Source organism: Brienomyrus brachyistius, chromosome 1 (genome assembly GCF_023856365.1).
Source record: "Brienomyrus brachyistius isolate T26 chromosome 1, BBRACH_0.4, whole genome shotgun sequence".
In the NCBI taxonomy this organism is placed as follows: Eukaryota; Metazoa; Chordata; class Actinopteri; order Osteoglossiformes; family Mormyridae; genus Brienomyrus; species Brienomyrus brachyistius.
In genome coordinates this window covers 53,023,358-53,134,723 of record NC_064533.1, presented here as the reverse complement: position 1 = coordinate 53,134,723, position 111,366 = coordinate 53,023,358, and the positions used below count along the sequence as shown (strand labels likewise).

Below are 111,366 nucleotides of genomic sequence, written 5' to 3'. Positions count from 1 at the left end.
GGCCGTCCAGTGGGGGTCTGGCCATGCGTGTGCCTCCGGAAAAAGACATTAAGCGTGGAAGGTCACACCTGCACCGGATCAGCATGGATGAGAGCACTGCGTCAGTGAACGGCATTAAGCATAGGACACGTACGTCATGCATGCCACTAAATGCAGGGGTTGCTGGGAGATAGGGATGTCGAGGGGATCGGCATGGATTTATTTATAAAATACCTTTTGATTTTTTTTTTATGCCCCCCCCGACAGGACAATGCGAAGGGTTGGGGGCCCTTTTTGTATCTTCACTCGTCACCAGCAGAGACCCTGAGACAGCGCCTGTGCAGGCTGGGTTTGATGAGAATCCATGAAGTATATCTGAGCCCCTCACCATCCCTTAAACATTCAAACTGATGCGAGTTCATCCTGTGGCCAAGCAGGGGAAAGGAGGAGAGAAGCCAGCCTGTTCTGGACCGTATGTCAAATGGAAGATATTGTTTTCGACCCAAAAGAACAGGCTGATGGAATGGGCTCTGGCTGCTGATGGTGAGTGGGGTTTAAATGATTCTGGGGGTGGGGGGAGCTGATCAACAGCGGGGGAAGCTGTCACGCGTCGTATACCACGCTTCTCATGGAAATCAGAAGCAATGGGGTGTGGGGGTTTGGGGGGCTGTATTGGCCCCCTGGAGAGGCTACCCCATCAGGGTGAATGCTGCTTGTTATTGCTGATGGTGTGGCGATGGGGGGGATCCCATCTCTCTCACAGTTTAGGGTTAATGACTGACAGGGTAGCCACCAGGCCCTCTCCTGCCCCCCAACTGGAAAGACAGAAGCTGTATGGGGAAGTAGCTGAATATTACATAATTATGGTCAGACAGTTCAGGCTTGTTCACACTCATTTGGGCCACATAAATTACACTAACAAAGAGGAATGGGAGCTCGTTATGATGGCTGTTGCCAAGCAGATCCCGCAGCCGGGCCACCACTCTCCCGAGCCTCGGGGCTCTGTGACATCTTCATCCCGCTCATCAGCAGGTCTAGCGACAGAGAGATGGAGCAGATTTTGGAAAATAAAACCAGTACGCTGAAGCCAAGAAAAGCCAGAAACAGTCAGGTGCAGAAACAATAAGAAAAACAGTTAAGCCTGGTAACGACACACACCGGCAAGGTCAGTCTGGGCACAGGCATCCAAACAACTCAGCAAAAACAGCCTTCAGAAGTAACATTCTGCTGGATGTTTTAGTTAGCCTGGCACTTGGGGAATCCTTCACTAGTAGTGCGAGGATGTGGCCAAGAATTTCTTTCATATGAAACCTTCATATGATGATTCCATTGAGTCCTAGAAATCCCAGTGAAGTATGGATCAGGAGACTCAAGCCAAACATTTCCGGTTCCAGATTTTACCAAAACCCAGCACAGAGACTCACAACCCATGCTCAACCAGTTTCTAGCAATTATCATTTTGCAATAATGCCTTCAGAAGAATAAGGCACAGCGGCACAATGCATAACAGAGGAGCTCTGCCAAAGAAACCAGGCACATCTCTGTGACGTGGAAAAAAAAGGAATTCCTTCGGCGATAGCTCATCACACTGCCCTGTCAGCATCTTCCAAATCAGCAAGAAAAATGGCTTTGCCGCCATAAAGGCTTTTGTACATCAATGTGATGTTTCAGATGTCAGAGAAGTTAAGCAAGATGAATGTGAATTAATTAGCAGCTGCGACGCAATGGAAACCAGGACACATGGAACAGTGCCGAGAAGAGGCTGGGAGATATCAGCATGATCTCAAATTAATAAATCTCAGCTTTACTGTGATGTCCCATGACCGCTGTCTTCCGCTGTCCCACCCTCTGACATCATGGAGATCCTCAGTCAGACCATCTTAAGTCACTGGTTCCCTTCAATCGGGCAGCGTTTGGTGCATTTCTGCAGGAACTAGGGTGGGGGCTGCAAATACAGAGGTGGGAGGCTACAGAAAATTCCAGGATTGGCAGAGTGATTTCACCGTTGGGCCCCAGAGCAAAGCCATTACGCCTGATTGCTCCAGGGACCGTCTGACTCCATTTCTGAAAAATGTATATAAATAAAATTTAAGTGTACCAAAATATACGAGTTTGCTATTTAAGTTTGAGCGCAATATTGCAAGGTTGGGGGATGTTTCCATATATAACAGATCACGATGCACATATTGCGCGTACATAAAGAAAATCACCCTTTTCCGTGTGGACACTCAAACCTGTGTGAAAAGAAACAGGGCGTGGTTTCCTGCTGAACATGGGCACAAGGACGGCAGCTGCAGCTGAAGGAAATGATGTAATCAGCCAATTAAGCGTCAGGCCACATCCCAGGCTGAGATATAGGTCATTATTTCCCCCGGAAGCATTACTGGAGAGGTTAAGTCTGAAGCTCAATGACAAGTGTGGAAAGCAGGCTAAAATTCCAGGGGCGGGGCAACAGGGGCACTGGTCTCTGCTGAATTTTGATTGGCCCCCGCAGTGTCCACTACCCTGTCACATAATGAAGTTGGCCCCTCTGCATGAATTATTGTCCCTCTTATGCCCCCCACCTTAATAAAGTCCTTGAACGCCCCTATAAAAGTCAGGCCCGTCTCCCTAGCTCAGTCTTGATACGCACGGCCGTAGTGAAACAGATCATCCGAGAGACGTCTTACTTACCGGGAAAACCCCGACAGCCTAATTATTTTTCCTTAATAAAGTTCCACCCTTTGATGGTGTAAGATTTCCGTCAGAGCTTTTCTCCCCCGAGGTACGCAATGCCGATCCATCTGCACCCCACCCCCCCCACCAGGGTAATCACGTAAACGGTACAGCCATTCAGTATGTGCAGAGTAACCATTTGTGACATTAATTGCAAGATCGTTGTCTGTATTACTGCGCTATTTACTACCACCAGTCATCATTATGGAAACACACGGGTGGACGGCCCCCATCGTTCAGGCTCACGGTCCAAAGAGGCCCCCACTGTGCCCCCTGTGGCAGAGACTGGCGAATGCAGTATCAGTTTTTTTGCGGGGTTCTCCCAAGAACCCCTTGTCTGAAGCATCTGTGGGTTAAGGTGTCTGCAGCCTACTATCACTCATGATGACATGCACTGCCACCTTCATGAAGCTGTTACCCATGATGCTCCACTGTGCAGGACAAATTACCTCCCGCTCTTGCCAGATTTGTGAGGGCAGGAGACTTACATCAGGGAACCATGCACAGAGAAAGGGAGACAAGGCATGTCAGCTTTGGATGCCAGACTGCAGCATCTAACCTTGGTTTCTAGGCTGAACACGGGCAGATGGATTCTGTTTACAAGCATTTTAAAGCATTTGCTTTAGTGGTTAAAGTACCTCTGGCTTCCCGCAGGGACATTTCTGCAGCACGCCTAAGAAATCGCTTCATTAGAGTCTTACTACAAAAAAATGAAACCACAAGCTGCCTCTGAAAATCACACTGCTAAGCAAACAAATGATAAAATAATTGCTGTGAGACACCTTCATGACAGTAGATAGCACAGCGATTAAAGATACCAACTTGCAACCTGAAGGTAGCTAGGTTTAATCCCATGGAGGACTCATGTGCTGGACCCTTGAAACAGCCAGAACTATGCTGGAAGTTTTTGTAAGATGCTTTGCATGAAAGCATCATCAATTCATCTGTAATGTAAATGAAAATTATAGCTGATCCCCTCTTGGGAAAGCGGCTGAGGCCACCAGCATTAGCCTGGCTGTTGGATTATAGGGTAGAAAATGCTCTCCATTGTGCTGCAGTACATCCCACGGCATAATGGCATGTTTGCCTTCCTTTTTGCTTAATTGTCGCCCTCTCATGTTTGCCTGGTCTGCCCTGTCTCTGCCCATAAACCTCAAATCGCATTAACACAGTCGAAGTCCAGCTTGCAGCCCGCTGGTCCGCTCGCAGATGTGCTGTGATCATTTCTCGGTTTATCGTGCTCCTCTGCATGCGCTCCCCAGAGATATGCCTGAGCAAGAACGCGATGCATTTATTGCAACATCATTTCCACTCAACAGAGTGATCAAATTATAGCTTGGAAAACTCTGAAAACAACAAAAGTACTCTCCTCTGAATTATATTTGAAACTAATTAGATTTAATCCTGCTCAGACGACCTGAAAACGGATGTTTGCCTAGTTTGTGATATCAGATGCGCTTTTGGGAATATGTCAACGCAGGTTATTTCTGAGGAAAGAACTCATTGTTTGGTAAATACAAATAAAAGTTAAAAAAGGATACCTCAGCTGTTTAAACGGCACTGTTTCCCATCTGGCCTATCTTTATTGTGTGAGCCAAGACCCCCACTGAAAATTATGAGTTTTGTGGTGGATGAAACAGGAAATGGGAGGTGGTTTGGGTCAAGCAAAGTCCAAGAATCGGCAACTGCGACATTGCTGGATTCTCAAAAGGCCAGCGGGTCATTTTCCAGGAAGATTCTACATTGTGATAGAACCAAACCACAGACACATTTGATGCTTTTCCACTGGTGTACAGGAACCAACCCATACCTGAGCCTTACCGCAAAGAGGGACTAGTTACAGCATGGTTCCAGCTTGCTTCGGTTTTACACTGCATAAGGGTCGGCTCAGAAAAAGCCGTTGCTGGGTTTGGAAAGCGACACTGATGTAAAAAAAAACAGAGGAGAGACTTATTCACTGTTTGCACAGTGTGCATCATGGATGTTTCTCAATAAGCATATCGTCACCGTAGTTTGGTTTTCGTGTATCGGATTCATATCATCTTCCATTACTGAAGACTAGTTCCTATACTCAATAACAGAAGTACAGAGGACGGTAAAAATCTCCAGATGTCATTCTTGCTCCACTCCAAAGATCAAGGATATTTCTATCTGTTGCATCCTCACCAAACGAGACCAAATGCATTATTCATTGCGCCTCAAGTTTGAGAAACACCCCAGGATTTACCAAATGCAATTATAATTTTTTTTACTGTGTTCTATTTTCCACTATTATGTCTGTAAGAATCACTGTTTTATACGCGAAGAATATCTCCATGCATTTCGACCAATCAGGTTGTGTGTTAGTAAGCAGGGCAATGCCTGTGTGGAGGCAGTTTGGGTTTGTCTTGGGTACAGCTTGTATACTTTGCGATGGCATACCACCAGTATGGGTCTGGTACGATTCGGTTCTTGGTGGGAGTGGAAAATCATCAATAATTAAAAACATTTTAGGTTTAGTTCTATGGCACTGACAATGGAAGTCAGTTAAAAGTAAGGTAGACAATAAATTGATTTGTCAGATGCTTTTGGAAAGCGGGGTCAAACAGTCTTTGGAACAATTGTGATGAAGGACCTCGCTCAAGGGCGCAACGATAAAATCAAACCATCAGGCAGGGGATTTGAACCAAGAACCTTTAGAGTGCTAACCCACTGAGCCACACACAACCCCTGACCAATATGTGCACCTGGGGAAGTCTCCAAGAAGGAACTCAGGTGAAGTACTTTGCTGATGTACACAAAAGCAGCCGCTGAATCAGCAGCCTTCGCTACGTAACTGCATTTGTAAACTAGGGTGGCCCTATGTTCCATTTATAAACCATCAAGGTTTTAGCCAGTACCATCAGCAGTGAAACACACATGTATAACTCCTGTATATTATGTATGCACTGTCTTTACATTCGGCTGCTTAACTATTAAAAACAGAACATTTCTGGCATCATTTTCTCTTTGAAATATTAGCAGGTTTTTGGGTTAACTCTAGCAGAAATGCTCAGGATGCATATGAACACTGAATCTAGGAAACACTGCTGATCTGCTTAGGGCATTTCACTGGAGGAGAGGCTTGTATTATCAGCAATGGATTGCACATGGATATGAGATGATTGTAGCTCAGGGCCAACCAAAGCTTTTCACTGAGTTTTTGTCTTAATTCCAGAACATTTGGGATATAATCATTTAATGAGGGCGTCTTCATGGACTGAATGAAAGGACTGGGAACATTACCAACATCGCTGAGTCAGACTCTCAATACCAAATCGTTCCAGTCGCACAACAGGAATTATACTCTCATGACATGAATTTCAATAACCTTTTAAATGCATACCTGATCCACTTAGGCTGATTATTGATGTCTGATGAGAAAATAACTTGGAAGGACACGGTGCTGTACACATCCTGACAGTTACACCACATCTGAGGTACTCTAAAGCATCAACAGAAACCCCCAAAGCCACCCCCACCCCCGCTTCCTCCCCAAGTCTTTACTGAATTTGCCTTCTGGGACAAATTGTACCTAAATGTTTGCATATGACACACCTTATCCTTTGTTCGTGTTCCCTGTTTTCCATCTCTTCACAGCTGTGGCTGAGCTTCAAAATAACATGTTTATTTAACAGCTTGTAGTACCTGCCACACAATACTGGACCCAAACCATTAAGCTATACAAGTCTCCAAAAACCTTCAAAATTAGGTCAAAGGAAAGTGTTCATTAATGTTAGCATATGGCCAGAATACGTCCACTGCCACTTTAAATGAATTTCAGCTATTTCCATTTACATTTTTCTCCTATAGTTTTGACTACGGGAGACCATATGTATAAACAATTCTCACTAGTACATGGTGCATTTAATTCAACATCATTGCATTGCAGTCTCATAGCCCTGCATTTATTAAAACCCATAAGAGGTTAATTCTGGAGAAAAAAAAACACATATACTATACCACAAACATTTTTTTCTGGATTTATTTCAAAGGGGAAAAATAGATACTTCAATAAATACTGCTAAAACATCAATGGAACAGACATACAAACAGACATTCAGAAAAGGATGAGGCTCTACAGTTTTAACACACTTCCATAACTTAAAATTTCGTTCATTCATTTGTTTTTTTTTTTTTTGTTTGTTTTTAACATTGAAATTGAAAGCATAGCCAGCTAGCTGATAATACTGCCCCCTTCGGATAATCGGGGCATCACGGTGAAAGCAGTCCAGGAACAGGCCCATTCAGCAGAAAGGCAGCTCACCGCATCAGGTGAAGCCTCATTCTGACGACCGCCGGCTCGTAACACAGACAAAAGCACATCCAAATCCTCACCCGGCAGCAAAGCCTCTTCAACGGAGTAAAAAAAAAAAACTCAGTCTCTGTTTTCTCGATCCCTCACAAAAGCCTGTAAAAACCTGCACAGGAGTGTGTTTCAGCAGTAAGTGGTGTGTTTCTGATGACCCAACGTGGATCTGGAGAAAACTATATGCATTGCATAGTCAAAGACCCCCCCGTAAAGGGAAAAACAAGGGGACAGCGGGACAGGAATTTGTCTGAGGTTGTCTCGTGGATGATGAGGAGGTGGCGAGGAGGGAGGATGAGAGAGGGCGCCCTCTGATTGGCTGATGCATGTTTCCACACGCACACATCACACTCAGGCACTAGCATCGAGGCCGACCGCAGGCTAGGGCGAGCCCACGAAACACACCGGCGTATCCCACAATACCCTGTTGCCATGGTGACACGTCAAGGCTTGGCTGAACGCTGGTCAAGAGCGTAATTAAATTAAGGAGCATGCGGAAGCTTCCGGGGGAATTCGACACAGATCTTTGGTTGGAAAACAAAACAAAAATGGTCTTGAGTGGAATGTTCTCTGAGTTGTGAATGCGAGCGGCACAGGTTTACATCTGGAGTGATGTCGCGGTGGTACAATGCCGCATGCAGAGAGAGGTTCCTCATTCCACTCGACGGACTGGGGATGGCATTGAGGAAGAACTAAAATCCTGAAGAGCCGATTCTAAACCACAGTGATTCACGTAGTCCTTCATTGTCCACCTCTGTCATAAGTGCAAGGAAGGCGCTTGCCTCTCCTTCGTGAGAGCGAGGGGGGTCTTCCGCCCCTGAGGATCATGAGCCTCCAAAGGAATCCCAGTTTTCACATCTTTCATCATAGGAAGGGATCTGACAACTCCCATTTACCTCCTGCAGAGGTCAGAAGAGGGTTTGACCCCCCCCCAGCCCGAGAGGTCACAGAAGGTTTCCAGCAGGGTCTGGGAAGGGGGTAGAGAAGTGGGTATGTTCAAAAACTGGGGGGCAGACATGGGCGGGGCATCTCGGAATGCACCAATCAGCTTTCGGAGAAATCTCTCCTGTGGGCATCCACTCAGGGTCGTTCATTTGGCACCTTATGCTCCAGCTTACATCAGACCAACAACCGAGGGGGTGGGATGGGGGGTGGACTGTGGATGCTTTAAAGTGCAGAAACAGCCAACAGCCAACTGCTGTCTCCCAAGTTTGCTTGATGGTCAGTTGGATTGAGGTGGTCCCAGTTGGGGGGGGGGGGGGGGGGGGGGGGGCGGATTGGCATCCTAGCACCCTGCTCTGCCTTCGCCACAGTAACCCAGTTGCTCCCAATGCATCACATGACCACGCAGCTCTTGGCTTTGTCCTTGCGGAGGTCTGTGGGTACAGTACCGAGTTCCGCCCGCCCAGGCATATGCGAGATGCGCTTGGTGCTGCGAGTCGTCTTGCTGCGTTTCACATGCTTGTTGTTCTTGTTGACGCTCGCCAGCGTGGCCATGTGGAAGATGTCCCGCACACTGTTCTCCGACTGCAGTGCCGAGCACTCGATGTAGGGGGCGCCCATCTGCTTGGCCATGTTGGAGCCCTGGAGGACAGCCGTAGAGTCAGTCCACAGACAAGCAGCCAAAGTGTTCAGGCTCACATCCCAGCATCATATCTGCGCCCAGCTAATTAACCCCTGGCCCTACCACAGCTACTTTGCATGTAATCATCTACTAAGCAGCCAGCAATATCACCACACGAAATTTACATCACATCGTCTCTATGGGGGTCTCTCATCGAATTTATGACCTAAAAACTTGCACTCAGCAAAATGAGAGACTACTCTTCAGCCACTGTAATGGGCAGCTCTGGTCCTAGCTGAAATTTGGAATCACCTATAGATGAGGAACATGCAGAAACCAGCCTACACACGATTTAGGCACATCATTTAAAACAGCCTAAGGCAGTGCGAGAAGGGCAGCTGCTGATAATTTATGCAAAGAAGGTTAAGCCAAAAATGTCATCAATCAAAGGGCCGAAGGAAGGACTATCTGGTCAGAATTCATTAGTATTCAACGACTCAGAAGTTTTAGGGTATTAAAAATGGGAAAGGGGGAACGGAGCTGCTTTTACATTTAGACATGTCTCTGTGTCAGCAGCTGTGTTCAGCCCTTAAAAGAAGCAGACTCATCTAGTGAGGAATGACGCTCACCTGATCATATGACACGGGGGTCTGCCTGTGATTGGACAGTTCCACCAGCGTGGTCAGATCTGTGCGCAAGTCGGATTTGCAGCCCACCAGCAGAATCTTGGTGTTGGGACAGAACTCCTGGATCTCACCCTTCCACTGCAGGAGTCAGGTAGATGAACGTTAGAAGAGGCAGCTTGGCGGAAAGTCCACACTAGGAGTATCCCTAGGGGCTTTCCCGCATTTCAAACGCAAAAGGCCAGGCTATGATCTAACCGCTGGCGGAGGAAGACTGAATGATGATAAGGTTAAAGGTCAAAGGTTGTCTGAGACAGCAGCGCTTGCTGGCAAAGCTGTGACCATTACGACCTTTTCAATTACCTCACTTACTGGTTGAACTGTTTTGTCATGGTTGAAAAGGAACCCAAAGCCCCCCCCCACACCCACCCCTTCCTGCTTCATATAACTCCCCCCTTGAGTTGTCCAAAGTCACTTGACCTGCTGCAGGTCAAGTGACTTCTTAAAATATACATGAAACAGAACCATTCACTTCCTCCACCCTAAAGCCCCTAACCACCTGTCATTCTTCCCGCTCACCTTCTTCTGCACGCTGTCAAGCGTCTCCGGCCGGCTGATGTCGAAGCAGATGAGGACGGCGTCTGAGTCGGGGTATGAAAGCGGCCGCACGTTGTCATAGTATGGAGACCCTGCAAGACATTAAGCCGGGGTGGGGGGCGGATCAGCAAGGGGTATGTAAGGGACAGACAGACAGTGACCAGTCCTGCCACACTCACTGCACCTAGTTGGCACTTTTATACTCGATTACTAATCATGATTACTAATCATTTAACCCATTTGTACAGCTGGATTCCCATTAAGCAGTTAGCGAGCCTGAATCTGTGGCCTTAACCGCTGCTGGAGCAGGACTCATAGCATCAGACATTAATTAGCCACTTCCGCATCAGTGCAAGTCATGTCAGCCGTCTGACCCCCCCAGCTTGTCCCCTGAGGAAGATTTGAGCCTCATTTGCATCCAGAAAAGCAGAGGAATGGATCCTACTCCCCCCCCCCCCCCAAAATAAAGTTGGGCCAGAAAGCCCCCAGCAATTACTCAAGCCGTTCAGAGACCTCTTCATCTCCCAGAAAACATACGATCGGTCGCGGCGTCAGCAGCTCCGCCAAAAAGAGGTCGATTAATTTATCTCAGCCATGGAAAGAGCTGTTTCCTTTATAAGAAAGTAATTTATAAGCATTTACTTTTTGAGTTGCGATGAAAGACGGAGTGCAAAGATCAGTCCCGTGACAGTGGCAGCAGACTGGCCCGTTAAGCACAAACTAAAACGACCAAAATGGTGGTGGGGGGACTTCAGAGAGACCACAGAGCTGATTTGGCAAAAAAGCAAACCCCCCGCAGTAGGAAAAGAATCTGAAAAATCTATGTTTTATCTGCCTTCCAACGATGGGGGGAAAACAGTGAGGGTGCCTAAAGCAACAGAGCATGGCGGGGGTGCCACATCGAGTTAAGGTGACCCCCCCCCCAGCCAGTGTCGCTGGGGAACTTGAACTACCCACAAATAAAGCAACGCAGCCTTCAGGAATCCGTGGAATTCTGTTTGTTCAAGTATAAAAGTTCTCTGGGAAGGGACTCCTGCAAGCCCAGATTTACACCATGTGCACGAGCAGTCGCTAATCCCCCCCCTTCATCCTCCACCCCCTCCCGTGCCCTGTCTGCGAACAGTTAATCTAAACGGTCTGGAGGGGAGGTTTGCTGTAAGTTGTATATATATTGTGGTGGTCTGAGTTTCATCAAACGGCTCCCTCCGTGCCACACAGAGAGCTGGGTGACCACAGAGCAGAAACCACCGCCAGTATCTCTCTCCACAGACTCGAAGGCAGCTTCCAGTGCTATGAGAAAACAGGATGAGAAATATGTATGTGGGGGTGAATGATTTCCCATAAGAGGCTGCTGACATCATCATTTTGCGATGATCTCATGTGACAAATTCCCCAGAGAGAGTGAGAGTGGAGCAGTCCCAACCCCTTCCACCAGTACAGGTCCACAGAAACCAGTAAAGACCACTTCATCTTTTGCAGAAAAATCCAGAGAAATGACAATTTTCATGTCTGAGTAGTGTTTTGCTTGTTAAATACATACTAGAAATACTAAACAAATCATCCGTGTCGTGTTTGTATTCCACTTTAAGAGTGTTATCTCTGTGCCAGTCCAATGCCTGGTGGAGTTCTCACCATGGAACATGCCGCTGTTTAGCTTAACTTTAGGGAAGTGTGTGTTTACGTTTATATTACATTGTGGAGGCCAAATGTCCACCAGAATGTATTAAAAACCTGTTTTGTGAAGTTGTGGGCATCATTTTTCAGGTCCCCACAAAGATCTGTGAATGCAATAAAAAAAAGTAAAAATGCCATAATTCTTATTATTTTGATTGGTTACTTATGGTTATGGTTAGGGCAGGGTAGGGGTTAAGGTTGTCATAGTTAGCGTTAGCATTTTTCCCATAGAAGTGAATGAGCGGGCCCCATAAGGATAGGTATACCCTACATGTGCGTGTGTGTGTGTGTTTTGCACCATGGGTTTCATGCTTCTATGTGACATTTTAACCTCAGCCTCTAAAGAGGGGGGCCGTCTGCCGTCTGCACCCGTGATTAAAAAAGTTTGTTCTGATGATGCAAAGAACCAGAAAGATACACAGACTGTTGCAGACATACAAAGACAAACAGCTGATTCTCCATCCACTGTTAGCTAAGCATGCTGCCTGTCAAACCAGCAAAGGTCTTTTACTCCTTTATTCCTGACACATGATCTCCTCATCACTCCCCCCCCATCTCAGGGCAAGACAAGTGCGTCTATAAACTATCAAGCTCTCTCTTAAACAAGGGGAGCAGAGGACAACAGGGCCTGGAACCAACAGCTTACCGGCTAAGATCCAGTCATTCATCAGTCACTATCAGTACACTGTGGTCCATAACCAGTACAAGCAGAACTAAACCATCTAGGGGCTGGAAACACCAGCTCCCAGAGCAGAGGTCAGACAGCTTCCATCCAAGATTGATGGATGGATTGATGGATCATTTATTTCTGCACTGTAATAACAGCCCTCCAATAAATCATAACTGACTGAGTTGGCCAGGAAATCCCGCTCCCCTTCTCAAACGTGTCTGCAGCTGAAACAGGGCCCCAGCTAAATGCATTACAGCTCCGGGTGCTTTAAAGAGCCTCTCCGCAAATGCTTAAACCTGCGGGGGGTTCGCCGCCTGCAAAACGCTGACAGTCCCCACATTCCACAGGCAGCCCGGCCCTCCCTTCCTCTCGCTTCCACACCTGAGAATATTTTCGCCCCATTATCTGCATTAATGGCACGGCGACGGCTGATTGCTTAGGAATCAGCCAGTTTCAGGCAGGCAGGCCCTTCTCTGTCAGAGCCCACATCCGCTCCTTTGTGCTGCGACGACCCAGCCCTCCGCCTGAGGAATGCGCAGCACGCTGATTCCATTTTCCCAGCGCAGACGGGCGAACCCCACGCTCTCTACACTCCAGGATTAACCGAGACCACCCCCCTACGACTGTCAGTCTGAGCGAAGAGCGTGAGGCACGCCGTTTGAACAGATAAATTCAATTCCATTTTTTTTTTATATAGTGCCTTTCACAACACAGCTGCTCCAAGGCACTTGATGAGAGTGTGTGACAGTACAATACTGCAAAACGTATACAAGATGGTTCATGAAACAAGAAAGAAAGAAAGAAAGAAAGAAAGAAAGAAAGAAAGAAAGAAAGAAAGAAAGAAAGAAAGAAAGAAAGAAAGAAAGAAAACAACGGAGGAGAGGAACCAAAAACTCCCGACTAAGGAGAAAAAAAGCTCTGGGTGTCCAAGGTCGACTGGCTACCCAACCCCCCTCCCAGGCATGGTAACATCACAGAATAAAAACAGGGTGCAAACTGCGGTCATGGTTAAAGTTTATCAGCCAGCCGGTTCTACAAACTTAAATTCGGTTAATCTAGATAGCGATGAGAAATGGGAGTTTCGACAGGTTATGATGGGTTGGGACTGCTGTGCCCAGTTAAAAGTTTAAGCTCTCCCATTAGAACACCAGACTGGAGAGACTGGAAAGAAGACCCTCCTCTCACCGAAGACCAGAAAACAACAAGGCTACATAAAAGCCCAGTGACCGTAGGGGCAGCCTCCGCGTGCCCCCTCCTCTACCAGGGAGCCTCTGGAGGGATCGGCCCGGGTGCCAATACCTTTCCAGCTGTTTCCAAATCAGTATTTTGATTACGGCCTGACTGACAGCCGGGCCTCATTAACTGCTGCACAGTTAAATGGAAGAAGAGTGGGTGGCCTAGCACTTAAAGTGTGGGGGGAGACACCCTGGGCAGGGGGGAGCATATATATCGATGGGGACTGTGTGTTTGATAAAGGGATTTCAAAGGGGGTGCTGGTCCGACAGCTCCTACCTTCCAGGCATTGCTCTGGTAATTATAATTTTAAGTGTTGGGGCAGGCAGACAGAAAGAAGATGGTTCAGTTCTGGGTCGGTCAGGTTATCTGAGGAGGCAGGACACCTGAATGCCCCCTCCCCCCCGGGCCATTGTTTACAGATGTAGGGCAATGGGCTTTCAGGAGACGCACTCCTCACAAATACTTTGCTGAGGAATATTGCAGAATATCCAGAGACAAGGCAACTGTGGCAGGATTTTGAGCAGTGTGTGATGTACTCGCTACGGGCGTGACATCCCAGACCAGAGGCTGCCCCCACCACCACGTCCTGCTCCAGTGAAGCCGGCGGGTCACGCGTAGAGTCGCCAGGGTAACCTTACTCATGCTCTTCAATACAAGCGGTGCTGGGGGAAACGCACCCCCACCCCCCCAAACCTGAGAGGAGGGGGGGGGGGGGGGGGGTGAGGGTCCTCTAAGCTCAGGGTTTTTTCTCTAGCCATTGTATTCCACACAAGCATAAGCTTTTCAAAAAAATGCAGGGACCCTCCCCCCGTAAACCCAGGCCCATGAATTTCCCAAGCATGAAAGTCTTCTGGCAAAGCGAAACTCCTCGTCAGAGGAATTCCTGGGTCAGGGGGGTCACCATCCACCTCTAGCCCCAAGCTGCTGCTTGATCTGCTGCTGCAGCCCCCCCACCCAAGCCTCCCAGAAAGCTGCCCAGCCTATCCTCCTGCCAAGGGACAATGATGGATTGGTCTAGCAGGGTGCTGCTTGGTCCACAAAAGCCCACCTTACATGACAGTGGGGCTCCGCCACAGCTGGAAATCACGGGGGAAACCTGTTAACATCACGCAATTGCTTGGTCCTACATAATGGCACAGTGCACCAACAGGTAAGTCTGTGTGAGACATGCATTTACCACAAATGTGTGTGTTTACTCAGAATGTAAGTGCGGTCCCACTCAAGCCTCAGTAAAACTCTCATCACCCTCAGTCAGAAATCACTTGCAAAGTTACAAAAGTGAAGGATTCTGTGTGTGTGTGTGATATATATATATATATATATATATATATATATATATATATATATATATATATATATATATATATATATGACCTTGTACTTCATACCAAGGCTTTTACTATTTATTTGTCCACGACCTATGAATGGCCCGGAGCACACATTCCAAATGTATGAAAACATTGCAACGCCACCAGAAATCGTTACTGGTATACTGGAAAGTCACATTACGGATTTGGGACGGGAAATAATTTGGCGTCAGTTCCCAGCATCGCCTCGAATAGGGGCTATGTGTTTAAAGTCGTCCCGCTGTTCGTCTTCAAGCGCAATATCCCCCGTCCGACTTGGATCACCCCATTCCACGCATACCGAGGCGCGTCACTCGTCCCAAGAGACGCGCAGGAGCTTCGGACAAGCCCGGGCAGGTCTGACACACGCTGACTCCCGACCGAGAACAGGGTTTAACCGGCGTTTAGCGACACATGATATATCCACCCTGCCCTAACATAAGGAACAAGCACCACGTAGCGTGGTAGGAAATAACCACCCTATTCCGACCTAAGGGATATCCCGACGTATGGAAGGTCCACCCTGTCCCGGTAAAAAGCCGGGAGTTGGGGGGGGGGGTGCTTCCGGACGGCAAATACTGCATCATGCTGTATTTACAAAGGATGACCGAAGCCAGGCATGGGAAGACCCACACACTATAGGCTACATCATAGTCACAGGAAGCGATCCACTGCCGGCTCTCATCACCATAAAAAGCGATACAGTCGCCGCAAGTACGCTTCAGATTCCAAACATTTCCTATAAATGCAAATACTCTATGAACGAAAAATATGACACCTGAGCCCCTACAAACATACAAATTCTCACCCAGTTATCCGCGTTGTATATTTATATACCATGGAAACACATCAAACCCAAAACCATTTATTCTTTTACCCCACACCGCCCCCACCAAAAAAAGTTGACTTACCTGAGGTGTCCCACAAACTGAGCTCAATCCTTTTCTTGTCGATTTCAAAACTCGCAGTATAATTTTCAAATACTGTCTGCACGTAGTTCTAGAAAACAGAAGCAGGTAAAGCAACCAGTTACACACAGCCATGACCAAGTTAAATCAGACTCGAAATAAAATAGCCAATACTTTCAGATCTTTTAGACAATACAATCCAAAGACACAAATCTGTCCCATTATCAGATAGCAGTGAGAATGTCACAACTTTGTCCTTCTGACATTATTCCCAAAATAGCAACACGGTTTTAAATAATCTTCCGACAATGTCAATCCCGATCTCCGCACAGTAGTTTCATATAGTTTTATTTCCATATGTTTAGAGAGGGAAAATCCTTGACCGTACCTCTGGGAAGCAGTCCTTCGCAAATACGTGAAGTAATGCCGTTTTCCCACACTGACTGTCTCCCACCACCACTATTTTGCATTTGGCACTCTGATTGGGATCCATCCTGGATTTCAGTGATTTCTGACTGGATCTTCTCTCCTTCATTGATTTTTTTTGCTATGGTATAGTCCTTGAAAGCACCGAGCTCAGTGACAACACACGCATACAGGCAACGCGGAACCAAATTCCAGGGAAGCAAGAAGCCGAGGTATCCTCTCTCGCGAAGCCCTTCTCCTCACCGTCCCAGTACTGCGCTACCCCGGCGAAGTGCTCGCAGGTTTTTATACGAGCCTGGAAACCAATCGCCTTCCCTCACATGGGAGGAAGCGGCGCGGTACTCCCCTTTCTACGGAAACAAAAGACAGCGAGCGCTTCGTCTGCAAGCACAGAGCCCTCTGTCGGCTCTTTATTATAGGCTCACAGTTGTTTCGTTCCGCAATTGTCCAGCCTTGATAAATAATACATTTTTAACAGCGACCTTGCGACATCAAATGTCGTATGTGGAATACGTATCAAGTTTCCAAACAGATTACAACCTTAATCGCGGCACAGTACGCGGGATCCGCACATTAAATTAGGTTTTATTACCCGAATGCGATCTATGAACAAACACAGTACCCACATTTGTGACACCTGCTTGAATCGGGCCGGCACAAGCAGCTCCGGCCTGATTTAAGGTGACACCCGCTGAAACATGCGGGGGTTACGGGTGTCACGGTCTGTCATAAAGGCTGTCTACGCTTTGTCGCTCTGCATCTGCCTTTGAACCGACGGCCCAAACCTCGCTTTTGTGTTCAGACCAAAACTCCCCAATGGATGAAGGACAATGGGATGAATTCAATTAAATTCTGAATTATGAGCTAAGAGACTGTTTTTTTTACGGGAGGGTTATATTAGGACTTTGGATACAGAAATAATACGGACGAATTGCCTGGCTAAAATTAAACAGTTATGGTTGATAGGAAGCGGATGGTGGAAGTTGGAGCTTGCGGAGTAAACCTGTCTGACCTAAAATAAGTTATATATATTTATTCGGCAGCCATCTGACTGTTGCATGGTTGTCATACGATATGTTCATGCACAATACAGACTAAATGTTTAGGTCAACTTGTATTTACCCAACTAGCATATATTGTTACATAGTTGGATTTATATTTATGTAGTTAAATAGATAAGTGATATGTAACATCGGTTAATGTATGGCTGCGGCTTTAACATTAACACCGACATACTGCAGTGTTCTGGCCAAGGCCTAGGCCATGGAATCAACATTGGGGGGGGGGGGGGGGGGATCAAGGTCGTCATTATAATAGGCCTATGTATTCCAGCTGAATACTGGGTGGACGTGTCCCCCCAGTATATAATTACGGGGTTTGTTTCTTGGGTTTTACCCAAATTTAACCACCCACGCCCAAAATAGAATAACGGCGTTCCCTTTTAAATATATCCAAAGGTAGAAATCTCGCCATAACAAACAACACTGTTAGCTGATTCTCGCGCAGCGTGACTCACTGCACATCCATGTGCTTGCGTGTATAACGTCTAACCATCTCAGCTATGCTGGTGTGCATTCCCCAGAAGCTAGGTGCGTGTTTCCCCGTAAAGTTTATCTCCCTTAACCGATATTTTAGCGCATTACGTAACACCGATAATGTAGGACTTAATATGTCATGTAACACGAATAATATAATCATAACACAATACATGTAATATAAAATTTGAATGAACTGAGTCAATTTTAAAGGGCTTAAGAACTAGCGAGGATAGAGAAGCGCGTTTGTTGCTCAATACAGGCAGACTGGCAGAGAACAAGACGAGAAAAATTGTTAGCAAACCGAAGTGTATTGTTCATGATTAATTCTTCGGCTGATTCACACTCGCTGTTTTATTTATAGTTCCCCATCAGATCGCTCCTCCGTGATGCTTTTAATTCAAATCAATAAAAAAATAAATAAAGCGCCTTCATCGCAGTGACGCAGACACGCAGGCGCGGCTCAATCATCTGGAAGCAACATGTGACAGACTCCCTCAAACGCAGCTCAAGCCAAATAAACCGGCGCCAATGGTATGCGGGACGCAAGCTGCCTGGCATTTACAAACACACTAAACCAAGCCCGGCAGAGCCGATTTAATACTATGATACTGCGTGGGTAGAACTCTTAAGAGCCAGAGATAGTCAACATTATGCTGTAGGTGGAGGGTAATGGGTATGCGATCACACAGGGCACGAGGACATGCATTCTAACAGCTAGATAATCTCTGAGACACCCCTCCACGACTAGAGGACATTTTAGAATATAATATCAAACTACACTTGATAAACATTTATAAAATGATTATGAATAGTCAGTCTGATTATTTATTAGTACTTAGACTTTCAAGTGATACCGTTTCAGTTGTTTTAACTGAGATTCTAAAAGCATACTCATAAATATAGCTCTTAACACGCTGTTTACAAACAAAAATGCCACAGCAGAGATATATTTGTGACTAATATTGAAGGAGGCAAGAAGAATGCACTACAGTGCCAGCACTCTAAACGACAGTAAACAACTGAGGTCAGAAGTATTTTGCCCAAGATATTCATATCCTGAATCATGTTCTGCTCCACCAAAACCTAAAATGGGGCGATGTGACCATACTGGTTCCATCTGGTTCATGCCCCTCACTTCCTGTGATGGAAATGACATAAACATGCACAGATCCCATCATCACCTATATAAAATGAGATGGAACTGCCTCTCTACCTGAAGGGGGGGGGGGGTAATTTTCACTCATTATAATCAAGCAGGAGGGGACATCCCACTACGCTCACGCCCTATCATGCCTGCTTAGCACCACCCTGACAGCTGCGCTCGCCGAAAACTGGCTCACCTCCACCACCCTTTATTTCCACACCTTTGCCTTGCACCGTGGGGGGGGGGCTTAAAGTGTAACAGCAGCTTAATTGCCCCATCTCAGGGCGGTCTGTCCTGTCTGCTCCATGGGGAAACTCAGGATTCCTGATGGGGTTGTCATAGCGATTAAAGGCAGATTGGTGATTCAACGCACCAGCGAGCGTCCAGCCTGGGGACTCCATTCGAGTGCCGTCATGGGCGAGCGAGAGCGAGAGGGAGGCTGGAGCAGAACAGTAAGGCGGAACTTAAATATGAAGTCCTGCCACCCCCTGTGATGGACGGGGTGGGGGGGCTGTTAGGCAGACTGTATGTGGCTAATTGAGCCAAATAAGCCAGCCTCATAGGGGTTTTGCCTTAAAACATTTTATTTATTTAGTTGGGGTTAAGGGCCTTGCTCAGGTGCCCAGTAGTGAAATCACTCCACCCAGCCTGGGATTTGAACTAGCGACCTTTTGATCCCAGGCACAGCATTCTGATCAACTGAGCTGCACATCACCCCCAAGGAAAAGCTGAACTGCTGAAGGAGGAGATGTAGATGGAGACTGAAACTCAGTCATCACAGTCCGAGCAGCCTGACTCCATTCCCTAAGCAGGCATGAGGAGCGCATGCAGAGCCAAGGGCTTCGCCTCAGTTTCAGGCTCTCCACCAAGCCTGGGTGGGACGTCAGCACGAGGAATGAGGAATGCCGCAGACATTAATCACGCGCTCGCCTAACGGCCGGTCGGGAAATCCGGCAACCTGTCACGCAGCCCCTCCGATGCATTTGGCACCGTACGGCTGAATGACGTGGACCTGGATAGCCAGGAATTTCCTGATGTCCTTCGGTGTCTTATGTAATTCCGGAAAAAAAAACAGAACATTCGGGAAATGTTTCCTGGATTGACAGCTAATTTTGGTCTATCTGAAGAATGTGTTCAGGGTGGAACAGTGTGCTTTCAGATGTTCAGAATTACATGCCTTTGCATTTGTACTTTGTATGAGTTTTATGGAAAAAGATAAAAATGCAATTTCTCATGCGAATATGAAAACATATGTGTTTTTGTCATACCTGCCAACAGGTTCCTGTCTCTTCTCTGTCTATTCCTTATCCAGTCTTTGACAAATTCTGTCAAAGATCTCAAGAACAGGGAGTGACAAGCAGTCAGAAAACCACTTTAACATGGCCTGAGATGAGTCCCAATGTCCTCGTTAAATGTCTAGTGCCTGGTGGTGACTAGCTAGACCCAAACCCCATAAATCATTCCTCTTTGACTTAGTAGGACACTCTTACAGATAACCTCATTGAAAAGCTCTTTAAAGAGTTACAGAGAAATTAAGGTTTTAACAGCTTCACTTAGAGTGTCAACGTCTGGCAAATGACATCATTTGTAAAGAAAAGGCGTGAGCGGTAACTGATGAAAAAAGACGAAGAGGAGCAAATATTGGCAGACAATCTGTCTTCACCAACCCGATTATGTCAACAAAGTGAAAGTGTCTCAACCCTTCATAATCCACACCATCAAGTTTCTGGAATCTACAGACTGAGCTCAGCTTAGACAAGTTCAGAGTTCTGCACAGTCAAGGTCTATCACTGCGTCTTCCTGTTGCCTCTTTGCGTGATTTCAGTATGATGGTTCTGTCTGACATATAAGTCTGACAGGTGGATGGTCGATACAAAAAAACCTGTTTCAAATGTAACTCGGGTAATTCTGTATATTGCATTTCTGGCCAGAGGTGGAGATTTCAGATCCAGAGAGTACAAATGCAGACCAAGATTTTGCTTCAACGAAGCAGTTGAGTATAAAGAGTCACAGAGAACTCAACTGGTTGGTTGAAATAAAATCTTGGTCTGAATCTGTACCCTCTGGATCTCTGTTTCTGAAAGAGTTCAGGCTGGGCTCTCTAAACATCCCATAAACATCCCATCACTCACTGACTGTGTATAAATACAGTCCCCATGACACAAGACGCCTGTGCCTTTAATGATAGCATCCATTGATAACCTTTTTTCCATCTGCTAAATTGCAGCAAGATTGAGGGGGTGGGGTCACTTTGTTTAATTTGAATAATTTTTTTTTCAGCATCAGAATGCTATATTGGCTAATTAGCCAGAACACCCCATATAAGCGTACATGCATTGAGGTGACTTAAGGCTGTTGAAGGTAGTTACCACTGCTCAGCGGACAGACAATTCAGGCAAAGAACCAGCATTGTCTTAACACTTCTAAAGATTAACAGATTATCAGTCTGTCACGGCTTTTAATTGAGTAATTGTAGTTTTACAATCTACTCACCGGCCACTTTATTAGGCACACCTGTCCAACTGCTGGTTGACGCAAATTACTGATCAGCCAATCACATGGTGGCAACTCAATGCATTTAGGCATGTTGACATGGTCAAGATGAACCGCTGCATCGTTGAAACCGAGCTTCAGAATGGGGAAGAAAGGTGATTTAAGTGACTTTGAACGTGGCATGGTTGTTGGTGGCAGACAGGCTGATCTGAGTATTGAAGATACTGCTGATCTTCTGGGATTGTCACGCACAACCATCTCTAGGGTTTACAGATAATGGTCCAAAAAAGGGAAAACATCCAGTGAGCGGCAGTTCTGTGTGCGAAAATGCCTTGTTGATGCCAGAGGTCAGAGGAGAATGGCCAGAGTGGTTCGAGCTGATAGAAAGGCAACAGTAACTCAAATAACCACTCATTACAACCAAGGTATGCAGAAGAGCATCTCCGAACGCACAACACGTCGAACCTTGAGGCAGATGGGCTACAGCAGCAGAAGACCACACCAGGTGCCGCTCCTGTCAGCAAAGAACAGGAAACTGAGGCTACAATTCGCACAGGCTCACCAAAATTGGATAATAGAAGATTGGAAAAATGTTGCCTGATCTGATGAGTCTCGATTTCTGCTGCGACATTTGGGTGGTAGGGTCAGAATTTGGCGTCAACAACATGAAAGCATGGATCCATCCTGCCTTGTATCAACGGTTCAGGCTGGTGGTGGGGTGTAATGGTGTGGGGGACATTTTCTTGGCACACTTTGGGCCCCTTAGTACTAATTGATTATCGTTGCAACGCCACAGCCTACCTGAGTATTGTTGCTGACCATGTCCATCCCTTTATGACCACAGTGTACCCATCTTCTGATGGCTACTTCCAGCAGGATAATGCACCATGTTATAAAGCTCGAAACATCTCATACTGGTTTCTTGAACATGACAATGAGTTCACTGTACTCAAATGGCCTCCACAGTCCCCAGATCTCAATCCAACAGAGCACCTTTGAGATGTGGTGGAACGGGAGATTCGCATCATGGATGTGCAGCCGACAAATCTGCAGCAACTGCGTGATGCTATCATGTCAATATGGACCAATATCTCTGAGGAATGTTTCCAGTACCTTGTTGAATCTATGCCACGAAGGATTAAGGCAGTTCTTTTTTTTTTTTTTTTTTTATTCCCTCCACCAACCCCCCTCTGCGGAGGACTACTTTATTTCTGTTTATTTATTCATTTTTATTTATTTCCTCAAGAGGGGGAGAGAGAGGGGGACAGAAGGATGAAAACGGAGAAGAAGGGAAATAGAGAGAGAGTGAGGGAAAAGAGAAAAAGAAAAAGAAAGAAAACCACAGATAATCTGCTTCAATACCTGCTGATGAGAGAAAACAACCAACATCTGTACGACTCACAATGAGCAGTTAAGGCAGTTCTGAAGGCAAAAGGGGGTCCAACCTGGTATTAGCAAGGTGTACCTAATAAAGTGGCCGGTGAGTGTACAATAACGTAGATGCAACCTGGGTGGTGGTGAAGAAAATTCTTCACAAAAGAACTGCATGAAAGGACTTAAACCCTGGGGCATTTTATAGTGTTTCATTCAGCCTTTTCCAGAAACACCTCCGCCTCAGGACTCCTGTTTGGAATTCCTCTCAACAGCTTTCATAACTATTTATTTACCAACCAACTGCACTGGTCACTTTCTACATCACATGCATATAACAATGGAATAATTGTCTTACATTGTACTCCATATATACACTGTTCATTTACGAATCATACCCACAGCATAGCCCTACTTGAAAATTCTACTGCATATTTATCAATTCATTATTGTCTACGTATGTTTATGTACATCTAGCATCATATTCTGTGTAAAGGAAAGGTTTGGACAGATGCTATTTCAAATCACCGTATGCCAGCATATTGTCAAATGACAGTTAGGGTTGTCCGATTTGACAATATTGAATTGTGAATGATTAAATGTTCACGGAGAGATTGTTATTGTCGTGCTACAGTGCGCATTCTATCAGTTGCATTTTTATGGCTCAGACACGCATCTAAAGTTGTTCTGTGTGATGCCCGGCTCGTACGCTCCTCGTGTGTGCCACGCCCCCTGATTACCCACGTGTGTTTCCCTGATCGTCGCCAGCTGTGTCTAGTTATTTTGATCAGTCCTGTCTATTTGAGTCCTTGTCTTGCCAGAGTTGATTGTCCGTCATTGATGTTACCCGATGTAAGTCGATGTTCGAGCCTTTTGTTCCTGTTCCGTCCGTTTATGTCCTGCCCATACCTGAATAAACCACAGTTTCCCCGTATTCTACCTGCCTGCCTGCTTACTGCTCGCATCTCCTGCACGTGCGATCGCCAGCCTAATTGCCGATCGTGACATTCTGTAAGACAAATTCATTTAACACACCAATAAACTAAGAATAGCAATAAATAGATAATGCGTTTGGATTTCTCCCTCTCTCCCTTTCGCAATAGTAACATGAAACACCTTCCTTATTTGGCAACATATTGGCATGAGTGACATGGTGGAGTTGGTCCCTAAAAAGAATTTGAGATTGTATATATTTTTTCTTTGAGATTTTGTTACCTTATAAAGTTCTATTTTTGAAATAGCGGAATTCGGTTGTACTGTTTAATAACTTGCAAAGCAATCTTAAAAATCAACATGAAAAAGAGATCGTGGATCGTAATCCTGCCTGAAAAAAATTCATGATTTGATATCATTGCTATATCACCCACTCATAATAACAATGATGTTTGCCTTGACTTGACTAGGTGTTGCCACTGACTGGGCAGGCCGGCTCGGTGTGTGGGGATTGCTGCCAGTTTCCTCTTCACCGTTTACGTTTCTCTCTGTCTGGCGGCCTGGCGTGCAGGTAGAGATTTCCATCTGCGTGGCGGCTTGGCTCACTGTCACAATCTCGCAGCAATGCAAATGGAAACAGGGTCTGGGTTCCTGTACATGCCTGTTGAGCGGTTTCCACTGCCACGGCGGATCACATGTTATGCTTAATCCCTCAGAGGGAAAGCGTCAAAACGCCGCTCCGAGTGTTCACTGGAGGGTCATGCGTCCACTACACCAGCAATGGGTCATGACTCAGAAAAAGCACTTCTCTAGAGTTCAGGGGGAGGGGGGCAGAATTATACAGGGCTTTTATTCCTCCCCAAGTTAGATAAGAGGGATCCTTTAAAAGAAAGCAAAAAAAAAAAGGATGCCAGTAGGATGCAGGTAACTTTCTGGTATTTGCAACCTGAGCAAAAAATGTGAGCAGAGAGGCTGAGTTACACCAACTGCTGACCCCCCCCCCAGTCCGGATCCGTCACCCAGGATGTGGAACGCTAGTGTTCCCAGTCACTGAGCTTGGTTAATTTGGGTCTTTGTTGGCTTGATTTAGTAAAACTGTGTGTATGGGAGGATGGGTTCTGGTTTAGGTTTTTTCATGGGGTGTGAATATAAAGCATATTCTCCCATGGAACTAGTGGCTGGGCTTTTCCTGAGTCTCCATGGCTAATCATTGGGTTGCTCGCTCGTGAAAGATCGGAGATACGTCAGAAAGGAAATTCCAAAGAAATAAGTATTGTGTTTTAAAGGTGACAATAACGCAATAACTGGCTTCTGAGACTTCGGCAGAGGCCATACAGAAGCGGACAGGTGCAGGAGTGTGTCTGACCTGCTGCTCTGAGGTTTCCATATGGACGCTGGACTTTTGCATGTCCTTGAATGGTTAGCAAGCCTGTCGCTCGCGTCAATGAAGCTCTTCCATGGTTCTTAAACCCCCGGCGACACAGTGTTGCAACAGCCAACAGAAAATGTCACCTTGGATATGCATCTTTTTTTTCCAGACAACCTCACCAGAAGTACTGCTGCAACTGATGATGGGACGCATGGGTCAAAGATGTCGTCCCGGGGCTGACATGGCATCCGTCCAGCTGTTTGATGGCCTGTCACTCCAGCTGCTTTGCAGATCAGCAGGCCGTGGGACATGCAAAATGTTGCACAGGGAACTGATACGTAAATCATTTAGCTGACAGTGTAAACTAATGCTGCAGGCTGTGGGGATAAATTATGCTACATCCTAAAAATATCAGTTTATCCTAGTACCAGTCACCAGAATAAAAAAGCCATTATCAGTGTAAAGAATTAATTATAAGGGAAACGTAATGAAGTGGAGACCTATCGCTCCTTGTAATTGTGTGTCTCTATCTTCGAGGAACATGAACTGCAATGTGGCAGCAGCATTTAGAGATTCTGCGAGGTGATAATTTGCCTGAATTAACACAGTATTTTATCACCCCGTTACAGATCCTGCCAGTTCCAGCAAAAACAGGCTTTCATTACGGCTGATATTGCACACGTTACCGACTTGCCGTCAATGCAGGATTTTACAGAAGGACTGAGACAGCAGGAAAAAAAAGCGCATTAATTGTGATGGAAGGAGGCAATTTGCCTTATCAAATTTTCCGGCACGTACATGAGCTGAGGAAGCGTGAGGCCAAATAATGACAAGGCGTACTTTTTCTTCTGCATGACAAGCACTTCTGCACTGGCAAATGAGGTTACCTGCTCTGTGGCACCGGAGTTATGGAACGGTAATCTCTGGTTAACTCTCATGATAAGGCACCAGCGGAATCCTATTCCCAAGAACTAACATGGAATAAATTGCACACAGATAAGAGATGTCCTGCATATTATAAAAAAGTAAAATCCAACACAGAAGCAAAATTAGATGGAAATGTTCCCCTTGAGACTAGGATTTCAAGTGGCTGTACTCATCAACAGAGGAAATTGAGTATTTTCACAGCAGAAAACACAGTTCATGCGAAATTATCGTGGGGTGACACTTTTCGCTTTGTGTTGGTTGGTGCTGCCCTTATTATCGGTAATGAACACTGAGGCTTCATTATGAATCCTATTATTATGACAGGTAATATTAATGAATAAATCAGTTAGTGACGAGTGCAGCTGTGAATCCAGTCTGCAGGGCTAGGGGACGGAGAGCAGGATAGGGACAAATGTGATGTAACTGTGACATAATTAGCACATGTGGGTTGCTGTGGAGTCAGTGGGTTAAGACGCTATACCTGTGATTGGCAGGTTCAAATAGCAGGGCTGGAAAAGCGATTTCACTGGTGCGCCCTTGAGCAAGACCCTCAACCTTAGTTGCTCCAGGTAGTAGTTGGCTGTGCTTTTTTAAATGCTGCTTGATTAACAATGTCTACTAAATAAATAAAATGTAAACATCAGGGCCAGTAAGATGTGATTTACCTGAATTTAGCCGTGGAAAAGCAGTTGAGACTATAGCTTGCTATGCTAATAAGCTAACAGGACTCACATCATCCTTTGCATGAAAGACATGGTAACAGGAATCCCATCATCCTTTGCATGAGACTCATTGACAGCACACGGCTGGACTGAATTGTGTCTCAGATTCGATATTCCTGAGCTATAGCTTTGGAAGACCACCAGTACTTATGAATGATGCTTTTCCAATTCTACTCGTGGTCACCTGTGTTGATGGAATGTTGAATGTGCAGCCCCCCCCCCCCCCCCCCCCAGGCAGAAATAGGGTGCACTGAGCAGGGGGTGAGGGGAGCGATTCAGAGGAAGAGTAAATTATGCCTCTATCAGGCATGACATTCGATCAAGCAGCAGAATCGCCCGGCCTCCTGACGTTTTCATTAAACTGCTGTGGCTTTCACATCAGCTGAATTAAATGATCAACAACGGGGTCAAATTCAATTTTCAAGTCCAGCCTCCTCTACAACTGTGTGATCTCCAAAGCCTTCAAGATGACCGGTGTCTAAATGACAGCACGTCACAGTTATTTTGTGCCACATATCCAAGATATTCTTTTTATAATCCTTCAAACAATCTGACAAATGTGAAAAAAACAATTAAACAGCTCTAAATTAAGGCATAATTCATATGAAGTTCTAATGAAGAACTGGCAGTCCACAGTGACTGACATTAGCATTTATGAATATTCATACACAACTTGGATGGAGTCAATCATCACAACATTGATGGCTTTGGGAATCCAGAGGAACCTGACCAGAGACATTTTGAGGAAATGCCGACTCTATTATTATGAAATGTGTAATTAAGGTCATATGTTGGGCCTCGTCAGAAGCAGGACACTTCATTTCTGTATCACATTTAATAGCAACTCCTCTGGCTTACAAATCTAAATCTCATCATATCTCCTGCTAGCCATTCAATTCATCGTGCTCACCTATCATCAACACCCCCCTGTGACTGCTTGGTTGCTGCTCGTGGATTAAGTAGCTGAAGAGTAAGTCTGAAGGTGGTCCGTGTGTGTGTTCCACATTCACCCCAACCCCCCACCTCTTACCTGTAACTGACACCCCAAAGCCACATATCTGTAGACGAGGCTGCAGGACCACTGGAATAACGCATCAGGTTTCTGGAAAAGAAAAGATGTCAGATTCAGTCACTGGGGCCTCTCAGCCTTTCATCAGATGGAGTGAGGCGAATTCAAGGAGGGATTAAAAGATCAGCCATTTCAATGAAGACCTCTTAGATGCAGATTAACCTCCCCCCCACCCATTCCGAGTAGACCAGCACCCTCTTGGGGCATAAGCCTAAGTGAACTTTCACATGCCTAACCAGATACCTGGCCTAATCAGATCACTATTACCAGGGTGTATGGAGAGCTACAGTAATTATCTAGGCTAGAATGCCTTAAGACAGCTTAAGTTGCTGTCTCTCCTGATGCAGCAGTTTTCTATGGGTTCCTGCATGCAGAAAGCAAGCACAGCTCGCTCATTAATCATAGACACGCAACACACACTGGGCAATGCAGCGGCATGGCTGCTTAGACGAATGAGCCGGTCACATGGCAAATGATGGCAGTCAGCGAGTGACAAACATCCCAGTAACAGGGCATGTTTGATCGCAGCTTCATATTTTCCCCAAATAATGTAGATGGAAACTGCAGAGACTCACATGCATCTACAGAAGCCACTGTGAGGCCTCCCTGACATGCTCACCTCCTAGTGTCTGCTGTGAGCCTTTAGACTCAAACCTATCACTCAGATCATGGGACTGCCTGTTACCATCCACATGCTATGTGCAGTCAGTGATCTGAATAATGACCTTAATTTTATGGTGTCTTAACCTACCCAAAGTCTAGGCTGTGTGTTTGTGTGTTTATGTGGGGTTGGGGGGCATGCATGTATATCCACTGTAGTGATGTTTGTATGGGGCCCCTGAGGTTTGGGGGCTCCCTATTGGCCACAGATATGTAAAATAACATGCATGCACATCCATTTGAAACACACATGACCTCCTTCACCTTCCCCAGAGCCCCTTCCTGTTCCTCGGATGTGACCCTCTGGCTGGAAGCAGATGTTTGGAAGGTGGGATGATAGATTAGGAGCGTGGGGATGATAGTCCATCAAAGTGCTGTAGGCTGGCTTGCTGGGTCTGGGGGCACTCTGTTACCCTTCAGGAAACCCCAGGGGAAGATGACCCCCCCCCACTCTCAGAGGTTGACAGAAGAAGTGCTCATCTTGCTAGATAGATAGATAGATAGATAGATAGATAGATAGATAGATAGATAGATAGATAGATAGATAGATAGATGGATGGATGGATGGATGGATGGATGGATGGATGGATGCATGGATGGATGCATGGATGGATGGATGGATGCTAGGCACCCCCTCCCCAGGATGGGGACAACTTCACCCTTTGTGTCAATGGCAGGACATTGTGTCCCCTCTTATGGCTTATGGAGACCCCCCTATTTATGGGATCCGTATACTGTGTAAGTTTTATCATGCTGAAGTACACAAAACCGCAGAAAGCAGGAGAGGGCTGTACACAGATTAGGCTCTATTGTCTTATGTACTCGTCTCTTTATGTGGACCCAAGCAGCACTGTTATGAACGACATGATAGAGATGTGAGGCGAAGGAGAAGGTAAACAGTGATTCATTTTCTTGGTAATTAGAGGGACTTCCATCGCGCTTTTTCTGTGGCCAGGAGCCTAATTAGATATCCGCAGTGAATAATGTCTGTATCGCCGCAGAGTGACTCGTCCCTGAGAGACGGACAGCGATTATGAGCTGCTATCTGACGACAGCAGAGCGCAGCGGGAACACGAGCACCAGCTGCACCCCCTCCCCCCGGGCTAGTGCCGCCTGCTCCAGCCCCCTCCGGTATCGACAGGCCACCATGCCCGCGATGTCACAGATGCTGGGCTTATTGTCCAAACAAACACGTGAGGCCTCCCAGCTTTCCGAGGGACAGGAGTAAGGCATGTGGGAATGTCAAACGCGACTCAAAAGCAAACAGCTGAACCGCGTTTGAAGGACAAAAAAAAAAAAAAGACCAGAAAGGCGTGGCCTGGATTTAAGTCACATGACAGGAGCTAGATATAGAGGCCTGAAATGCTGAAATGAAATGACCAGTGTCAGCGGAAGAAGATCTGCACTGGTAGCGGGAATCTCAAAACGTCAAAAGCATCCACAGCAGTTTGCTTCGTGATTAATTGTTTGGCCATTTCTGGAGAATCGTTTCTCTGGTTAAAGGGGTTAAAGTCACTTATTTTAGATCTCAAGGCTTCTTATTGATTCGTGTTGTTTTGTGTATGGAGCGAGAGGGCAATTGGGATAGAGGCTTGACATCTTACATTCATCTTAAATTCCCACCTCGCCACCTGCAACCTTCCGCCGTCTTGGCGAAGCTCACCCATGCCAAACTGCCCAGTTCATACCCGGTCCGCACCCCACCTCAGTTGCCCTGGCTGAGGCCAGACATCTCTCAATGCGGTTGCTGTGGTCTGAAAGCCAGGAGAACATCTTCACCCGCATGAAGACATCATCATCATTAAACACGTTTAAACATCACAAAGGACCCAAAAGTCCTCTGACAGTGTCCAAATGAAGGAACCTGAACAAACAAGAGAACTCACAACGTAAGGAAGATGAGGTCAGCTTTGTGCCAAAAGTACAATGGACACCTTACTTGCTGTCATCCATCCATCCATTTTCCAAACCGCTTATCCTACTGGGTCACGGGGGGTCCGGAGCCCATCCCGGAAGCAATGGGCATGAGGCAGGGAACAACCCAGGATGGGGCACACTCACACACCATTCACTCACGCATGCAGTCCTATGGGCAATTTAGCAACTCCAATTAGCCTCAGCATGTTTTTGGACTGTGGGGGGAAACTGGAGTACCCGGAGGAAACCCCACGACGACATGGGGAGAACATGCAAACTCCACACACATGTGACCCAGGCAGAGACTCGAACCTGGGTCCCAGAGGTGTGAGGCAACAGTGCTAACCACTGCACCACCATGCTGCCCCCTACTTGCTGTCATTTGAACCTAAATCCTAGAATGAAATTTATGAAAATTTCAAATGATGATTAAAAAGGTTAGAGTGCTGAATTATTTAAGAGTAAAGTCTTAAGTTACTGGCACCATAACAATGAAGATGTGACTGATATCCTGGCACTGACTGTACCCAACTACCAAACATTCAGTGTGTTAACTCACCTAAGATGCCACCTAGGGAGCATAAAGGTGGGGCTTGTCTGGGGGTGTGGCATGTTTGCCTGCATATTCAGTCTATGGAGACCCCACCCCACCCACCCACCTATCCAAAATCAAGCTTGACAGTGAGACAAATCTATCAGTGAAAGAAAGCTGACAAAGAAGCTGCAGCCCTGTGCCGGGTCCCATATTAATCCCCCTACGCCGGTGGAGATGCTAAATAAATGGTAATTAGAAAACAGCCCCAATCAGTCATCAGTGCACGAGACAAAGAGGAGCAGTGGCCACGCCCCTCCCCCCATCTGCATTCAGAGCTGCTGACTGTGTTGTGTTATGTTACTGTATGCTCATCTCATCAATGCCAGGACCTGATAAAACAATCAACGCGAGAGAGCAGAATAGGAAATACACACTATACACACATTCACATTAAACTATATATAAAATATATACACTATATACACTGTCGCTTTATATAGACATCCATCCATCGTAACTGCTGGTCTGGGTCATATGAGGCCTGGAGCCTATGCCTGGCAGGACGAGACACACGGATGAGGAACACCCTGTCCGGGTTTCCCGTCCATCACAGAGCACATTCACTGCCACACACACGATCCAGAATTCAAACCCTCAGCCCTGGGGGTGTGAGACACGAGTGCTACCCACTTAGCGACTTCTCAGCAATTCTTTTGTCCTGAATAATTAAAAAAAAACATTCAACTAAACTGTTGTCTCCTTGCACTTAATCTGACAGCAGCGTCAGAGCCCAGGAACCTTTGTGAGGGTCCTGGAGACATTATCACGCATCCAGGGACCCCCGCGATTGTCCTGGAAACGGGAAATGAGGTTAACCTGCTGGCTTCTCATTAAAGGGACATGCTCTCCAAAGAGAAGCAACACTTGAAATAACACAGGACCTCAGTTAACACGACGAAAAATCCTTCACAGGATGAATCTGCAGCCACCTCCTGTCCCCGTTTTCACGCAGGTAAAAGGTCTCGGAGTTGATCCTATAAAATCCCCCAACAGCGATGCTATTTTAGTATAGAGTTATGGTGGGCAGGACTCATCTGTAGCACTACTAATGCATCTCAGTGCTCTTTAAGGGACAAAAACATTCCCCTCCCTCTGCAGAAGTGCTTTATATATCTGTTCAGATACACCTTTTTTAAGCCCTGTGAGTCTTGTTAGGCGAATGTGAAGAGTGTAATAATCTTTATAAAGCTTCAAATATTGTAAGGGATGTTTCTGCCCAAAATGGCATATTTAAAACCACAGCAGAAGCCACAGAGGCTTTCAGCTGCCATTAAGGTGCCGCAGGATCAGTGCAATTAGCTGTCATGGTGCAAATCAACTTCCTCTTTATAAAGGAGTACTTTCTGCAGGTATCTGCTCTGTTCTGCTGCACAGAGAAAACTTTTGCTTTGGTGTATTCAGCAGGGGTGTTTACCACCATTAAAACCACATATTTATGTGGGCCCCCCAAGGTTTGGTGCAAGCAGTCTCCTCACAATTAGGGTTACCATATTTGGTGAGACGAAAAAGAAGATCTACCCAGGTATCAGAATATTAATGAGTTTTCATGTTCACCAGCCAATCATGTAGCGGTTCTCTCATGAATATTAATGATTTTTCCCTAACCACCCTGTAAAAAAAAATTCACATCTAGGGAAATCTCTCATTTTACTATCTAGACACACCTGACACAATACAAATGTATGCAGGTCTTTTTCAACAAAACTTACAAAACACTAAACTAAAGTTCATTAAACTTCAAGCAAACGACGCAATTCACTATTCACATGAAAACAAAAACAAAGTGTCAAAGTAACAATGGTCTCCAGACATTGATGTCACTGAGTGGTGATACTGAGTGGCTGCCATATATTGAAAATTGATGCCTTTTCCTTCACTTGGTACTCCACTGTAACTTGGAACACTGGGTCATATGGGTTGCAGTGCTAATCCTGGACAAACCGCCGATTTTTCAAAACTGCCCCGATGCCCAGACACCTGGACGTAAGACATCCCTACTCATGTTCTGCTAGCCAGCTATCTAGCTATGATCTTCAGACTCTACTCACTAGGTGACTCGGGTGCATTCAAGCTTAAGGCTTTACTGCAGTTCCTCTGCTGTCCATGGCTAAATGAGGGGAAACACCAATGTCACGGCTAGTCCCTGGGGGTGATTTGTCACTAGGAAACCGGTGGGTGACAGAGAAACATCATGAAGCATAAGGTGATCCACCAGCGTCTTTAACAGCAGGAGGCTTTTACACCTCGATAACGCGGAACGTAAATCTCAGAGCCATAAATTTCAAGGAAGAGTAACTCCTAGTACAGCGACTCATTTATCAAAGCATGTCGCAGGTCGTGGAAAACACCAGACAGCTGCTGGGCGGAATCGTGAATCCTGGTGTGTCAGAGGAGGTTGTTAGTCGAGAAGCAAAGCTTTGAGTAGCCCTGACTGACTCCTAAAGGATCGCTCTTCAAGAACGGAGAAGATTTCACGGTCAGCTGGCCTCTGACACCAATCACACAAATTACAGCTGCAGTAGTCATGAGCCAACATGACAAATTCCAGCTCTCTGTTCGATCGCTACCCCCCCCGCACCACGAAACTTAACATTCTCTCGATGGAGGTGAAATAAACCCACTGCTGATATTCACCAATAATCATTCTTGTTGGCAGTGCATGACTTTAGGGTCCAGTAGAAATAACCTCCGCAGCAATAATTCAGGTTGGCCAGGAAGTTTGGTCTCCACAATGTCAACATGGTCCTTAGAAGAGTCAATCCAAGAGCCAGAAGCCTAAATTGTATCCAGATGACAATGGAGGTTTCACAAAAGACAGAAACGCAGCTCATGTTAGTGTGAGCACAACTCCCTCTCAGCTGACTCTCCTGAGTTTTGCTTTCACTCCCCCATGGCAGACAGACAGACTATGGGCAGAAATTCAAAGCTGAAACTTGACTTGGGCCGTTATCCGCCATGTTGCAGTAGAACCAGAAGCCTGGAATGAAAGGCTAAACTGACTTGTGACCAAATGGCTTTAAACTAGACTGAAAATGTATTTCAAATAAGAATGAATTCCCCATTCTAATAAATAGCCCCACTGTGTTTTACACAATGCTAGACACAGTACTTAAACATAAATTGGCTCATAACATCAAAGTGTTGTAAATGTGACTAGAGACTCGAACTTTAGTTATCAATCCCTTCAGCTACTCTCAGCCAGATGTGAAGCATTTTCTAGATTAAGGGAAAAACATCCAGCTGCAAATTTTCGCAAGACTAGGATTGAAACATCTGCCGTGATATTTATCTCAATGGCACAGACGTGACCCGGTTGTCTCACCTCCAGGACAACAGAGGAAACATCTTCACATATGAGGCCATCCGATTGGCTCAGGACTCCATGACTCATCAGACACAAATGCGACGATAACAACTTGCACATTGCTGTAGGCTTTGCAAATAAAGATTACTCCAAGAAGACTGGATAGAGCTGAAGCTCTGACCAGTGTGCTATCAGATTTATTAGCTCCTAACTGGGCTGGGAGGTGGAATTTTTTTAAAGTTTTGCACATTTCACATTAGGATCTGAAGATCTCCTGGTTTGGTGCATGTCACTGGTGACCAGACACTGAGGAGTTGTGCCAGAGAGGACTACATCATACCATCAGCACACCATCAGAGGTTGAAAGGTGATTGATATGCTTCCCTGGCCACCCTGAAAATCATGCTCACTGATTTCACACCACTGCGGGTCCTGGAAAAGGTTCTGGGGCGTTGACTGAAGCGTATTCTAATAGCAATAACTCAAGTTAGTCTTAGAATAAGACAGTGGTTCTCAAACTCGGTCCTCAGGTCCCACTGCTTGTATTCCAGCTATCCCTGCCCTAGACGCTGCTGATTACCTGGATCAGGTGTGTTCAGTCAATCAGAAGCTGAAAGACAGCTGGGACTTGTGTGTGGGGCAGGGATAGCTGGAAAACAAGCAGGGCAGTGGGGCCCGAGGACCGAGTTTGTGAACCACTGCAATAAGAGAAGAAGGAATCTTTCTCCTGTGAAATCAAGCACAGTGATGGAAACCATACACTGGCTCTTATACCTGGTTGTTTGAATGTACCTTTGAATGTTTTGAATGTCCCAAATGCACGCTGATCAAACGTGTTGATATTTCACACAAGATCCCACATTATAGGGTTCCTTTTTCTCATCCTTTTTTTGTAACCACTGCTGTCTTAGTGTACATAATTTCCATATTATACACTTGTAACGACAGCAGTTAAGCAAATTAACAGCTGGGGGCACATGGCATCGAGTTTGAACAAACGTATAACATAATAAAAGTCCCCAAGTGTACAGTTTGTGATGCAGTAAAGACAGACAGTAGGTGAGTAGTGTCCACGGCTGCACAGAACTGTAAATATTTACTTCAGATCCTTTGATATCCAGTCCATTTAGAAGTTGGAAAGGAGCAAAAGTATCGTTGTTTGCAGATTCTGGTTTTCCAAGAAGTAATTTGTAATTCTGGCCACATTCAGATTCACATTCCGCTGTTCTGGTGGCAGACTTTAGGAATTCGCATTTTTCCTGAAGCTTCAGGACATACTGTACTGTGACCAAGCTGTCTGATCTCAGTACAACGGTCTACAGGCCAGTGGGGCATCAATCCAAGGAAAGCTGCTCTTGAATGGAGGACACAGTGCCACCGCTTTGCTTAGAGCTGTTCTAACAGGGCATTCCTTAATAATCTCCGTCACGTGACTTTCAAAGTTTGAGAGGACCAGGCATACAGAAGCAGGCTGCAGTGACCCAGCTGTCCGACCACGTCAGGTAGCACACATGGATACATAGGAGCTGCGCAGACGGAATTATCGGCCATGTTATGGGGAGACTGTTTGCACCGCAGTTGAGAAACAGACACGGTTTGCTGCAAGTGGATGTTTACTCGATACCTGAACCAGCACAAACTGGATCATTGCCGATGTCCCCTGTGGTTCTAGAGGCATTTCAAGCAGTGTTCTATTGAGGTACGTTTTCTTCAGAAGCTCATGATTTATTCTTTTTTTTTTTTTTGCACATTTTTAAGAATCGTAACATTATAGGACATTATACATTAACCATTAATCATATATGGAAAACTTCAGACATGTAAAATGAAATGCTTTAGTTAAGGGACAGAACATGCTACTAAGCTTTGTTACTGGAGTGCGGGGGGCGGGGGGGTGGGTGGGTGCAGATTGCTTTGATCTCAGACAAACTTGTTCCAGTTCCCTGAATTTGTGCAAAAGAGGGATTTTGTCTAGGAGAGTTGTAGGTGTCAAGGCCTCTTGGGTTTCCCCAGCCTGAAAATGATGCCATTAATTGCTATGTAACCATAGCAACAGGGGCTGTGATGAGCGTGGTCAGGGAGAGACAAACCTGTCCGGGGATCTGCAGATCTTGTGGACCTCAAATAAATTGGCAGGAGGCCCCAGCTTTCGATCTCTGGTTGGGTGTTAGAGCGCAGTCACCAGCAGGCTGTGGAAATGTAAATTAATGGCACATGGGAGTGTCCAACCTACCTGAGTTAAAGGCCAATATACATCTTCATGTGAATTTTTTGGAGATTCTTAATGTTAACAAAATAGCACCACAACAGGGAATGAGACTAACCACCCCCTCCTGTGGGGAACGGCACCCAGAACTAACTAGATACCAAAACTGAAACAACCACATTAAACCCCAGATTGTCACATCCTTCACTGTGACAGAAATGAAAAATATGACATTAAATTCTCCAGCTTCTCCCTCCGCCAAACTAAACAACCTACAGCTTTATTCTGTTTATACAGCTGGATATTCTGCTGGAACAACTCAGGTTAAGTGAGTGGCCCAAGGGTGCAACAGCAATCACCCAGCAATCATCAGGTGACCACAGCTACTCTACGTGGTACCTACGGAATGTACCAGAAACATACATAAATCATACACAGGTCCAGGTTCAGTTTCTGGAGCCAGTAAAAGGATTTACGACTCGTGGACCCTGTTAAAATGTAGAGGACATGCAAGTAAACCTCCCATCTCCTGCTCTGAGCAGACTGACTGGATTCACCCACCCACACCTCTGGGCTGTGCTTTGAGAAATGTCTCTGGCAGAAACCAGGCCGGGCTTAATGGGGGGAGCCCCACACCACCTCCCTCAGGAAGTATGAAACGTCTATTCTGTGCATTCAGCTGCAGGCCAAATGTGAACAGCATTAGCCGCCAGATAACTGTTTTACAGAAATGTCCCACCTCCCAGGAGAAGCGAAACATAATTATTAGGTTTGCTGTAATTTTTCACCTGGCTAGATGTGGGGCAGGGTGCAGGTATGTTAATGACGGATTAATGGTAAGCTGGGGAACGCGGAGACTGAGCTGGCCTCTCAATATTACACACAGAAAATGCCAGAAAGATGTGAGAACCAAGCAGAATTAAGACCTCTCCTGGAAAAATGAGGGTCTTTGTGGCACGTTTTTAGAATTATTAGTGTGAAGATTAATTCTTCACATCTGTTTCAGGTGGCAAGAGCTGGGCAGCACCCCTCATAATGGGACTTAACAGAAACCATTTATAAAAACACACATAAAAAATGAATGAGTATTAGAAAAATATACACATGACTGCCAGAAATCTGAAACCACAAAATGGAAATTAAAAAATGCAGCCGCTGAAATATTAACTATGTGCTGGTTACTGGTGCATGACTCAAAGTGTTTCTTACACATGGCAAATAAACAACACATTCATAAATATCAAAGAAATAAATAAACCACCCAATGAGAGTTTGAGGTGCTGTGAGTTGTTATTCTGTAGCCCTTTATTTGTTCTGTGTGTCAGTGAGCCCAGTAACACCTGACTACCGGTGGATTTGTTTGGTATCATGGGTACAACTGGATGGGAGTGAATCAAACGTAGGGATCTGGGGAGAGCAGAGCTGAATCGGGGGGGGGGCCTAGAAGTGTGTGGAGGCTGGAGGGGTATAATCATGCTGTCTGTGATTCCGGCTGCAGACCAGGGGTCCCATGACACCCCCAGTAAAAACCTGATGGTAATGTTACTGTTTATCTAGCTACGCTCCTCATCACAGTCTGATAAACAAATCCTGAAATCTATCTTTAATGCGCTGACATGAAGAGCAATTATTGTGTGTCCTCTAGTTATGGAGGGCAGGGGGGTGGGGGGATGGGGAGAGAATTCCAACCAACCGCTGACAGTCCCAGAAGTGACTCTAAAGATCTTCCTCAAAAGTCCTTCTCCAGAACGATCCTTTGCCCATCCTTTGTGTCTCAGAGACAGGTAATTGGCTTTCACACATTCCGCAGCTGTCATAACTGATGCTGATCTCATAATGGATCATTTATATTTAATGCCACAGTTAAACAATGATGCTAAATATAATGTCAGGAGAATCTTTTTTAGGATTTCAGCTCAACAAAGCAAACAGAAACGTGGCATGTTTGCTTTGAATCTATAATCAGCCACACAAGCTGAGGCCAGGAGAAGGCATATCTGTCATTTAAGTTACCAAAAATGATACAACACCCAGGAATCCAGTAATGCACATTACTGTACTGCATTCTCAGTAGCAGGAAGGTGGTGGTTGTGTTTTTGCTATCAAAATAAAATGGGTGACTGGCACGACTCTCAAACCACAGGCTGAGCTGCACAAATATGAAGATTCAGCCAATCATGAGAAGGTGGGATCATCTCACATTCCAGAGAGACCTCACATCTGCGGCCCGCGGCCCTGGACTCCCCATTGGCTCCGTGGTCGGACCTCGACACGCCACTAGATCCCCTTGGTTATTACACTGTGCAGGAAGCCGCCAAGACTTGGCCAAGAATCAAGTAGCAAAAGTACAGGCCTGCCAAGGTCCCACCACAAAACCTCAAGTTGATTTGGAGCTGCAGTGGCCATACGGATAGGGTTAGGGTTGAGGTTAGGGGTCATTTGCAATACTAGTAATAAAAATGCAATTTGGAATAATAGATGGATGAAGCATGATGAGCAGGAACTGAAAGAAGAGGTCAAAGTGAAGCAAGCAGAGTGGAGGGAGCTTGAATCCTTGGGAGAACAAGGAGGATTACTACTGGAAACTCTGGCCTTATCCTCCTAGCCGTAAGTTAGGACATTTTTGTCTGGATTCTATATAACGTTCTGTCCAGATTGGAGGAACCCAGAGAAGGTGATTCGCATGGATCACAAATTTGGTGAAAAGCGTCGACCACTGGATGTGACTGGCGAGATGTAAGGATGTGCAAAGTTGATATGCACCTTAATGACTTGAACACCTCCTGTTTATCTGTGCCTATGCTGTGTGAGTGTTACGTGCACGCACACCTTGTGGTTTCTGTGTGTGTGTGTGTGTGCGTGTGTGCGTATTCTTTTTCCAGGACATCGGATCCAGCTGGGGGTGCTTGGAACTTTGCTCCGCCTCTTCCTTATTAAGTGGGAGGGGCTTGGCCTACAAAAACCTGCTCTGCTGCTGCTCCTGAGACTCCTGCTGTGCTGCTTTAAGGCTGTTGCTGTGCTGGTATTCAGCCCTGCTGTTTTGTGCCTTGTAATAAGAGTGTGAAGTAACTGTTGTGAAATGCTGTTGCTGAGAGTTGTTGAGGTGTGGAGTGGAGACAGCCAAGGTTAGCATGTGCGCGCATATACATTCTTGTGTAGCTGACCAAACTGATAAACATACTACAAAAGGGGCAGGTGCCAATTGGTATATGTTTGGTTAAGCTAGATATATATTATTTTCCTTTTCTTTTCCATTTAGGTAGATGTTGAGGGGGGGCGGGGTTCTGTTTTGTTTTTTTAATTTCTTTCGTCCAGGTTTGCCTCCTGCTCTGTGTTTATATTAAATAAAATAGAGTTTAAGCAAATTGAATAACTGTGTGCCCCGCGACCCAGTAGGATAAGCGGTTTGGAAAATGGATGGATGGATGGAATAACTGTGTGGCGTTTCCTCTCGTTCCATGTTCCATGCCTGACCTAGACCAGGACATGTAACAGTGAGAATAAGAGGTTTATAAACAAATGGGAGCTATCGTTATTGGGAGGAATGCAGCGATGTCATGTTAGATGCGGTTTGGTTGAGATATCACCCCTAGGGAGACGTTACCATGAATAACCACGCTATCTGCAGCCCTCACAGCAGGATTGCATTTTTTAAAGTTGTGTTTATATGTGGTCAGTTTGGTCCAAGGACCAGAGACACAGGCTTAGGTTTTGTGGCGTGAGGTTGTGTGTGTCGCGAAGTTCATACATCCTGTCCAATGAAATATTCATCGAGGTCGCTTACTGCCTGCTTTGCGGTGGTTCAACGCCCAAGGCGTGTGGCGCTTTCCGAGGCCAGCGATAAAGATTAATGTCCTTGTGTTCTGGTAAAGGGTGTGACTCTCCACAAAGCTCCAGGAGTGGCTGCCTTTCACACACCGGAAACCCAGCCAAATACAGCCTTTCAAAGTGGTCGAGGGGGGAGTCTCATGGCTAAGAACTATGCAAACCATTTGTATATGAAAGACATTTTGGCTCCTTACCAGATACACAAATTGTGTTGAATGATAAAAAATATGAGGAGAGACAACATCTGCACAATAAATGTCATACCTTTAAATCAAGGGTTTCAGCCTTCCTTAACCCAGCCCCCCCCCCCCCCCCCCAAAATGAACCAGACCAAAGGTACAGCCCTCACCACTTATATGAGGTTAAACAAAGTAAGATGGATGATAACATCCACACTGCAATTTGTCAATTTTAGACCCTCAGTTCTATGTACCCCTGGGGTGGGGGGGGGGGGGGGGGCGGGGAGGTGGACCCCGGTTAAAAACCAAGAGAATATCTGACTGCCTGTTTCTTTGCGTGCTTTCTGCCAATCTGTAGATCCAAAGCATTTGAAGATACAGACTTTGGTAGCTTCGTCAGCCTTGTCTGGCTATATTGTTATTTCACAGTGGTTTGCTAATCATTTGAGAAGCATGTCCTGTGGGAAAATTCACTGTGTAACTGTATGGCCAGTGATCATTCTTCACTGTGCTAGTATGTAAGAAGGCTCACCTCACTCGTGCTATTGGAAATTTCCAGAAAAGCCCAGCGGTATGATACGTGGATGATGCTTAAGCCCCAGAACTGTAACACTAGAATTTAGAAACACCATCAGTTCCAGGATTCTGATTCCAGGCTATCTGTCTGATATATTAAGGCAAGCACTGTTACTGCTCTCCGAAAAGCCTGAAGGGTGGGTTTCTCGTCCCCTGTCGTTCGTGGCTTTCGACGACACTGCTGACCATATGACTGAGGGTAAAGAAGAACAGACTCCACAGAAACTCGCGAGAGGTGACAGAGAGAGCTGTAGACGGCCTTGGAAGTGGATGTGATGTCAGTTTTCAGGTCAAGGGCTAAATGCCTGCCTGTGACTTCCTTTGCAGTCGTCACCATAGAAACCGACACATGATAGATTTATATATATAGGTGAGGTTATGCATGGCATGAAGTCCATACATCCTGTCCAATTATATATTCATCGACGTCGCTTGCTGCCTGCTTTGCCCTGCCTTTTAAATATATATATTGTATATACATATATGAGCACTGCCATTTTTCAGAACAAAACTCAAACTCAAATACTCTGCTCCTATAGAAAACTGTCATTCTGTCATTGAGGAAATGCTCTTGTGTGACTGATCTCAGCATCGTTATTCAGGAAGCACATTGGATCCATCCCCAAGGGCGTAAGTTCTGTTAAATGATGTGAATATCAAAACAGAACATATGTTTGCCTCTGCGGACCACACCTTTTAGTTTTACAGATGGTTTCTTTACTTGGCTTGTTGTGGAAATTATTTCTTATAAATGTATTTTTTATGAATATTTTAAATCACTCCACCATTCTGCTGTGCCTTGACAGATGGGACTTAAGGTCTTATAATGACACTACAGTCATATGAAGGTGAAAGCTGTCCAAACTGGGACAGACCAGCGGACACCCTCCCTCCTGGGTTTGACCTGGAGAATTCATCAATCAAATAAGCGCTTGAAGGAGACCCCCCGCCCCCTGAAGATCACCCATCGCTAACACCGCAGACCTCATCAACCTCTCCTACCAAACACAGCAAGGTTTCCCTACAGTTTGTCTCCAGAAAGATCATCCCAAACCCCTCCCTAAATGATGAATACTCGTATTATGCATGATATGACACAAGCTGGTCAAACTTATGAACTTCTTTTTACAAAATGCTCATCACATTGTGGATCCCAACATCCATCATTCCTTGGAAAAAATGCCCTTTGCCATGAGCAGATCCGTCGTCCGGAAGGCTAACAGTTATGTTGATCCTTCTCCTGCTTTTATTACGACTTTCGGTTGCATGTGCAGTTTCACGTTTTGACCCACAGGGCCTATTTACTCATGCCAGACTCTGCAGCAACACCCTGCTTATTGCTGTGGGGGCACCAAACTCAGCTAATTCACTTAACCTGCACATTTCAACCACGAAGCACAACCACGAAGCACAACACTCGCTTCCCTGTGGTCGGCTTTGAGTAAAACAGCACAAAGGGTTACGCGGGAGCCTGTGGAGTCCATCCAATGGGAGGGTAGGAGGAATTATGAACAACACCATTTGTTAGCTATTATGACGGCGGGGTGGGGGGCTGGAAATACAGGAGGTCACACAGGAAATTGCACAGATGGCTGTCGGCCAGTACGATTACCTCAAGTTCTTTCCCAAATACACTAAAATCACAACAAAATACATAGATCTGAAAAAGAAGCTTTTCTGATCATAGCTCTGTTTACTTATGATACAGAAGAAAAATATATATTAGGGTTGAAAGGAGTTGTGTCACTTGCACAGCTGACAGGAAACCATTCCTCAGCCGTGAGTCATCATCATTGGCAAACCAGCACGTGTCTCCTACGTGGACTGTGTTATTCTCCACTAGCACTGACAATTGCATGGCTTGCTTGTAGGGTTAGGTGACCTGGATATTCAAAAACACCCACTGGTTGACATCATGGCAGCAAGTCAGTTTCTACACTGGTGCAATCCTCTGTAGAATCCATAAAGTAACCAGTGGGAATTAGACTAAACCAGCTGGTGTGTGTGATGATTACATCCTCTGTGTGTTTCTGTGACTCATTCCCATCAGGACTGAGTTTTGGGGGCATTTTGGTGATTGTTGCTGAAATGTTTCCAGTCCAGATTTTGGCCGAATGTCCAAGGTGACCTGAGAGACAGACTGTGGTGGAGTTTGGAAAGTGGGTGCTTCTCCACTTTCCCAAATTCACAAAAAAATGGCAGAATTATCTCTCACTGGAGGAAGCGGGGATTATCTTCCAGAACCTTCTGAAGGCATCTCCACAGCGGCCATCTTCTGCGACGTCAAATGAGAAAAACATGGGGTTTTTGGTGAGTAATCTCAATGTTTTTTTCACACTGACTGACAGCTCCTTCCAGGAAGGTCAACTGGAAGGCAGGTCATTTCAAATTCATTTCATTCCTCTGTGGAAGCACTATATTAGCACAAGTATCAATCCATGAGCTAAGGGCAGCTTTAAAGTAAACACCAAGGCATCGATGGGGCCGATTGCCTGCATCTTTGTGAACCTGCTAGTGAACGACAATGTTTCTCACAGATCCACACCAAGGAAAAATGGCAGATATAATCCTAGTATTAGTCTGTAGCTGCATAGTAGTTTAATAAAGATAAATCTAAAATGTTTTCGCTACACTGCTTACAGGAATACATTCACCAAACATAATAAATATTAAAAAATATATGCAAAGAGGTGCATTGTGGATCAGCATATAACACAAATGTTTCTGGCTCATGTCCTGTGAGAGACACTGCTGTTGTACCCTTGGGTGACACAGTTAACTTTAATGGCTCCAGTAAAACACACAGCTGTACAGATCATCAGCAGGCTGGGTCCCTGGGGTCCGTTAGCAGAAAACATTGCTTACACGTCCCCAGGTTTCCGTGGAGACGGGGAGGGGACGTCCAACCTGTCAGCATCTGTTCCACCAGGGGTCCGCCATTGTCACTGAGCTGAAGCGCTTTATCACGTAGGAGGAGACGCTGGCTTCCTCTAACCCCAACAGGCAGCCCCAAAGCTCATCATTAGCGGATGCAGGCTGCTTATGTAACCTCTTTCTACTAGCTGCTCCTTTTGTAGAACATTACTGAAGCACATGCCTCCACCTCACGGTCATCCTGGATGGTCTGTGGCATCACTAAGCAATCAAGCTTTCTGCACTCGTGCAGGACATCTGGGGGCTGTTATCATTTACTTAGCAAAACCTATTCTCCAAAGCAACATACACATTTTGAGAAAGCAAGGTCACACAGTCCATGAAGCAATTTACAGGTAAGAGCCTTGCTTGGAAGACCAACAGTGAATTGTTCTATTAGCCATGGGACTCAAACTAGTGACCTCCTGATTACAGACACCGAGCACAAACTGGTTGTGCCACACACCACCCAAAATAAAAATAAAAATCTGGCTGTGTCATGACCTGCTCGTCGGCTCCTCATGTGTGCCACGCCCCCTGATTACCCACGTGTGCTTCCCTGATCGTCTCCTGCCTTGCCTGTTTCTGGCACGATCGCCGCTACCGATATTTCCTGATCGTGACAGGCTGGGCCAAGATCTATCAACATCACAACACAATTATTAACTGCCTGAGTCATTCAGCTCTTTGACTGATGGAGGTGATTCTTGACCTCGAGCTGCAGACACCATGTTATATGTTTACATCAAGGTACCACACATTGCTGGCGAAAGGCCCTGACGCCAAGGCTGCAATCCTCGTGATGTGGCCACACTCTGTTTATTCTAAGGTTAAAATGAGTAATGAGCATGTTTACCATTGGCTAGAGATCAAAATAAAAAAAAAAGTGGGGCAGTGAACCCATGTAAAAATGTGGCCTCAATTCATTTCTGCGGGAAGGCAGAACTGCAGTATTTTTTGCACTGAAATGTAAGCTTTGAAAACAAAACCTCACTATTCTCAATGACAAAATGATTAAATGCCCCCTTGGAGGAGAACAGCCTGGAAATCCCAGTGAACACATCTAGTTAATTCTGTGGAAGCCTTAACCAGCAATCTATTCCTGTAATGCTCCTTTGAAAGGGAACAGATATTGTGGTAACACCTTCTACACTACAGGTACAAACATCATTCACGGCAAGAGAGGAAATGGGTTGGTATTTATGTTTTGAGCGTCTGGATGCGCTCATTCCACGGACTGCATGGGTGTTATAATATAAAAAGCCATCTGACTTCAAAGAATGGCTGCAGTGAACAAAACATGGTCAAATTTGATTGCCCTTCTAGCTGGTGTGTCAAAAATGAGCAATGACAGCTGTGGGCACAGTCACTCTGAGAGAAGGAGCTCAAAAGCCCACGTCTGGATCTCTATTAGGCCCAAAATGTTCTATAGCATTTCATTATTACAGCTCCCCGTCTCTGGGGCTGTGAGCTGAAGTCACTGTTATTCCAAGTCAACTGTGTGTTAAAAAGGGTGAAAAAAACCACCCGGTTACAGGCTGATGAAATGCCACGATTACGTAAAGTCATGGTCGGACACACAAGCTCGTTAATAACCCACACACTCTCCAGTAGGAACTCAGGGACTCAGGGAGGTGCAGGGAGAGCTGAGTGAGGGCAAACAACGGGACTACAGTCACCACAGAAAGACATGTTTTGGACCAAGGAGCAGAAGCAGCTTCCCGAAAACACCATTAGCAAGGTTCCTATGACTGGGTCATAGCACTGAGATCTCAGCCTGATCCACGCTGACACTTAGTTCAATGCTAAAACCTTTTCTAAATGAAATTAAGTACATTTGGGGGAAGAAATATTTGTTTTATTTAACATGAGGAGAGAAATGGATACGGGTCATTTTAACCCTGAATAAAACGATATGGTGGCAAAAAAATATTCTTTATATCAATAACGTATAGGAAGGATGTTTCCCTCAGAACACACTAGTGCATATCAGAAGCAGAAATATAACTGTATAAATGTATTGCAGATTTAACTACAAAACGCGCAAGCTTTACGTGAAGCGAATGTGCGCGCTCCCGCGGAAGCGAGCTGATGGGTGTTCATGGACGGCGTCAGGCTTTAGAAAGGGCAAACCTGCACGGAGTCAAACGGCGCTGTGAACCCATCTGGAGCTGCAGATGGAGCGGGCACATCGACAACAGATACGAAAAACGATTATATATTATATAACGGCGTGTTACACAATTAAGAAAGGGCACTTTCGTTTAGCCTAATTAAGATACACTTACAAAGTAGTAAAAGTGATCTCATTAAAAGGTGCCGGCGGAGCGGATCGGACCGCTGTGTTCGGGACCGGCGCTCTAATGCCGCGTACGTTCCGGGGAGACGCTCTTTCATCACTGCGCTTTCCCGAGGTCCTCTAACCTGTGCCGCACTTGGAAGAAGAGGGGAGAAAAATAAAACTGAGAGGCGGATGACGTCTGGGTATTTTTACAGCTGTGTCGTTTAAACTTAACCCCCTGGAGGAATTTACAGACATCGTCCAGATGTAACTCCTGTAACAACGAAGCACGTCTAGGGTCTCCTGGCCAGGACCATGGAGACTTACCTGGAGAGAGAAAGGAGACAAATGCCATTTTGATTAATTCACGTAACGCCTATTATAAAATATGTATTACAGTGTATATATAAAGGAGTCCAGGCCAACAAAAGACATTGAGCATAATTGCATTTTTCATAATGCAGAAGTTTCACCCACTTCTGTAACCTTTTAAATAATTTAGCTTCAGTTCATAAGGAGATGTGCACAGACCCACAAAATAGACGTACAATAAAAAGTTTCTTGTCTCACAGGAAGTCAGCTCTTCCCAAACGTTACCTCGGTGCTTTGGAATGTGGTCTGGGAAGGCAGATTTATAATAAAATGTAATGAAAGATAATAAAGCTCGTAACTGTGCTGGACAGAACTCCGCACCCCACCTCCTCTCTCATCACGCCGGCGTCTGGCCCAAGCATGGCTTGCTCTGGGTGGTCATGGGAGTTTTCACGATCCCATAATTGTCTGGCATTCATATATCCATGTTTTCACTGGTTTTAGTGAACTTTCAGGGTTGGCGAGTCCCAAGGCTGATTCTAGGATTTTTTTAATGTGGGGGGTAGAATTCACATAGATGGATCAACCTTATCATTAGCCAATTATATGTTTTGACTTTGTGAGTGACAGGTGAGGGAGCACTTTGGGGGCCAATCAGCTTTCAGCTGGCCCCGCCCCTGCATACACCCCTGGTGAATGGCCTCTCAGAAGCCTGTTGTCCCTTTAGGATGAAGCTGTATGACAGCACCCTGAGGGACAGCAGCCCCAGTGACAGCGGCGTAAGTGACTATCCTGATGAACATGATGGCACATGCAGCCTCAAAGGAGCCAAAGATGGAGTTTTGTAGCTCAAATGGCCTGGAAAGAGCTTTAATAAACATGTGACATAATGAGGGGTCCTGCTACATCAGCCTGTCCAGGGACATGCCTGCTAAAAATACATACTTGTCCTTTTCAGCCCACGGTTCGATTTGTGATGCACTGGAGGCGTTGGGCACTACCGCTCAGCCCTCCTCCGTGATGATTGCATCATTTGTGCGGCTTGTTTCTCTGTGTTTCTATGGTAACTTGGAGTCTGATAGTGAGAGCGGTTGGAGACTCGGGGTGGGGGGGGGGGGGGGGGGGGAGGCAGTGTATTTAAAAGGAAACCACACAGCACTGGGGAATGCTTAAAAGTGCATTTTTAAATTCCAGTATTCATCTGTCAATGCAGCCTGGAATAACAAGAACAGAAATCCCTTCTTTAACAAAAACAAGGATCCAGTGATGGAGTGATGGAGTACAAGAGAACCCAAAACAGGAAGCATTTAGCAGACCTCCAGGATCTCAGTGGTATAGCTCAGCTGGAGATATGGCTGTCCAGATGGGGTGGGGGTGTAGCTTGGGGGAGCACTTTCACTAAAGACACAGACACATCTCCATTCAGGGTTTTATCATTCATACTGGATTTCTAAAGCAGTTGATGGAAAATGTTAAGATGACAGTGAATGACAATTCATAAATCACATTGCCATGCCCAGAGAGACCCAGCAGAGACATTCATAAGTGCAGCAAAGTGTATTAGGTGTTATCTACAGATACATTATAAACTAGATTGAGAATTAAGGCATTGTAAACCATGGACCCACCCTCCTCAGTTCCATTGGTGTATACCCAAGCGGTCTATCCTGCCCATAATCCTAGCCAACCAATCAGAAGCACAATCTCACATCTCATTTCCCAGCGCCAAGCAACCCAAGGAGGTCCAGATGGGCGGCTGATGCCGTCTGCGTCTCTGGCGGCGATGGAGCGAGATTGGGATAAATCCGGTTATAGGTACCATTTGATTCCCCCGAGTCAAATAACCATATAACAGGCTTTGCATTATCAGCAAAAGAAGGTTAAAGTCACAAGCAGATCAAATATTTATCAATTATTCACACAGCAGGAGTACAAACCTTATTTGAATGAGTGATCCATTAAATAATTCACTACAGAAAATTTGTTTCATGTTTTTTTCCCCACTCAGGGCTGTGGATTGTGCTTAACAAACTAATTTGTGATTATATTTGCAAATATATTTTCTCAACATTACACATCTGAGCTCGGCTTTTTGTGTTTTAAGGCAAATAGTGCAGAAAGCCCAAAATGCACCGAAACATATGCACTCAGTATGGCACCTGAAAACTATGAGGAAACACAGCAGATATTAATCCCATAATTGGAGAAAAAGCTGGCATTATTGTTAAGTAGCACTCTTCAGTGGCAGAGTAATAAACGAAACATGGGCAGATGTTCTCAGTGAACATGAGCAGTTATTAGCTGCGGGAAGATGCAGCCAGGCGCCGTGGGCTGGCCAAACCTTGCTCGTGGCCCCAGATCAAAAGCAGCGATGCTCAGCAGCAGAGTCACTCCTGTAGAGCGCCCCCACTGGGACACTCTGATGATGGTGGACGGGAGGGTGCAGATGCCTCTCAACCTGCCCCCCCCAGATGACATCATTAACTCTACGCCAGCGGCGGGCCGGTCGGCTCAGCTTGGCCCGCCGCTGTTTCAACACGGAGCAGCTGCTTCACATGTAATTAAGCAGCAGGACCCAACCACGTCCATCCTGGCGGCAGGAAGACGACTCATGGCATTTCCAATGTAGACGAGCATCTCCGCCCACTGGGGAGATGGCGCCCCCTAGGGACAGCTCACGACGATCTCTCCTGCCTAGTTGGAGGTCGCACCCTTCTCCATCCAGAACCTCACAGGTCTCGTTTGGATCCTAAACTCACAGGGATGCATCCGCCGGCTCTAGAATGCCGTCACCAGCGCTGCCAGACAGGGTCAGGCCCGCAGGAAGAGCAACCATGCATCTTTGAGAAGCATATCGCAGTCAGACATGCCTTAATGAGGATGCCGGTACACGTGCAAGAAAGCCCCCCCCCACCTTTCCACCTTTGCCTCCCCTCAGCCCCCTCCCATGTGCATGTGCTTGACATCAAAAGCAGTAATGGTTTATATATCCTTTCTTCCATGCAAATGTGAAAAACAGTTTAACCAATAGCTGCCCTAATGAATTGGCTCCCCTTCCTACAGTGTTTTTAAGAAATATGTTACCTAGCTGATGTAAAGTCATGCTCTCCCCATACATAAATACGTACGTGTTTTGCTTCACTGTATGCTTCACTTGCTGACAGACAGGTTAAAAAGGGGCAGTGACAGGTTAAAAGGACAAAGCGATCCACTTCCAGGCTGATTCCAAGCCTCAGGGAGCATCAGCCAGGCTTGGCATTGCTAACATTTTAGCATTGCATACACTGTTATATCCATTTTCCACTTTTATCTACATCTAATTGTGACTTCCTGGTGTGTCTGATGGTTCTCCCTGCTGATTGGCAGATAACAGACCCCTAGGGTGTGGCGAGGGACACATGTTGGGTCTATCGATATCCGTCAGGAGCTGAGACTGGGAGAGGGGATGAGAGTGCTAGCAAATATTCAACTGTCAGAGGGACCCCCATCCAGAGGCCCCCACTTGCTGTTTCCATGACAGCAGCAGGACACCTCCATCTCGGCATAATTGCACTCCTCTCCTATGCCAAAGTTCTCTCTCGGGAACCCCCCCTGCAAGGAAGGGACAAACAAGGTTCCAACGGGAATGCCGGAGGATTCCTTGTTCCTCGCACACACACACACATGCATGTTTGTTCACTAATAAACACTGAAAAAGTAACCATCAATAACATGCAATACAAATGCCTGCATTAGGGACAGTGAAGACTCACTGAGGATCACATGTTCAGCACTCATAAAACCATCAAATGCGTTTAAAGAAACACTGATACGTTTTGATACTCCTTGTGGTTTCCTGTGACGTTAGCATCCATCAAGCCCAAAACCAATGACAAGGGACCGAGCCTGAGTTTGTCACCCAACATCCTGTCACTCCTCCGGGATGCTAGAAGCCACATCGGTCAGCTGATTCAGAAAGGACAGCCGAGGACACTGCAGGAGCCAAACGTGCATGCGCACAGACTGCTACACCATCCCTGATCTGAAGGTGAAGATCAGAGGACTTTCCCTGGTTATTCCGGTTTACTCGGCTTTTTGTGTCAGTGCATTTTAAGACTTCTGCACCGCAACACATCGTCTCTTTGAAGGAAGATTCAAGACAGATAGCAAACCTAGTCCAGATGTTTATATCTATAGAGCCACTTCACAGTGCAGAACGGGGGGGGGGGGGGGGGGGGGGGAGAGCACTCTCCTGTGTGGTATCACAAAGTGTGACCCGTGCAGGTGAAGGGGGAGACTTTGCTGAGCTTAACTCAGTCACCTTGAAGGTCTGAACATTCTCAAGTACAGCCAACAGTAGGTACCCCATATTCCTTTTGGCATTTTTGGGTTTTTTATTTTTATGAAATTAAGGCTATGCTTGTAAGATAAAGATAAAATTAAGATAAAAACTTACAGGTTTTTATATTGTAGGGAAATCTAGTCTCCAAAATGTAACAACTGCAGAAACACATGCATGCACACAATGCAGAAACTTTATAAGTAATAGCAGTAATTAAGCTAATACTCAAATGCATGTATATTTTTACCGATGTATTTCACTGGAAGTTTAGAGAAAAGACCATGAGTTTATCTTAAAGGCAACACAATGGGGGATTTGATCTTGCAACCTACTGGTCACGAATCCAGTCTCTGAGCACCTGAGGCCATTAGCTGCCCTTCACAGAGCCTCCTCCTACTGGGGGAAAAAACCTTCACTTGACCACACAGGCTAAGTGCTGGATCTGCTAACTCTGAAGGATGAGCTCAGCAGCACAGACTGCCATACCCCCACCCCGAAGCATGCTGAAGCCAAGGTGTCCTGACAAAAAAGGCCAGCTCCTTCCGTCACGCAGGGAAGTTCCCCTTGCGGACTCACCATAGCAGAGACCTTAACATCCAGTCTGTTAGTATCATTAGCATCATGCATGTACGCTCGACACACACTCCACACTTTAACGGAGTCGTTTCAGTGTTAGAAACACAGCAGTCTCCCTCTTGAATGTCATGTGCTCTCTTCTAAACCAATCACAGCACTAACATGGCTGAACAACAGAGTAATTCAAGCACAAAAAGCAGGGGGTTAGCTGATAATGTGAGGCAAGGAGGATTCATGAGCACTTAGAGGAGCAGAACAAATAAATGACCATGTGACCCACCATGCAGACAGCTGCAGATGTATGGCTAGGTCTTCATGGAAAATGGGATGAATTAGAACTGATTTACGGTCCAGGGTCAGCTCAACAGGCAAACACTTCAGACAGTTTGACATCGCTGTGGGGGGGTGATTACTTGAAAGAGATATGTTGTTATCATATATGACCTGTGGATCAAGTTTGGTCTAGCACAGACACTGGGGTGTTACAAACAGAACTCATCTCAACCTCAGTAGCTCATCTGGGAGGGGAGGGGGGGGGGCGCAGCCCCAAAGCCCCCATACAGCAGACAGTGATAGTTTGTTCGGCTCTGACTGATTTCGGACTTCCTCCCTAATATACAACAGTTTGTTTAAATAGGGATTCAATTGGCCCAACCCTACTGTGTTAACAGGCAGGAAATAACCTGGACCCATCCATCCATCCATCCATTTTCCAAACCGCTTATCCTATTGGGTCGCGGGGGGTCCGGAGCCTATCCCGGAAGCAATGGGCACGAGGCTGGGAACAACCCAGGATGGGGGGCCAGCCCATCGCAGGGCACACTCACACACCATTCACTCACACATACACACCTATGGACAATTTAGCGACTCCAATTAGCCTCAGCATGTTTTTGGACTGTGGGGGGAAACCGGAGTACCCGGAGGAAACCCCACGACGACATGGGGAGAACATGCAAACTCCACACACATGTGACCCAGGCGGAGAATCGAACCTGGGTCCCAGAGGTGTGAGGCAACAGTGCTAACCACTGCACCACCATGCCGCCCCCATAACCTGGACCAAAGTTTGTAAATCATTTTTCATACGTTTACCCACTATAGCACAAAACATAAGACAATCTATGTTATTTAATTAAAATTACTTTATATAGGTCTTTTATGGTTGTCATTAACAATGAACACATAGGCAATGTAACTTACCCTAAACTTAGTGTAATAAAAAGTTTCTGTATCATAAACTTAATTCATCCATAACTTCTTTTTAAATTCTCGAATTGTAAAGTTTTATGATGGTACAAACTGCTCAGATGCCGTTTATCTTCACACACTTTCATTTTGTATCTCTACCAGTTACCAATGCTTAAGCTGACGGTGCCTAAGCGCTCATGTTTCCGTTGTTATGGCGCCCTCCAGTGTCAATTCCCTATTATCAGAGTTAAATAACATAACAGCAAAAAATCTGCAAATACCTTAACACCAACTTGTTTCCAAGTGAAGATGCCATTCAGACAGAGATATTAATATCAATTTACTATCAAAAAAGATTGAAGATAAAAGAATTAAGGCCTTCCACCACTACAACATACAACAGTTTACTACAAACAAACGTTTCAGTATAATTTCATGTGCTAGTTTTAGTTAGACATCAATAAATACTCCCACATCTAAACTATAGCTATAAACATGCAGACCGTTTTCCAGAACAACTAATATAGTGTTTAAAAATAAGCATCCTGATCTTTCAATGAAAATTCACACACCACCACTACAAAATCAGGAACACACATTACAGGCACAAAACCTTATTTCCCAAAGTTCTGTGTCTGCTTTCCAGCTTCTTGCTGCAAGTCACCAGAACTCAATATGAGAGATCTGCGTTCTAGAAGGGCTGCTTTTTGGCGTCGCACATCATGCCCTCCACCTCCTTACAGAAATCGTAGCTGGATGCAGAGGGACCGATCACCTCGATGCACGTCTTCAGGGGCACAAACAGAACATCGGGGTGCTGCAGGTTGGCATCCTTGCAAAAGCCCAACAGCCTTTCCCTCTGGCGTCTGTCCAAGCTGCTATAGTCTATCTTCTGTGTTCTTAAGTCGGACATCAAGGTGGCCACCAGCAGCTCCAGGTCTGACCTGGCGCTCATTATGAATGAGTGATCAGCCCCACTCAATACAATCTGGGTGAGGTCACCTTGTTCTTGGATCTTAATCTCCACTGCATACTTCTGAAAACACTGATCCAATTTTCGACGCTGAAAATTCCGGATATACTTGAAGACGTTTGTGTCCACCCAAGTGGACTCTTCCTGAAGTCCACCCACCACTGAAACCAAGCATCTCCCTGCACCTGACTCTCCGCTCCAGTACCCCGTGCTCTGCATTCGTGTTCTGAGGTCTTCCCTCAGCACCTTCATTGCCTTGAAGGGTCCTTCAACTACGGCTGTTGTCTTGAATGGCAGTAAGGAGAATCTCACCGATCTGTGATTTTTCTTTAGGTGCTGGATTAGTCCATATGGGTCACCAAACATTGAGAGGTCAACTTCAGCACGGAGAAACAAGAATACCTATGGAATTAGGGGAAAAACACACAGCCACGGCTTCTAATTAACAGGTGTCCCATAGAGATATGTTGTTTGTTATGAGCGTGTACACTCAAGGTACTTACACCCTCACTGAACCTGAACACAGTGACTGGATATGCATCAGGAAACTCCTTGTCTTTCAATACATGATCTGTCTTCAAGACATTCTCAGCATCTGTCATATGAACAGGCAGGGAAGCAGTAATTGGGGGGGGGGGGGTTAAGAAAATTTCAAGGGCCCCTGAGTGACAGGAGCCCTAAAAACCTGTATAATTGTACAGTTTAAATCAATGGGAACACAGCATTTCTGGCTGCAAGCCAGAGACTATAACACTTGAACAGGAAAACAGTACCACAGTGGCAGGATAAAACTCTTTATCTTTCCCGAGTTTAAAATACCTTGAATTCCGTCAAATGTAACAAACGCGACACCCTTAATATTGGTGGGATACTGGACATGCTGCACGTCACCCCCGAGATTCTTGGAGCGCTGGAAGTGAATGACCAGCTTGTCTGCCATCCTGCTGGGGGGCAACGCGTCCGGGACGCCGGAGACGACTACGGTGCGGCGCTGTTCTGAAGAGTTCATCTCCTGAAATGATCACGCACACCAGCTTGCGTTGAAATACACTTTAGGAAACCGTTAAAAACAACCTATTCACAACGTTGCGTAACACAAATAGAAGGAAAATTACAATTTTATTAATTTGCATACGTAAATGTAACAACATAAAACTAATAATATTTTACTTATTCCCATAGCTCGTAATTTATTTTCCGATTATGTTTAGACTACAAATATACCTAGACTTATATAGGTTTAGTTTCGCTACAAGGCAATATAAACCAGTCTAAATAATTTCATTATTCAATTTTCTTTTCTACCCCCTTTTTCTTTGGATTTTTTTTTTTAAGTTAACTACCTGACCAAGATGTAGCCGCCGCGGTGGTGGTAGTGATACGGAACTAGGAACGCAGCTCTAAGCGCGATGTTACATGGGTACTGTAGTTATATTTGGTTTCGTCTGCTATTACAAGGTGCAAAGACGCCTCAAGAGAACTACGAGTTCCATCATACAATGTGATTTTCACTATTGGCCAACGCGCAAGCCGAGATAAACGCAACTCTTATCAAAAGTTTGAACAAGCTTAATTATACCTATTTGAAATAAAACTTGAAAGTCGTCAAAAAACATATCTACAAAAAGCGAGTTTGAAATAATAACACAACCAATAATGTCTAGACATTCATAGTTTCACTTTCGTTTTAATACTCAAGGCCCTGCATGGAACCTTTGACGTAACAAGGGTAGTTGTTTCTGTTGATTCCATAACAGAACAAACCCAGGAGCAGGCTAGTCGTATAATTGACACGATACAGTAGCAAAGGATGATTTTATAGTTTTATTTGATTTTGATAAACATTAAAAGATTGAATTGCAACAATATCCATAAATGATGTCTTTATATAATCATTTTTTGCAGTCACTAAATAACTAACAAAATTTCACAAGGCTTCAGTTATTAAGTTTGCCAGTTCAAACATGAAAGACCTAGGACAGCATTTTTGATACAGCTAATTTATCAAAGTTACAGACAATAACCTTGTATTTTCCCCATCATCTAGTGCAATTTTCCCAGTGAGATTGCATTGCCCTAGGCACTGTACACTTACCAGCATTGTAAGTCTATAAATTGCACAGACTTTCCACATAACATATGCTCAAGGACATTGTTGTTGTAATATATTACAGAAAATAGTAACATGGAATTGTTTCTTTAGGCTGATAAAATATAAACAGTATTTATCAAAGTCTTGTGATCATAGAAATCACACGTAATAATCCATTCTCTGGAAGACAATATGATTTTATTTGAGTGCAACTTAAAAGACCACCACCTTATTAAGATCTTTAAACTGATAGCATGATTGATAACATGAAAAGCAGCTTCCCCAGTGAAGGTAGGAGACAGAATGTTCTCTTCGAATACTACAGCACAACCAAAGTGTCTCCTGCAGATCACGCCTCAGGTTTAGGCACGTCGTCACTGAAGTAGGCCGTCACTCCTCCTTTGGAGGTGTACTTGATGGCGTCCACCTCGCCCCCACAGTTGCTGGGCTTCTGGAAGTAGATCTCCAGATGATCCTGCATGTCTTCCTCATCCAGAAAACCCTTGATGTCTTCCAAGAGCACCGTTCGCTTGGGCACTCCACAGAATGTCTGCAACCAGAGATGAGCATTGACATCTTTCACATTCAAACTAGTCTGAGCCCTCTCATGCAATCTGCATGTCAAATAAGACCAAAGAGACATATATACAGTAACATTCTCTGCTGGCTTTTACCTGGAACTGTTTCAACTGGTAATCAAAATATGGCTGGATACATGCATCAATTTTTTCACCCACATTTATGGGGTATTTCTTCTTCAGATACAGACTTTCAGCAACTGAAATTATAGAAGGTGGACACTTCAATAACCATTATTTTCTAAATGTTCACTAATGTAATAAAACATCCATTTAATCTAACAACTCTCAGGAATCATGCTAAAACAAATCTGCAGATTAAACTATCTGTCAGTAAGAATGGGAATATGTCTATCTACACATAGAAAAGATGTATTGTGACTATACAGGTTGAACCTCCAGTATTGAGGAAGGTGACATGGCCGGCGCCTCTTGTCATATCATAGGTCAGCTCTTCCACCTCCCCTCCTCCTAGACTGGGCTTAGAGAAGCTTAGCTCCAGACGGTCTCTCATGCGATCCTCATCCAGGACAGGAGGCACATCAGAGAACCTGATCTTTCTGTTTGAGATGCTGAAGTGAATCTGAAGTTAAAGAGGCTTAGAAATGTTAATGACCAGCCCACACATGCAAAAATACAAATATTACAATTAGTAATGAAATTTAGGTGACTGAGGGCAAACAGCGAGAGCACGACAATTGAAATACTTTGAGGCACTAGAAAAAAGATCCTGAATTTTTTGAAGTGTGGATTGTGGTATTACTGCACTAAAAACTATGAAAATACTGGAGTTTCTTCAGACAACAGCTACAAGCAGACAACCCGAGGGATGTAAACGCAGCCCTTTAGTAAAAACGTAAAGTGTTTCCCAACCTGGAACTTCACAGATGGCTCCAAGGTCACAGAAACAGGCTTCACATCCATTTTGTTATTATCCACAGGGACACAACACTTTGGCAACATGAGTATTTTTTCTGCCACTGGAAAGAGGTCGTGGTGATCACAATGAGCAAAGAGTCAGTCATTTCTGTTTCTGCTGTGACATGAAGCAGTTGGAAATGGCCGCTATGTTATGGAGCATTTACATTATTCTGAAAGGTATAGCATGTAGCTAATACAAAAACAATGCACCTTAGATACCAGGCCAGTCAAAGACACCAGTTTTAATATATATGGCAACTCAAACTGAATCAGCTTTAGCCAATCAGAAAAGTCTTGGTTGTATACCTTTATCTTCTTCGAAGGTAATAAGGGCTTGCCCACCCCTCAGGAGAAGACTGGGTTTCTGGGAGATGGTAAATTGACCCTCAGTGGTCTCATAATCATGCTCTTCTGCCTCTTTCTCCTCTGTTATCACATGTGCAAACTTCACCTTCTTCTCTGGGATGTCAGTCTTAACCTGAGGGTAAAAGCAAACACTTTGCCAATGTCTCCTGAGCAGAAACGCACAGCCATCAAGCTCTCAGGATACTAAATGCCACCCTACCCCCTGTCCGTTCCTGAGAATACTCACCACCCCTGCCCCCCTCCAGACTGGCACTGGTCACTTTAACTTATCTATTTATTGTCTGTTAGTTAATAACTATATTTATATCATCTTTATGCTGCTTCTGTATTAATTATTGTTTACATGCACATTACACAACAAATATAAACTCTTGAGTCCAGCCCCCTTGTTTTGCACTGTTCTGCATGTTACTCTGTAAGTACTAAGATACCCTCCTCTTGTCACTCATCCATTATGTCACACGGGGGGGGGGGGGCACTATCTACCTATATATAAGGATGATAGGAGAATAAAGCCCACTTTTTATTATTATTATTATTATTATTATTATTATTATTATTATTATTGTGACTTGCTTGTCTGTATGTTACACTGTCGTTCGGCAGACACACTATTTCGTGCCATTGTGCACCTGTTTATGGATGGTAGGACAGTAAAGCTCGCCTTATTATTATCATTATTATTATTATTATGGCTTGCTGTCTGTATGGGAAACTGTGGTCCTGTATCCCTGTACCAATTTATACATGTATAGGGATGGTATGGTAATAAAGCCCACTGGACTTTACTTGAGATCTCTTGTACCTTTGATTGTTGCTGAAGCAAACTGTATTCTTCTTGTTTCACTTTCAGCGCATCTTCATGCGCTTTTATGCGTTCCCTCAGAGCTCTGTTGCGCTTCTCAGCATCGGAGTTAAGGGTCTGTGAACCAAGAGCCACATAGTCAATGGTCATGAGGTACAAAATCTAGGAGTGCATCAATTTTCTCCCATTATATAGGGTTGTGGGGGTCTGGGGGTTTTCCCCAAAGCTACGGGTGCAAGGCAGAGAATAACCCAGGACAGGGCGCCAACCCATCATACAGATTCCAAAATTATTTGCAACTGGAAAAGGAGCACGAAAAAGAATTTCATTTTTAAAATATATTATGGAAACAGGAGGATCACCTCGAGTTTTTCTTTCATCCTCAAATGCTCAGCCTCCTTCTCCTTTTGCACTGAAAGCACGTGTGCTGTTTCTTTCTGGAATTTTTTCTTTTGCTCTTCACAGTCCAGTTTCTCCAGCATCCGTTTGGATTTTTCATTTTCTGCTTCCTTAACCTTGGCCTAAGTAAGGCGACAAGAAAAGACATTTAAAAAGAAAAATAAATCATATCATATTTCTTGCGGATAAAAGCAAAAAAAAAAAAAAAAGTGAACACAGGATAAAGACTGACAACTAACATTCTTTTCCTTACCTTCCAAAGTTCCAGGTCTTTTAAGGCAGCTGTCACATCCATGTTTTATCTCAACAAGTCTTTAGTACAAAGCTGCAGTAGAGAAAAAGATCAAAAAAACAAAGGTAAGTATGTACTGCTGAAGGTACTCAGTTTTTTTGTACCATTATATCTATGGGCAAGGATTTTTTTAAACCAGAGTTGTAAAGAACCTCACGTAATCTGGTACACTGAAATTGGCCCGCTAGTACAAATACAATATTCATTATTTATGTCGTCGGGCCCGACTCTTTAGAGTAAGCCACCTCAACTGAAACCTGCTTAAAAACAAATACACCATAAATAGGAACGCAGCGATAATCACTAAACCCAATGTTTTATTCCTTTGACCGACGCCGGCCTACACGAGTACGACACTCACAGTATTTCCAAAACTAACTTTAAAATGGACAATCACGCTGTACTGCAAATTGTTTAGAGAACAAAACGTAAAACTTACTAAGAAATTTACAACTGCTTCCTCTAAACCGCACCGATCGCACAAAAACGAAAGCAAGAGTGGCGCGTGCGCACGAAATAAAACAATGAATAATGAAATCGATGAATAATAGTTCTAATTCCCTATAAAGCAGATTCTAAACAAAACGCAATATTAAGGAAAGTTTATCTGATCACTAGCAAACTACTGCCAGAAAACCTGGAACTTAGAAAATGCAGTCACAAGAACACCCCGGCCGAAAACGCACTTTTCAAGTTGTGGAGCGTTTACTCAAAACAACCACTCCTTCCTCGTTTCTTTCCTTGACATTTTATTTATGTCACAGTGACTTTCGCTTTCACTTGGGGTGCCTGGTCATGTGAGCTCATAGAGTATCTACATCTATCAGACTGAGCACCTACTTATTGGGGGGATTGCTGACATGGACGGGAAGGTGCTGGTCCTGGAGGGTCTGCCTGACCAAGCAGCCTCGCTGAAAGCAAAAATTGAGCTCTACTTCAAAAACAGAAGGAAATCTGGAGGAGAAGTTTTAGAAATTCAGGAGCACCCTAATGACAGGAAAAAGGCACTGCTGGTTTACGCTATCGACGAAGGTAATACGATCCTACACAGGAATAAATTTAATTAATATAACGTGTACTTAAGACGTCCAGCAGAATTTGATTTTGAGATTTTGAGTACTGCTGCGACAACATACGTAGTATTCGTCACTAACTATGGAAGTGAAAATGAAAATGTGATTCTAAGAAGTTCCTTTGACCAAGACGACAAATACAATAATTCGACATTTGCTTCCTTTTTCTTAGACGCCAGCAAGGTCCTAGAAAAGAAAATCCACAAGGTTGATTTTAAGGGCCTGGGAAAGGTGGATCTTATTGTGAAACCGCATGGGGAGAAGGTGAACACAGGTATTGAGAAAGAATCATGTACACCTTCACCCAGCTTGATTAAGGAGAAACAGGAGCATTGTAGAGAAGCGCTTGTAAAGCAGGTAATACATATTTTGCTACAGAGAAGTCGCAGATTTGTGAATTTGGAATAAGAAGCATTGCATTATACAATAATATGTTTACTTTTTTAGGAGCAAGTCAACGTTGATCAAAAATGTAAGTATGATTGTAACGGTAGCGGAATTTACACATCCGTCCTGAAATCACTTTATCCGGTGAGGTGAAGATGGCCTCGTTGGTAAAAATTAGAATTCATGGTTTTGAAACTGAGAAATTATGACCCCTAGTGATGATAATCTGTATCACCTTTTAAAGCCTTTTTTTTTTTTTTTTTGCACAAAAAGCTTTTATCCTGTATTTATGCATGCAGTTTGTATGTGCTATGTGGTGTCCACTTTTAAATGTTTGCCTGTCTCATCGCAACGCGTATGTTTCAGCCTCACAGCAGGGTGACAGCGGCATGGTCACGCTGCTAGTGAGAAGCACTCAGTCCATCGACGACGATTTGCTAACATTGTACTTTGAGCAGTTCTCTGATGATGTCAGTATAAAACAACATGGGGAAAATGGTTGGATTCTCAGGCTGTCAAACCAGTCAGGTAAGTGGCATACCTATCATTAATTAATATATTGAGTGCATGCACATTGCTAAGCAAGAGAGAAAATTTGGTGTTGGCACATTAAAGAGCAGAATAAGCTGTGGACTAAATTCCTGTCATGCTTTCAATGCAGAGCCCTGCTGCGATAACAATAACCCTCAAACTGTCCTGAATGTCAAGTGTGGTTTAGCTTTCAGTCAGTGTTTTTAATGTTTTTTTCCAGAAAACACTTTATATGCTATATGGTTGGTGAATTGGGGTCTTGGTGTGACCACAGAACCCCCAAGGGTGGGGCTCCTTGTAACCCCAGGACCCATGGGGGAAGGGCTTCTTGTGGCCCCAGAATCCCTGGGGGCAGGGAATTTTGTGACCCCAGATATGGGGAGGGGCTGTTGCTGCTGAGGAAGGCCTCAGAAAAATGCTGGAGTGGTTAATTGGGACAATCGGGAGAATCTGCGATGGATTGTGCTGGTTGTGGGCTGATGACGACACTCAGGAAACGTAATGGATTGTTCTGAATGCTCTCAAAAGTCACATGTGTGACCAAGCCTGAGAACCACTGCCCCCTTTCTGACACCTCAGCCAGTGCATCGCTCATCCACCTTTCCTTCTCAGACACAGAGAAGGTTCTGGGTAAAGAGGAGCACACGATCGGACCATGCTCCTTCAGTGTGGTACTTTACGATGAGAGGGCCGAGCTGGAGAAGCTGGATCCACGTAGGTTCATCCTGAGTGGATTCGCCGGCAGCTGCAAGCACCGCGTCATTTCCGTCTACATCAAGAGCTGCAGCAAGGGGGCGGAGCACTCGTGGGAGACCCTCAGTGAACCGGGCAGCTTGGCAGTCACCTTTAAGCAGGACATCGGTGAGCTCCGCAGTTTTATAAACGTTGGTATTAAGGAATTAGCAGCTTGTCGGTTTCAAGTAAAGTGAGAATTCTGGTGAATACAGCAGCAAAGCAGGTAAAGGGCAGACAAACAAACATGTAGTATAAAACAAGACGAAGTGCAGACAGTATACCTTATGCAAACAAATTTAGTACACAGTACACAAACCACACTCTAAAAAGAATATTAAAAGAATAAACACGATGCATATAAAAATAAAATGTAAAATAATAGTAATGGAAGGTGTTTGTACAATTATAAGTGAAAATGGATAATACTGGACGTTTCCTATACCAAAGATGGGCTGCTTCCTGACATGTTCTGGATGGGGGGTGACTGGAGGAGATGTATTTTACATTTCAATCTTAGAAACAGTTGTATAAAAGAAATAAAGGCGTATTAATATGGAATAACTAGAATTCTACAGGACTGAGTTGCAGATGATCTTCGCTTGCTTAACATATCAATCCTTCATTTAGACATAAAGTCTTTTCTGGAGAAATGCTCCATGAAGAAGCTGGAGGACATGGAGATCACAGCTTCCCGTATGATGCGCACAGACACCGTCTTGGTCGAGGGTAAGATGGACAGCATCTCTGAGGAGGCGTTGATGTTGTACTTCAGCAGCAAGAGGAGTAAAGGGGGAGAGATCAGCTCCTTGAACTGGGTCGACAGGACCAAGAGTGTGACTGTAACCTTCAGAGACTGGCGTGGTATGTTTTGATGACCATATTCTTTCTGTTTTTAAGGCTCTAAACTTTTCTAATTGATCTGTGCCATTGCACATACAGTCTTGTAATGTTCAGTTGGACTGAGTAGTTCCCAGGGCTGAACTTGTCATCTGGCTTACCGTGCATTTACCGGGGTGGCCAATAGGGGGGGAGCACGAAGAATTTTGCTGGCCCTCTCCCCATCTGCAAATTTGATGTTTGGTAGGCCTGCAAGGGCAAAAGTCCAGGGCTTATTTTTAATCCCAGTACAGTCCGGGTAGCTCCTACAAAAATATCCAGCTTTCTTGAAGTTCTAAGGTGAAAAGATGAGCCTAAATTTAGTGTCTTTGCCAAATATCTAGTAATTATAAACAGAAGTAGTGATTTCTATGTAATAACTCTGATGTCAAGACATTTTAAGCAGTGTCATAGCAACATTTGCTGGTTCTCCTTCAACAGTGGCCCACAGTGTCGCTGAACAGGCTCACAGTCTTGGTGGAGTCCGTCTGCAAGCGGTCGTGTTCTACACCCATCTGCAGAAGGCTCTGACTGGAGAAACCGCACCCCCACCCACCGCTCCTAGCAAAATAACCTTACATTACGACTCTGTGCTGCTCAGCCACCTGAGTCACAACAAGAAGTTCCTGGAGCAGTTTGAGAAGACACTGCAGGACGTCCACGCTAGAGTCTCAGTTAATAAAACTGAACAATCAAAGATTTCGCTGGAGATGACGGTGGACCAAGAGTCTCTGCTGATGTACTATGTGGCCTCTGTTTGGGAGAGTAAAGCCAGGACTGATGTGGAGAGCCTGCTGAAGAAATATATTGCGATCAAGCTGGACGCTGAGAATGAAATCTGGAAGAAGATCAAGGACACATGCCTCAGCCTGGTCACCGCTGATGTCAGTGTCTTTTATGAGGGTCCCCATCATAGAATTTTGGTGGTTGGGCAGAAAAATGAAGCGAATCAAGTTGTGGATTCTGTTAGGCTCCTTGTGAAGAACACCAGTGAGGAACTGGCAATTCAGAGAAATACAGTGGTGAGGATGATCCCTCTGAATTCTAAAGAGGAGCTCGATTTTCTCTGGAACATGGTTTCCAGTAAAGTGGATGGTGTTCAAATATCAAAAGATGATGAAAAACTGAGCATCCACCTTAAAGGACTCACAGACCCAGTAAGTTCAGCAGAAATGATTATCAGGAAAGAGAAAGGGAATTTGGCCACTAAAACATTAAATCTCTCAGTTCACCTAGCAAAGTTTTTGAAATCTTTGGACTTGAAAAAGTTTGAGCATGATCACTTTGTTCAGCAGAAATCCCAGGAAGGTATTTCTGCAGTCATCCTGAGGCGTGGGGATTCTTACCAGATCCTTGCGGAGAAAAAAGATATTTTTAAAGCTGAACAGACTGTAATGGCGGTTTTGAAAGAGGAAGCGTTGGAGCTGACCCCTGAACAAGTGAAGGTCACTAAGGACGAAAACTGGAGGCACTTCTTTGGCGATCTGACAGAAGATGTGTCTAATGTCAAAGTTTTACAGTCTCACAAATCGATCATAATGACAGGATTCTGCAGTGCAGTGACAGACGTTTCAAGGAAACTGAAAGGCTACCTAAATAACAAAAAGCCGGTAACAGATGACGTTACCGTTGAATCCGTGGAAGTGCTGAACTTTATAAATGACTGCATGAACTTGTTGGAAGTACCTGCCATCAAAGTCCTGAATGCAATAATAGTGCCATCAAAGACTTCCCTCTGTCTGAAGGTCACTGCAGCTAGTGACAAGATCCAGGAAGCTATTTCGACAGTGAAAAAACAGCTGGCCCTCATTGTGAGGGAGAAGCACACATTTCTCAAAGCTGGGGAATTCATGGTGCTGGAGAAAAACCAGAATGCCCTCAAAGCCCAAGCCAAAGAATTTGGGTGCATGTTGCATTTCCCTACTAAGGAAACCAGTCATGCAACTTCTGCTCGAAGCTACAGCTATAACATAACTAGCAGCATCACGCTAACCATCGTTCAAGGTGATGTGTCCTGCCACTCAGGTGATGTCTTAGTTTGCCCATTGAGCGGTAACTTGGCTTTTGATGACCCCATCGCTCAGCAGCTTCTAAAGAAAGGGGGCCCTCAGATACAAGAAGCCTTAAAGAGTTTAACTAAGGAAAGAAATTCTTTAGTTGCCGGAGATGTTGTTCTTTCCAAACCAGGAAACTTATCTGCAAAGATCCTTATGTATGCTGGGATTTCTGCTTGGGGGAGTAGTGGTCACCAGCTCAACGGTCAAACCATTGAGTTCATACACCTCAAGTCAGCAATCCTAAAATGCCTGACAAATGCTCAGGAAAAGAAGTTCACCTCTATGGTGATGCCAGCTCTGGGTTGTGGCACCTTCGGCTATCCCGTTAGTGAGAGCTGCAAGGCAGTTATTGGGGCCATCCTGGAGTTCTGTGAAACCTACCAAGGAGCACCTCAGGATCTGAGAAAAATACTCATCTTCGACCCAGATATCAAGATAGTAGAGGAATTCAATAACGTGGCAAATGAAATTGTAAGTTTTACTTATAGCTTAATTTATGATAAAAGCCTAAAAATAAACAATATTGTGTATTGTTTTTAAGTGAAGTTTTCATTCCAGGTTGGTAAACAGGCACACAGTGGCACCACCATGGGAAAGGACACCAGACCATCAAACAAAGCAAATCTCACTCAACCGCCACAGGTCCCACCAAAATCAGGAGCAGGTAAGTGATGTATTATTTATGGTTTTAAACCATTTGACATGACGATCAGCAGTCTTGTGTACGCAGAACATTTGAGTTCATACCTGGACTGTCCTTCCTCCTAACCTGGAACTTCTCTGACACCAGTATCCCGGATGCTCGTCGGCAGTATGCTAGTGATGCTGAAAAAGGGAGATATTACCCAAGAGAAGGTGGACGCCATCGTCAATTCCACCAACAGCACTCTAAATCTTCAAACTGGTGAGGGTCCACTAGTGGGGTAGAAAAGAGAGGGGGGGGGGTTGAAATTAACTTTTTAACACCGACATTCTGTGTGCAGAGTTCGGTTGCTATGGAACAACTACTCACTTCATTACAGTAATTCCAAAGGGAGGAAGCTTCATTTTCCTTATTACAAAGGATCGCTGTTTACTGCTAAATGCTTTGTGCACTTTTTCCATTGGCTTCAGCATTATCGCCTTATTTATTAAGACATTTTATCTCCCTTATATTTCAAAGGCGTCTCTGGGGCCATTCTGAAGGCAGCTGGGAAATCAGTTACAGATGAATGTGCCAAATTAGGTAATACCTCATATCCCATGATGTTCAGTGTAGGATTAAAAATCTATGCTACAATAAGTATCAGCTTCATACACGATTACCTATGTAATCAATATGACTGAGTAGCACTCTTCACGTGTGTTGCTCTGACTGCAGTTTTAGGTGCTCACCTTAAACATGCTCTCCCTGTCAGGTACCCAGAAAGAGGACGGAGTGGTGGTGACCAGTGGGGGCAGTCTGAGCTGCAAGCACATCATCCAGATGGTGGGTCCAATCACCACAGCTGGCATCACAGCTTCCATAGAGAAGGTCCTGCAGCTGTGTGAAAGCAAGACTTGCGCTAAGGTTTCCATCCCAGCCATTGGGACAGGTGAAACCACACCCACACCATGCCTCCTGTCACCCTCATCCAATGAGTGATCCTTTTATTAAATACCAAGGTCATGTGACAGACCAATAAAGCAACGCACTCTTATTTGGTTAATTTCTCACAGGTAAAGGTAATATTGGACCAAAGGAGTCTCTCGAAGCCATCCTCAAAGGACTGGAGAACCATTCATCAAAGACGGCCTCAACCTGCATCCAATTCGTTTACATAGTGGCCTTAGAAGACAGGGTCTTCCAGTGCCTTTATGAATATTTTGTTGAGAAGACCCATTTGTCACTGCCCAAGAAGCAGGTCTTTGTGCTTATTTGTTTCGAACACTAGTGACCCTCCATATCAGGAAGAATTAGCTATGCATACCTTTGCCTGTAGGTTTATTGCAGCTTTAGACTAATGTGTCCTGGGGTTGTTTAATGGGACATTCATTGTTTTTCTTTCTGTTTTGTCGGGAATTTCAGTCAAATGAGGAGCAGCTGCCTGCGAATGAAGGTAAGCTTCCTTTTGTGGCATTTGCAAAAAAGTTTTTCATATGATTTGAGTATTTTTATAAAAGGTGCTCGTTCCACCCCTGACATGTCAACATTTTTTGCATTCGCTCTTACTAAAATAACGTTGACGGACCTCTAAAGTCAAGATCCGTGAGGTGAGGCTGGAGGTGCGGAAAGGAAACATCGTCACGGAAACGGTGAGAGGCATCGTCAACACCACCAACAAGGATGTCAGCCTGAAAGGAGGTGAGCAGCACAGTGTGCGCACGCAACCACGAGGCACTTCTGAATGCACCATCCTTCACGTCACTATGGTAACCTTCGGGTTTAGCTGGAGGGCGTTTCTATCTCTCTCTCACGTTTTCAGGCGTTTCTGGAGCTATACTGAAGGCCGCCGGACAGTCGGTGGAAGAGGAATGCAAGAAACTCAGTGAGTCTGCATTATATGGCATGGAGTGCTTTGATCTAACTGTGAAGGCCGTTCAGACTGTCACCTGCCTGCGTCTGCACGCAGGTCCCCTGGATGACGACAGTGTCGGCATCACTGGTGGTGGAGCCCTACAGTGTGACTTCATCATCCACATGCTGGGGCCTCACTCGTGTGCTGCTGTGACGTCCCGGGTGGAGAGGGTGCTGGAACAGTGCGAGAACAACCAGATCACCACAGTCTCCTTCCCTGCTGTCGGAACCGGTCAGCATGTCCCTCTCCTATATCTAACGTAATGGACAGATACCATAGATATCTAACCAACACATTAGATATCTATGTAAAAACTCTCACCATAAATACTAGCTACAGCTGCTAGTATTGTGCCTTTTTTCTGAGCAGTAGTTGACATTCTGTGGTTGTAAGTTGCAGCATTTGTAAATTTTATGTTTTCTTGATGTTGCTTCTGAAAGCACTTTTTTCACATACTGGTTCATATCCCAGTAACAGATCCAGTTAATCGATAACTGATTTCACTTGGTCACTGGTGTCCATTCAGAGCGATAACAGAGTAATTTCTGATGCATGTAATTTAAACAGAAGAGTATAGTGGTCTATCTGAATCTTGTTATTCATTCTGGATCTTTCCATTCACTCCAATTGCAGGAGGCGGTGGTCTGAAAGCAGCAGATTCAATTACTGCCATGCTCAAAGGGTTTGAGAACCACCTCACACGACGTGTCTCCACCGTACTCAAACTGGTCTACATTGTTATTGACAAAGATGACGTCCTGAAAGACGTTCTTCACGGACTCCAGCTGTGGAAAACAAAATCAACGGTAGGGAATAATAACAACTTGAAATAATTGAATCGCTGAATCAAATAGTGACCTGTTGTCCTTCATTTACCAAATGGTAATTTTAAAGAAATCATGTTGTATTGATTAAGTTATAGGTATTATTTGGTTTCTTTTCAACCAGAATGAATCGGACGAGGAGGAGGAGGAGGATTGGAGCTCTGAATCTGAAGAGGAAGATCAGGGTTCCTCTAGCAGTAAGGCTTAACAAGGTTTCCAGAAATTTCTCTCAAACAGTCTGATGAAAGGTCATGACCTTTCATATTGTTTCTACCTGGCAGGCAGCATTAAGGTGGTCATGGGACCAATAGACGTTGAGGCAGTCTGTGGAGACATCACCAAGGAGACCACCGACGCCATCGTTAACAGCACCAACACATCCCTAAACTTAAACACAGGTGAACCACCCCCTGTCACAACTGTTTCAAAATCAAGGTGGGCCGTCATTCCTGAGGGACGCAGTGCAAAGTGGTATTTATTATCAAACTTAATGGGAAATGTTGATTTTGTGTTCTTTATGTCATAGTTATTACCCAAATATGCCAGCATGTTATCTTAAAGTAACCATACTGTGTACTTCTGTGAAAAGGCTTGTGACTGATGCCATGTTCTCCTTGGCAGGTGTATCTGGGGCCATCCTGAAAGCAGCAGGAAATAGTGTGGTGGATGAATGTAAAGCTTTGGGTGTGTATCCAGTGCATTCCTGTTACGTGGGTGGTGATGTCACATCCTGTTTGTGTGTAAACACATTGTCTCTTTTTGCATGATTTTAACTAGGATCCCAACCGAGTGATGGACTGGTTGTCACCAAACCAGGAAGACTCCCAGTAAAACACATTGTCCACATGGTCGGGCAGACCACAGATAAAACCATCACAAGTTCCATGTGCAAAGTCTTGAAGGCTTGTAACGACATCAAAGTTCAATCAGTGTCATTCCCAGCACTGGGCACTGGTATGCAAATGGAAATCAATCATGTTCTTCTCCATTGCTTAACTGATACTTGTATACAAAACTTTGCCTACTTTTAGTGATGGATTCACATTAAGTATCTTTGATTCTTTTAGTGATGGATTCACATTAAGGATTTGAACTAAGGACCTTCATGAGTCTGTGTCCTTAATTGCCAAACCTCCCAGAGCCTTGTTAATGTTTTTGAAATCACATATCGAGTATGTATCCTTTCCTTGTTCAGGAGCAGGAAGCCTGCATGCAGACCAGGTGGCTGTAGCCATGATGGATGCCATCCAGAACTTCCTGCAGGACAATCCCCAGCCAAGTGTGACTTCTATTCACATCGTCATATTCCAACAAAACATGTTTTCCAGCTTTGAACAAGTCATGAAGAAATGCAAGGTGTCCTCTGGTAAGACTCAGCAACCAATTCTAGCTGTAAATGAACCATTCTTAGGAGTCCCTTTAACCAGTGGAATATTCTAGTGATGACCATTCTGTAGAAAACGGCATTTTAGCACGATTTATAACACAAACCATTTATTGACTGTACACTAAGATCAATAATTCACAGTAGTGTGCAGAGCTTAAGGTGTTTTTCATGTCCACTTTAGCAAAAAATCTGGTAAAATCACAACCTGGTCCAAGGAAAAGCCAGTGTCACCCTTCACTGGATCTCACCAGCCTGTTGGCCAGTGTGACTTATCCCACCATGACTGTGGAGGTATACGGGACAGCTGCGGTCAGCCTGGCCCAGGTAAAGAAGTGCCTGGAGGACCTGCTTGCAGAGGAGTGCAGTTCCCAGGATGTGGAAGCCCAAAGCCTGTGCTTCCTCCAGGAGGCGGAGAAACAAACTATCATTGACCTGAGCAACAAGCACCATCTATGCGTGACGGTCCAGGTCAACAAGTTGACAGTGTCAGGAAAGAAGGACGATGTTCTCATGGCTGTCCTGAAGATCAAAGACATCCTCCAGGGAGCGAAAGAGAGAGAGAACCAGAAGTTTGAGGAGGAAAGGATAAAGAAAACAGTCCTGTGGGAGAAGGTGAAACGGGGAAGTTGGACTTCGATTAAGTCTAATATTAGCTATAACTTGGAGTGTGCCTACATCCGGCAGGAGAAGACTTATCTGTTCACTCACAAAGGGAAAACTTGCAAACTGGATCTAGAGCAGATGCAGATGACAAATGACAAAGGAATAACTTTCAAGATCAGAAGGACACCCCTTGTGAGAGATTCAGACACAGGTAGACAAATCAATCTTCAGTGTATCCAGAGATAATAGGTATAGATCTACAGCTAGGAGACAAGGATTCCAAAGCTGTGTTATTTGTACACATACAAGTACTATGAAATACTTGCATGCATACCTCCCTGCAGACATATACATATAATGCTAAAGAACAATAAATAGCAAACAGCAAAAGAGTGAGAACAACAATGTACCTATAACATGAATAATATATACAATATATGCATAAAATATAACAGACCACTGGCAGCATGATTTGTGTTTTTGAAGTCTTAAATGTGCCACATTTGAACAGTTGTGTAGAATCATGTATTCACCACATGAGCAAATATATTCGGGTTACTCTGGCATAAACATGAACTGCTGCCTGTCACTGAGGAATGGTGAGGAGTTTCTGAGAGACGCGTTGACCGTTGTTCCAATCATCTCCCTCTAGCGGTGATTCAGACACCTCCGACATGGACCAAGATGGGTGGCAAAAATTACATCATTGTTCCTCTGGTTGCAACGTCACAGGAATACCAGAACATTTCAAAGGACTTTATAGCATCCTGCGAACATTTTACAAAGACACAAAAGAAGCGCATTGAAGTGGTCCAGGTGAGAAACCTAGCCAACTTCCAACTGCTTGTCTAGTGAAAGGTCAGGTGGAGTGTGGAGGAGATCCCAGGCAGGTCAGGGCTGCATGCTGGATGTGATTCTAGTGAACAGAGACTGTTTTTCAGTGAATGATAACTAAATAAACTGGAGCTTCTTGTAGAACAGAATCAAACCGTGACAATTCAATGTGAATCGCTAGTTTGACACTTTGCCGATCTCTTTACAGATTGAGAGACTCCAGCATGACGAGTTGTGGCAGAGCTATTCTGTGCGGAAACAGGCCATTGATAAGAAGTACCCTAAGAACTCCAATGAGCAGATGCTCTACCACGGCACCACGAAGGAAATCTGCCAGAAGATCAATGCCTGCGGCTTCAACAGGAGCTTCTGCGGCAGAAATGGTATGTTTAGCGTTGGCATATTCACCAATGATGGTAACATTTCTAAAAAAAAAATAAAAAATACTGCAGTCAAGGGGAGACCTGACTCACTCAACATTCAAAAAACTGGCATATTTTCCTCACTCCACTCTTGAGTAAACCTGAGGACTGTGCCCCGTCTACACAATTAGAAAGAGCTCCCCAAAGCCCCCCCCCCCCTGCCCTTTGGATGAAGGCACAAAGCTAGCTTCCATTTATTGCCCTAAGTCCTCGAATCAGTGCCAACAGTAAAGTAGTCATCAGGATTGACCTTTTCTGTGGCTCTCAGTGTACCTCCTCAATTTGCCGAACTCACACTAAAGCAGCAATGTCCTTTCTGAGGTAGGGTGACCAAAGTTTCTTGTGACATCTTCCGCACCTTTAATTACAGTAGCTTGCAACTTTTTCTGTATTGTACTGGAATATGGGTGAGGAGTAGGGGGATAAAAAACTATTTCCCTTTACCACAGCTACAAAGTACGGCTTGGGAACCTACTTCGCCAAACAAGCTTACTACTCTTGCTATGATGAATACTCCAGCCCAGACGATCAGGGCCAGAAGTACATTTACAGGGCCCGTGTCCTGACGGGGAAGCCCTGCCTGGGAGAGTCTGAGCTGAAGGAGCCCAAAGCCCTGAATCCCAACGACACCCAAGCCGGTCTTCATGACTGCGCTGTTGACAACTTGCAAAAACCTTTCATCTTCGTCATCTTCTGCGACTCGGGTGCCTATCCAGAATATCTTATCACGTTCAAGGCTGTGTGAGGCATAGAGACAGAATTTCCTGTCACCACACCAGCTTCTCTCTAGAACCTAATCAGGGTATGGGGGGGGGGATGGACAGTGCCTTAGTTTATGTTTACATTTTTTGATGGGAAACAGTCAGTGGATTATTAATCAGTAAAGCGTTTGTAATCAGTTTGTCATGGTTGACATTTTTGTTGATTTATATAATTAACAATGAGATTTTGTATTTAGAAGTGTTTTGGATGCCTTGATCTAGCTTGTGGAATCCTCCTTTTAGTTTACACCAATGCTTTTCAACTCAAACTTCAGGGAGCCCCAAATAGTCCATAATTTAGCTCTGCCCCTGCTCACTATTGGGGAGAACTGGTTTTATATATTACTACCAGACCATTTACACAGGAGAAACAAAACTCACCAGATTGCCTTGGCCAAACCATTTCATTAAAGAGCAGTATAAGCACAGGAATTAACAGCAAGAACAGCAAACTATTTTCTGTAAATGATGCACGTGATAAACATTACTGTGCCCGACTAACGGAAGCCATTGGTGGTTTTCCATGGTTCAGTAGGATGATGAGGATCTGAGTGATGAGAAAGCAGTATGCCGAGGGGAGGAGAAATCACAGGGTCTCTCAGACTCATCTGCAGGTTGTGATGATGGATATGCAAGTTACTCTGAATATAAATTGTTCTGGAAAAAAATATATATAAAAATATTTTTTTCTGATACATGATGACTCTTTATAGTATTTTTTTCTTATTCAGCGATCTGTGTTATGTTGCAAAACCAGAATTTGTTTGTTTGAATGAAAGGCAGTCGATGTTATTTTAACATTTATATAAAACTAGTGACAGAAACCACTCAGCTTCCTCCTGAAAGTTCCCTTCTGGTTGATCTCCAATATGCATCCTTGTTGGCCTGATCCCTCACATTCTCTTCTGCTCCACCTCGATGTGTTCCTCCATTCTGGACAAAGGAAGCATGAAGACTGTGTCTTAAATGATCTATACAACGTTTGTATCCTGATAAAAAGAAACACAAACACTGCAACATGGAAATGTGGCTACATTGTGTGTGAAGAATTCGTTTATAAGGAAAAACCTAATTAAATCATTCTTTTGGCTTCCCAGTCATCCTTTTCGAGGGGAGCATATCCCTCCTGTTCCATCCTTGGGATTCCTTCTTAATTGGATTCACTGTTAATGCAAATAAGACAAAGTATGGGATCGATTAATCCTGCTCCTCAGAGGATGGGCTTTGAAACCTTTGCACCGGAGTGCTTGAGGCTCAAGGTCAGTTGATCATTTGGGGGCCATCAGGCAGGAGACAGGTTCAGTCTCTGAAGCAGGCAAGGGTGGCGCTAGACATTTTGGGCCCCAAACCCAGACCAATCCAATTATGTCCAAAATTTTTTTATGCCCTTGGCACTCAGGGGCACATGGATTCATCCTAATCCCCACCCCTCACCTTTTAATGTGCCCTTGGAAGCAGGAGGCAACAGGAGCCAAAGGGAGAGGGAAACCACAGGGTAGTAGTCTATAAAGAAGAAACCATCTCGCAATTTGATGACAGCCTGTACTCAAGCCTGGGAGGATGGACAGGGCTGCCGTGCGTCACACCACACCACTATTATAATGCCATTTTAAGTTAAATGAGAGAACTAAGGTTTCCAGTGAACCTGCTTGACTTTAGTATTTTACTTCATAAGGTTTTTGGTCTGGGAGATGGTCACTAATGCAGTGCTCCAGAATACAACCATTTTGGAGAGGGTGCTACTAAATATTATAAGTAGACGTACCAGTGCGACTTGCCTTTTTTTAACTGTCATTATATATCACATGAAACACTGGGAGGGATTGAGAACCGATTCTAACTTATAAAGAACGAGGGAGTTTGAAGAGATATTTGAATTACGGTTCCACTTACCGATTCCCACCCCTGCATATTTAATCAACTATGTAAGGGTTACAAAGATATGTAAAGTACTACTGACATCAATGGCAAACTGACATCCGAGATTCACTTTATGTATTTTCTCTTAGAACATCCCTTAAAAAATGGAAATGACAGATTCCAAATCAGATTTGCAATTGATAAAATGTGAACGATACCCAACCTTAATTACTGGTGTGTGTTTGTGTGCGAGATAGAGAGTGATTATAGTAGAAATCTAACGAGAGGCTACCATCATCATAACGGGGGAAGACAATTCTGCGCAGAACGTCATATACCTCAAGTACTCTATGCCTTTTCTCTTAATGCAGTATTTAGCTATGTGACTTTGTCCTCTACAATAAAACACCATACTGATATTTCTGCAAATTATATGTTTATTGTCAAAGCAGTTATCAGTAATACGGTTAAGAATGTGTATACGTTGCTTTGTATGTCGATTTAAATGATGCATTTAAATGGTGTTCTGGGTGCCCCTAAAATTTTAGTAAGGTTTATTACTAAAGTAAACATAAAATAAAACAAAAAATAAAGTTTTATTAGTGGAAAAGGGTAGTCCGGAACCCTGAACTAAGGTCATTCTTTATCTTCCCGTATAAAATAGACCTGAACAGACACTGACGCACAGTTTCAAAGACTAAAATCCAAACACTTCCCATTTAGATGTTTTTGAAACCTTTCACCTCACAGAATAGTGCCCGTTTCGAAAAAAAAAAAAAAGTAACATACATTACCACAAGGTGGCGCCATCACCACGCATTTATCCTGACATATGGCAAACCCACATTGCTTGCTGGTTTCATTGTGACCAGATTCCAAATTAACCTGGCTGATGGGTCTGGTCCATTATAAGAAAAACATAACCCGTTAAGGATTATGCGCTTTTCTATAAATAATAAGCAGTTAATCATGTCCTCTTAGTTTACTCATGCTCCACAAGCAAAGCAACACAAATTAGTATGCAGTTCATTTATAATATAGTTTATTAAACAGTTTGTTCGGTTAATTGTTTAAGGTGCGAGGAACATCAATAAATCATAAAATGAAGCCGATGGCACGTTTATATAATTATTTTTAGTGGGATAAAAAAAATTGTCTTTGCATCAGCACATAAAGTGCCACACAAAGAATAAAAAAGTCAAGTCGGAACAACTGAAAAAAAATAACCCAATTACAGGCCGCAAAGCAAAAAGGAAGCAGTCGCACAGGCAGGGCTTTATGGAGTCCATATATACGTATAATTGCATTTTTTCGTGCTTCATCCTCTTACAAAAAGGATGCATCGAAACTGAAGACAATCACGTACAGATTTTCGAGTAAAACTCTATTGCAAAGCACAGCCAGCATTACCTACAGAATGGGCTCATTTGGGCTACAGATTTACACTCTCACTAAGATTTCTACTGGCAAGGAAAAATGATTCCAGTGACCCAAAAACTGCCATAATGTTGGTCTTTGGCCATTTAAAACGTCATAATACGCCCACTCCCTGCGACCCCCGAATAGATGTACAGCGGAATGTCATTGAGAATCATTCCGATCTTAGCCCCATCGGCCAAGTAGGGTTCGGGTCGCCAGGGCTTCAACAGAATGACCGCAGCTTTACTTCCACAACTAAACCTGCTATCTTAGACCTGACGCACATTATTTTCAAGTTAATAAGCCTCAATGGAAATCGCGTACACTACTGCTGTCCGGGACAGGGATAGGATTATCTGTGCCTTGTATTGCGCTTGATAAAATATCACTGACAGCCCTAATCCAGAACCTACAGGAGAATTAATCGTAGAGTAAAACTATGCAACTATGTCAACATAATGCAAGCCAACTTCAATACCCTTGATATGACCACTTAGGAGATGCAGTGATACGGTAATTCGATTCTTCATTTCTGCATGTTTTCCTGAAAATTAACCCATGGTTAAATTACTTACCTTGTACATAAAGCATTATTTACAAATGGGTTGTATTTCATATTTATCTATTTATACTGCTAACGGTCATTGTAAATGTATTGCTCCATTGCATTTTTTTGTGTGCAAACATTAAGACTTTAGTGGGCAGCGGACTGCAGTAAATACAGGGTTGGCAACTCTCACGCATCTGGCGTGACACTCGCGCTTTCAGAATCTCACGACACGAGAAATCTTACGGCAAATCTATATTATTCCATTAGAAGCCTGAAATTAGTTACATGGAAAGCGGTGGGGTAGTTCGCAAACCATCCAAACTATTTACAAGGTAAACTCTGACGTACATATAAATGCGTGGGCCTGTGTGTGCCGACGCGACTCGAATTGAAAATCATATAAAGATATTTTCTCATATAAAACTATTTACCCAGATCTCCCAAATCAGTTTTTTGTTATAGCTTGCATGCAAGACAGCATCCGATAGAAGCAAAATGTTTACACACGCTTTTTTTTTTTTTAAGTCAAGAAACACTTGAAACACAAATGGAACGATGAATTACTCGGCTTTCCACGTTGCACCGTAGTGTCAAGGGGATGGCAAGATGTGCCCAATACTTGGATTCCACAAACGCGTTCGTCCAGGAATGTAAAGGGCAACTTTACTGGACACGAAACTAAATACCTCGGATTTTAGCGGATCGCAGGTAATTGATCAGTAATTGGTTCAATGCAAGTACTAGGACACAACAAAGACAATCTTAGTCAAATGACTATAAAAGATGTTTTTCTTCTCCCCACCAAATATTCAGCTAGGAGGGGATTATTCCAAATCTTAAGTGGAGACATTTGACTACGTATTTATTTGCCACCCAGAAAACACCAGAATGAATGTCAGAGCAGTGGTAAAAAAACACTCGGACTGGGACAAGGGACATCGTTTGGTGTAAACATTTATTGGTTTCAAATAAAAATGATTTGCACCAGCAAAAATTGTACAGCCATTTTGAATTGGAATAAAAGAAATCTGCAGTATAAATGTGCAAACTTTTGATTTTCCAGTAGTCCTTCAAGGAGGACATAATTTAAAAAGGTAAACTAAGAAACCGGATCTGTTGGCCTCGTTGCGAGAAGATGGCGGCGATGACACGGTAGGGCAGAGGACGATATCCCGATCGGATTGCTAAAACACGCCGTCAGGAAGATTCAGAGTCATAAATTAGATTAAAACCAGGAATACTTGATATTTTCTTTCATTTGTGCCTGTTACCATCATAACTTTCGCCACGAGGACTTAAGTATTTAGATTATATAAATTATGTACAGTGTAGGGGGTTCTGCATTTTAAAAGACTGATTTCTCTGGACTCATGGTAGAAGGCACCAAAAGAAAAATGTTTGGCAGTTCGGTAATGATTCATGTAAACTGACCACAGTGAACAATAACCGGCTCGTGGGAGACTAGTCCCTGGGGTCCAGACCCAGCACAGAATATCTTCAGGTAGATTTTTGGCTTTTGACGGACTAAAAACTAAACTAAGCAAGTAACGGTGGAATTGGGGAAAGGGTGCAGCTGTACTGCCCGCCCGGGCCTAACAGAATTTCAAATATAAAACAAATTAAAAAAAAAAAAAAAAAGTACCCGCTGCCATTTGATATGTTCCAGTCAATTCTGAAAAAAATGGGTTAATATTTGGAACTGCATTCTTGGTTTTGAATATTCCAACAGAATAAACTCGTTTTCAAATCGCTAGAACAACACAAAGACAAAAGTCCCAAAGTCTCTCATAACTCAAGTGAAAACCCATATCATCAAACCAACTCGGTGGGTAACGGGAAGTGGGGAGTGACTGAAAGGGGAAGTGACGGATGCCGGGGGACGAGAGGACGGCCCAACCCTCACTGGGAGCTGGCCCTCTCCAGGTTGGGAAGCTCTAAGTGTCTTCTGCTAGTTCTGAGCCTGAAGGCAGCGTGGCCGGCGCCTCCGTGCTTGGCCAGGGCACTCTGCGCTGCGTGTCTGGAGGGGAACAGGGCCAGGATGGTGTAGGCGGACGCCAAGGTGTGGGGGGGCTTTGGGCGGTCGGGGGAGCCGCTGGCATCCCTGGGGCCGCAGTGCATGTGAGGCTGGGGGTGTTCCGGGAGCCACCGGATGGTGGCCCCTACTCTGCAGAGGTCGGCGAGCAGGGCGTCCGCCTCGGCACGGCTCAGCCCCTCTGGCAGGCTGGTCACCTCCAGGACCCTTCCCATTACTGTGCGGGGGGGGGGGGGGGGGTACAGATAGGGAGGGGGAGACATGGAAAGAAAGAATCACACCCTCTGACTTGCATTATAAAGTCAGTCCTCCTGCCCATGGGTCAGTGTGAAGTATCAGTAAACCATAATAATGTTACTAGTGCCTCAGGGCAGCCGTGACATGTTCCGTCTCCAGCGGTAACTCTGCTCTCTGACACCACAGACAGGATCCCTCTCACATGCGGCCATTCATGCAAATACTGTCATTTCACATTTCATCCTGATGCTGTTTTTCCCCACCACTGGCTGGCAAGTCACTATGGTTCCCCAACTCTGTTTATGGTCAGACACAGGCATATTTTTTTATATATATAAAGCAACATCAGGCCCCACCCATTACCTGGGTCACCTACACTGAGATCTGAAGACAGTGCCTTCCGTGTTGACTTCCTCGCCCTGCCACTGTGCCGGATCGCTGCGTGTCCCTGGAGAGATGGCGACATGTGGGTGTGCCAGCTTTGAAAACATCGCCTTCCTGGGCAACGCCCACATATTTAGTCGATTTAGTTGGCATTCTTTGGCATTATTTCTCTGGTGCCCATTCAGCACAAAACCTCAAAGGCTGGGCAGTGGAAGTTTCAGGAGACTCACCTGGTGATTGGGGACCACGTGGGGGCCGTGAAGCAGTGGGGGCCGGATGGGGGGGTTGTACTGAAGGGGCTGGCCGAGCAGGGGATACCTTGTATCACCTGCGGGATCGAGAGCATCAGCCCCAGCTGTGTAATGAGCTGCCCACAAATGCAGACCAAGCATCCGATGAGGGGAAATACGGTGCAGGGCCGCTCACCTTGACCTGGGCCGAAGGGCCGGCTGAACTGAGGCATGATGGTGACGGGGGCGAGACCGGGACGTATGTTCTTCATGTTGGTCAGATGGGCGGGGCCAGGAGACTGGGCAGGAGAGGGGGAGGGGCTGCCCAGCTGGGGGCTGCTCTGGAATTAAAGGATACAGCCGGTTAGGGACAAACCACAGAGTGCTACAGTACAGTGACCAGATGTCACTGCAGTTTAAAAGTGATTCCAACTCCACCCGGTCTTGTTTATCCTCTGCTTGTGGCTCTACAGCAGCCATGAAGGAGTTAAATGCAAACTGAGCCAGTTTCCAGGTTCCTGCCGTGAATGAGCCACTTAGCATGAACTGTGAGACCGGGGGGGGGGGAGATGGGGCAGTTACCTGAGAGGAGTCAAGAGTGGTAATCTCGGCCGGCTTGGAGCCTCTCTGGTGGTCTAGGCTGTGGTGCTTGTTGTGTTTCCACTGGGGGGGCGAGTGGGGCCGTGGCTGGTGGCTGGGGGGCAAGGCGAGCTGCATCATGAGCATCCCACTGCCATGGGGTGGGGGCATGCCTGCCGATGGCGATCACAGAAAACACAGCAGCCAGTTTGATTAGCGTGCCACTGGTAATTGCATTATGCTAATGATTACTCTGGCATATAGTGCAGTGATAATGGACAATAAAGAGAGCAACACGGCAGCAGCGAGGCCTAGAGTGAATGTTGCTGGAGGACCCTTCAGGTACGGGAGGGAAATGTGACAGGGTGGGGGGACTGGACAGCAGAGAGAGCTTAATAAAACAATAAACCCCCGATTGGTGTAAGTACACCGTAACTAGCTGAGAGCATATGTTTGTAGTGATGTGAAACTCCAGTCAGGCACAATCGGTGGGGGGGGGGGGGGGCATAGCTACAAGGACACTCGCATGCAAACCTGCGGTGAAATTCCCAGTTTGTGACCCCCCTCACAAGAGAGAAACCTGACTATAGTCCCCCAGGATCTGGTTCTTGCCTCCCCCCCAAACTGGCACAATTCTGCGATATTACTCCCCTCCACCCATCCCCCCCCTCGCCCTTCACCCACACTCTTCCCCAAGGGCAGAGTCGACACAATAACCACTGGTGTGGGGGGAGGGGGGGTGGCGTGTCATTCTTCCTTCCTGCTTTAATATTAAAGAGGAATATTGGGATGTTAAGTCAACATGCAGGCAGCGGGATCATTAAAAGGCCCCAACATCTCCCCACTCTCCAAATCCCATTATTAAATTCCATGCGGCAGCAGCAGACTTGCAGGCAGAAACCTCATCTGATGATCAGAAAGGGACGTTTCATTTTTTCTTTTTTTTTATTTTAGAGTTAGAATTTGCCATGTTGGGGGGGGGTGGCCAAAAAAGTCATCAGAGGCACTCATCATTAGAGGAATTATCATTAATTGAGGAAGCATAAAATGGCAAATTACATTTACGGAGCCCGTAAGGGTTTTTTTTTTTTTAAAGATGGCTATAATGAGGAAAGAAGCAACAGAGGAATTATTTTAATTACAAGTCCGTATCTGTTCATTAATTAGCCTGTAAAGATGGGAAAGTACTTCGAATTAGCTCTTTAAACATAATGGCTCAGAGATTCACAACCGCTCCGCAACCACAAAATGGGCCTTTATGTTAACGCCGAAAGTGCAGCTAGTTCAAGCCAGCATGATGTATAAACACACCTCAGCAAAATCAATCTCTCTATTGGGCATCTACTACCTCCAGGTTAAAACCTTTGCACCGTGGTATTTAAAGGAGAATAATGCTGAGGAGATTACAAGGAAACTGATAAACCCCAAAAGACCCACATGCGCACACAGATGCACACACACACTCCCTTCTCTCTGACATGGTCTCTAATCTCACGTATATAGAAATGGACGGAGCCTGTGAGCCCAAACCAAACACAGGAAGGGCGTGTGGTGGCCAGGGGTACATGCACATGTGCAGGTGGTGAGGGCCAGCCCTCGGTACCTGGACACTGCTGGCCAGGCAGCTGCTGAGAGCTGCAGGGGGAAGAGGTCCGAGGAAACTGCATCTGCTCCGAGCCTGGGGGGGGCAGGAAACTCACGGAGGAGCTGAGGAGACGAAAACAAGCACCCACAAAGAACAATGGGGTAAATTTTCCAGACAGCTAAACAGCCATGATGAGCATATGGAACAGGTAGCGATGCAGACGCTGTGGATGACATGGCCGGACAGACAGCGATGGGAGTACACTGTGGGTCACATGACAGGATGGCAGCGATGGTGTACTGTTATCACATGACTGATGGCATGGGACTGGCGCCGTTATATTAAGCCTGGACGGGCACCGGGGCCCATAAATCACAGTGATGGCGACCCAGTAAACGAGCCCCCCCCCCCCCCCCCCCCCCCAATGACGGCAGGAAGAATAATGGAGAGCATCTGCACCCACCCCCTTCTGGGCCCATGCTCCAGCCATGCTGTGTAAATCACCATGCGGTGGGGGGGTGGGGGTGACAGGGACATGCACCTGAGGGCGCTCTGCTGGCCAGCTGGGACGGCGCTGTAGTACACCTGCACGCCGGGTGCTGGCAGTGGGCCCTGCACTGACTGGCCAGGCACGATGATTGGCTGCGGATAGGTCTGCTGGGTCACACCCTGGGAGCCCTGGGGCATGGACACCTGGGTGATGGGGGGGGGGGGAAGCACACACACATTAGCCCTGGCTGAACCAGACAGCACAGAGGAGAACAAATGCGACTGTACTGTCGCTTTAAAGGAGAGAGAGACAACAGCGACTCTCAATGTGATTTCCAATTCCCACATTCCAGCCATTACACTCTGAGCCGGCTTTAGCGATTCAATTAGTAGTTAATTATCTGCACCGCTCATATCTGTGCATTCCCCAAGGAAAGGAAAAATAATAAAACTGCCCCGAGTAATAAAAACTAAAGAAGTTAAAATCTGCAGCCCCCCCTACTGCCACCCCCTCAGACGGAGACATCACCACGTCATGCTGACCTGGTAAGGCGGCAGGGAGGGATACGGCACCATCACGCCGTGCATCTGAGACCCCATATTGCTGTGCTGGCTACTGACGAGGTTCTGATTCTGAGGCTGCTGGACCCCTACCACACCCTGGTATCCCTGCGTCGGATTCTGCAGCATGGCCTGATAGGCTGCAGGAACAGGGCAGAGTCGTGTCAGATGGTAGAGCTCCCTGTGAGGCTGACCAGGGTATTGCAGGAAGAATAGAAAAAAGATCGCCCCACAAATGAACACACCCAAACCTGACATGTACTAAATGCAAGCCTAGATCAGACAGATTTATCAGTAAGCTAAAAGCACAGGCAGCATTATTTTACAGTGCAAAAAGTGGACATAAGTGTATATATGGAGGAGATCATGACAAGGGCAATGCAAACATGCAAAGATAACCAAATAAACGATAATAAACAGTACTGATGACGAAACCTAACAGAGAGGGCAAAAGAATTAAGCCAACAGCAAGGGTTTCTGGGTAAAGAGGGAAAAGGCTGTGCTGCCTTGGGGACATTTTCCCAGCAGACAGCAGCCATGAAAGAAGTGGGACAAAGGAAACGGATGGTCCCCAGAAGGCCCCTGCTTGGTTATTTCTGATGACATGCTCTCGGGGGAGGGGGGGGGGGGGGTTCGTATTGTTAAATGGGCAGCAGCAAGCATGGGGATGGGAGAAGGGGTCTGGGGCAGAGACAATGCTGGCACAAGCCGCATTTGCGTTTTATTTTTTTAACAGACAGCAGGAGCTAAGGAGAAAAGATGCTGCACGTATCACGTCACATGACCTTATTCTCCACACTCAGTGTCACCAGTCCATGATGATGATAAAAATATTAAGCAAGAAGCCCGGGCGCCGCTGGCTGCCGCTGCCTGCATTAAGGCAGCACACGGGGGAGATGCACGGGGGACACGCCTCATAAATATTTCCCCAAACTAAACATGAACAAACAGCAGCCGTCTAGGGGCTCGGCACTGAATACCAACCAGCACAGACGAACACAACTTCACAGAAAGTAATTAATCTTCTCTTCCTGTCTTCCTGTTCTGCGCCCACCCCCAACCCTACGGACTTTAAAAATGTATGACGCTAATGGCTGCTACGTATGCCCTCAGAATAGATATTTTAAATTATTAAACTTTAATCACGTTAACACTTCGGGGCAGTGTTGTTGGGCAGGGTGCTATACAAAAATAAACGGAGCAGAACATGCAGGGTCACATTTAATGTTAATGTGACATCGGCTTGTAGTTTCTGGCTAAGCGGTTTGTTAAACATGCCTGCCAGCACTGCATTTAGGCATCACAACTTCTGTCGTGGTTTATATGCACTTCAGGAATTTACACACTGATACTGATTAAAGAGGCAAATAGTCCAGCTTCCTGTAAATCACTCTAATGGTTCCCATCCACATTGTATTTGCAATACAAGACCAATGAAAGGGGCCAGAGTCGAGCCCAACTAGGGCCTGTGATTGGCCCTTCAGTCTTGTTTGCCTCGGCCATGAGCAATGATTAGCTGTGGGCGTCAGGCTGTGAAGTGGAGCGAGGGGCTGAAAAAGAGACCGGTTCACTGTGAGAATCGTAGTCCTCTCAGACAGCGCCCCGGTCCCGCATCCGGCCACTCCGGGTCTTGGTCCAAAGGGCACCTACATCCTCTTCTAGAATATTCCCAAACTCATAGCTCTTAACCACAATGTTACAGTGAGGCTCCCCATACCCACACCAAATCACAGCACCCCCAAGAACGGCAAGGGATGCTGCCTTGAGACAGAAGCAGTATGATGAGAGCAGAGTGCAGCGGATTCCCAGCATGCCTTTGGGCAAGCGTGCCGGTTACCTGCAGGCTGGACCGGCTGTGGCATCGGCTGGCTTGGCGGGTTGCCGTAGTGCACAGGAGCGGCGGCCCGGTATGCCTGGCTGGAGTGCGGGTACTGACCTGGCGCACAGTAACATGCAGGCATCTGGAGGGCAGAGCAGGGATTACTCACAGTGAGCTTGGCAATAGCTGTGCGTGGTACAGTAGCCAGATCAGGACACAATACAGCAGAAAGTTTCAATTGGGGGGGAGGGAAGATACCTGCTGCACGTAGGTCTGCTGCACAACAGGCTGGCCCGTGGAGGGCGCTGAGCCAGGGAAAGCAGAGGCGGGGGGCACGGGCTGCCCTGGGGGGGGCACAATGTAGCCACCCTGCTGCCCGGGCTGCAGCACCATAGAGGAGGGATACACAGCAGTGTGGCCTTCAGGGGCTTCGGCGGAGGGCTGCCGGGCCAGGCTCATGTGGCTGAACTGGGCCCCCAGGTTGTCTTGCTGTGGGTGGAACCGGAGTAGGGGAATAAGACCCATAACCCATGAGAAACAAAAAAGGCATCGTCATATTTTCTGAGCCGGTGTGGGCTATTCGCCACACCCTGATGTTAACTGAGGGAGAGACGATAACAGTTTCAATCACGAGATACTAAACTTCATATCTGCTGCAAAAATTTATTATTTAAAGCACACTTTTAATTATTTAATTAGTCGTTAAAGGATGTTCGTCAGTAGGAGGTGGTCAAAAAAGACGTTGCAGGAAGGGGATTTATGTCACCAAGCAGGAATGACAGCACAGCAGAGCATATAAAGGGACCCCCCCCCCCCAGCTCCTAATCCACATAATAAAATCTTAAACGGCTCATTTCTAGTCTAACAACTGTCAACATGCAAATTTAACATAAGAATCCAAAACAAACTGGATATAATGGATAATCACAATATCCAATCAGAGACCAACTGCCCATTCTGCTTTTTTTTTTTATTCATTGATAAGAACTATCTTTTTAGTGTAAAAAAAAAAAAAAAAAAGTTAAAATTAAGTGAATTATTTAGAAAACTATTCTTATACAAGTTGTGGGTATACACACACACACACACACAAACTGGTGATTCACATAATAATCCTTTAATCGCTACTAAGAAAAAAATAAAAGCAAAATGGACAGTTATTAGCACACGACGATGGGGATGCAGAGGCTCAGTCAGTGAGAAAAACACAGACAGGCAGAGTGGAAGAAGGAGAAAGAGGAGGAGGAGCGGTACCACAGTGTACTGTTGGTTAGAGGAGACAGGCAGGAGCGGAGATGCGTAAGACACCACGGAGAACTGGAGCGGCGGCGCCGGAGGCGGCAGGGACCGATTCGGCTGAGGAGGCAAGGGGTTTGGGGTGGGGGTCAGAGGCGGGGTCACCGTGCGTTTAGTCATGAGAGAGACAGAGGTTCAGGCTCAAAAGCCCTTAGAGTATTAGTCTATGAAGGAGCCCGCAATCATGTAGAGCTAACCATTGATTAATACACCAAAACTGACAGCATTAACTTCCATATTTAGGTCGAATGAAATAGAGAAGATGGAGGGATAGAAAACGACATGAGGACATTTGGCTGCACAAACCAAACGAGGTCTCAGGGATGCGGCGCAATCTAATCAAGGACCTAACCCCCCCCCCCCCAGTGGAAGATTAAAGGGATCCATTGCACTGCCCCACCCCACCCCACCAGGCATGATTGGAGCAGCAGCAGTGGACTGACCTGAGGGAGCACGTGATTAGCCGGCTGAGGCGGGTGTTGTACGGGTGGAGGCGGCGGTGGAGGCAAGGAGAGGGGTTGCTGGGTCCTGCTTGGTTGGGGTGCCATGCTGGAACTGTACACAACAGTGCTGCCATCCGGGTGGAGGAAAGGCTGGCCTGGTAGGAGAACGGCGCCATCATCAGGTTTGCTGCATGTTTTGAACTTTGGTGGCACTGAAAACAATCTGACAATTCCTGCTAATGCAGATAAAGCTTGTGTTTCTCCTACACAAACGTGAAAGTCTCTGAGGTCCACGCCATACACATCTAGAGCGCGTCTGACACTGATAAGCCCAAGAAATTACACTTCTTAAATGTTTTCAAAGCACCACCCCTCCCCCCAAAAAGAAACCTCATTCTATTTTAGGAACCTAATTTTGCTAAAAGCAAGAAGAAAAAAAATAAAAATCAGCCATCAGCAAGGCCAACCAAGGATGACTCCATATCCAACTGCATAGCTGGGAAAAATGTGCACCAGCCCTGGGGAAAGTGCTCCCTCCCTGCATTCAACAGGCCATTCTGTGCCGGACGGCAGCTTGCTATGACTAACGGCACATTCACTCATCTTCAGAGAGAAGCCGAGGCTCCGCCCCCTCCCCCCAGGAGAAATGTCATTTACATGAAAGAGGTGCCACTTGAAAGCAGCGCCGTTACGGTGCATCAATAAGAGCTTCACTGAACTCCCCAAACATCCCACGGCTTCTTTTTAAAAAAGCGATTCAAAAACCACTTAATACCTCAGAAATTATTTAGTTGTGCCTCAGCCCACCGCATGAAATACAAGCCATGTAACTGTAGCGCATCCTTAAACCCCGCCCCCTGGCCCCCGGTGATGGAACTGTAAAGTGTGAGTAGTGTTAGTGGTATGTTAGGTAAACATATACAGCAATGAGGGAGCTCACACGCACGCACACAAACACACACAGCTGCCGACAGACGGACCCAGAACAGCCGGTACCAACCTGTGTGCGGGTTCACCAGGATACTGCCAGCAGGGATGCCGGCCGCTTCCAGAGGAAGCAAATAGTAGCTAGTGTTAGCAGCGGATGGCGCCAGGCCGCCCCCGCCCCCCTCGCGGGACACGGAGCTGCCGCCGAGGTAGGCCACGGGGGCGGGCACGGCATGGCCGGCCTGGGTTAGGGGCAGGAGAGGTAGGGGTGCCGCTGCCGCCGGCTGGGGGCGCGAGAGCGAACCCGTGGACGAGCCTACACTACTAGATGACTCAGAACCTGGGAAAGGGGAGCAAGGGGGGGAAAAAGTGTTTACCCACAGGGAGAGCATGCACATTAATCCTGGAGCAGATCACATGACCAAGTGGTTACGGCTGAATTCATTGGTTACGCTGGACTTTAAAAAAGAAAAACCCATTGCTAATGAAGCAGTTAACCACTAAAGCCACTTAAACAATAGACATGACGTACATGGCTGATGTGCTTTAATCTCACGAGGGTCTATGGAAAATGCGAGACATACAGCAATCAGAGGTCACGGAGGCCTAATTAGCACACTCGCTGACGGCCCTCGCAGAACATGCTTGTCATATAAAACAGGCAGAGGTGGGGTAACCAATGAATTCAGACTGGGTTAGGAATAGGACCACTGATCAGCAAAGCACAAAACAGCTGGCTGTGAATGAAGAGTGAGGTGTGAGGCGGCCATGTTATCACTAGGAGATGAAATATAAGGAATCATGCTGTTTGAATGGACAGGTACAAGCACACAACGGGGGGGGGGGGGGGACAAGGAGCTGCGGCTCTCAAAGATTAGGGACATAAAAATGACAGCATGAGCATCGGATCCAGCTCCACGGCCACATCGGGAACATCAGATCACAGAAGTGAAAGGAGATTTTAACGACAATCTGGTAACTGTACAGCTTAAACTCAAACACACAGCCAATCAGAGGATGGATTTTTATTAACCTTGTGATGATGCATATTCTTAATATTAAAGAGCTGGAACCCAACTGCAATGGCCCTTTTCTACCAACGTGCACAGGAAGGAGGGGTATTAACAGTCTGTATACAGTGAAATATAAATATAAATTTAAATGATTTCATAAGACATCCATGGACAGTGTCCAAAAAATGTCCTGGCACGTTGGACGGCCACACCCACTATTGAATCCCTTCACGTTTTCGGGAGGGGGGCAGAGCCTTCACTGTGAGGTCAACCAGCAGACCAGCCCCACTTGCCTGTTTTGGACAGCCGGCCGGCGCCTTTGCTGCTGCCTGAGCTGTCTCCCCGGATCAGAACTGAGATGCCACTGAAGCTGCTGGCCTTGGTCATGGCAGGCTTCAGGTTGCGGTTGGAGCTGTCCGAGTCCGTGCTGCTCCACGGCCGCGGTTCTGAGTACTTCGGCTCGTTCTCCGAGCTGCTCTGCCGGCTGCTGGCGGACCGGCTGTCTTTCGCCCTGAAGATCTGGCGCCTCTGCTGGGTGCTGTTAGATACGTCATCTTCCTGGATCCTGCAGCCAGAAACGGCACCTTGGACCCAAAGCCAAACCCTCGCCACAATGAGAACCACACATATACACGGAAGCGGACGCTTACCTCTTATCTAGTGCAAAGCTCTCCGGACCCTGAAAACACATAAATGTTATTAATCTAACTGACAAAATCAAATGTGACACCATCCAATTTTAATCACAACAGATTAAAGCAGAATTTCATTTCCCATATCAGCAAGTATCTTCCTTATAAAGATCATTTTTAAAACTAAACTGGAACTGTCAGTCCATGCAAATCAAATTAAATAGGTAAAACTGTAGTAATTTAACAACCTGCTATTTTAATGGAGAAAATCAGGTTAAATTGGGCTTAAGTGCATAAGGGTAGCAGAGCCCCTTGGTGGGCTTTGAACCGAATCTTCAGCTAGGTGAACCCTTGTAACCACTCTGCTACATGATCCCAAAAGGTCAACTGATATGAACTTTACTTCTTGTGCGAATATTCTCTCCCTGGCACGCTGGTACTCCTCCTCACGTTCCTCTATGGATTTGCTCCTCCTATCCTCCTTCAGCCGCATGCGCATCTGAAGTAAAAGAAGAAAAAAAAAAAAAAAAAAAAGAGAGTGGCATGATCAGCATCACCCCCTGCTGCATGGTGTTGGTGCCACAGGACACCTGGCAGGATGCTCACCAGGTTGTCATCCCTGTCCAGGCTAGCATTATCCCGCTTCAGGATGTATCGTTTCTGAAGGTCATCTGCCTTGTCGTCCTTGATGTGCTCGGAAAACTTCTGGTCCGGTCTGAAAAACAGTCCAGGGTTTCGGAACAGAGTCATGCAAGGATTCCAAAATTCAATTTCAGTGCATCTCACGGCATCATTTTTAAATTAGACCGCTTCCGGCAATGACACACAGGTGTCCCCGCCCGGATGGCTGAGCTAGTGACGGCTGCGTAGGCAGACTGGCAGGAAAGGTGGCGCTCACATTCTGGTGCTGCTGGTCTTGTTGATGATCACAGACTTGCCAGTGGGGTCCACGTTGTGCTCAAGGCCGAAGTAGGCGGCCACCCTGTGCAGCAGCATGCGGTGGTACGACGTCATGGGCGGGAACTTCCGCCTCTGAGTCCTGACACCATACCAATTAAAAAGGGAAGATTGAAGAAGATTAAAGGCATGACAGGAAGAAACCATGAAATTCATATCACATCCAGGAAAATGACTGAACATACTGGTTATTACTGATGAAATCGAGAATATCCTGTTCCAGTTTCAACAGCATCATTCTGTCCCTGGAATGAACACATTTAATGACATGAGACATTACAAAATGCCATTATGGCCTTTCAATTTGTAGTACTAAAGAACCGGCATGTACCTGGGGTTGTTATTTAGGGTGTTTACCAGGAACTCATGGAGGTCGATGCCAGTGGAATCTGTATATTCCTGACTGGAATCTGCAGTCAAGATAGAGAGATGGGGGAGGAATTATAGTCTAAACCCAAAACCTCCTGGTTAAAATGAGAAACTGAATAAAATATGAATATTAAACAATGGTTATGAAATATTACATCCAGTTTCAATGAAGGTTTAAAGGTACCCCAGGTTAAGTGTCCTCAAGACACACATGCACACACACGATGCACATATGCACACACACCTCTGGAAAGCATCTTCCGGGGCATCTTCTCTGGCTTCTCCAGCTTGTCTGTGTTTCTCCGTTTCTCGTCTTCATCTCTGACGGGTGGTTCTTCTTTGTCAAATGGTTGGGGAAAGTGGCTCTGGATTTTATCCTGCAGACAGTGAAATGGGGGAGGGGGGTCAATAATCTCCTCAGATAGCCAACGTCCCTGAAAAATTTGCTAAAAATCGTAGAGGAGCCCGAGCCTGTCCCTCATCACACTTGGACAGCCCTTCGTGTGGCGGGGAATTAATTAAGATATAATGAAAGGGTTTAGCTCCTGACACACACACACACGCGCGCACACACCTGAACCCCTGCAATTGCCACTCACTCCCACTTCCAGACACAGCTGCTCTGAACACGGCAAAGTACTGGGGGGGGGCATCTCTTTCGCTCACACGGCTGGACATGTCTTCCGTATCGATAAAGCTGTGCTCTTGAACATCTGCAGCAGCAGTGTGACAGCTGCCTGAGGATGTAGGATTCCAAGACCCGTCTGCTTCATTACTACACAGCCAAGGGCGGTACAGGGCCCGACGATAAGCCTGACACCAGTGGGGAGGCAGCGGATATCCACAGCAGACCTCCTCCTACACCTAACATCCCCCACCCCCCCCACCCCCCCCCCCCCGGGACTTGCAGTTTAAGGAACGGGCAGAGAGACAGGCTTCACAAAGAGAACAAAGCGGGTCGATACACAAAGCCGCACTGGGGCAACTAGGCTGGATAAACCTGGCCTTCTGAGGGGTGGGGGTCCGTCTGGGGATAAATGTGTCCAGTGAAAAAGAAATAAATGGGAAAAAAAGAATAATACAGCACAGCGAGCGAGTGAGGGGTCTGCAATGGGCAAGGAATAAGTTCAAGGGTGTAAATCTGGCTGAACGAGGTGTCCACTTTACGCCCTGTCGGGGCTGTCTGCAATGGCTCTTTCACGAGGCGCGCAATATTTACTGCAACTTGTCTAACTCACTTTTACCATTAAGTGCACTTTCTGTTGTCTCCCTGCTTGACATTTAATTTCTGTAGTTGTCAGTGCCTGACATTTTGACCCAGAACAAAAAAAAATACATTTCGGTGGAGGACTTGCGAGTGGCTCTGGCCATACAGATACTTGGGCTGGGGGTGTTGGTTTATTCAGGTTGATCACAGGCTGCTTGTGGTTTCTAAACAAGGCCACCAACATGGCCGGCCACCCATGTGGGCAGACATTACGAGGCTCACCAATAAATCTGTATGGCTTGGAATGAAGGGAAGCAATCATAGCAACGCTGCTGCAATCGTGTCTGTGAGTGTGTGCATGTGTTTGTGCACATTTTTTTGTAAGCTAGGTGTCACCTGAGCAGTGATGTGATGTCTGACGTACGATGCTGCCAAAAATAAGTTCAACATCAGGGGCTGAACATCACAGCTGAACATACAGACATAGATCGGCGGCGGTTTTGGTATTTGGGCCTTCTCCAGCATGCCTGCGAGAAGCAGGAGCTGTGAATCGTGGGTAGTCTTGGGGGTTTACCTGGTGCTCTCGTGCCAGTTCAGTACTAGAGGGAGGAGAGGACTCTTCGCAAACAGCCAGGCTCCGAACTAACTTTAGCTTTGCATTAGACTGGGAGAAAGTATTTATGGTTAGGAGAGAGGCATGTGTTCAGGGTCCACAGAAGGCAGCATGGCTGGCTCCAGCTCAAAAGGACTAGCACAATCCGGACATCCACAATCCCGGGCAAACACAGCAACCCTGCAGTGGTAATTTTCAGATGGACAGGCCGCTGGGTCAAGAGACACCTTGTTGTGTATGACAGGCGTGGCCCCTGCAGGTTGTTAGCCTGTTTCAAATTTCGCAGCTAGTCCTCGACATCTGAAAATCATGACCACCAACCAAGCCACAACACAAACTAATGAAAAACTAAAAATGGAAGTGAACACGCCCACCCACACAGCTAGCAAACCTCAATGGCGGAAAACACAGGACGTTTCAGGCAGACACATACAATTAGGATCTGAGACAGGCCAGACTGGCATGAATGCTATGGTGGGCGACGTGAGGGAGAGCATTCCGGAACATGCTGCTGTTCCATACCTTGGCCTTCCTTCCTGGCTGTCCAGGCGTTAAGCTTTGCTTCTGTACGGTGGGTAACGACACAAAAACGGACCAGTGGTGAGCTCTCGAGACGGCAAGTGTGCAAACGCTGGGCTGATAATATGAGGATGAAGATGCCGGAGCAGAAACATTACCCAGCAGTGCCTCAGTACCTGGGGGTTCACCGTGGACTAAATTAATTATGTGGTTTATTTTATTACCAAAGTGGATAGCGGAGAAGTCACCCCCAGATCCTCCAGCCTCAAAGCACCACACTTCAAACATGAGGTAAGAAATGTTATGGTGCTCGGGAGACACGCAAGACCTGTCTTGGAGACGGATGCTGACCTTTGGGGGATAGGAGGCCGTCGCAGGTGGAGGCAAGGCAGGCTAAGAGGGTCGCTGCTTGCAAAAGGTCTCACCGCTCAGTGCCGGCTGCCATCTGACAGCCACTGTGGCGAGGAGGGACATGCGCCCCGTACGTCAACTAGCCCACGCGCATCTCTTAAGGAATACAAGTGGTGCAGGGGTTTGAATGCACGTGTGATGGGGGGGCGACTAACCGCTAAGGCGGCATGGAAATTGTTTTGTAAACCATTTGTAAACAAAAGAAACTTTGGATATGATATGGGGGGTAGGACAGCATTTTCAGAGCCACAGAAAGGAGGGATTAGTCCATGTGATGGGGGATTCAGAAGAGGGGGTGGGATCACACCTCGCCGTCAATCTCCCACATCCCTAGCGGCTGTTTCATTGGCTGTTGTCGAGAAAGACCAGCAGCAAATGACGGATTGCAATAATCCTCCCCCATGCTGGGTGTCTAAGCAGCGAAGATTGCTGACGGATTAACGAATCAAACACCACGACTGGTTGGCAAGCAGAGCTGCCTGATGGCGATCTGGACCGCCAGGCCAGCGGGGAGACTCACGGATTCAAGCTCATCAGCTGCTCATAGGACTGGCTGATGAGCGAGGTGTAAGAACCTTCTCAGGATAGACTCATCCATGAATTCAGTCGGAATTCAGCTACATTTTTTTTGCAGCTTGTGGGTTTATTAGCATACGTGATCGTGACAGTGATGGTCAACTCGATATCACACACGACCCTGCCGGTCACATGCCGGGTTACCGTGGTAACTAGACCAGCAGCCGTCATCATGGTGATGCCGTGTGTGTGTGCGTGCGTGCGTGTGTGTGTGTAACGAATGACGAGGGATAGACGTTAAACATTCATATTCACACCAGGAGTGAGCTGGCCAAAGAGGCAGTTACCTGGAGTTCGCCTTTGCAATCGTAGCAGCCTTCCTCAACACTGGGCTCCAGCAGCTCCTTGCTCTGTGCGCGCGTCAGGCCGTCCCCCAGGACAGCGCCGTTCTCGTCCACCTCGGAGCCCCTCATTGCCTCTCCTGTTTCCTTCACAGTAACATTAAGGGACATCCTCATTAGGGGCATTTAACAAAGAGCCCGCCTGCCACATGCCAGAAACCAAGGCATGCGACAATCCACATCACGCTCTGCTAGAACAACCGATTTTTAAAACATGTTTGGGGCGGTGGGGTGACGATCTTACTGAGACACAAAAGGGATGTGGAAGGATGGGGGGAATGTGGAACAGATTCCCGATACCTCTGTGCCACAGCACCAAATGGTTAATTTAGATTCAGATCCTGGTCCATTTAACTCTGGCCCACTAATGTGTTTTTGCCTACGGCCTTCAACACCTCCTGTCATGGGGGGGGGGGGGGGGCTGACAATGGAGAGCACCACCTGTCACACGAGCACCACATACCAAAAAAAGGGCTAATTAGATGTTCAATTATGTGCGTGAAAGGACGAGCCCCCGGAGGAGCCCTCGGAGGGTCCCTGTCCCCTGCACCATGTCAGCACCCTCTCACCGAGCATACCGCCGCAATAACCAGTCGCAGCAACAAAAAATCAAAGGCTAACTATGAGGAACACATGTAAACCAGCATCTAGCACACAGAACAAAAAAAAACAAGCAGTATCTTTTAAATGATTACACTGGCGGTGCTGAATTTAAGACTGTTGTCCTTTGGTTCGGTTAACAGGCTACGTTTAGCTCTGGAGTGCGGAGCCCTGGAGACCTCCTTGTGTTTAACATTCAAATTTTCTGTCTTGTTTCTAAAGCCCATTTTAAACGGTGGAGCCACGTACCCGACTTGATCTGCGGTGCTGGGCTTGTGGAGGTGTGTCCTGGGCAAGGAGGCGGGGCCCCGGGTCCCTCTCGGCGCTGTCCACTGGGTCGTCGCTTGTGCTGAGCCTGCTGGAAGCCCGGAGAAAGAGGCCCATGTCCCTGTCACCGGACTGGACAGCGGCTTACAGCGGCGCTGCCGTCCGACACGCCGCTCACGCCCCTTGGGGACCTGTGGGGGAAGAGAGAGGTTAGAGGCCAGCCCTGTCTAATACTCAGGATGGGTGTGAGGCCCACAGGATTCCCCAGGCAATAGCAAGCTGGGATGCACAGCCACGACTCCCGTCTACGGGTCGGAGACTGGGAATGCTTGGCGCGGCGCCTAGTGAGCTCTGGCTGACCCAGCTCTCTCAGCAAGAGCCGAAAACGGCAGCCAAAACGGCCATGGCTGGCGCTAAACGGATTATAATGCTGCATCCCAGAACCTGCAGCCCGGAGTGTCACCCAGCATGACTCCTGAACGACAGCCAAAGCGGCTGCGCAGCACGCTGCCAGAAACCGGTGTGCCGGAAGGGCCAAGACTCGTCCGCAGTGAACCAGAGCCGACAAGGCATCAGCTTTCACATTGACACAATCAGTCTCTCGTAGAGCTTGCTGTGCCAGTCGCGACGTTTCAGCGGTAACTCAAACAGCGGCACTGCAATCCATGCTAAATCAGCCCCTTATGCACATTTCCTCAGAACTGTCTGGCTGATCCCATCTGCAAATACAGAAGTGGGTGTCTGCCGCACTTTTTTTCTAAGAGGAAATTCGTTCCCTGGCCAGCGGGATGCAGTGTTTAGAATCTTGACACTGATTTTCATTGCGTGGGGGACAGTGGTAAGGTGACTGAAAACCTGCCGTGTCCCAAAATACGAACCCACGGTGAGGGTGGGGGTAAACGAAGGCAAGCACAGTTGCATGCCTTTTCACACGACTAAGTGAATTCAAAGAAGAGGCTCTGCAGGAGCGGGATGGGGGCGTAGATGTGGGTATAGATGGTAGGGACATGTCCCGGCCAATACTGTGGGAGAACTGAGTCTGTGAGTGGAGGGTTTGTGGCTGATTTAGGTCCCAACCAATGTTGAAACCAAAACTATGCCCTTGGAATCTTTAACAGGGGTCACAGGAAAACAGGACCCTAACAGCCCGCTGTCCCCCCAGTTACTCCTGCCCTGGCCACCCCACATCAGCGGCACAGACACAACACACAAGACTCACCACACGCTTGAATCGACTGGCCACGACCGTTTGAGGCGGCCTGCTGTCATCAAAGGAGTAATGGCTACACAAAGGGGTCATGGGACCACCAAGGATTTAAAGCCGCAGAAACACCTCACTCACACCCTGTAGGTCATTTTTTATCACAATTTTTTTTATCCACTTTGCTCCAGTAAAAAGACTTGAATCGCAGTTAGCACAGCAGAGCACACCTGGGTTTTAAAGTTAATAGGGCAGCACACAGTATAAAAAAATATTAAAAAGGTGTAATATATAATAGCTGTAAGAGGAGGGATTCATCTCCTTCCTCACAGCAGTCCCACCACACAGGGTGTCACACAGTGACTAACAGATGCTCAGCCAGTTTCATAATAAACGGTTCTTTTTGCATGGTGTTGGAGGAGAAAACAAAAGTGAAGGCTTGCTTTTTAACTAAGGGTGAGACTCCATATTTGGACAAGCGATCACTGGGCAATTTGTCAACCATTATGGGAAAATTTATGAGTCATACTGGGCTGGCAGACACAACTACTTAAAGGGTCAAAGTAAAGAAACAAACAACTAAGACATAAGATTCCAGAGGATTTATGATGCATCACAAACACAGACGGAGCAAATAAAAAAAAATTAAAAATTTAAAAATCATAACATCGGATATTATCTCAACATTTTAAAAAAACGTGTTGCGTCGGTGACATTCCAAGCCAAGACAATGTCTAAATTTACATCAGATCACCGCATTAAACCACGTCCCCATCACATTTCACAAGGATAGTGCAAAAAGAAACGCACACTAGCAGGAGTCACTTTCATATCAGCATAATGCCTGCCAGCACCCAAATGATGAATATTACCCCTCCTCAACTAATTATATTTATCCATGATTGACAACTAAATGCTATGGGAGGAGGGTGCGAGGGGGGGGGGGGGGGCGTCAGGTGCGGCTACAGGAACCCATGCAGTGCTCCCACTTCCCCGTATCCAAAGTGGGGATACCAGCTATAGGTTTCCCCGATCAATTTCAGTGGGATTTCAGACAGAAGCTCGGCAGATTAAGAATTCGGCATGATAAGAATTCATTACTCTTATGATTTTTGTTTTTTAATAAATGCCCAGAACAGACAGCAGAACCCTTTAAAAGGAGCAAACAAAAGCTGTGGATTGAAGCAGGCTGCAGACGAGATGCCCTCACCCACCTAAATTTGCACGCTGCAGTCAAGGCTGGCAAGGTTACACGAAGACTACGACAGCCCGGTGTAATGCCCATTGTTATGCTCAGTGAAGCCACGACAGCACCATATGACAGCGATTACCCATCAGCGATAACCACCGTTAGTCAGAATCATACCAAGAACAGTACAACAGTGAACACGACCTCGGATCATCCGGTGCCTGTATGACCCTATGTGAAAATTCACACACAATTCATCATCACATTAGTATGTATTGAAAATCTAGCAAAGCAGATTCACCCAGAGATAATTTCTCACCCTTTTCTCTTAGTCTCTTACACACACACACACACACACGTTACGGAAAAATAGCATAACCGCTGTCACCTTGTCCTACTTTTTGGGATGAGGGATAAAATCAGTCATTCACGAGAATCACTTCAACACGTTAAATTGAATTTGCCAACCCGAAGAACATTTCCAATACTATTTTGCAGTACGACGTAAACAGTGCAGATGTAAATCACAGATGAAATGTTTGAAAATAAAGGAGAGCATGACACACAAGGCATAATCCATGGGAACTGATGGGGTTTATGAAGGGAAGAAAAAGAAAAGAAAAAAAACACCAGTGAGAAGGCATCAAAATCACATTTGCAAGAACACCTACGAGACTGCTTACTGCACAGGAAAAGAGGGGGAAAAAGACAAATAGACAGCACCTTGCTTTTAATAAGCCGGTTGTTAATTGGTGTGACATAAGATAGGGCGACGGATCTGCCAGCGTCGGTAATTATGTTCAAAGCCCATGTGCCAGCCATGGATTTGCAGCGAATCTGCTGCCCAAATGTGGGAAAGCAGGGGTTCGACGCTGCCCCTGGAGCGACTCAAACCAGGTTTCCATGTTTATTTGCCACCCCACTCCCCCAGTAGTAGAGGGCAGACTGTCTACCCCGCACCACAGGAACCGCATTAACCTCCCAGCGGGGCAGAAACTACACCTCTCTAGCCCTCGGGTCCAGCGAGTTGCTGCCCGTGTGTGAGGGAAAGGGACCACCATGAGGAAAACCATAACCCTGGGACATTTGAAGAAGCAGCTTTTACAGTAAACTTAGCTGCTCTGGTCAGGACGCTTTAGAACAATGTGTCACGGTGCAAGACGGCGACGAGACAAAGTGTGCAGGCTCCTCACTCCGCAATCTACCAGAAGCCCTCATTCTGCCTCAAATTCCCCCATGCACATGGGACACAAACACACCAGCACACACGCTTACCTGCCTCATAGCAGCCCGCGTTATCTCCATGGGTTACAGGGTTAGTTTCCATGGCAGCGGCGGCGGCAGCACGGGCTGTGCGGCAGGAGTCCGGGAGGCCCGGCTCCGTAAAACAGCCTCTGCGTGCCGCACGCTCGTCTGAGCCTACCCGCTCCAGCCCGTCGCCAGGGCACCCGGCTGGGCCCTGGCGGACGCGCCAAATCAACGCCTGGGCCATGTGACGTCAACCTTACCTCAGCCAATCGCAACGCAGCAAGGGGGGAGGACGGTGGACTGGGGGCGGTCCCAGTACCAGGCTAAGCCAAGCTGCTCATAAAGCTATTGAGCTGTCCTCCTGAGAAGATGAAGGGGAAAACCGACAGCCCACAGAGCAACACGGGCAGTGGGAAGCACTGTTAGCAGGTCCTGGTCTGCATAACCTGGTCGGCCGTTAAAGAAGCACAGTGCTTGCAGGCAGAATGGTTTGACGGGTTTGCCTCGATTCCAACAGACACACACACTAATAAGATATCCACATAATTAGCATTTCACCAGAAATGCATTAACAAAATAAATATATGAAACACGTCAGACATTCCGACAAAGCATTTTTTCCCCCCATTGCACTGTTCTGAAATGAAATAAGCAACGAGGACAGGCAGAGCTGGCTGTAATCAAACAACATCCAAGAGCCATAATGAGGAGTTCATGAAAAAGTTCAGGACGACTATTAGTAGATGAAATACATAAATAAATTTGTGCAGATTGCTTATTTTTCTTGAACTGCTCCCCACTCCCTCCCCACAACTCCCATGTTTTGGCCGCATTAGCTCCCGCCCCTGAGCATTTCCTGCAATATTAATATTTGATGAAAACCCCTTCAATGCCTGAAGTGTCGGAACGTGCGCCCCCCCACACCCCCCCCTCTACCACAGCAGCGATCGGAATATTAGGTTAAATGGGGGACGGGGGGACGAGGGGAGTGAAAATAAAACACTAAGATAGCAGATTTCAGCTTGACATACAAGATGACAAGTGTGTCGAGTCAGGCATTTGTGTGATTTTACTAAGAAAGCAGCTGACAGACCTGATGGACCCATTCTAGATTGCCCACACCAACAGTGCCGGCAATTTTCTCATGAGACATGCCCCCCTCCCCCTGCTGACAGAGGCACGGAGGCAAACATACAGACATGCTCCCTCCATGTCCTCTGGAAGTGTGAATGAGGTTGGTGTGTTGGGAATGGTGCTGTTACCACTCTGTCTGTGTGTGTGTGTGTGTGCGTGTCTCTCTCTGTGTGCATGTCTCTCTGTGTGTGCATGTCTTTCCCCCCTGCATTGGGCCAGAGCCTTGTGTTCCACATCCCTGCTACGGGCTACGTGCCAGAGGCAACATAAAATCGATCCGACATAGCGCCACATCCGATCGACCTGAGTGGAAATTACAAAAGGACAAGAACGTGGAACAAATTTTATGAGCAATTCGTGACCCGACCCGCAGGGAATGAGCTGATAGACGAAGCCGGTGCTTCTCAATTACATGCCGTGTAAATCGAAGGCGGGAAAGGAAAACCTGGTGTCATTCACACCCAGTCAGGCGCAAAACTTGACAAGGAGGGGAAAGAAAGAAAAAAAAAACAACAAAACAGGAACGATCCTGGGTAGGAAATTCCAGAGGGGTCCATTCAGGCCATAGGCAGCAGGAAGCCAGCTTCATTTTTAAATTGGTTCCTGGTAAGTTGCACTGGCTCCCAGGCCTGGAGAATAGGTGGGGGGCTGCCTGAAGCTTTATCAGAGAGATAGCAGTCTATCGATACTGATAGTGCAGCAGCTGCATGGGCAACTGGCCTACTCAGTTCCAATGGATACATCACAGCAAATGAAATCTGAAATACCTTTTTTTAATCCACAGTCACCGCACTGCGGACAAATATAGCCACCACTGCAGCAAGGGTGTCTAATTGCAGTTATTCTGCACTATATTAAATTTTATGGAAATTCACATTTTAGCAGTAAAACAAAAAGAAATGCGCGAAATCAGCTCTGAGCATTTTGATCAACAGGAAACGTACGAACAGAAAACATGGGATCCAGCACTGGTGAAGCGCGGTGAGTATGAAATTGGACTGTTGCCGCCCACCTCGACCACCTCACACGCCTTCCAGCTGTCTCATGATCACCCCCCCCATCACTGTGAGATACATGATTAGTCACCACTGACTCCCCCACTCACCACAGAAAGCAACGGCAGCTCCCCAACTCGCTAACTCATGGACCCATAAGAGAGCAGGTAGTGACCACTTCTCCATAACGACTGTTGGCAGCCGAGGCCCCTTGTGCCTCTAATGGAACTCAAGCAGCATTCTCAACTTCACAAGCATCAAGTATAGTGGCAGTGGGGGCAGGGCAGTAGCCGGGCAGCATTATGGGGGCACCGGCGCCAAGCCACAGCACAAGTAGGGCGGCCCACTCTGACTCTTACGGAGCCTCCTTCCAGAATTCACACACTGCCCACTGAAAGGCAACTTGCTACAGAAACAGGCCTCAGGGAAAACTGCACCGCCCCCACCCACCCAAAAGGCCCAACATTCATTTCATCTGCATAATAGCAAAGCGTAATAGAAGCATTTCTTAATTAAGCCCTACATCACAATTTGCTCTGCAAGAGGTGACAAATGTGCTTATTCGCATTTCCCACAGGGACGTTCAAGTCCTGCACATCCTCAGAAATAAATTTAAAAAAAAATTATATATATACATATATATATATATACATACACATACACACACACACACACACATACATATACACACGCACACACATACACACACACACGTGAGTAACACAGAGCCCCTAATGAGGTCCCGCGAGGCAGAGCAGAACGCACCGCTGTCTATCTGTTCCGGGGCCTCTGACAAGACTCCCGTGGACTCGCTGGTGCTCCGTCCTCATTACAGCAACAAGCCAGATTCCCACCAAGGCGGACAGCCGCTGCTCTCGAGCGTGCTGCGGGCCAATGTTAAGGGAGGGTTAAGGGATTCGCTACCCGTCGCTTTCTAAATGGCAGTAAGTGGCCTTGCCCACAAGGCTACGTGTGTTATGACCAGTCTTTCCTGTTAGCATGAACACGAGCGGCGTGGTCAGCCTGCCACATCACAGTGCACCGATGCTCACTGACTCCCCAGGCTGAAGCGTCAGACCGTGCAAACAAGACTGTGCTGGTTCAGAACAGTGGACTACACCGACTTGTGTGTGTGGCCTGACCAAGCCCAGAAGCCATGAATGAGACACCCCCCAACCCTCATGGCACGCCCCCAACGCCTGTCACAGGCACCTTGTTCCTTAGCAACGGCTTCTTCCTTCCTCTATATAAAAATGGACACACGCCCCAGAGAATGTCCCAGAGTTAATAAACAAAAAGCAACATTTTAATATAGAAGACCGGTCACAGCTCACCATTATGCAATTGCAGGATGCAAAACACACAAACACACATAGGAGCTATATCATATAAATGGAAAGTATATTATGATCCATCACAGTCCTAAATTAATTAAATCCCTTTAGCGATCAGTCTTCTGTGCGTCGCTAAAATTAAAACTTACACGTTTGCATCTGAACGACGGAATTCTACTTCAAGAACAATATTGTAACATACAAGGATGCATATTGCATGCAAATGCTACAGGGATCCAGGAGTTAGTTTGCTGTGGCCATTCCTACTTCAAGAAGGGGAGGAGGGAAGCCGCAACTACAAACAGATGGAAAACATCAGGACGATTTTTTTCTAATTCTCTGGTTATAGACCCGCGCAGCTTTAGCACAAACGCTCCATGTGATGCCAATTCAGCCTCCTTACACAAAATACATGCCAATGGAGAGCAGTAAATTTAGAAGGGCATGGGGGGGTGTCCTGTCAACACAGCTTCTAATTGGGCTAGTATGTGTCCTCTACTGTCCTCAACCCCTCAGCAAAACCCACTAAATCCCCCACCACCACCACAAGTCTACACCGCTGCCTTTGACCCCCAGCAGCTCACATGGGAGTTAAGGCATGAAGACAACAGAGGACGAAGGATTTAGTGCCATCCCACCTGTTCAGATTCAAGCTCCACTGCTGGGACTGGCCGGGAGCGTGACCTTCCCAGAAGAATCACATGCTATTATGTGGACCTGAAGGCCCATTCTCAGCCGCCTGGAAAGTAGACTCACATTTTGTAAATGAAGCCAAACCCCACTGGGAAACCAAGTCTCCAGTTTAAGGCAATCATGACACAAGACGCGATGGGTCTGGTTCTCTTTTCCAGTGATGTTATGAACCTGTCAGCTTGACATGGCAGCCCACCACAACGATTTACAAAAGCTGCAGAAAAACCTTGCAAAAAAAACTGCCCATTCAAGACCAACAAGGGAAAACACAGCATACTTAAGGTATACTGGCAAACAGATCTCCAAAACCTAAATGACCAATGGCTGTCTCTCAGTGTTTCCGGAACTGCCATGATAAACTGCCACTTTTAGTGTGTTTGGGGGGGGGGGTGCAAGCACGCCTGTGTGTACTGTGTGCAGTCACTGGCCTATTATTGTAACATAACAGAAGGGTGTGGGGACTCTATATTAGAGGAACACTAACTTAAATAAAGTATTCCAATTCCACATTTTGAGGTCACATTTCTATAACAAAAAAAATGGGATGGTTACCACAGCTTCATGAGGACAGAAGTAACTTTTGTTAAAAATGTGGCTTCAGTCCCTGTGAATGCAACAACTTTTATTAAAAATGAAGTGAGGGACAAGCCAAATAAGTACAGCATCCCTATCCAATGCCAAAGCAACCAGGAGGAAACATATGATTTGACCAGAACAATGTATGCTTGTCATGCAGAACAAACAGCTTATACTGGTTAAGAATATGAGCAGGTTTGAATCCCAATGACAACCTTGTATTTGAACCCTTGAGTGACGCATTAAATTACCCCCTGTAATATATCCAGCTGTATAAACGATTTTAAAAATAAGCATTTTGGCATAGAAGCATCAGCCCGGCATCGAATGTAAGCATACTAATGCCCAGCACAAGAGTCACATAATGAGGCCGTTAATATTTATGCCAAGCTACATTTCAGCCTGGGAATTGGAAGGAATCTTCAGATTAGCTGAGTATAATTCAAAGCCATTTACTTTAAAGCATGACATCACCCCACCCTCAATCCATCCATAAAAGCAGATGTTGGAGTCTATGTGTTTAAACCATCTCTCTCTGTCTCTCTCTCATGCACTAACACCACTACTATTCTGTCCATATGCCTCTAATGGCAAATATACTGACAATAAGTTATGAGGGGAGAAAAAAAAACACAAAAAAAAAGTCAATGGCACCAATATGAACCAAACAATAACTGGCATTTTTGGGCAAAGGATCGTTCAGCATTTTGGCAAAGTTAACCCAGTGAAAGTCATAACGTGATTCACAGTGTTTTTACAATGGTAATGCGATTGAAATACACCTATATCTCATCATCATGCTCGACCATGGATTGACAGGAGAACTGAAGTAACCTCTCTGTCTATTACCATCACACAGTGCTGCCAGTGCACCCCTGCATCAATCAGGTTATCAGGCTACACATTTTCCTGAGGATGGATGGGGGGGGGGGACAACAGGCTGCACACTCTTGTACACACACATACACCCCCCAAGTCAAAGGACCAGTAAGAAAATCTTGAATTGATGAAAAACGTCCAACCTTGGAGATCACACATCGCTCAGTGTCTTGCCAACCTCCTCCCCCACCCTCCCCCCAACATTAAAGATATCCCCCCAACAGCCGAGAGAGGAGAAAATACTGGCAGGGAACACTGTGCTGAATCTGGTATGCCAACAGACACCAGAGACAATAATGTTACTCACTGTGACTAGGAGCAGAATACTGACTTTTCAGGGAGATGGGAAGGTCCTGCACATTGGAGGAGGAGGGGTTCCACTGCCTATTCTGTCCAGAATTAGCAGAAGCCTTACTAATTGGCTTAACGGCCCTAAGTAAACTCTGTGATGCGTTAATACCCCACCCCCCGGGGATGTAACTCAGCCATCCATCAGTATGCTATTAAAGAGAACTCAACCAGATCAAGGCCTACACTCACGGTGGCACTGGGGAACAGGACAGGTTCAGGCATTGAGGGAAGAGGACACTCACGAAACTGAGGTTCTCCAAAGGTTACACTTGCTGTGTTCAAATGGCTGCTGGCCCTGGATCTAATGAGAGCGGTTTTGAAATGCCAACTCATTCCCCACTGGATACAAGATCTTTCATTACTTAGCAAGTTTACCCCTTTGTCTGTCATCTTTACTATAACAACATAGTAACCATTCAGTCCAGTGAAGCACAACATGGCTTTACTTCCTTGGCCAAGTTGTTAATCCATCCCACCCAATATAGCAGAACAAAAACACAGTGGAGAAACCCACAAGTCTAACACAGGTGCCGTGCTGAGCCAGGGGCTCAGCATTTGCACTGAAAACCAAGTTTCGAGAATGCTCCTCCACTTTAGAAGAGGAATGAAAATAACCTTGAGAAGCAGGAAATCTGCACATTTGAACTAGTGTTCACTCAAATGCTAAAGTAAATACCACCAGCTTTTTCCTTCCAGAACATGAAGCTGCCATTTTAGGCTGAGATGCTTTACATTCAAGGCCAGGTACATTTCTGAGTTCAGCCAGATACTAACTTAATTAAAGTGTAATATACAACACACTATATAACAAAAACTATGCATTGTTATAACAATCAAAACACTTCATGAAGCTCAATCATCCTGAATCTGAACTAAATGTAGTTTCACATTTCCTTATTTAGCATTATTCTGTTATTTAACACCTTATTTTTAAAAAACATCTAAATATTCACTTACATTTGTATTGCAATGTTGCAAAAATATGAGCTTGGATTTAAGTGCATGTGTCATAGTATTTGGAACCATCTGGTGGTTCAGCTGAGATCAGATATTCTAGAAAACTAATCAACCAGGTTTTATGGAAACTTAGGAAAACATCACACAGTGATCACAGCAATGCAAACGAGCATCTTAGTCTTTCCAATGAACCATATCAACTAAGTAGACCAACAAGTAAACTGGTGTCAGTCATCACACGTCAAACAGATGATTACAAAAAAAGCAAGCCAAGCAAAGGGTCTAATCCACAAAGGGAACAAAGCAGAAAACTGATATCAAACAAAAAGACAGCCTATTGAAGGATAAATGCACTCTACCAGTAGTGTAAGAAATTCATATAGAATAAGCTGGTGAAAGTCATACACAAGCATTGTAACAGGAATGCTTGATAAGAAAGAACACACTGAAACAGTGGTACACAAATACTGAGAACTACTTGAGGGCGAACACATCGAGAATGACCAGCTATGTTATTCAAAATGCACACAAACTTTTTGACACCAATAATTTTGCAAAGTAACGCCCTATAATGCATTAACAACGCGATAAATGGAGTAGTAATCCAAATCAATAAAAACTATTGGGGCATATGTGCAAGCAGCCCCATGTGAAAACCCAAAATCAACAAGCAAAAATTTAATTTGTTTTTGTTTATTTATGGATCCTTAGCTTCAGTTCAGCTACTATAGTTCCATGTTTAATCGCCGTATAGTGTCTCATAAAAAGGTAAGACGAAGACCTCAGTATGAAAAAAAAACAGGGCAAGTATAGTGGCGAAGGAGCTTCCAGCAAGTACCACCTACCAATTTAAGCCTACACGGTCACACCATGTATCGGCTTTATCGTGCGAGTTACATATATATGCACAGGCCCACTTTACCGACTGCACCCTGGTCTTCAGACACGCAGTATGCCGGCTTCTATGAGAAGCCAGAGTACAAGCAGGCAACCAGCACCAGTTTAGCGGCCCAAGCCGGTTGGCAGCTAAAGGCTAACTAGCTAGCAGCTAACAACTAAGGCCACACCGGGCCTGTCGATTCACATCATCTGTGGCCTTTAATGGCGTTCAGTAGCACCACAGACCCAGTCAGGATGAGTGTTTCTGTATGCCTCTGACACAGTTAGGTTCTTCAAATTGAAAAATCACCACGGCTTATCAGCACTAGGCCCAGCTGGTAAAAGCACCGGTAGCAGACATGCTAGCAGTTAGCCGCAGTGTAATACACATGTAACGCCACACGGCTTCAAAGGCTGGGGTTTTTCTGGGCCTTCGCGCGTTCACAAATACAATTTCCCCACTAAAAGGTGACAAAACTTCAGAGATAAAACGGCGCGGAGGAACGGGATTTAAAAAAAGAGTACAACGGCGCAAGTCCGTGCGACTAGCCGCTAGCTGCTAACCGCTAGCTTTCTGTAGTTAATACAGGCCCGGGTCAACGTCGCGTCGGGAGCCGCTTGGGCTACGGCAGGGAACGGCAAACCGTTTGTAAATCTTTTCAGACACGACTTATGAGCAACGACAAAAAAGGAATCTCCTTACCGGGTGTGTAAGGGTGACAGTGTTCTGTAATTTTAGAAATAGCAGTAATGAGGCAGATAAATAAATAAATATATATTGTTATATTCAGATAGTGTCAGCCGACACTTGGCTTTAGAGCCTGGCGAGGGGAGGCAGAGAATCCGGGACTGAGAGACGGGCAAAGGGAGCAAAAAAGCCTATTGAATGACAGCATCCTCAGCCAATTGCATTAAAGTTTACAAAACTAAGCGCCAATAAGAAATCGCGTTAGATTAAAAAACAAAAAACCGACCGACGCTTACATAGAAAAGGTTTTTCCTTTCGCTCTATTTTGTAAAACTGTGGTTATTTATCAGAAAAATATTTTAAGGTATGAAGTATCTAGTCGTCAACAAGCTTTATCCAACCCATAGTGAAACTGAAACAAAAACATGGTATTTCATGAAATGTGAATCGTAGTCGCTTAACAACCTCACCAGAACAAGTCATTCAGAGCTTAGTGTTATAAACCGGCTCCAGAAGAGACGGAACTAAACCGGTTACAAGGGATCTCTGTCCAGTTAGTGTTACCTCCAAACACTGTGGTTCATTGAGGGTGATGTATTTTATTTTATTTTATTTTATTTTTTTGCATGAAGTTTTTGAGAGTGGAAAACACGAGATCCTGCGTTCCGAGGCAAAAGGACAAATATGAATATATAAAATATTGTGTTTTGTTTGCTCTCGCGTTGTAGTGTGTAAATATACATTTTTCAAGCAAATGTTTTGTATTACTGTTCAAAAGTACAGCCGACCCCTCTCGACTTATCATGCAACAATACAATAAAATAACACAAAACCAGGAATCATTATTCTTAATAATAATAATTCTTCCATTTCCCAAACCGTTTATCCTCCTGGGTCGCGGGGGATCCGGAGCCTATCCCGGAAGCAATGGCCACGAGGAAGAGAACAGCCCAGGATGGGGGGCCAGCCCATCGCAGGGCACACTCACACACCATTCACTCACACATGCACTCCTACGGGCAATTTGGCAAGTCCAATTAGCCTCAGCATGTTTTTGGACTGTGGTGGGAAACCGCAATACCCGGAGGAAACCCCACGACGACATGGGGAGAACATGCAAACTCCACACACATGGGACCCAGAAGTGTGAGGCAACAGTGCTAACCACTGCACCACCATGCCGCCCCCAATAATAATTCTTCCATCCATCCATCCATTTTCCAAACCGCTTATCCTATTGGGTCGCGGGGGGTCCGGAGCCTATCCCGGAATCAATGGGCACGAAATAATAATTCTTATTATTCTAAAATAATAAATGCAACATTTCTAACTGATGCATATAATTTTCGTAGGATTAACAGCTTATCATTGTATATTTCCAAACGTTATATCAATCAAATAGAAACTGGCTCCATCCTGGTTCTCTACCAACAGTAAACGATTCGTTTTAGTAAACCATGAAAACCATCAAGGAATGAGGAGGCAAAATGTCATGGAAATAGTTATTAATTGACCTCCAGTACGGATTAGAAATCATTTGGCACGTTTTAAAAACTTTTCAGCGTAGTAGAAATCCCCATCTTCCTCTTTAACTCTCTAGAGCCGGCGGGATCAGAAATTCCGCAGAATCGTTTAAATAATTCTGCGATTTTTTTAAACATATAAACATTTTAAAAACACGCTCAGAAACCTTGGACGGTCTACTTTTCAAATATGTATAGGTCGAAACTAAATGTATTTTACTGCTTCGGGATACGAATAAAAAGAACAAGAGTGACTGACTTGAGCGTCTGCGTCTCGAAGCAGCTCTAATCGCCCTCCCACTTGGAAATAGAGCTATTCACATGATAATAGCATGATAATCCGATAGTTGGAATTGGATAAAGAAATATATGAATACGTCCATTGTGACTGAAATAAACAAGAGCACATGTCTGGGTAGTGTTTACACTGATCGGCTACAATATGGCACAGGGATGTGCTGCGGAAGCTTTGCGCCAATGTTGCTACTTTCCGCAGCGAGTCTCACTACTGCATGTGTACATGGTAGCGCTGTTCAGTCGCGCACGAATGCGGGTTGAATACGCTGTAATGCGGCTGTTTAGAATGTGAATACCGTTCTTATGGTGAAAGCTGCACTACACGCCCCCATGCAGGTAAAACAAAGAAAGGTGACATGGTATACTTTTTTTTGCCGATTTAACATAATTTTAAAAACTTTAATACTTCCGACCCTGGATGTTTTGAAAAGAAGACAGATTGCTGATTTAGTCAGTCTTTTTTCATGATTCTACATAAAGATTTCAGCGAGTTATAAACTGAAATACACGAGAAAGATACGCGGTCGACGATGCCCTCGTCCGCAGAGCGTTAATAATAGTGATTTTTATTTCCGATAACTCTGCATCATATTTATCGCATTCTATAGCACAGTTTCATGTGGCCCAAGCTGATGCGGTGCTGCCGCAGTGTGGGATTAACGGGGGGGGGGGGTCAGTTTGAGGGGTGGGGTCAATTAGTCAGAGGGACGGGCCGCACCTTGGGTGCGAGACTTTATCAAAACGAAGCCTCAACGTGGCAGTCCGTTAACATCGTTCTGGCGATGCCATTATACATGAGACGGTACGAGGACATTTATGCACAAGTACACACATTAAACAAACCAAGTGCTGTGAGAAGCCTCGTTAGTGTACCAGTAATAACTAACTAGCCCGTCAACAGAAGATAATACCTAATGAAATCCAAGTCAAGTGAGTGCACGGATCATCTCTCAAAACAACAGCAACATACAGAATATGTCAGTGAAGCTTTAACAGCACGACTTCATTGTCTGAAAAAAAGAAAAAAAATCACCACTTCTGTTTGTCACCCGAGGTCCAGAAAAAGGAAAGTCCAGCCATCTGCGGCAATTATATTAGCCTTCAAAATGTACCAGCTAATATGTACCAGCTTAAGTGGGTAGCTGGCAGGTGTCATTCATTGTTAAGTGTCAGCAACTGACAGCTGAAAGTGGACAGCGAGAGCCAGATACTGTCATATGTAACCAAGGTGGGAACAGCTGTCAGGAATAACTGCCTGCTTGAGAACAGTTTGGGCCAGTTATGTGTTTTATCATTTTATCAAGGGGAATATTTATGTTTTTAACTCATAAAAACACACACACATGCACACACACTCACACAAAGATTTCCTGAGAAAGCATCCTCAAAAGTCAGGAGGGACTGTGTTGGATTATTTAGACAAAGCTTACTGGGCATTCAGCAGAACTGTCAGAACTTTGTAAGTAAATAAATAAACAAATAAATCACACTTCAGTGATCGATGATTTTCATGAGCTGAAAAGCAGGTGGTCATTTCACCGAATGGGCATCATCTGGATCACAGGAAATCAGGAAATATGTGACAATCGGTGTAAAGCAAAATAGCCAAGTAATTGTGCAGTCACACTTGTTTTGTCTGCGAAATGTCAGGAGACCAAAAAGGCACTCCTTTTAAAACTTTCCATCTATCTTTAAGCTGGAAAGCCTCCTGGATCACAACAGACCATAATAGACCTGCCCTCCTGAGCTTAACCAATATATAAAAAAAGGCTAGACTTGTTAATCAACTCCAGAAAGACAAATTAAGCCTCGGGGGCGGTGAGGTGAAGTAAGACCGCCTTGAGATGCTCCAACAGAGACACTGATCAATAGGAGGGCGCGAGAACCGTCGTTCTGTGTGGAAGAGGGCCGGCCAGTCAATTAGCGAGACACGGAGAGGTGGCGGCGAAGCGAGCAGGCCAGAATCCCATGAGGAATTCTCAGGGGGGGCTGGTGACTCAAACCACTGGTAATGATGTGGGAAACCATGACTGCACTCTGGGTAACGATCACAGAGGTCCTGGAGCACCCAGTGCGGCCAACACAGTAACGGCCTGAGCACCATGGTCCAGATGTCTCTAGGATGGAGGAAAAATGTTGAGTGTGCTAGTGTTATGGTCAGAGGTAGTTATGAAGGATTTAAATAGCATCTTAAGGATCAAGATTTTTTATCTGAAATTGTGCACGTGGGTTAAATATGTACGATGACATTTAACAGCTGCTTCCATAACATAAATACAGCAGCGGAAAAAATTAAAAGACCACTCTATATTTTTAAACAAATCTGCATTTTTAAATCCTGGTTTAATTGAGGTTTGGCTGGCAGAAGGCTACGCTGAGCGGCATGTCACTTCCAGGTTAAAAATTTTTAAGACAGCAGTACACAAGAATAAGATGAAGCAGGAGACACTGGCAATAGCCAGAAAGCAGCCAGGTAAAGGGCAGAGGCAACTTTCTAATGCCAGAGATGACCGTCAACTTATCCAACAATTTCTCATGTATCAGACGATGACAACAAGTGACCTTCAAAAGGAATGGGAAACATTTAGTGCAGGCGTTAAGTGCACTGCTAGGACAGTTCGTATCAGACCCCTAGATGTAGGATTGAAGTCTCATAAAGCAAGGAAGAAGCCCTTCATTAATGAGAAACAGAGAAGTACCAGGTTGCAGTTTGCCAATAAATAAATAAATAGATATTATTCGGGGGTGGGGTGATGGTGCAGTGGTTAACACTGTCACCTCTGGGACCCGGGTTCGAGTCTCTGGGTCACATGTGTGTGGAGTTTGTATGTTCTCCCCATGTCATCGTGGGGTTTCCTCTGGGTACTCTGGTTTCCCCCCACAGTCCAAAAACATGCTGAGGCTAATTGGACTTGCTAAATTGCCCATAGGTGTGCATGTGTGAGTGACTGGTGTGTGAGTGTGCCCTGCGATGGGCTGGCCCTCCTGGGCCATCCTGGGTTGTTCCCTGCCTCATGCCCATTGCTTCTGGGATAGGCTCCGCCCTGCCTCGACCCAGCGGTTTGGAAAATGGATGGATGGATATATATTATTCACAGGTGCGGAGCCTAAATTGAGAAATGAGTAAAACAAAAAATTGTGCTGTGGTCTTTTAATTTTTTCTGCTGCTGTAACTTAAGCACAGAGTATTTTATGCATACATATTTACATAAATGACACAACAATCAAACGTATAACATAAATATTTATGAAAATTATACATGTAGCACCTGTATATACAGTGCCCTTCACAATTACTGGCAGCCCTTGTACAGATTTGTAAAAAGGTATAGGAAACAAATCCACCATTTGGTGAACTAGCTTCATCTCACACTGAAAAACGAGAAAAATCCAGCCTTTAATTGAAATAAATTTAATCAAATAAAAACAAATCCGTATTCAAGATATAATTATTTTTAACAAAAACATGTGCCACAAGTATTGGCACACCTGGAAATTACACTGAACACAATGTAACTGAAGCATGTTTCCCATGTAAATTGTACATCTTTCAGTTGATTGGA

General features: G+C 45.6%; 5 protein-coding genes across 18 annotated transcripts; 1 reads left to right on the top strand and 4 right to left on the bottom strand.

The window, feature by feature from the left end:
* Nucleotides 1–6,679: 6,679 nt before the first annotated feature.
* On the bottom strand, nucleotides 6,680–16,361 carry rnd3b (Rho family GTPase 3b). Its single transcript, XM_049015994.1, has 5 exons — nucleotides 16,028–16,361; nucleotides 15,643–15,730; nucleotides 9,788–9,897; nucleotides 9,215–9,349; nucleotides 6,680–8,605 (listed from the first exon to the last, which is right to left on the bottom strand). The coding sequence occupies exons 1-5, from the start codon at nucleotides 16,172–16,174 to the stop codon at nucleotides 8,357–8,359; spliced, it is 729 nt and encodes a 242-aa protein (XP_048871951.1). The 5' UTR covers nucleotides 16,175–16,361; the 3' UTR covers nucleotides 6,680–8,356.
* A 36,063-nt stretch (nucleotides 16,362–52,424) lies between these two features.
* Nucleotides 52,425–54,880, bottom strand: si:dkey-154b15.1 (RNA-binding protein 43). The gene is made up of 4 exons (XM_049028865.1): nucleotides 54,807–54,880; nucleotides 54,283–54,475; nucleotides 53,967–54,058; nucleotides 52,425–53,865 (listed from the first exon to the last, which is right to left on the bottom strand). Exons 2-4 carry the CDS (start codon nucleotides 54,470–54,472, stop codon nucleotides 53,182–53,184), a joined length of 966 nt encoding a protein of 321 aa, XP_048884822.1. The 5' UTR covers nucleotides 54,473–54,475; nucleotides 54,807–54,880; the 3' UTR covers nucleotides 52,425–53,181.
* Nucleotides 54,881–55,274: 394 nt separating this feature from the next.
* nmi (N-myc (and STAT) interactor) lies at nucleotides 55,275–59,891 on the bottom strand. Of its 4 annotated transcripts, none has more exons than XM_049007268.1 (9): nucleotides 59,757–59,891; nucleotides 58,878–58,949; nucleotides 58,588–58,746; nucleotides 58,226–58,342; nucleotides 57,361–57,532; nucleotides 57,007–57,113; nucleotides 56,530–56,716; nucleotides 56,230–56,333; nucleotides 55,275–56,105 (listed from the first exon to the last, which is right to left on the bottom strand). In XM_049007268.1, exons 2-9 carry the CDS (start codon nucleotides 58,917–58,919, stop codon nucleotides 55,905–55,907), a joined length of 1,089 nt encoding a protein of 362 aa, XP_048863225.1. In that variant the 5' UTR covers nucleotides 58,920–58,949; nucleotides 59,757–59,891; the 3' UTR covers nucleotides 55,275–55,904. The 4 variants fall into 4 exon arrangements, with proteins under 4 accessions (XP_048863225.1, XP_048863207.1, XP_048863198.1 ...); XM_049007250.1 differs by lacking the exon at nucleotides 59,757–59,891 and adding an exon at nucleotides 59,603–59,732; XM_049007241.1 differs by lacking the exon at nucleotides 59,757–59,891 and adding an exon at nucleotides 59,356–59,596.
* parp14rs3 (poly(ADP-ribose) polymerase family member 14-related sequence 3) lies at nucleotides 59,777–72,638 on the top strand. The gene is made up of 26 exons (XM_049007227.1): nucleotides 59,777–59,948; nucleotides 60,162–60,346; nucleotides 60,437–60,461; nucleotides 60,743–60,904; nucleotides 61,520–61,768; nucleotides 62,270–62,503; nucleotides 62,960–65,046; nucleotides 65,134–65,239; nucleotides 65,366–65,479; nucleotides 65,738–65,800; nucleotides 65,973–66,149; nucleotides 66,274–66,458; nucleotides 66,623–66,653; nucleotides 66,794–66,898; nucleotides 67,020–67,082; nucleotides 67,167–67,343; nucleotides 67,746–67,918; nucleotides 68,061–68,133; nucleotides 68,218–68,334; nucleotides 68,558–68,620; nucleotides 68,714–68,890; nucleotides 69,132–69,302; nucleotides 69,505–70,137; nucleotides 70,579–70,742; nucleotides 70,969–71,143; nucleotides 71,632–72,638. Exons 1-26 carry the CDS (start codon nucleotides 59,777–59,779, stop codon nucleotides 71,925–71,927), a joined length of 6,177 nt encoding a protein of 2,058 aa, XP_048863184.1. The 3' UTR covers nucleotides 71,928–72,638.
* Nucleotides 72,639–76,709: 4,071 nt separating this feature from the next.
* Nucleotides 76,710–106,140, bottom strand: LOC125742604 (R3H domain-containing protein 1-like). Of its 11 annotated transcripts, none has more exons than XM_049014795.1 (26): nucleotides 105,999–106,140; nucleotides 93,842–94,050; nucleotides 92,939–93,079; nucleotides 91,668–91,709; nucleotides 91,107–91,196; nucleotides 89,570–89,702; nucleotides 89,288–89,366; nucleotides 89,142–89,201; nucleotides 88,898–89,038; nucleotides 88,606–88,714; nucleotides 88,403–88,498; nucleotides 88,018–88,046; nucleotides 87,661–87,932; nucleotides 86,428–86,694; nucleotides 85,428–85,582; nucleotides 84,943–85,044; nucleotides 83,947–84,177; nucleotides 83,707–83,830; nucleotides 81,852–82,009; nucleotides 81,361–81,512; nucleotides 80,838–80,941; nucleotides 79,238–79,407; nucleotides 78,852–78,996; nucleotides 78,656–78,753; nucleotides 78,418–78,539; nucleotides 76,710–78,021 (listed from the first exon to the last, which is right to left on the bottom strand). In XM_049014795.1, exons 2-26 carry the CDS (start codon nucleotides 93,974–93,976, stop codon nucleotides 77,721–77,723), a joined length of 3,456 nt encoding a protein of 1,151 aa, XP_048870752.1. In that variant the 5' UTR covers nucleotides 93,977–94,050; nucleotides 105,999–106,140; the 3' UTR covers nucleotides 76,710–77,720. The 11 variants fall into 11 exon arrangements, with proteins under 11 accessions (XP_048870752.1, XP_048870725.1, XP_048870735.1 ...); XM_049014768.1 differs by having other exon boundaries at nucleotides 78,405–78,489; XM_049014778.1 differs by lacking the exon at nucleotides 105,999–106,140 and adding an exon at nucleotides 97,525–97,746 and having other exon boundaries at nucleotides 78,405–78,489.
* Nucleotides 106,141–111,366: the final 5,226 nt, after the last annotated feature.

What these genes read in the sequence shown, in the direction of transcription:
- parp14rs3 (XM_049007227.1), top strand. Translation starts at nt 59,777, where the DNA reads ATGGACGGGAAGGTGCTGGTCCTGGAGGGTCTGCCTGACCAAGCAGCC. An exon ending in CACTCTAAATCTTCAAACTG is followed by an intron (nt 65,480 to 65,737) that starts GTGAGGGTCCAC and finishes TATATTTCAAAG; the next exon opens with GCGTCTCTGGGGCCATTCTG. An exon ending in ATTCCCAGCACTGGGCACTG is followed by an intron (nt 68,891 to 69,131) that starts GTATGCAAATGG and finishes TTCCTTGTTCAG; the next exon opens with GAGCAGGAAGCCTGCATGCA.
- nmi (XM_049007268.1), bottom strand. Translation starts at nt 58,919, where the DNA reads ATGGATGTGACAGCTGCCTTAAAAGACCTGGAACTTTGGAAG. An exon ending in TGCTTCAGCAACAATCAAAG is followed by an intron (nt 57,533 to 58,225) that starts GTACAAGAGATC and finishes TTTTACCCTCAG; the next exon opens with GTTAAGACTGACATCCCAGA. An exon ending in ACCAGTTGAAACAGTTCCAG is followed by an intron (nt 56,106 to 56,229) that starts GTAAAAGCCAGC and finishes CTCTGGTTGCAG; the next exon opens with ACATTCTGTGGAGTGCCCAA.
- LOC125742604 (XM_049014768.1), bottom strand. Translation starts at nt 93,976, where the DNA reads ATGGGCCTCTTTCTCCGGGCTTCCAGCAGGCTCAGCACAAGCGACGAC. An exon ending in AAGACCAGCAGCACCAGAAT is followed by an intron (nt 88,715 to 88,897) that starts GTGAGCGCCACC and finishes ACTGTTTTTCAG; the next exon opens with ACCGGACCAGAAGTTTTCCG. An exon ending in ACGTGGTCCCCAATCACCAG is followed by an intron (nt 78,490 to 78,655) that starts GTGAGTCTCCTG and finishes CCATCTCTCCAG; the next exon opens with GGACACGCAGCGATCCGGCA.
- si:dkey-154b15.1 (XM_049028865.1), bottom strand. Translation starts at nt 54,472, where the DNA reads ATGAACTCTTCAGAACAGCGCCGCACCGTAGTCGTCTCCGGCGTCCCG. An exon ending in TACATTTGACGGAATTCAAG is followed by an intron (nt 54,059 to 54,282) that starts GTATTTTAAACT and finishes TTCATATGACAG; the next exon opens with ATGCTGAGAATGTCTTGAAG. An exon ending in TGTTCAGGTTCAGTGAGGGT is followed by an intron (nt 53,866 to 53,966) that starts GTAAGTACCTTG and finishes CTAATTCCATAG; the next exon opens with GTATTCTTGTTTCTCCGTGC.
- rnd3b (XM_049015994.1), bottom strand. Translation starts at nt 16,174, where the DNA reads ATGAAGGAGAGAAGATCCAGTCAGAAATCACTGAAATCCAGGATGGAT. An exon ending in CGAAGGACTGCTTCCCAGAG is followed by an intron (nt 15,731 to 16,027) that starts GTACGGTCAAGG and finishes TCTGTTTTCTAG; the next exon opens with AACTACGTGCAGACAGTATT. An exon ending in CAGTTTGTGGGACACCTCAG is followed by an intron (nt 9,898 to 15,642) that starts GTAAGTCAACTT and finishes AATGTCTTGCAG; the next exon opens with GGTCTCCATACTATGACAAC.